The sequence below is a fragment of the Peromyscus eremicus genome, chromosome 20 (assembly GCF_949786415.1).
Source record: "Peromyscus eremicus chromosome 20, PerEre_H2_v1, whole genome shotgun sequence".
In the NCBI taxonomy this organism is placed as follows: Eukaryota; Metazoa; Chordata; class Mammalia; order Rodentia; family Cricetidae; genus Peromyscus; species Peromyscus eremicus.
Genome location: NC_081436.1, coordinates 13,774,413 through 13,903,271, shown reverse-complemented (window position 1 = coordinate 13,903,271; position 128,859 = coordinate 13,774,413). Strand labels below are relative to the sequence as shown.

Sequence of the window (128,859 nt, the reverse complement as noted above, 5' to 3'; positions counted from 1 at the left end):
CACAGCCACGTTTGGTGCATTTTGTGAAACACAAGCTATCACATTCTTTAAAAATCCTTTTTCTTCCTACATGTGTACCTGGTGTTTAAGGCTGAGTGTGTGTGTGTGTGTGTGTGTGTGTGTGTGTGTGTGTGTGTGTGTGTGTTGTGTGTTTCTGTCTAGTGTTTGAGGTGGGAGGGATTTTGGGTTCATGTGTGGTATGACTTGGAACATTAGTATTGAGGAACTCGTGTAGACAACATGACTTGTTTTCCAACTCTTTGTGCAGTCTTGAGCTTAACCATTTTTGGTTTCCAGTTTTAACTGTCAAGAGAGAAAAACAGATATGCCCCCCAGGGGGTGGAAGGGTGGGTACTTTGCTTAGTGTATCTTAACATCTAAAGGTCCGTGAACTGAACTTCCCAGATCACCCCACCCCCAAAAGTCCCTGACCTGAGTCACTTTTCCAGGGCAAGTTTCTTAGGGTATTTCCCCGCAGGTGGCTGTTCCTAGGGCAATAACTTGCCCAGATTCTTGGCCTTTGATCGCTCCATAAACTTAGAGTGCCCCTCTAAGACCTCTGTCATCAAGGTCATGACCAGAGGACCCAGGAAGGGAAGATTTTCCCTGGTTACTAACTCTGGAGCCAGGGGGAAGATAAACAGGGTTCTGGAAGGGCCTCCAGTAGGGACTACAGTAAGGATCAGGACTCAGATTCACGTGGGGAGATATGACCCTGTTCACCCAGAGGTCCAACACTGACTTGGGGTTGGGTCAGGAGCAGACATCATGTGATACAGGGTTGAGGGTGCCCTCTGGCAGGCAGAATGTGAGTGATTCAGAACTGGAGTACACTGGTCATGGACTTCCACTGAAGCCTGGCTGCCTGAGCATCTGGAATTTTTCTGATGAAATCTGCTAGATAATGGGCACCACAGGAACAAAGTTTGAATGGCAGAGACCCCAGAGACGGCACAGAAAAGGAACCTGGTCTGAGGCTACTGTAGACCTCATGTGAAGTGTGTGTGTGTGTGTGTGTGTGTGCGCGCGCGCGCGCGCGGGGGTGGGGTGGGGTGTAGGACAATCTTCAGTTCGTGATTCTCTCAGTGTCACATTCCAGCCCGGTTTCTGGGCCTGTGCATAGGGTGGGGGTTGCCCATAGTCCTTCTATTAGAGTCGGGACAGAAAGCTCTTCTGTGTCCCAGAAATCTTTGAAACTGTAAATTGGAGCTCTCACAGCTGGTGGGCACTGAGAATTGTAATTTGAAAGGAATCAACCAAAAGCACTTTTCACCTCTTTCCGTTGCAAGCTGGGAACTACCCCAGGCCTGCCCATTATTTTCTGGAGAGCCTGTGTAGGGTTGTGATGTTATGCAAATTGTGGTACTTTCCCTCTAGGTTCTTAAGGACCCTCAGGTGTGTATACACGTGAAGGCTGCTTGGGCTCAGCTCTGACCTGGAGCCTTGGGAAACTTGGAAAGAGGTGTATGTATGCTGCCAGCTCTGTTCAAAGCCAAGCTCTGAAGGCCAACCTGACTTTAGAGAGGTGAACTCTTTTTTCTTTTCTTTCTTTTTTTTTTTTCTCCAACAACAGAGCCCCAGTTGGAAGTAGCCTGCTAGGCTTCAGATGATGCCTGCCTGGGGCACTGCTAATTTTGGACAAACGCCCACAGTTGAGAAAGGAGCCTTGCAATGAGTGGCAGGTCTCTTAGTTCTGTACCTTGCAAAGGGATGGGAAAGGCTTCTGCATGGGGGTCAGTAAGATGGGGTAACTGGAGTGGCGACATTGGCCTGAGTAGAGTTCTGTAGCTGTTCTTGCACCAGCTGATGTGGGGACCCAGGACACATCAGGCCTACACCTTCCCTCCCCCCTTGCTGCTCCATAATGTCGTCGTCGTCGTTGTTATAGTGTGGGTGTTGGACTGCATGGTGCTGAGCAGGACCAGAAAGGGTAATTCTCCCAGAAGACAAAACATCTTAGCTGAGAACTTCGACCTGATGGAGACAGGCTGACAACAGGGCTTTTGGGATTGCTGAAGACAAGTTTTCAGCTGAGTTATGATCAGGGGCTACGTTTTGTTATAATCTCAAATGTGAGGGAAAACCCTGAGAGACCCTCTTCAAACATACTTAGGGGAGGAACAAGAATTACTGTCAGGTGACACAGAAATGACCTCTGGTAAGCACGTGACCCATGAATGAGCCTGCTGGGCAGGTAACTAGTTTCCAAAATAAGTCTTACATTATAGAAAAATGAAAAAAAAAAAGTAAGCATTTTATTAGGAATACTGGTTCTGCCACGGCAAAATTTATTGCCAGTGATTTCAAAGAACTAAACAAAGCTCACAGGAAGGATGTTCTCAAGCAAAACCAGGCACCAAAGTGACTGCAGACAATAGACGTTAGATGTGGTAGTGATGGCAGCCAGGAACCTCCATGTAGAGTCAGTGTAGCTGTGATGAGGCTGAGCTGAGATGCCGCTTCCATAGTCTACGGTACAAGTCCAAGGGCCTGAGAAATGCAAAGGCTGGAGACGAAACACGAGTGGATCGACAACCAGGTCTTTCTGAATAGGGCAGGAGCCATTTAAAGTGAGTCTGAACACCCAAACAATTGTACCATGTTACAAATCTTACTCAACAGAGTCTCGAAGAATGGATATTGGAAGAAGTTGGTTCCAAATCAGATGGACCAATTTGGTGATCATAGATTTTGGAATGCAAGGGTGGGTGGGATGGCTAGAAGGACTGTTTTCTACTTGAGCAATCAAGAGCAGGGCTTAAGAAGCTTATGAAAATGATAGTGAAATACTAGAACCTCCTTGGTTTAGTGGAGGAAAAGACACCCCACACTGAAGGAATGTGCATTGTACACCATCCGCTCAGCTGTCTCCTCGGGGGAAGGGGGCGGCTGGAGGATACCCTTCGAGACATTAAGAGGTATACTGTGGATGTGTGTTGAGGGGAAAATAACTCAGGGAGAAAATGTTTGCTGTGCAAACATAAGACCTGAGTCCAGATGCCCAGCACCCACATAAAATCTGGGAGGCCAGCTCCTATAGCCCCAGTGCTGGGGAGGGATGGAGACAGGTGGGCCCTGGGGGCTTGTTGCCAGCCAGTCTAGATAAAACAGTAAATTCCAGGTTCAGTGAAAGAATCTGTGTCGGAAAAATAAGGAGGAAAAGCCAGGCAATGATGGCTCACACCTTTAATCCCAGCTCTCAGGAGGCAGAGGCAGATGGATCTCTGAGTTTAAGGCCAGCCTGGTCTACGAGTCCCAGGACAGCCAGGACTACACAGAGAGACCCTGTCTCAAAACAAAACAAAACAAAACAAAACAAAACAAAACAAAACAAAAAACAAAAACAAAAAAAAACAAAACAAAACCCAAAACCAAACAAAATGAAAAAGGGAAGAAAGCAATAGAGAAAGACACCTGGTATTAACCTCTGTCCTCTAGATGTTTGTACACGCATCACGTACACACATATTATACACACACGCGCTCATGCACACACGCACACACTCACACATGAACATCCGTGCACAGCAACATCCTTGGAAAGCTCTGGAGAGTCTGATGGTCAGGCAGGAGTGAATGCAGAAATGCAGCCAGGAAGCAGAGTAAAGGAGTGAGGAGATGCTGGTGTGCCAGAGGCCACGTGATCAGCCAAGGCTGGTGAGGACCCCTTGATCGGCAAGCAACTCTATAACCCCAGACACCTTTGACTCACTGGTCATCAAGTCACCCCAGCCTGGGACAAAACAGAAAGCAACACTGGGGAAGGCGGGGAAAGACCCGGGTTTTAGGAATGTGTCCTGGACTTGGTCGTAACACAATGGAGCAATTCCTGGATATGAGTCATTCCTGGATCCGGAGCCCTACATTGAGTGCCAATCCTGATGGAGACATTCAAGGCCACCCCCTCCCCCAACCAAGGGAAGTACAAGCTTTAGGCATGTCTTAGGGGGAGAGATTCCATAGACTGAGGGACTGTTGGCTTTGGCTAGGCATTTGATGGCCCTTAACAAACCCCGATTCCCTGGAGTTCACTGTTTTCAGATGGGGATTTCGGAGGTCAGGTGATACATTGTATTTAGTCTCTTGAGACTCTGTCTTGCGATGTTGATACCCACGGTGGCTTTAGACTCATGGACTCAAGGGACCCTCCCACTTTAGCCTCCCTAGTATTATAGTTCAGGCTGTAGGCTTGTGTCCCTTTGCCAGGCTGGAACGTTTATTTTAAGAGATCATAGTCCATCTCACAATGACATAGTGCGTATGTAAACAGACCGTATTAATTTCCCGATTCTCGATCTTCTGACTCAGACAATGAGTGCTCAAGCTCTCTTTTTGTGTGTGTTATAATGCGGGAGATTAAACCCAGAACCTTACAAATGCTAAGTAAACATTACCTGAGAGCGATACTCAGCTTTCACACCAAGTTTTTACACCATTCATATCCCTCACATCCTCATAGCTTCTCAATGCCTTTGTCTTACTGGCTATAAAAGTTGTTTGTGTTTTCCTCCTATATCAAGTGAGCAAACACCGTCTCTGACAGACAAAAATCCCCAAACCTCAGTAACTTACAATTGGTATTTATTGATTGTGTACATTACGTCTATATCACAACATAGGTAAGAGCTGTGATACTTTTTGCACCTTGTAGTTATTTAGGAACCCAGCTAAAGGAACTGTATCATTAAAATGTTTTAAAATTATTATTTTACTTTTTTTGAACTCACTCTGTAGTCCAGGCTGGCTTCGAACTCACAGAGATCTGTCTACCTCTGCCTCCCAAAGTGCTGGTATTAAAGGCATGCGCTACCACCACCTGGCTTACTTTATTTTTTGTGTGTGGGTCTTTTGCCTGCATATGTCTGTGCACCATGTGTGTGCAATGGTGGAAAAGGCCAGAAAAGGGTGTCAGTTCCCCTGGGACTGGAGTTACAGACAGTTTTGAACAGCCATGTAGGTGCTGGGTATTGAACCCTGGTCTTCTGGAAGACTAACCAGTGCTCTTAACTGCTGAGCCATCTCTCCAGCCCTGGAACTATATACCATATATGTGGATTTAAAGGCACGTTGGAGTCCCATAACCAGCCAGCAGGAGGATAAAGAGAGAGTATTTGGCTGGGCAGTGGTGGCGCACACCTTTAATCTCAGCACTCAGGAGGCAGAGCTAGGCGGATCTCTGTGAGTTCAAGGACAGCCTGGGCTACAGAGGGAGTTCCAGGATAGGCTCCAAAGCTACAAAGAGAAAACCTATCTCGAACCCCGAGAGAGAGAGAAAGAGAGAGAGAGAGAGAGAGAGAGAGAGAGAGAGAGAGAGAGAGAGGATATTCAGGACTGAGCAGTGTGTGGCACTTGGAAGTCAGAGGCACTATGATTGCCTCAAGTTTGAGTCTAGCCAGGCCAGTCATATCTACAGGGCAAGAGTCTGTTACAAACAACAACAAAACTACACACACACATACACACAAATAAATAAAATTACAAAACATCTAAATATGTTTTTTAAAAAGTTCCACAAGATTTCACAAAAAAAAAAAAAAAAAATGCACTGTGCTATATAGTGCAGGATTTTGATCCCCGCACTCGGGAGGCAGAGGCAGACAAATCTCTGAGTTCGAGGCCAGCCTGGCTTACCAAGTGAGTTCCAGGCCAGCTGGGGCTACTTAGTGAGACCTTGCAAGCCCCCCACCCCTGATTTTTTTTGAGACAAGGTTTCTCTGTGTAACATCCCTAACCATCCTGGAACTCATTTTGTAGCCCAGGCTGGCCTTGAACTCACAGAGATCTGTCTGCCTCTCTGCCTCCCAAGTGCTGGGATTAAAGGCATGTGCCACCACTGCCTAGCCCCCACCCCCAATTTTTTTTTTTTTTTTTTGAGACAGGGTTTCTCTGTGTAGCTTTGGAGCCTGTCCTGGAAATCACTCTGAAGACCAGGCTGGCCTCGAACTCACAGAGATCCACCTGGCTCTGCCTCCCTAGTGCTGGGATTAAAGGCATGCGCCACCATCGCCCCCAATTATAAAAAAACACAGAACTGAGCATGCTGGTGCCAGTATTTCTTTCTTTATTGCGTGTATGTGTGCAAGCAGAGCTCAAAGGACAACTTATAAGAGACAGTTCTCAGGATCCTTCAGAATCTTAAGAAAATCCCCTAAGACTGAACGCAAGTCATTCAGGTTATCAGGCTTGGCACCTTGTGCCTTTACCCACTGAACTTTCTCACTGCCCCCACCCCTCTTTTGAGACAAGCTCTTGTACAGCCCAGGCTACCCTTGAACTTACTATGCAGTTGAGGAAGACCTTGCCCTCCTGCCCTCCTGCTCTTCCTGCCTGCCCCTCCCCAGTGCTAGGTTTAGTCTGCCTCCCGACCACATCTGGCTCCTGACCCTTGTCTTAACCGTCATTGTTGTCTCTGGGAATATTTTTCTTGAATGTTTCTAAAATTGACAAATGAAAATTTTATATTTGTTTTGTACAACACATTATTTAGAAATTCATGTAACACAACCAAGTCAAATCATTTTCTCTCTCTCTGTATGCTTATTGTTTACTTTTTTTTTTCTGGTGAGAAAATTGATCTCAGCTTTTGTTCCCCACCCATCCTGAGGATTGAACTTGAGGTCTCACAAATGCTGAGCCTTATAAATAATCTCAACAATGTTCTTTTCTTTTTTTAAAGAAATTAGGAAGACATTTTATTTCCAATCTCATCAAAGATTATCACAAACACAGAGGAAATATCATTCCAAAGTATCCCAGATTAAACCAAAGATACATCATCCAACTAAAAAACACTCATGAGGCCGGGCATGGTGGTGCACATCTTTAATCCCAGTACTAGGGAGGCACAGCCAGGTAGATTTTTTTTTTTTTTTTTTTTTTTTTTTTTTTTTGTGAGTTCGAGGTCAGCTTGGTCTACATAGTGAGTTCTAGGACAGCTAGGACTACAAAGAGAGACTCTGTCCCAAAACAAACCAAACAAAGAAAGACTGTAAGGTGAAGAGTTCTCTTACTTTGTAATATTCTCACTTTCTTTTTAACTACTTTTTTTTTTTTTTTTTTTTTTTTTTTTTTTTTTTTTCTGAGATAGGGTTTCTCTGTGTAGCTTTGTGCCTGTCCTGGAACTCACTCTGTAGACCAGGCTGGCCTCGAACTCACAGAGATCCGCCTGGCTCTGCCTCCCGAGTGCTGGGATTAAAGGCGTGCGCCACCGCCGCCCGGCCTTTTTAACCACTTTCAATGTTTGATGTGCAGGTCAGATTTTAGACTTAAAATTTTAGGTTTCTTGGGGGCTGGAGAGATGGCTCAGAGGTTAAGAGCACTGACTGCTCTTCCAGAGGTCCTGAGTTCAATTCCCAGCAACCACATGGTGGCTCACAACCATCTTTAATGAGATCTGGTGCCCTTTTCTGGCCTGCAGTCATACATGCTGTATACATAATAATAATAAATAAATCTTTAAAAAAAAAAAATTTTAGGTTTCTTTTTTAAATTTATTTTTAAAACTTAATTTTTTTTTCAGGCTGGAGAGATGGCTCAGCAGTTAAGAGCACTGGCTGCTTTTCTAGAAGACCTGGTTTCAATTCCCAGCACCCACATGGCAGCTCACAACTGTCTGTGACTGCAAGATCTGACACCATCACACATACATGCAGGCAACACATCAATGCAAATAAAATAAAAATAAAGAAATTATTTAAAAAATAAAATAAAGCCGGGCGGTGGTGGCGCATGCCTTTAATCCCAGCACTCGGGAGGCAGAGCCAGGCGGATCTCTGTGAGTTCGAGGCCAGCCTGGACTACCAAGTGAGTTCCAGGAAAGGCGCAAAAGCTACACAGAGAAACCCTGTCTCAAAAAACCGAAAAAAAAAACAAAAAAAAACAAAAAAAAGAAACCCTGTCTCAAAAAACCTAAATAAATAAATAAATAAATAAATAAATAAATAAATAAATAAATAAAATAAATTTCTTCTTCTCTCATACAGTACATCCTTACTGCAGCCTCCTCTCAGACCCTCTACTTCCCCTCTCCCCCAGATCCACTGCTCCTCTGTTTCCCTTCAGAAAAGAGCAGACCTCCCAGGTTATCAACTGAACACAGCATAACAAGATTCACTAAGACTAGGCACAACCCCCCATATCAAGGCTGGGTGAGGCAACCCAGTAGGAGGAAGAAGGTCCCATGAATAGGCAAAAGAGTCAGAGACACCCCCACTTCTATTGTCAGGAGTCCAACAAGAACCCCAAGCTAATGCCTTAAAAATAGTTACTATTTAGCAAAAACAACTAAACAAAAAATAACAAAGTGGTTGGATTGATACTATCTTGTTTCAAAAGTTACTATAAGATTTTAGAAATTGAACAGGGTGGTGTTGAAGAAAGTATGTAAATATAGATCAATGAAAGAAATAGAAGAGTCCGTAAATAGACCATACATATGTGGCCAGCTGATTTTCAACCAAAGTGCAAAGGCAATTCAAGGTAAAGGGACAGTCTTTCAAAAAACTGGTGCTGAGATGTGCCTAGAATAGGAAAAACCGAGTCAGAAAGTGGAACAGTAGTTAAAGGGCCTTCCGTGGAAAGGGAACGGGAGACGGCTGGTTAATGGCAGCATAAAAATTTCCATTTTAACCATGTATCAGTGTGCAGTTGTGTAGTATTAAGTATGTGCATATGTATGTAACTATCCCCACTATCCATTTCTATTAGTTTTTCATCATGCTGTATGAAATGCTATGCAGATTTTACTCTATTTTTTTGAGTCAAGGTCTTGTTATGTATCCCAGGGTGGTCTTAAACTAATCCTACCTCAGTCTCCCAAGTGCCAGAGTACATGTGTGCTACTACATTTGGTACATTGGAAATATTTTGTTGTTGTTTATTTGTTTGGGTGTTTTTGGTTTTTCGAGACAGGGTTTCTCTGTGTAATTTTGGTGCCTGTTCTGGATCTCACTGGTCCAGGCTGGCCTCGAACTCACAGAGATCGGCCTGGCTCTGCCTTCCTAGTGCTGGGATTAAAGGTGTGCGCCACCGCCGCCCGGCGTGTGGAACTATTTTTAAAGGGGCTGGTGAGATGGTTTGATGGGTGGCCTGGTTAGTTTTTATTGTAAACTAGACACAAGCCTGGAGTCACAGGGAGAGAGGAGAGAGAGAGAGAGAGAGAGAGAGAGAGAGAGAAAGAGAGAGAGAGAATCTCAAATGAAGAGTTGCCCAGTTCAGACTGGCCTGGGCCCATAGCTGGGAGAAATTGTGGTCAATGATGGTTGATGTGGGAGGGTGCAGTCCACCATGGGCAACACCATCCCTAGGCAGGTGATCCCGGGACTGGAGAAGAGAGCCAGAGGAGCCAGTGAGGAAGCAGGAAGCGGTACTCTTCCGGGGTTCCTGCTTCACTTCCTGTGCTCGCTTCCCGCAGAGACAGATTGAGTCCTGGAAGTGTCAGCTAAAGAGACCTTTCCCTTCTCCCAGTTGCCGTTGGTCCCGGTGTTTATCACACCAACAGAGAGAAAACTCCAACAGTGGGCGAAAGCGCTTGCTGCCAAGCGGGGAACCCTGGCATCTGGTGCTGGGATCCATGCATTGAAGGAGAATGGACTCCTCAACTTCTTTTCAGATCTCTGCACTCAGTCGCGGCACGTGCGTGTCTCCACCCCTTAAATAATAGTTTTTAAAGACTTTTACAATGAGGGCCGGGCCTGGGGTTCAGTGGTAGAGTTCTCACCTAACATGTATGAGGTCCTGGGATTGATTCCCAGTACACACACACACACACACACACACACACACACACACACACAAACAAATTTAACTCTGAGTGTGTGTGTGTGTTGCTAGGATTGAACCCAGGTCTCAGACATACTAGGCAAACATTCTACCAAACCCTAAAAAATGTTTCTGAGCAGCCTGACACCCCCAAGGTAAAACATAAGCATCTACTTTTTTTGACACCAAAACTAGAAACGAAATTATTCAGGGACCAAAAAAAAGTAAAACGTTGGGCTGGACATGGTATCACATGCCTTTGATCCCAGCACTTGGGAGGCAGAGGCAGGCAGATCTCTGTTCTCTGTGAGTTTGATGACAGCCTAGTCTACATAGTGAGTTCCAGGACAGCCAAGGTTATGTAGAGATCCTGTCTTAACACCACCCCACCTCCACCCCCTGCACCCCGCACCCTGGCCAAAGGAACTATTGGGAGTGTAACTGTGTGGTAGAGAACTTGTAAAGCACACTAAAGTTCCCGCACTGTGCAGGTAGATGATGTCTTCGGAAAGCAGGAGGAATAGGAGCCCAAACTACAAAACACAGGAGATTTTTTTTTTTTGAGACAGGGCCTCACTATGTATTCTTGGATGGCCTGTAGATCAGGTTGGCTTCGAACTCACAGAGATCTGCCTGTTTCTGCCTCTAGAGTGCTGGGATTAAAGTTGTGTGCCACCAAGCCTGTAAAAAAATTGTGATTATGAGGTAGGTAAAGATTTCTTAGGTAGAACTCAAAGAATATTAATGATATTGAAAAAGAGGGTGAGATTCTTTAATAATGAGAACTTAAGCCAAGTGGGGTAGCATAAACCAATAATACTTGATTAGGCTGAGGCAGGATTGCAAGTTCAAGAACAGTCTGAGACACATACTGTGTTGAAACACCAAAACAAAACAAAACAAAACAAAAAAACCAAAAACCAAAACAAAACAAAAGGAATATAAAACCAAAAGAATCCATTGTGGGAGGTTGTGGTGCACACTTTAATTCCACCATTCTAGAGGCTGAGGCAGGTGGATGTCTGTGGGTTCGAGGCTAGCCTGGTCTATCTGGTCCATATAGTAAGTTCCAAGCCAGTCAGGGATGTATAATGAGATGTCTCAAAAAAAAAAAATCCACAAGATTATTATGAAAAGGTGAGGCATGAAATTATAGTGTTTTTCTGGGCTTTAAATACTATCTAGAGGCCAGTTGTGGTGGCACATGCCTGCAGTCCCAGCATTTGGGAGGCAGAGGCAGGTGGATTTCTCTGAGTTTGAGGCTAGCTTGGTCTACATAGTGAGTTTTAGGATAGCCAGGGCTATGTAGAGAGACCCTGTTGTCTCAAAAACTAAAATAAATAAATGAACAAATAAAAATTATTTGGAGGGCTGTGAGATTGAGTTCAGGGAGTAAATGTGCTTGCCAACCAGCCTGATAACTTGGGCTTGATCTCTGGAACCCACAGGGTGGAAGGAGAGAACCAACTCCTGCAAGACTCCCCCCTCACCTCCACGTGCCACATGGCCTAGAACTCATTGAGAAACAAAGTTGTACGTATATGGCTGTTTGGCCTGCATGTATTTCTATGCCCCACCTGTGTTCTATGCCTGTGGAGGCCACAAGAGGGCGTTGGATCCCCTGGGACTAAAGTTACAAGTGGTTATCAGATAGGTACTAGGAATCGAACCAGGGTTCTCTGGAAGAGCAGTCGCTCAGTGCTCCTAACTGCTGAGCCAGGTCTCTAGCCCTGGCCTAGAACTCTTGATCCTCTTGCCTTAGCTTCTTGAGTGTTGAACTTCCTGAGATCAATGGACTAAAGCAGATATTTCACAAAAAAATACTTGAAGGCCAAGCAGCCCATAAGATACAGCTGAGTATCAGATAGTAATCTAGGAAACAGGGTTCAAACCTTCTATGGGACACAACATACAGTTATGGGAAGACTGAAGCCACAGTCTTGTGAAACCAAAGACTGATAATGACACAGAGGAAGTGGGAGAAGTTGGAATGTAAATATGCTGTCACTCCAGAAGACTGCGCAGGATTTAAAAAGTCAGCATGCATCTACCACAAAGGCATGGCCATTCTAAGTATTTATCCGAGAGAACAAGAAGTGTAAGTTTAGATTAAAACATATACAAATATTCAAAAGCAGTTTTATCCATAATTCTTCTAAGCTGGAAACAAGTCAATGTGGAGGTAGGAATGAGAACAGCTTCCATAGGCTAATGTATTTGCATGTTTGATTCCCAGGTGGTGGACTGTTTAGGAAGGATTAGGAGGTGTGGCCTTGTTTGAGGAGGCATGTCGCTGGGGGTGGGCTTTGAGGTTTCAAAAGGCCAAAGTCTCAAGCACTCTCTCTGTCTGCTGTCTGTGGATCAGGATGGAAGCTCTTAGCTACTGCCCCGGCACCATGCCTGCCTGCCTGCCTGCCTGCTGCCATGCTCCCCGCCATGACACTCAATAACTAACCTTCTGAAACCTGTATCAAGCCTCCAATTAAATGCTTTCTTTTATAAGTTGCCTTGGTCATGCTGTCCCTTAGCAGCAACAGAACTAAGACACTCAAATAGTCACAGCAATTTATCTACAGATAAACTGAAAAGCAAAATGTGCCTTTTCTCTCTCTTCTTCCTCCCTGCTTCTCTTCCTTTTTCCCTCCTCCTGTCTCTCCCAGTATGTGTTCTTCCCACCCCCAACTCCCTAGTCTCAGGTTTATGTAGTCCAGGTTGGCCTGGAATTGATATGTGTGATCTTTCTGCTTCATCTTCCAGAGTGCCGGCTTACAGGCTTGCACTGCCATGAATAAATAGCTCCCACTGGTTTCTCTCCTGTTCCTGTGACTGTGAGGAGACTTACTTAATCTTGTTTGTGAAATACAGACAATAACAGTGATTTGCTCAGTGATTTTGTAACCACTGAATGAGTTAATACATGTAATATACTTAGAATGGCATGTTAAGTGCCCAACATAATTACTATTACTCGTTTCTTTCTAACTTTAGCAGTTTTTCCTAAAGCTTTGTCAAGATCTGGTGAAAAAGTCTCTCTGTCTGTGAAACAGTAACCATTGCCTTTCCCTACTAGTTTCGGAGTGGGAACTATGTTATCCTTTGTGTTCCTCAAGCCACATAAAAGATGTCTTGGGACTGGGCGGTGGTGGCGCATGCCTTTAATCCCAGCACACGGGAGGCAGAGCCAGGCAGATCTCTGTGAGTTCGAGGCCAGCCTGGTCTACAAAGCGAGATCCAGGACAGGCACCAAAACACCACAGAGAAACCCTGTCTCCAAAAAACAAAAACCAAAAAACAAAAACCAAAACAAACAAACAAAAAAAATGTCTTGGGCTGGTGGTCCTCCTCTGAAGGGACACCTCTAGGTTCCTCAGGATTCTCAGATAAATCCAAGCTGAGTATGAACTTATAACCCTGAACCATCAAACCTTCCCTGAATCTATCTACCTGTCACAGTAAGATATTGTAGAAACCCCAAAGGCAGAGTAGAAGGACCTTTTACCAAAATGTCACACAATAAAACAAAAATTTAAGATAGATATATTTGAAAAGACTAAGAATGAAAGAAACTTCAAAACCTAATTAAGTGAAAATCAAAAAAGTAAAAAAAAAAGACACGAAGATTTAAGAATGTACCGCGTGGAGCTTCTAAAAATAAAGATTACAGTTACCAGAATGCAAACAGGGTTGATGGCAAATTAAACACAGTTAAAGAGAGAATTACTGTTATAGGAGTCAGAATTGCAAAAACTTTCCAGAATGTAACACACAGGAAAGAAAAAAATGCTTCAAAGTGAGCTGGGGATGTAGCTCAGTGGTAGAGTGCTCATTTAGCATGCATAAGGTCCTGGGTTCAAGCCGCAGTACCACAAGAAAAGAGGGGGAAAAAGACTTCAAAAAAGTTTGAGGAAAATAAACTATCAGTTTAGGATTGTATATTGGCTAAGTTGTCATTCAGAAAAACAAAAGTGTACTGGCTGGTTTTGTGTGTCAACTTGACACAAACTGGAGTCATGGGGAGGAAAGAGCCTCAGTTGAGGAAACACCTTCATGAGATCAAGCTGTAAGGCATTCCTCATTTAGTGATCAACGGGGGAGGGTCCAGCCTATGGTGGGTGGTACCATGCCTGGTCCTGAGTTCTATAAGAAGGTGGGCTGAGCAGGCCAGGGGAAGCAAGCCAACTCCCCTCCATGGTCTTTACATCAGCTCCTGTCTCCGGGATCCTGCCTTGTTTGACTTCCTGTCCTGACTTCCTCCAGTGATGAACAGCAATGCTGAAGTGTAAGCCAAATAAACCCTTTCCTCCTCAACTTGCTTTTTGGTCATAGTGTTTCGTCTCAGTAATAGAAACCCTAACTAAGACAAAAGGTGAAGGTAGCATACATCTGTAAGCATGATGGTATAGATCTGTAATCCTGTTGCGGAGGCAGGAGGATTGCAAGTTTGAGGCCAGCCTGGACTGTATGATAAGACTCTGTGCCAGTGTTCTGTTGATGTAAAGAGACAACATGACCATGGCAACTGTTATAAAATAAAGCATTTAATTGCTTACAGTTTCAGAGGTTTAGTCCATTGCTATGATGGCAGGAAGCATGGTGGGGCAGGCAGACATGGTGCTGAAGAAGTAGCTGAGAGTTCTACATCTGGATCCACAGGCAGTACCAAGTGAGAGACACTGGCCTTTTTAGAACCTCAAAGCCCACCCCCAGTGACACTCTTTCTTCCTCCAACAAGGCCACACCTCCTAATCCTTTCAAATAGTGCCACTCCCTGGTGACCAAGCATTAAAATCTATGACCCTGTGGGGACTATTCTCATTCAAATCACCATACCCTGTCTCAAAAAACTTAATAGGGCTGGAGAGATGACTCAGTGATTAACTGTGTGTTCTGTTCTTGCAGGGGACTTGAGTTCCGGGTGGCTCACAGCCCTCTTCTAGTCTCTGGGGCACCTAGGCTCACAGGCACAAACATACACACAGACACATATATACACAAAATTAATAAAATAAATCTTAAAATTTCAAACAAAATCGAAACAAAATAAGAGTAAGGGCAAAACGAGACTCTTAATGAGAGACAAAGCTTAGCCATTCATTACAAGACAGTCTCAGGAAATTTCTAAGGGATGTATTTTCAAGAAGATAATTTAAGCCCCAGAGAGTTTAAAGAGTGAGCAGCAAGAAAGAACAGCAAATAAAGAAACCTGTCAACATATGAGGAAGACTAAAGAAGTACTCACTCTTCGACCATGGGAATAATAACAAAAATGGCAAATTTTCAAGTTAAAGGAAATGGGCAAAAAAACTGTAGAATGAGAAGATCAGTTGGAATTCGCTATACATTCTTTTTATTATATGAAAAAAAGAGATACTAATTAGCTTTAATTTTTATTAGCGATGCAATTTAAGTGTACTTGTGAAAAATGATGAGATTGCACAACTTCCAAACCAATGAGAGAGGAAGGAAAGAGAAATGAAGAAAACTTGATCACTTAAATGGAAGGTGGAAATGCAGATGAAAGCCACACCGAGAAAGGACAGCACAAAATGGATGATAGAAATTAGTTAAGTTGATCATTAATCCCAATAAATATACAGATGCAAAGGGTTAGACTGGCTTTATTTTGCTTTTTAATGCTTAAAAAGGTATATTACATGTATTAAACATACATCACATGTATTAAACCTTAAAAAAAGATTTCAAACAATCTCACGTGTAGGAGTGTTTTGCTGGCACTTCAGGTATGTGCACTGAATACATGCAGTGCTTACGGAGGCCAGAAGAGGGCATCCGAACCACTGGAACTGGAGTTACAGATCACTGTGAGCCATCATACTGGTGTTGGGAACTGAATCGGGTCCTCTCCGAGGGCTGTAAGGGCTCTCCATTGCTCAGCCATCTCTCTAGCGTCCCTCCCCTCCACCCACTCCGAGACAGGGTTAGTCTGCATAGCCTTGGCTGTCCTGGCACTCGCTCAGTAGATCAGGCTGGTTTTGAACTCAGAGAACCACCTGTGCACCACCATGCCGGGCTTGCTTCAGTTTTTGAAATGTGATCTCATTCCGTGGTCCAATTTGGCCTAGAACTTGTCATTTTTTCCTCCTTCAGCTTTAGGAGCCAAGGAAAATCTTCACAAACTGCACAAACATCAGTATTGTCTGGACCATCTTGTCCGACCACAATGCAGGAAGAGATCATTAATAAAGAGTTAGTCCACAAACACATAGTCAACATTTGAAAATGTAAATAAGCACATTCCTGTAATACCTGAGCCAAAATATATGACATCAGAAAATCAGAACAAAAAGAAATAAAGTCATTAGATATCAACACTCTGACTCAAATGATAATTGGAGATTAACAGTGCTGAATGCTTGTGAAGGACTTAGAGAAAAGGAGAACACTGAAAATGAATCGGAAAAATATCCAGTTCAGTGAATTTAGCAAGAACGAAAAGAAATATAGCGAGAAATATGATAGTGTAAAATGAAGAAAAAGATGAACAAACCCAAAAAACTTGGAGGCTGATGCGCTGATGGAAGTTTGAGGCAGCCTGGGATACATCGCCAGACTCTATCCTAAACAACACAAAGCAAAAACCAAAGCTGAATCTAAAGAGATTCTTATTCCTGGAAAAAGAAAAATTAGACTCAAGATGAGATGGAATATGCATATACCTTTAGATATTATATAACCAGGAGCAATAAAAACTACACACACACACACACACACACACACACACACACACACACACACACACACACACTGGGTCCAGACAGCTTTGCGGTCAACCTAGCCCTCCCGGTTTCAGCTGCTCCACAGCAAGGAGGTCTGAGCTGAAGTTGGGTGTAATCTTGTAGATGACAGTTTAATCTCTGGCTTACTTACATAGTAAACAAACTGAGCTACACAGTGTATACCAGGGCTTGGTCACAGCAAAACCAGAGAGGCTAAGACCTCTCTCCACAGGGAGCCCACCTCCTGGCAGGGAAAGAGATGCTAAGCAACAAATAAAGGAATTACAGTGTGTTGAAATTTCGACAACGGCAGCTTTACAAAAGAGAAACCAGATTAGGGCAGAACAGAGTATTTAGTGAAGAAGCATGGGGTGAGATGCAGACTGGGAGAGGAAGGCATCTAGGAGACGCTTCTCTAGATGAGTACAGAACCTCCTGACAGGATGGAAATCAAAGGAAGAGCTTCAGGAGCAGACAAGTTAGACTGGACAGAAGAATGCCTGTCAGACTTTCAGCAAGAGGTCCCCCGTAATTGGTAACCTAGGGGACAGGCCAGGATGAGCTAAGTGACAAGATCGAGAAGTGTGCAGGAGTGATGGATGGAAGGGAGGGATACCTCCCGAGGTGGAAGTGAGGCAAGCCGTCTAGCATACAGAGGAGCCTACAGGCCAAGCGAGGACAACCAGAGGGCCAGAAGGTGGGCTAGGAGTACAAATCACAGGTCAGAGGACGCTTAGGATGTGGAAGGGTCAAGAGCATGGAGACCGTCACTGGAGGTTTGGATGTCTCCAGTGAATGCTTAAGCAATGGACACTTGGAGCTGCACAGCAGCGGGCTGAGGACTATAGTTACACATTTGCTGCCAATCCACGTGCCATACACTATTCTGGATGCACTAGTCACAAATCTTCCTCCACCCCCAAATCTCCTGGAGCTGTGTAGCTGAAAGTGCACTAGGAGGTGGGGAAGAAGTGTGCATGGTCAAAATAAGATCTTTCTAGAATTTTGGCCCTGGTAAAGGAAAAAAGTAAGCAAAAGGCACCCGACCGGTATTTGAAGGTAGGGCCAGGCCAAGTGTCACCTTGCCTGGGAGACGGGGTCTGGTGGACCTGAGGGAAGGTGGCCTGGGCTGCTCAAGAGACTGTCAGTCTGCAGGTAGCTGGTTAGCAAAATGTGAGACTCTCTCCCCAAAAGCTTGGCAACAAAGGTCATAGGCCTGTATGGAGAGTTAGATTCGCCCAGCAAGGGAGGTGACAGAGGAGGCTCAAAGGCTTCCTTCCATGAAGTCCAGTCGTGGACAGCAAGCCCCGAAGAGGCAACACCCAGGGATCTGGGCCCATCCAGGTCAAGACAGGTTTACTGAGTGTCCAAAGCTGGCCTGCTGCCTGATTGAGGGCATGGGATTTCTCCATTTCAGCCTCATCCCTGGTGGATGCTGGCCATCATTTCCCACCAGCAGCCAGCTAGTTTAGGGAAAAGGGAGGCTGGAAATAAAGGTGGGTGGAGGTTTTGATGGGAGGGATTGGGTTTAGCCGGAAAGGAGGCCTGGGTCAAGGCGAAAAGGAAAGAGGCAAGAGAGGAAGATGGCGGAGACTCCCGGGCCAGGAAGCAGCCTTTCCTCTCTGGGCTGGGACACAGGAAACCCAGCCCTGAGCTTCCCAAGGTGCTTCCTGAAGATAAGAGAGACTCTTTCCTGCTCCTGCCCCTCTGACATCCTGCCCTAGCCCCTAGGGTACTCTAAGTTGCCCCGCTCAGTCAGACCTTGGGAGGGGCTTGGAGGTCAGGGACTACTGGGGCTTCACTTCCTCCAGCACTCAGGGGTCCACCCAGGCTTGAGGGCAGCAGGGAACAGAGGCACAGGAGCGCTGGAGACTCAGCTCTGCCGGGTAAGTGGTTCTTGTGAAGGGAGAGATTGTTCCTCAAAGGTAGTGATGTAGGAGTCAGCCAGGTGGTCCCTGGGGGACAGTCCCATGGGGTTTGGATTGGTCAGAAGGCCCTATTATGGAGTCATGAGACACTTTTGGAAGGTGGTGGATCCGGGGAGTGCAGGCTGTTTTTTGGGGGGAAGTCTAATCAATCACTGTTCTGTGTGGGGTGAGGGCATGTCTCAGGTGAACCAAGATGGTCAGGGGGTGGGATATGGTGAGGTGTATGGTGTATAGGACCAGGGCAGTCCAAGGTTATTCCTGGGATGCTCAGGAATAACCAGTTTTGTGGGCGATCCAGGGCTGCTCATGGAGAGAGTTGGGGAGGCTGGGGCTGAGGGGATGCTTTCTGCCACTGGCAGAGTTCCCGGCCAGACTGCTCCGCAAAAGCTGTCCAGTGTGTGCCGCCAGGCATGAGTGGCTCTCTGGGGCCGTTAGGGGGTGGGGTATAAGTCAAGGTAGGTGGGAGAGTGCAGTGGAAGGCAGGACTAGACCCTACTGTTAGTAGGGCAATTCATCCACTCAGGGGCTGCACCTTTCTGGGCCTTAGGAGTGAGGCCCCCGCGCGTTGGGCACTTCCGAGGCAGCGCCGGGCTAAGGCTGGCACGCCACGCGGGCGGCGCCTGAGTTGGTTCACTCGCAGCGCTCCCCTCCCCGCCCACTCGTCACCCCCTCCCGCGTTGCCACGACAACGTGTGAAACTAAAATTCAGTTCCCCGTCGCAGGTGGAGACTAGTGGCGCCCCCTCCCCTAAGCCCTTCCTCGTAGGTCGCGCCCCCATCCTGCTGTCGCTAAGGTGACGGGGAGGGGGCGACCAGCTGCAGGGTTGGGCCAGCCAAGGTGGGGGAGACCGCAGAGTCCGGACAGACTCCCCAAACTCGGTTGCGGCGGGGGCCGAAAGGAACACCCTGGGTGCGGTTAGAAGGGCTGATTTGGGGGGCGCTTCCGTGGCACAGCAGCTCCACCCTGCTCGAGCCTGGGGTCTGCGGCCCTCCGACTCCCACCCAGCACGGTGCCCCGGCTGACCCCACCACCTCCTCGGGGTCCGGAGTGGGGTCGGCAGACTGGGGAGATTTCCACCCCGGGACACCGATTTTCCTGCTTGTCTCTCCCTCCCTGTCAGCCTGTGGTCCTCTTGCCCCGACGCGTGGAGGTCCCTCATCCAGCTCCAGAACCCTCCGTCACCCTAGTACGGTGGTCTGCGACGCTCGCCTGCAGCGGAAGCGCGGCGTGCCATCCCCCCGCTGTGTCAGCCACTCCCCCTCGACAGCCAACCCCCCCCCCCGCGCGCGGGCCCCCGGCCCCCGCCCTCTGCACCACACGCCCACGCCGCCCGACCCCGCGGGGGACCCCAGTTTCCCGGCTCTGGGCTTCCCGTCCCCGCCTCCGGCGCGGCCCCCTCCCCGCCTCCGCTCCGCTCCGGGCTCGGGCCCCCTCCCCCCGCCGCCCCCGCCCCCGGGGAAGGCAGGCGCCGCTCGAAGCCGGGGCCGATGCAGCTAAACCGTGCCGCCGTCGCCGCCGCCGCTGCGCCTGCGGAGCCCCCGGAGCCGCTGTCCCCCGCGCTGGCCCCGGCCCCGGCCCCCCCCGGCCCCCTCCCGCGAAGCGCGGTCGGCGGGGCTCCGGCGGGGGGTCAGGGGGGGCCAGGGCGCCGCGCGGAATCCCCGTGCGCTCCTCTCTCTGCCGGCAACAGTCCGGGCCCGGGCGCTAGCACCGGGATGGACGGCCCCGGGGCCAGCGCCGTGGTCGTGCGCGTCGGCATCCCGGACCTGCAACAAACGGTGAGCCCTCGCGATCTCGCCGTACCCCTGTGTAGCCCGCTGGCGGTGACCCCCGCCGGGCGCGCCCTGCGCCAGGACCCCCGGCCGCGGCCACTCGCCCCTCCCCCGCCGCCTCCGCGGGACCCTCCCCATCGCCGGGGCGGGGCCCTGGAAGGCCAGCCCCAGGGCGGGGCCTCGGCCTCTGCGCCGTGGCGCGGGGTCCCTGCTCTTGCTCCCCAACTAGCCCTCCATGCGGGGCCCGGGGCGCGGTGTCCTGCGCTCGCAGGTCCGGGCTCACGACTCGCTCCGCTGCAGAAGTGCCTGCGTCTGGACCCAACCGCGCCCGTGTGGGCCGCCAAGCAGCGTGTGCTCTGCGCCCTCAACCACAGCCTTCAGGACGCGCTCAACTACGGGCTATTCCAGCCGCCCTCCCGGGGTCGCGCCGGCAAGTTCCTGGATGAAGAGCGGCTCTTACAGGACTACCCGCCTAACCTGGACACGCCCCTGCCCTATCTGGAGGTGCTGGGCAGACCAGGGTGGGGGTGGCATGGAGCGCACTGGGTGTGATCTTTGAGCTCCGTGGCTGGAGCAGTGAAGGGCAAGGCCGGGAGGAGTTGGCTACAGGAGCGGTGGGGGGCTGTGTGCAGCCTGAGCAGTGTGCTGAGAGCCAGAGGTGGGTACATTTGAGTGCAGCGGGTAGGGCGTAGTGTGAGCTGCATGTGTGGTAAGTGCTGTGTTGCAGCTTAAGCGTGGAGAACAGTGTGAGCAGTGTGTAGAGTGCTTGCAGCAAGCGATGCGTACAAGCACACAATGAGCACCTGCAGCACATGCACTCAGCATGTGTGGTGTGAGCAGTTTGAACACTGGAGGGAGAAGTGTGAGAAGGAGTGAGTGCCCTGAGGGTCATGCAGTGTGAACAGTGTTATCTGTGTGCACGTTTGTCTCTTGCCCCTCACCCCCAAGTCTTCTGAGGTTGGCCCAAAATATTAGCACCATTTATGACATATAAGGGTGATTTGAGTGCCATTCCAGGTATAGGGGTGGAGACTGGGTCCTAATTGGAAGGTCTCGCGCGCGCGTGTGTGTGTGTGTGTGTGTGTGTGTGTGTGTGTGTGTGTACACACCAAGGTCAGAGTTGGTCTGATCCTCGTGGTAGCACCAGGAATTGGGTTATTTCTACTAGGAGAGGAAGTGTCTAGGAATAGAAGCTTAGTTTCAGATCTTGGGGGAGCCGTGGAGTTTTCCAAGTCCTGGTGGTGGGAATGAGACAGACAGGCTGTAGGCCTGCCGGGCCACGAATTGGCTGAGTACTGTCTTCTCTGGAACCACACATCATTTCTGTACATGTAGAGGGTAGTCAGTAGTTGTCAGTGTTTGTCCACTTTGTGTGTGTGTGTCTGGGACTTGTATGGCTGTGTCGCAGTGAAAGTGTGGGCAGGAGGGTGGTGAGCGGTGAGTGGCACGCGGTGGTGGCCACCGCCACTTGCTCACTGGACCTGTGTGGGTCCCTTCTCTCCACCTTTTCTTTATCTGAGCAGTTTCGATACAAGCGGAGAGTTTATGCCCAGAACCTCATCGATGACAAGCAGTTTGCAAAGCTGCACACAAAGGTAAGGAGGCCGTCTTCGGAGGGGACTCCCCATGACCACTGCTCCTGTTCTGGCTTGGCCCAGCCTGCCTTCCCGGAAGTGGCTTTCGGGATCTGGTCCGGGGCTGGGTACAGGCTCCATGCCCCTGGCTGGTTCAGTGATAGGTTCTAGCTAAATGAGATTTTTTTGCCTTGGTTGAAGCTGGGGGAGAAGGAAGCAAATGAGTGTCCAGTGTGTTTGTTGGCTGTGAGGGCAAGAGGTCCAGTGTTTAGTGTTCCCTAGTACAAGGAACACAGAATTAGATATCTCATTAATTCTCTCCCGGAGGAGATTTACTACCTCGTTTCACAGGTGAGGCAGAGGGGTTGAGTCACCTGCTGTGACTGGCTAGTGAAGCTGGCCAGATCTGCCTAGGTAGACCCTGTAGTCTGGTTACACCTGTACAGTGTCTATTCTTCTGGGACCTGCTCCCAAGTGGGCCTGACGCCATTTGCCTTTTTTGTTTTGAGGGGGCACTACACTCCTGTGGGTGTCCAATGGGCAAGGTGGGTGTCATAGCCCCTTTCCAAGTCCCCCAGCTCCATGGGCCAATGGGAATTTGTTTGTGGGATACTTCACTGATGGTCCCTGGAGCTTAGGAAAGGGTCTTCGTGACCCTACCTATTGTCCTAGATCTTTGGGTTTCTGTGGCAGACTTTTCTGCTGCTCCAGAGAAGGTAACAGTCAGTGGCCCTGGCTCTATGTTGGGCAGAGACCATGTCAGAGAGGTAACTGTCTCCCTCCACTGGCCCTTGTATGACCCTGGCACCCTGGGTTCTCTAGATCTTTTCTCAGGGGCCCACAAGACATGAGTGACTTGCTTTTCAGTGAGTCTTGTCTGTGTTTGGGATGAATTTGAACTCCTCACTACAGCCCTGTCCTCTTGCTTGCCTGGGGGCCAGCTGTCCCCACCCTCTCCCCCTGTCACCTCCAGGCTAAGGTTCTTCCTAGATGATTTGCATAGATTCTTCCTCTGGTTTCATCACCCTGACCCCATGATACTGGTTCATGAGACACCCTCTCTTGTCTATGATACATGCTGTTTCTAGATGCCTGGGCTGGGACACCTTGCCCTACGTGTGTGGTGGCATCTAGGCCACCTGACAAGGCTAGCAAGACTTTGTTGGGTGAAGGACTAAAAGGCAAAGTCATGTCATGGGTGCTCCAGGGGTATATCATGGAGGGTAGGAGGAGCTGGCCAGAGGAGTGAGTCTAGAGCTGTTAGTATTTGGAGCCTGTTAGAATGGACTCAGTGCTCTTTTAGGCTGAGGGAAGGGAGTCAGTTGGAGTCTGGGACTAAGGTGGCCTGGCTGTGATGGAAGTGGCCAGGCTCAGGCTGACAGGTTTGCTCAGGCTGCTGTGGGTTTGCAGAGAAGGGCTTTGAAAGCACATGGGTCTAGCCGAGATGGAACTAGAGTTGAGGTAAGAGTATTGGGGTTGAGGATGAGCAAGCCCGGATGACAGGTTAGACAGGTCGGGGTTAGGGACAGTGTCTGCCTTACAGGTGGTCGGGAGCTTGCTGGAGGAAGGGGGTGATGGTAAGATGACCATGGCTGTGGCACTCAGCTGACTGGGATGGCTGGTGTTCTAGGCCAACCTGAAGAAGTTCATGGACTATGTCCAGCTACACAGCACAGACAAGGTGGCCCGCCTGCTGGACAAGGGGCTGGACCCCAATTTCCATGACCCTGACTCAGGAGGTGAGAAGAGCAGAGAGGGGCTGTGTTTTCTTTTCTTTTCTTTCTTTCTTTCTTTCTTTCTTTCTTTCTTTCTTTCTTTCTTTCTTTCTTTCTTTCTTTCTTCCTTCCTTCCTCCCTCCCTCCCTCCCTCCCTCCCTCCCTCCCTCCCTCCCTTTCTTCCTTCCTTCCTCCCTCCCTCCCTCCCTTCCTTCCTCCCTCCCTTTCTTCCTTCCTTCCTTCCTTTCTTTTTTTTTTTGAGTAGCTGGGACCCTAACTTTCATTTATCTCCAAACCCAGAGTGCCCTCTGAGCCTTGCGGCACAGTTGGACAACGCCACTGACCTCCTGAAGGTTCTTCGCAATGGCGGTGCTCACCTGGACTTCCGAACCCGAGATGGGCTCACGGCCGTCCACTGTGCCACCCGCCAGCGGAATGCAGGGGCATTGACGGTTAGTAAGGGCAGGACCCTGGTCTGGAGGGACTCATGGGCTCATGCAGAAAGCTGGGCCTGGCATGGATCCTGAGGTGCCTTACCCTCAGACCCTGCTGGACCTGGGGGCTTCACCTGACTACAAGGACAGCCGCGGCCTGACGCCCCTGTACCATAGTGCCCTAGGGGGCGGGGATGCCCTCTGCTGCGAGCTGCTTCTTCATGATCATGCACAGCTGGGGACCACTGATGAGAATGGCTGGCAAGAAATCCATCAGGTGAGCAGGGGGCCTGGGCTGGGTGCAGGCTGTATGCCTCTGTACCTGGGATGCTTCAGTACCTCTCTTCTCCTCAGGCCTGCCGCTTTGGACACGTGCAGCACTTGGAGCACTTGCTATTTTATGGGGCCAACATGGGTGCCCAGAATGCCTCGGGAAACACAGCCTTGCACATCTGTGCCCTCTACAACCAGGTACCACCTTGCGTCTCACCCCTCTGTCGGTTCATCTACATTTTCTGCGTGTGGTAAAGTGGGACTGTGTGTGTGTCTGTGCCGGCACGCAGGTGGCCGCACACCCCAGCTTGTGCGACACTCCCGTGTGTATGTTCTGTGCCCGATCTGGTTACTGGGTGACCTACTTAAGCACATCTGTTCTCCGAACACACGTGTGTCAATGCGTCCATATGTGTGCTCTTAACAACTAGCTCTCAGATGAGAGCTACTTACGTAGTCCTACCTAGCCTAGGGATGCGCGCATGTGTGAGTGTGAGTGATTCCTGTGCCTTGCACTCCTGTGCACCTGCCACGGCCTGGCCCTGCCTCTCCTGCTGCCCGCTGTGATTGTTGCTGCCTCCCAACAGGAGAGCTGTGCTCGTGTCCTGCTTTTCCGTGGTGCCAACAAGGACGTCCGCAATTACAACAGCCAGACAGCCTTCCAGGTACAGGATGTGTAAGGCTGACCCAGGGGGGTTGCTTGTGTGTCCTATTGACTTTGAACCCGGATTCTTCTTCAGAGGGCAAGAAGGGAGCGCTCACTCTCAGGACTACCGCCGGAGGTGGAACTGTGAGTGGGCTAGTGTGGTGCCCAGAATTGGAGGGAGTGTTTGCTGTGCTGGTTGCCTCTACCCTCCACCTATGGGTAAATGTCACATGACTCCACGACTCTGGGGAAGGGCCACATGGAGAGGACAGAGAGACGGCTATGGTGGGCCTGATTCCCCAGAAGGAGGGGGGAGTGCAGAGGTCCAAGCTGAGAGGGGTGTGTGACTGCTACTTTACCTGACTTGACCCAGGTTATATTTCTGAGCCATTAGTCCGCCAGGCTGGTTGGCACTGGATAGGATAGCCAGGTAGTTATCATCTCTGTGGCCTGGAGTTTTTGAGGAGTTGAGGGTGTCACGGAAATTTATGGACCATGAAAGCAGCAGAGAAGGAGGTGTTTTTATTATTATTGTTATTATTGTTATTATTATTATTATTATTTTTGAGACAGGGTTTCTCTGTGTGTCCCTGGCTGTCCTGGAACTCACTCTGTAGACCAGGCTGGCCTCGAACTCACAGAGATCCGCCTGGCTCTGCCTCCCGAGTGCTGGGATTAAAGGCGTGTGCCACTACTGCCCGGCCTCTGTTTATTATTCTTAATGGGCGCACAGGGCCCTGAGAATGTCAGAAAGGCAAGCTGCTGTGGTCGTGTCTGGGAGTGTGAGGCAGAGGTTGAAAATGTGGGCACATCTGGAAGTAGATACATCAGGCCAGGTTTGGGGACATGGGTAGGAAGAACGAGGGCTGAAAAGCTGTGGGGCCAGGATTGATACAGGAGTCGTGGCTGCATGTAGGGGCAGAGTAGAAGTTCTGCTAGTGTGTGCAGCTCTGTTCATGTTTTAACTCTCAGCCTGGTGTCCCAGAAGCACCCTGGACTGAGGCTGATGAGAGCAGCGGGCCAACTCTGGTTACTGGTATCCTCTCTTGCCCGTTGGCAGTGCTGTGCCCGTAGACACTGACTGCTGGGACTCGAGAGAAGGGTGGCTTAGGATCCCAGCAGGACCACCTGGGGTGGGGCTCAAATCTGGGTTGCTGAGCCTCCCTCCTCGTCCTCCATGTGTTGACTTCTTTCTCCCAGGTGGCCATCATTGCAGGGAACTTTGAGCTCGCTGAGGTCATCAAGACCCACAAAGACTCGGATGTCGGTGAGTTCTGCCTACCCATAGGTCCTTTCTGAGTGGGCTGTGGTGCTCATAAGCAGTGGAGGTGTAACAGGGCCCCCATACTCCAAGACAACTGCTAGTGACCCTTGCAGACCTGGGGACCGTGATGAACAATGGCCTGTGTGGACTGAACAGAATTTTTGGTCAGGGCCTAGAGCAGGTCCGGGCTCTAGGCTATGATAGCCCTGGGCCCAGCAGTTGACATTTAGGTAAGGGTCTGTGCTTCCCATTAGGTGCTAGGGTTGTGTTTAGCCTCCGATGGCTTCCCGTGTGACATGATCCCATGAACATACCTGCAGAGAGAACAAAACACGATGGTGGGGATGAAGATGAAGTGGGGATAGGATTGTGGGTGTCTCCTTGGCCAGAGGATTTGAGCTCCCAGCAGGTAGTGCGTAAAAGAGACTTGGCATATGGATGAGCCCTAGGAGGAAGGACCAGACGCTGCATGTGTAGTTTTAGCGCCAAGACTGGCAGGCAGAAGGGTCCAGCCTATGCCTCTGTGGGTGCATGCGTGCGTGTGTGAGTGCCTGGAGAGAGAGAGAGACAGATAGACAGACAGAGACAGACAGACATAGACAGAGACAGACAGACAGAGACAGACATACATACAGACAGACGGGGGTGGTGGTGGTAGTGTGTGCGTGTGCATGCGTGTTTGTTTCTGGAGCCAGGCTGGCTCATCCTGGGTAGAGGAAAGTCTGCAGGGTACTGCAGGCCCCTCCTCCAGTAAAGGGTTGCTGTCCAGCTACAGCAAAGCCTTCTAGCCATACGGATCGCTTTATGTTCTGGGTAGGCTTTTCTGCCTGTGACGCTTTCTGGAACATGGAGCCCCAGGCTCCTCTTTCTTCTGTGAGTGTTACTTGAAGTGTCCCCATTTCTTGTTTCAGTTTGCAGTGACATGGGGCAGCAAAGGGCTGGAGCTGGCATTAAAGTTAGACTATGCCTCGGTTCTATGACGGTCTGGCCTGGGGCTTCATCTATGGACGGGCTTAAGACTAAGGTCCGTTTCATGTTTAGGGTTCTTCCTCCAGCTGCTCTCTGCTAGTGAGGTTTGGGTGTGCGCCCCTTGACCCGTGCAAGGTGGGGCCATCATGGTGGTTGAACTGAGGGTGGGTGGCTTCCCCAAGAGAGATACTGCAGCAGTGCTGAGTAACTTCATGATCCATGGTACAAAGCTGGGCCCAGGTTCAGGTAGAAAGAACAGGGTATAGTTTTGGGGTTGAGATTGGCACAAGCAATAGCTACAGTTTGATGGGGGCTGACAGAGATGGTATTTTCTGGGATCACCCCGCTTATGGATGTTGGGGGGGTGTCTTTGTTTTGCCTGATCGTCTAATCCAGAGAGAACTGCTGACATCTGTGGTACCTCCCTTTATCATACGTGAAAGATAGTGTCTTAGAGTTATCTCATCTTCTTTTCACCTTGGTCTCCTGTAGCCTTTGTTCCTGGAAGGGGCTGAATTCTAGGAAGTGGCCCAGTCACTGATTTGGCAAAAGATGAGGGACTTGTATAATATCTAGGATGAGAGGTAGGAGTATTCCTCTGCCCTCCATCCTAGGATTCTGGGGGTCACCAACTGAAGCGCGCTGTCCATTTCACCCAAGTGGGCTTGCTCAGTTGGGGTCAGGCTCATCATTGCCTAGTATAGTGGGCATCTGTGTCATCTGGTCCTGATGTAGACATCTACTCTATACACCAGCATGTGTTTCAAGGTTACAGTTGTTCTAGTTAGGTTTCTGTTGTTGTGATAAAACACCATGACCAAAAGTAACTTGGGGAGCAAAGGGTTTATTACAGTTTACGTGTCCCAATCTCACTCCATCCTGAAGGGAAGTCACGGTAGGAAATGAAGGCAGGAACTGAAGCGGAGCCCACGGAGGAATGCTGCTTTCTGGCTTGCTCCACATGGTTTGCTCAGCTTGCTTTCTTATAAATCCAGAACCACCTGCCCAGCGGTGGCACCACCCATAGTGGCTGGGCGTTTCCACATCAATTATTTAATAATAGTAAAAGAAGCTCCCCACAGGCTTACCTATATAGGCCAGTTTGATGGAAGCATTTTCTCAACTGAAATTTCTTCTTCCTAGATGACCTGGCTTGTGTAAAGTTGACAAAAAACTAACCATCACCCAGCCAGCCAACCCTGTGTAGGATGATGTAGTCATGAGATTTACTATGAACTCTCTTATCTCAGTTCACCTTTCCTAATAGTCTCTTGTGAAGTTGATTATTGGACCGTTTTTTACAGAGACTTTTGGAAACCAAATCTCAGAGGGTTAATGAGAAAACCTACCCTTAGACCTGGGGACTCAGGGTCTGGGTTACCCACTGCCCTCTGCACATAGTCACTCGAAGGACATTCCTTACGTGACAGTTGTAAGTTACTATGTCTCACTCTGGGTCTTTGGGCAGAGGCCTGCACATAGGAGTTGTATGTGCCTATCCATCCTCCACTTCCTTCCTCAGGGTAGTGTCTGGTAGGCACCTGTGTCGTGCTTCAAGAGACCCTTTCTATCTCTAGGCAGCCTCGCTTTTGTGAACCAACAGACCTTGGGTGGGACTCTGTTCTCTCACTGTCTTTCTCTATTTCCTGTTTCTGTTTGTGGACTATGCTCTTTCAGGCAACCGCCAATGTGAACAAAAACATTCTATGTATATATGTTCTCAGGGACGGTCTATCTAAGGTTTTTGGGAAGTGCCTCGGGAAATGCTTCTCACATGGTGATGTCACCTGGAGAGCTTGTTCAGTGTAGGTTCTGAGTCTGGGCCTGGGTGTGGCCTGAGCGTCTACACTGGTCATCAGCTCAAGGTGATGCTTGCCTGCTCTGCTGACCCTGGTTCTACTCTCTATAACAGGTGTAGACCAGCTTGGCAGGTAGTGCTGCAGGCCAAAGCCTTCCCACGGCATAGTTTTCGTTTTTAAATTAAGGCAAAAATGTTTCTTACTTAAAACTTACTACTTTTATTGACAATCCAGTGGCATTCCTTACATTTACAGTATTGTATGCCAGTTTTGTTGAATCCCAAAATGTTTTCATTGCTCCAAAGAATACCTCTGATAGAGTAAGCAATTTTTCTGTGTTACCCTCTTCTCCTAACTTGTCAGCTGAGAACATAACTCCTCTTTGCATTTACTTGTTATTGTTGTTTCATATCAATGGAATTATGATATGGCCCTTTCTTTGTGTGTGGCTTCTTTTACTTATTGTGGTTTGGAGCTTCATCTGCCTTGAAGATCACTTCATTCCTTCTTATGGCTAAAAAGTATTCTATTGTCTGTATGCATGGTACTGGGCTCATCCATTTGCCTGTTGGTGGATATATAAGTTGTTTCTACTTTAAAACACATACACATATATGTGTATATATGTTTTAACAAACAAACTACATATATGTGCGTGCGTGCGTGTGTGCGTGTGTGTGTGTGTGTGTGTGTGTGTGCCTTCCTGCTTGTCTGTATGTGTATCAGATGCATACAGGTGCCCTTGGGGGCCAGAAGAGGGTACCTGATTCCCTGAAACTGGAGATACAGATGGTTGTTAGCTGCTCAATGTGGGTACTGGGACTTAAACCCATGTCCGTCTACAAGTTATTATCCACTTTTTCTTTTTTGGTTTTTCGAGACGGGGTTTCTCCATGTAGTTTTGGTGTCTGTCCTGGCTCTTACTCTGTAGACCAGGCTGGCCTCGAACTCACAGATATCTGCCTGGCTCTGCCTCCCTAGTGCTGGGATTAAAGGCGTGCACCACCGCCGGGCCTAGTATCCACTCTTAACAGGTGAGCCATCTCTCCAGCTGGTTTCTACTTTTTGATTTATGAATATTGCTATCACAGTTTGAACATGTATTTATATGAATACTTGTTTACACTTTTGGGTTTATCCCGAGGAGTAGAATTACTAGGTGATATGACAGTCCTTATATTTTTGAGGAGTTTCTAAACTGTTTTCCTCTAAACTTCTATCAGCTGTGCCTGAGTTTCTAACTTCTTTACATTCTTCCCAGTGCTTGCCTGGTGTTTTTTTTTTTTTTTTTTAATTGTGGTTATCCTATTGGCTATGGTGTGGTATTTCATTGTGGTTTTGTGGTTTCCTAATGCCACCTCCTATTACGCATATTTTCTTGAGTTTGTTGTTCATTTGTGTGTCTTGGGAGGAGAGTGAAGGCCTCTGTTCACGTTAAGATTTTTTTTTTTATTGTTGAACCATAAGGATTCTTTTTTTTTTTTTTTTTTTTTTTTTTTTTTTTTTTTTTTTTTTGGTTTTTCGAGACAGGGTTTCTCTGTGTAGCTTTGCGCCTTTCCTGGAACTCACTTGGTAGCCCAGGCTGGCCTCGAACTCACAGAGATCCTCCTGGCTCTGCCTCCTGAGTGCCGGGATTAAAGGCGTGCGCCACCACCGCCCGGCAAGAATTCTTTATATGTTCTGAATATATAGAATATAGGGCCAGCAAGATGGCTTAGTGGGTAAAAGTGTTTGCTGCTAAGCCTGGGAAATCCACATGGTGGAAGGAGAGAGCTGACTTCTTCAGGGCTTTCACCTGCTTCATAGAGCCATGGCACATGCTTGTGTTCATATATGTACATACGCAAATAAGTAGATGTAACAAATTAAAAATACGTTGTATATGATTTTTTTTTGAGATAAGGTTTCGCTGTAGCCCAGGTTGGTGTTGACCTTGGTCTACAGCCCAGGCAGGCCTCAAACTCTTGACAGTTCTTCTGCCTTAGCATCTGAGATTACAGGAAAAAGCTACCATGTACCACTTTGTTTCTTGCCCAGATTGGTTTTGAATTCTGGGCTCAGGTGATCTTCCTGCCTCAGCCTCTCGAGTAGCAGGGACTATAGGCCCTTGTCATCCTCCTCCTCCCTCTTTTTTTAAATTAAAAATTAAAAAAAAAATTGTTTAAGCTTTTGATGTTGTAGCTAAGAATCCATTGCCAAATATAAGGTCACATCACTGATACGAGAAAAACTTAAGCATGCTTAAATTTTAAAGAGTTTTGAGTAGTCCGCAGCTCCTAAATGGAGGTTGTACTCTGCAGGACAGAGCAAGAGAGGTCAAGTCTTTGTAGAGACACCATGGACTCTGCTTTGTTTGGCAGTGAAGTACCAGAGCCACTCCCGTTATGGGCATCCCAGTGAGATGATTTTTTAAAAAAATTATTATTATTTTGAGACAGGGTCTCACTGTGTAGCCCTGGCTGGCCAGGAACTCACTATGTAGATGAGGCTGGCCTAAAACTCACAGAGAGTTTCCAAGTGCTGAGATTAAAGACTTGTACCACCGTGCCTGGCACTTTCAAAAACAACAAACAAAAACAGTTGTCCACTTTGACGAGAAGTTGGGCAGAAGTGCCACCATAATGTGTCATGGCTAGATGTCTTGGACTCCGATCATATTGTTAAGATGTGGAAGATTTTTGTTGTTGTTGATCTCATTTTTGTTCTTAGCATACTGTGGATGGCTGTGAAGACACATTTGGGACCCTAGAAAAAAATGTAGCACACTGGAGAATTAGGATGACTATCAGGCAGATGCGCAAGACTAGAGTAGGTCCTTAGCTGAGGATTCTACCAACCAATACACACACACACACACACACACACATACACATACATACATATATATCTCTATATCCTGGAATTCAGTATGGAGACTAGGCTGGCCTCCAACTCACAGAGATCTACTAGCCTCTGGGATTAAAGGTGTGTGCCACCATGCCTGGCTCAAAATAATATGTCTGCCTGGCTCAAAATAATATGTCTTTCTGCCTGCTCTCTCTCTCTCTCTCTTTCTCTCTCTCTCTCTCCTCTCTCCTCTCTCTCTCTGTCTCTCGTTCGAGACAGGGTTTCTCTGTGTATCCCCGGCTGTCCTGGAACTCACTTTGTAGACCAGGCTGTCCTGGAACTCACAGAGATCCACCTGCCTCTGCCTCCCGAGTGCTGGGATTCAAGGCGTGCACCACCACCACCCAGCTCAAAATAATATTTCTACTGAACAAAAGTATAGCAAAGGGCAATCACTAAAACAAACAAAATCAGAGTCCAGAAAGAAGTTAGCCAAGACTTCTAGAGTTGAGCTCGAAGCGTGTTTCCTGGCTTGCCTCTCACATGCCTGTATTTCTGGCCCTGGGGAGACAGCTGACCTCCCTTGGTGGCCAGCATTCCGGTACGGTTGTCCTCTGGAATTGCATCAAGGTGTCTCTCTCCAGCCGCAGAATTTCAGGAATGAGCAGTTCTTGTTCTTAGTGATTCTAAGTTGGAAAAGTGGGAAAAAAATTCAGATGGAGGAATATAGAAGATCACTATCCAGTTCAGTTTATAGCTAATAATAATAATAATAATAATAATAATAATAATAATAATAATAATAAAATTTTAAAACAGTGAGCAGGCCCACAGTTTCAGAACAGTGTCCTGCAGTTTTCTCTGAAGCATAATTTTCTTCTCTTTTGCCATGCCAGTCTTTGAACCTTAGCCTATTTCTACAAATTTAGTAGGAAAGGCTTGGCATGCAGCTTAAGTTGGTAGGGTGCCTACCCAGCTGTGCAGAGCTCTGGGCTATATCACTAGCACTGAGTAAGGCAGTCACATTTGTAATCCCAGCACAGTAGACCACATCTGTAATCTCAGCACTCTGGAAGTGGAGACAGGATCAGAGATTCAAAGTCATCCTCAGCGAAATTGAGTTTGAGGCCAGCCTGGGCTACACGAGACTGTCTCCCAGCAACAACAATAACGACACAAGAAGACATTTAGTAAAAAAAAAAAAAAAAAAAAAAAAGTAGTTAACCACATAGGCTGTTAAGTTTGTTTTGCTTAAAGTTTTGGTAAGGAGCCCCAGTTTGGACTTTTAGAAATCTTTCAAGGCTCAGAAATAAAATCAAGACAAACTTCAGACTTTCCCTGTAGTAATTGATTGTTTTTTTAGGTCTTTCAAATACCTTCAGGTTTCTGGAGGAAACCTGGCAGGAAATGACATTTTACTCACAATAAGGCTTGGAACAGCTTTTCCAGGTTGGCATCCGATGCAGATTCTCAAATCACATTCTAATGCCTTGGTAATAGAGTCAGTTTTTCCAATTGTACTCTATTAAAAACAGAACAGTTTCTTATTGAACTTGTGCAGATAATATATTACCATGTAATAAAAATATCCATGATTAGCTTTTCCAATGCCAAAAGATCAGGCGGGAAGAAGAAGTAAATATTTCAGTTTTTTGTTCTGTTTTATTATTATTATTTTTTGAGACAGGGTTTTTCAGTGTAGCCCAGGCTGTCCTGGAACTCACTTTGTAGACCAGGCTGTCCTTGAACTCACAGAGATCCACCTGCCTCTGCCTACTGAAGGCTAGGATTAAAGGTGTGTGCCACTGCCGCTCAGCAGACATTTCAGTTTTAATTTTCAAAAAGTAACCAGTAGGCCACAGATAGTGTAAAAGGAAAGCATGCTCCTTAAATTTAGAATATTAAAATGAAAAAAAATTCAACTAAACATAAAATTGTAGTCCAGGCTCGTCTTGCATTTACAGTGATCCTCTTGGCTCGGCTTCAGAGTGCCAGGATGACAGGTGTGAAGCAGCATGATCCCAGGCTCACGTCCATAATTCTTGTTTTGCTTGGGACTTACTTAGTAGTCACAACAAACCAACAGGTATTTTTCTCTTCCTCCCCTTCCTCTTTAGTCTCTCTTTCTCAGATCTCCTCTTTTCTTTCTCTTCTCCCTCTTCCCCCCTCCCTTCTCTCTCATTTGCTTTTCCTTTTCCTTTCCCTCTTCTTCCTGCCCCCGCCTCTTGTCAGCATTTACCATATTGCCTAGGTTGGCCCTGAACTCCTGGCTTCAAGCGCCTCTCTGGACTCAGCCTCTGAATTACTTGTGACTTCAGACACATGCCACCATTCCTGGCTTTCATCTCATTTCATTTCCTCATTACAGTTCTGAACATTCTTATCCAAGCTAATGGTATGATGTTAAAGTTACTGGAAACCTATATTCCATAGGACTTTTCTAAGCCCAACAGTGTCTTTGAAGGAGAAATGATTTTGGGTTGCAGCTAACTGCACGCACTTTTAGACAAGAATGGCAATCATAACTGAATACTTGGCAAAGCTCAAAATAGCTGTGGTTGAAATCTGATGATATGGCTTATAAGAGTTTGCCACAACCAGATTTACGACTGATTGGATTGTACCAAGACAGGCCCAATTTCCAGGAATTTTATACACTTTTAGAACATTTGTATCTTGAAATTATGTGAAAATATTGTTTAAAATTTGGTACCTGGGTGGTATATGCCAATGGTCTTAGTGCGCTGGAGGCTGAGGGGGGTAATGACAAGTTTGGGGCCAGCTTGGGCTGTATAGGGGTGTCCTGTGCTTATTCCCACCCCCTACCACAAAAGAGGTTTAGTGTTACTTATGTGACAATGCTTTCCATACAATTTAACACATCAAACAAATTTAATTAATTCAGTACCTCTTCAACATGACAGGAGCCTTCTGGATTGTCCCGAAGTTAGTTTAGGATTAAAAACAAATTGAGGAGCCAGGCATGGCCTTCAATCCCAGCATTTGAGAGGCAGAGGCAGGCAGATTGCAGTGACTTCCTGGCCATCCAGGGCTGCACAGTGAGACCTTGTCTCCACAACAAACAAACAAACAAACAAATCAACCAACCAACCAACCAACCCCCAAATTACCTCGTGCACTCTGAAATCAGTAAGATATTTTTCTTTTGTCCTTAGGACTGGTTGACTAGTAGCATGGGTAAGAAGCACACTAGGATGACTTTCAGTAGGTTCCTAGCTTTTTCTAATTCATATGTAGCTTGAATTTGGACTCCATGGGGGCATGTGGCCATGGGGATGATCCTCAAGGTGACACTTGGGTCCTATTAATGTGTTTAGATTACCTTGGAGCTCAGGTTGGAACCTATGAGAAAGGCAAAGTGTGTGTGCTTTGGTTTTTTTTCAAGACAGGATTTCTCTGTAACAGCTCTGGCTGTCCTGAAACTTGCTCTGAGATCCACCTGTCTCTGCCTCCTGAATGCTGGGATTAAAGGTGTATGCCACCATGCCTGGCAGCAAAAGGTTTTTAATTTAGACAGGAATACCTTTATTTATTTCTGAGCTCAAGATTTTGATCAAAGTCTAACAGTGGTTAAAAAGCAGACTAAAGAATTTGATTGTGATATATGCTGTAATTCTGGAGGTAGAGGTAGGGAGATAAGAGATTGAGGCCAACCTGGGCTATGAAGCAAGACAGACAGACAGACAGACAGATAGACAGACAAACACACACACACACACACACACAGTGGTTTCCAAGCTGAGAGATTGAGGTCAATCTGGGCAAGACAGACACACACACACACACACACACACACACACACACACACACTCACTCACACTGTGGTTTCCAAGCTGAGAGATTGAGGCCAACCTGGGCTATGAAGCAAGACACACACACACACACACACACACACACACACACACACACACACACACACACACACAGTGATTTTCCAAGCTGGTAATTTTTCTTGCTAAGATTTACCCTTTGTCTAGAAAAGAGCAAATTCTGAGATAGAGTCTCAGTTCCTGGATTTAAACAACCTATTATTTCCTGTCTTCCTGGGAATTTCCAACTGAGACCTTTTCATTAAATCCAGTTAAGACACTCGAAGACTCCCTACAGGACCCAGGACAGCTTTTATTTCAACTTCAGAAGTCAGTGTGACTTCAGGAGCCACTGTGAGTCAAAATACTCTCCAATAAACTCAGAGAATTTCCCACAAAATGTAGAGCACGAGAGGGTTAGAAGTGGTGGCCTCCAGGCTCAGTAGGTGACTGCTCCTGTGTGTGGCTCTAATAAGGTCTTTGTTTCTTCTTATATTAGATCTGATAAAAGAAAAACTTAAGCATGTTTACATTTTAGTCTGTAATTCATGAATATAAGGGCAAGTAACTCTGCCAGAAGGGAGACACTTTAAGGTATTTGTAGAAGCAAGACAAGAAATACAGTTTTGACTGGTTAAAAGTTAGTGTTTACTAACTGGTACAATTTCTAGTTTCAGTTTAGTTTACAGTAGATGTTGGTTTGCCCAGGTGGAATGTAAAGTGTGAGAATCACATTTAATGGCATCCAAATAACATTTTTCCCTCTACCAGCCACTGAGTTTTCTTCTAACTTTTTTGGGTTCAGCTTTTATATTGAGGTCACCGATCAGTTGTAGCTTAATTTTTGTATGAACGTGAGTTCAGAATCTGATTTCATGTGGATCTTTAGTTGTTTGGCAGTATTTGTTGAAGGATATTTTCTTCTCTCATTGGTTATTCATTGCTGGTGTATAGCAACAGTAACCTCTTGTACACTGGTCTTGTACAAGCTTTTCTGTATTTGCTTATTAGCTTTAGTGGCTTTCTTGGTGCATTATTGGGCTTTTCTATATATAGAGTCATTCTGTCTGCAAATGGATGTACTTCTTTCTTCTAACTTGGACACATTTCATTTATTTTTTCCTTTCTCCCTCTCATTCTTTCCTTGTTAAATTTATTTAACTTTATGTGCATTTATTTTTACTTATTGGTGTGAAGGTGTCTAATCCCCTGGAACTGGAGTTACAGACAGTTGTGAGCTGCCACGTGGGTGCTGGGAATTGAACCCGCGTTTCCTCTTGAAGATCAGCCAGTGCTCTTAACCACTGAGCCATCTCTCCAGCCCCTTATCTTTTCTTTTTGGAGGTAGTCTCACCATGTAGCCTTGGCTGGCCTCTAACTACTGAGGGCTGTGATTAGAGGCATGTGCCACCGTGCCCAGCCTCATCTGTTTTTCTTCCCTTAGTGCTCTGGCTTGAACTTCTCTACCATATTGGATAGCGGTCACGAAAGCAGGCGTCCTGCCTTACTCCTCATGTTTGAGGAGAGCTCTTTAGCCTTTCACCATTGAGTGCGATGTTAGCTGTGGGTTATAAAGACCCCGTAACACGTTGAGGAAGTTCCTTTCTGTTCCAGCTTTCTGATATTTTATCATTAAAGGATGTTGGATTTTTTTAGCGATGGTTTCTCAAATAGAGGTGTTGGTTTTTCTCTTTTGTTCTATTGAGGCATTACATTGGTCACTGAAGTCTTTATCCTTGGATTGCTTTGTCTAGCTTGGGTGTCTATAATACAGAATCAGTTAGGAATGCTTTTCTTTCCGGTTTTCTTGGAAGCGTTTGAGAAGGACTGATGTTGATTGATTGTTTCTGGTAATGCCGTCCGCTACCACTTTTCTGTTGTTGGTAGGAAGGTTGTGACTTCTCAGTCAGTTTCTTTGTTTGGAGTCTGTTGAGATTTTCTGTTTCTTCTTAAGTCAGTTTTTGTAACTTGTGGATTTAAAAAGAAAGCTGTCTGCCTATTTAGCTTATCTAATTTGGTGGCAAATGATTGTGCATAATATCATTTTGTATTTTATTTCTGAAAGATTGGCAACAATACCCTAAATCATTTCTGATTTTAGCTGTATGTGTGTGTGTGTGTGTGTGTGTGTGTGTGTGTGTGTGTGTATATATATATATATATATATATATATATATATATATGACTTTTTTTTGTTTTGTTTGTTTGTTTGTTTTTCGAGACAGGGTTTCTCTGTGTAGCTTTGCGCCTTTCCTGGAACTCGCTTTGTAGACCAGGCTGGCCTTGAACTCACAGAGATCCGCCTGCCTCTGCCTCCCAAGTGCTGAGATTAAAGGCGTGTGCCACCACCGCCCAGCGACTTTTTAAAAGTCTTTAAAATTTAAAAATTTTTTTTTCTTTATTGAACAATTCAGGGTTTAATCTTTGAAATTAGCAATAAGGTGCATATTTCTTCTTTGTATAGGAATTAGGAAAAGCAATTTTTTTTTATCAGTTCTCTCCTTTTAAAGTCTTTTGTAAAGTCAGTCTAGCTAAAAGTGTGCTGGCTTCTTGCATTACTTATGTGTATGAAGATTTTTGCCAGCATGTATGTCTGTGTACCATGTGAGTGCCTGGTGCCAGCACAGGTCAGAAGAGGGCTTTGTGGATCCCCTGGAACTGGAGTGATGGATGGTTGTAAGCTACCATGTCGGTGCTGAGAATTGAACCCAGGTCCCCTCTACAAGAGCAATAGCTGCTCCTCATGGCTGAGCTATCTCCCCACACCACACCTTTTCCTTTTTGAGACAGCGTCTCTCTGTGTAACTCTGACTCTCCCGGGGCTCACTATGTAGACCAGGCTGGCCTCGAACTCACAGAGATACAACAGCCTCTCCCCCCAGTGCTGGGATTAAAAGTGTGCGCCACCACGGCCAGTGTGCTGATGCTTTTCTTGTTGTTGAGACAAAGTCTTGTCATGAAGCCCCTGGCTGGTCTCGAACTTGCATGGATCTTCCTGCCTTTGCCTCTCCAGTGCTGGGAGTAAAGGTGTGTGTGCCGTGCACCACCACCCCCGTGCTATTTCTGTTTTTTAATTAGTGGTATTTGTTTCATATGTTTTGCTTTTATGTTCTTTGGTGTATATATGTTAATAATTGTTAATATTCTTGATGAACTGACCTTCTTACTGATGTATAATGTATCTTTCTGACCTTTGTTACATATATATATATTTGTATGTGCGTGTGTGTGTGTGTGTGTGTGTGTGTGCATGTCTGTGTGCAGGTGTGTTTGTATGACTGTATAGGCCTGAGGTCAACCTCCAGGGGTGTTCCTTGGCAGTCATCCTGAATCTTGCTTGTTGAGACATGGTTTCTCACTGGACTGGATTATTGATTTGATGATTAGGCTAGCTGGCCAATGAGCCCCGGGGGTCTCCTGTCTCTTCCTCCTCAGCTCTGGGATAATTGCATTCAACAACACTGACTTTATGTGGGTGCTGGGGATCGAACTCAGGTCCTCATGCTTGTATGTCAGGCATTCTACTATATGGGCTATCTTCTCAGGCTTGCCTTTTTTTTCATTTAAAGTTTATTTTGTCTGATATTAATATGGCTACTCAGCTCTTTTGGTTACTATTTACATGGGTTATTTAAAAAAAAAAATACATTTTAACTTCAGCCAGGCATAGTGTCACATACCTTTAATCCCAGCCCTTGGGAATCAAAGGCAGGCAGTTCTCTGTGGGTTGGAGGCCCAGCCTGGTCTACATAGTGAGTTCCAGGACAGCCAGAGTTAAATAGTAAGGCCCTGTCTCAAACCAACAAAATAAACAAAAATATTCTAGCTTTCCATATATTTATATCTTTGGATCTAAAGTGATTCTCTTCTACATAACATACAGTTCGGTATCTCATCTGTTTTTAAAGTAAAGTTTTATTGGAACATAGACAAGCCCATTTGTTTACATACTGTTTGTGGCAATTTTCATGCTACTGTGACGGAGTTTGAGACATGGCAGTGGAGACTCTGTGGTTTGCAGAGCCCGAAATAGTTACTGCCTGATTCCTTTTGGGGTGTTTACTGATTCTAGAATGTCTTTTTTAGTTTCCTTGGCTATAGTCAATAGTACAAAGTCTCACATAGCAGTAGCCTGATGAGATTTGTCACATGTTGCCTGCTTTATCCTTAGCCTTGTAAAGTGGGAAGTTCTGAGAACAGATCTGGGCATTCCCAGGCCTTAGCTGGCTGAAAAGAGGGGCAAGCTTCTAACCTTAAAGTTAGGGCTGGAGACAGCATGCTTGGGGTGGGTCACCCAGTGGTGACTGCATTAACGTGGCTCACTGTTCTGATTTCCTGGGATGGGGCCACTTCCTAGAACACATTTTAGATCTATTCATTTGTCTCTCTCTGTGTAGATTTATGTATATGCAGGTAGATGTGTGTATATGTGTGTGTTGAAGCCAGAAGCCAACATATAGAAAGAACTACAGGGCAACTGATCTTTTAAAACTAAAATACTTGGCTAGAAGATAGCTCAGTCATTCAAGTGTTTTCTGTGCAAAACTGAGGACCTGAGTTCAATCCTCAGCATCCACAGAAAAAGCCAGGTGGTATGTTGGCATGCTCTTGTAATGCCCGCACTGGGGACGTGAGGACAGGCAGATCCCTGAGGCTCACAGGCCAGCCTGCCTAGCATAATCAGTGAGCTCCGAGCCTTTGGACAGCCTCTCTCCAAAATCATGGTGGGTAGCTCCTGAGGAGCAATACCCAAGGCATGCTGGGAGTGGGAGAAACAGTCTTCCCCAGAGGAAGAGCACACTAATTGGTTATCTAATACCAAATGGCCAGCCCTGAAATCATCCATATAAGTAACATTATGTGTATTGAGCTGCTTATCTTTAGGAATATATATGTCTATATATATATGCATGTAATAACAATGAAAAGAGAGGCCATGAATTTGAAAGAGAGTAAGGAAGGGCATATGGGAGGGTTTGGAGGGAGGAAAAGGAGAAATGTTGTAATTATAAAATCTCTAAAAAAACAGTTAGTCTTCAGAGTCTAACTTGTGTCCCTCTACTCCAGTACCATTCAGGGAAACCCCCAGCTATGCAAAGCGGCGACGTCTGGCGGGCCCGAGTGGCTTGGCATCCCCTCGGCCCTTACAGCGCTCCGCCAGCGATATTAACCTGAAAGGTGAAGCACAGCCGGCAGCTTCTCCCGGGCCCACTCTCCGAAGCCTCCCTCACCAACTGCTGCTTCAGCGGCTTCAGGAGGAGAAAGATCGGGACAGGGATGGTGAGCAGGAAAACGACATCAGTGGCCCCGCGGCAGGCAGGGGTAGCCACAAGATCAGGTAGGAGGGGATGGGGAGGGTCCTGGAGGGGTCAGGGTGGGTCGAGAGCTATGACAAACCAGAGCTGTGAAAGGCAGGCCAAGGTAGTTCATGGTACCTTCGAGGTGATGGGCTGGGGCTTGCGGCCGAGCTCCTGGGTGGTTTTACTCATGCTGATCTCCAGAAGAAGCCGGGGCTTGCTGTGATGGTAGTGGGTCGGCTGAGGGGGTTGTGGGTGGAGAGGGTGTGGTCCAACTTGTGGTTAGAAAGCTCATTTGCAGCGTGGCAACTGGTCATAAGTTGGTTTGGAGATGCCTTTCTGTGTAGGCTTCAAGCCTACAGGTGAGCGTTAGCGCCCCGCCCCCCCAGCCCTGGCCCAGCCCTATATACATACCTCCAGTACTTTGAACCTCCCTCCTGAGTCCTGGGACCCTGAGAAACCAGGCTATTTGCAGTACCGACTTCCCCATAACTTGAGTAGGAAGTGTAGACTGGAGGCTTTGTAGCCTTAAGAGTGGCCGCCGTGCTGGCTCCTCACCAGTACAGTACAAGGTGTTTCCTTTGAGAAGCCCTCCGGGGTGCCCGTGAGGGTTCGTCTTCTTGGACCCTTGTGCGCTGTCTGTGTTAACCACCAGTGGTCGTCTTAAATTCGCCTTGCGGTCTGGAGCTTGTCTTTCTTGCCTCCTGCCGTTTCTCCGGAGCCAGGTATATAGAAGGTGTTTGGAAGCCTGTTGGATGGAAGTGTTACATAAGCATGTTGTTTTCACAGTGCCGGCCAGCTCTTAGAGCCCGACGGGTGGATGTACCACTGGGCCGAGCAGCAAAGATGCTTGCCACTCCGTTAACCTCTATCACTTAGGCTTGTGTCTGTCTGTTAGCGGCATGGTACAAGCTGGGGTCCTGATGCCCCAGCTGGGTTAGAGGCTTGTTTAAAGTCACCGAGAGTAGGGATCAGGCCGACCTGGGTACAGGTGTGTGGTAGAAGGTCCTGGATGCAGCTTACAGGAAGCATTGTTCTCCTGTGTGTGTATGCAGCCAGATTTCCATGTTGTAGACTTCTTGGACCTCCCCCTCCCCTCCCCTCCAGGGTTGTCTGTTTGATTCCAAATCGCGCTTCTCCCCTTGGAGCTTTCGCATGGCCCCTTGGGTTTTCTAAGAATTGGATGGGCTGGTGGCTGAAAGAGCGCATTCTAGGATGTCGCAGTTTGCCAGGAGGGCTGCTTTCGAGTGGAACTGTGTGGCTGCCACTGGTCCCTGTCATTGGTGCTTGTTTACGCTTGCAGCAGGCCCAGAATAAACGCCTCTGTGCTAGGGTCTCTAGCTCACCTGCTCTTCGGGAGGGCAGACTTCTTTCTTCTCCACGTTAATTAGGTGACTGGAGTGCCAGATATATATGCGTGCGTGTGTGTGCATGTGTGTGTATGTGTGTGTGTGTGTGTGTGAACACTTATGCATGGGCAGCTTGCCTCTGCTCCCTGCCCCCCCCCCCCAAATCTCACAGCAGTGGTCCTGACTGTTTTTGAGGAAGTAGACAGCTGAGCTTGGGGCTGAGAGGCACTTGGATAGGTTGATAGAGGTTAAGGGGGCTTACCTGGTGTGACAGTGGTCTGCCAGTTGGGAAGTGGCAGAGCAAGTTGGGTGCACTGAGAAGGAAGAGACCCTCAGGCACAGGTTGCCTATGGTTAAAACAAAACCGATGGTATTATGGACCCTGGTGGGGCTGCAGTGGCTCCTTGTTGCTCCCTGTGGGCTGAGTCTGGCATGGAGCCCAGAAATACGGTCTGCAGGTTCTGGCCCCGGCACCACAGTGGAGCCTACAAGGGCAAATTTGAAGTGGAGTCAGTAACTTAATCTCTGGCCGAAAGGGCAGGGTCACAGTTTGTTTAGGTGTGTTAAGAGTGTAGCATATTTCTAAGTCCCAGAGAGCTGGTCATTGGCAGAGCAGGTGAATTTGGCCTGTCTGGGTCCTAGGGAGCCCAAGCAGGCTTTTAGGCAGAAAGGAAGATCAAGACCTCGGACTCTATACCTAAGCCCAAGAAGTGGTATGGAGACCGGTGGTCAACGTAGAAGGAGCATGGGTCCAGGGACAGGTGCCTAAAACGAGAGGAGACGGGTCCAGAGGCAGGAGAATTGGGGCGCCCAGTGCATGCTGGTGGTCAGGGTGTGAGGAGGCCGGACCGCGGCGCCCCGCCTGCCCTTCCCTGCTGCCCGAAGCCTCGGTGCCAGCCCTGCTCCAGCTCCTACCTGGCAGCTCTGCCCGCCGTCCCCCGTGCGCCCACCTCCTGGCCCTCGCTGTTCCTTTGCAGCCGCCCGCGTGGGGTCGGTCTGCGGGGGGCACCGCGGCCCCAGGGCGCGCCGGCCGCCGCCGCCCGCAGAGGGAGGAGCTGGCGGAGGAGGCGGGGCGCGGAGCGGCCGTGGCATGGAGCGAGCCCGGCGCGCCCGGGAGCGCAGCCCCGCGGCCCCCGAGCCCTGAGCGGGCGCGGCTCGTACGCTGGCGGGAGCGGGCCGGGCGCGGCGGCGCGGCCCATGGAGCGGCCCCGGGCCGGGCCCCCGGCGGGCGGGCGGGCGGCGGGCGGGCGGTGGGCGCTGCGGCGGCGGCTGCGGTGAGGCCGGCGGCGGGGCCGGGCCGTGCGCCATGGAGGCCCCGGGCGCCGGCTTCGCGTGCCCGCTGCCCCCCGGCATCGCGTCCGTCACCTACGTGTTCGTCTACAGCCCCAGCGGGCCCGGCGGCTCCGGCCCCGCGCCCGGCCCCGGCCCGGCGTCTCCCGCGCCCCCCGCGCCGCCGCCCCGGGGCCCGAAGCGGAAACTTTACAGTGCCGTCCCCGGCCGCAAGTTCATCGCTGTGAAGGCGCACAGCCCGCAGGGCGAGGGCGAGATCCCGCTGCACCGCGGCGAGGCCGTGAAGGGTGAGGGGCGCGGGCGGGGTGAGGGGCGCGAGCGGGCTGGGGGGCGGGCCCCGGGGCAGGCGGCCTGTTTCATGCCGTTTGGGGGGAGTCTCTGTGGTTGGGGTGTCCCCGGGTCACGACAGCAAGCTGCTGTGCCGGGGTCTCTGTCTCTGGCCCTGGTTTTATGGGCTCCTGGCATGAAGCTCTAGCTCTGTCATGGTTAGAGGCTTGGCTCTCTTGGGGCGGTTCTTGTTATGATGGGGGCCAGCGACAACGGGGTCCTTGTGTCGGAAGGACCCTAACCCATTATGGAGCTCCCACGCCATGTGGGGTTCCTGTGTTCACTCTGGGGCTTCTTCATTGGAAATCCTTGGGATACAGGTGAGGGGGGCTTGCCCCCTTCTGGGGATCTGTAACAGTTGTGGTTGTCTGTGTACAGTGCACATTCCTTCCATGGATGCTGACTGTTTTGGGGAGACGAACCCCTCTTATCACGGGGCTCCCTGTCTTTATTGGGTTCCTACCTTGGGCACTCTGTCTCTGAGGTGGAAGTAGTTGTGAAGATCAGCCCTCCTGGTACGTCAATGTGGCTTATTCCACTGGCTGCCTCCAGATGACCCTGTGCTCTTGGCCGTGACTCCTGGGTGGATGTCAGTTACCCTGGTTGGGGGACGTGGTCACGGTGGGCAGGTGGGCAGGAGCAGGAGCGTGGCCCCTGCTTCTGCCTCTGTCCTCTTCAAGTGTGTCCATCTGTGTCTGTCTGTCTCCCACATGTCCATCCTTTACTGAGGCCATCTGTTCAATTCTCTCTTCTGTGTGGATCACAGAATCTTCCCAGGGGAAAAATGCTAGGAGGATGTGGGCTTGGGAAGAGAGCAAGGGTTGGGGTTGGGGTTGGGGGCCCCCCAGAGCCTCAGGTGGGCAGGGAAGTGGGTACCCCACAGCTCTGCTTTGCCCTGACAACCTGTCTGGCTTCTCTTCCTAGTGCTCAGCATTGGGGAGGGCGGTTTCTGGGAGGGAACCGTGAAGGGCCGCACTGGCTGGTTCCCAGCTGACTGTGTGGAGGAAGTGCAGATGCGACAGTATGATACACGGCATGGTAAGTGACCCCCCGTTTTGCCCAGGTGGCCCCCAAAGGGCATATGCCTCGAGTCTCCCTTTGGTCTTCTTGGTAACAAGTCTGGACGTTCACTAAGACTCAGTTACACTCGAGATATATATATATATATACACAGATCTGTACATACACACCATGGGTAAGCGTACATGTCCCTAGGAACATGAATGTGTGGCCCCGACATGTTCTAAACAGTGAAGAACCTTGGCTGTGCCGTCAGGAGGTGCACACTCATGGCCATCCTCTGTCTGCATGTGGGCACGTGAGTCTCCAGGGATGGCGACCACCCCCTCTGGCACAGTCTTCACGGAGATACCAGGTTCTTGGAGCTCCCAGTTCACGAGCGGCTGGTAGATAAGTAAGGAGGTCAATGTGAGAAAAGAGGCGTTTTTCCAAAGTGGACAGATTGTCCAAGTGGGCAGAGCAGGAGGCCTGGACCGGCTAAGAGGAAATGAGGCCAGCTGGGCTCCACGGAGTGGTTCGGGGTACCCTGGGGTTGATACATTCTAAGGGCAGCTAGCTGATGAAGAATGGCCCCTGATCTTACAGAAATGTGAAGGTGAGGGATACAGTTCCCGGGGCTGCTGAGCGTCTGTGGTCCAATCTTACTGGACGCTTGGACTTCTAGGAAGGATCCCTTCAGGTGCTGGTGAAGACAGTGGCTGGTCCTCTGGAGCCCCCGTGTGGGCTGATTACATATCTAGGGTATCCCCCTTCATTGAGCCCTCAGGTATCCTGGGAGGCCACAAGATCAATGATACTATTTCCAGTCCAGAGAGTGAATATGACAATTAACTCCTCCTAAGTGGTGGTCCGGGGTGATTATCAGGGGTATGTCTGGATCATCATACACGGGTCCCTTTCTCTGTACATAGAAGGTTTGGGCCCTGGGTTGTGGTGGCCTCTACCTTAAGTTGGCAGTTTTCTAGGGGAGCCCACAACCGTGTGGCCAGGAACCTTGGCTCTGTGTCAAACTTGATGGAGGCCTAGGTTAGACGGGAGCTCAGTTTCTGCCCTACTGCTGGCTCGGTGCCTTGCTTTCTTACGTGGCTTACCCTGCCCTGCCTTGATGGCTTTACTAGTGACTGGGAGTATGGAAGGGGATAGTCTCACTTATGGCCTGTGGAGAGTAGATGGAGTGAGATCCCGGTGAAAATGATTTCAGAGCTTTGGGTCCTAGTTCCCACAGGACAGAGCAGGGGACAGGGGATAGGGGCTGCACACCTGTTGAATAGGAGCTAGTCTTGTGCTTTGCCATGAGGGTGGGGATAAGGTTCTGAGAACTCTGGCTCCAGGGGCATTTGGTTGGAAGTTCAGGAGGGAGCGTTGGAGTCAGACTCGGGGAGGGGGGGCAGATGTTTGTCAGTTTGTGCTGGCCGTCAGTGGTGATGGCAAGTGTCCATCCGTGTCCCGTTACCCACCCCCCCCATCGGGTGTATAGACCATTGAGAGTGGGAGATCCAGTTAGCCTGAGGAAGCCAAAGAGGGCTTCAAAGCAGAGGTGTTGTTTAGGCTGAATTCTCTGAGTAGTTTGCAGATGGGCCCCCCAAGTTTATAGGAATCCAGCACAGCCTTTTAGAACTGTGCCGGTTCCAACTTCCGTATTTGAGCGGTGCCAGACATGATTTTAGCATTTTTATGTGAATGAAGTGGTGGACCTATCCTAGCAATCCTGGGAGGTGGGGCCTGTGGTTAGTATGTTTCTGGAGTGTGAATAACCGCAAGGGGCAGGGATGTTTAACTGTATGTATGTACATATGTATGCATGTATTTTATTTTGCTACACGAGCGGTTAGCTTTGTGAGGAATGGCACAGGTGGAGTGGGGAGCATGAGTCTAGTCACCTTGGGGTCAAGGTAAAGCATAATCTTGCAGTAGGAACTGACTGAGCAGATGGTTTAGGGTCAAGATCAAGATCTGGTCAAGGCAGAGCGGTGAGTAGGGTGTGTCAAGGTCACAGAGAAAGGAGGAGTTCACCAGGGGAGTGATAAATCTGGGGGCTTTCTAGAAGCATGGGACTCCTTAGCAGGGCCACAGCTATTGCAGATGACACGAGGGAGCGGGATTCAAAAGTACCTAGGTGGATGGGAGCTACATTTGTGGGCCTTGCTTTGGCTGTCTTTTGGGAGGGGGTAGGAGCAGTTGTGGCTTTTCTCTGACCTCAGTTACAATGCCCATCTTGCTGGCAGAACTTCTTGTCTGGGATTTAGGCTGAGTTGTGCCAGAGAGCAGAGGGCATCCTAGCAACAGGAACCTGTTTCCAACAGCCCCTCACCCCCTACCCCAAACTCGAATTCCAGAGTGGGAGTGAAGGAGGACTTTGAAAGACCAAGGTCAGAAGCTGTGCTGAGGTACATAGGTTAGGTCAGCATCTAGTAGGACACAGGTCCTGGCCATTAACTGAGCAGCGAAGATTAGTCTCCTGCAGCACTATAACAGGTTGAGGAAGTTCAGTTTCCTCAACCTTTGAGGAATGCTGAAGATAGGAAATGCTGAGGCCAGCGAGTGCAAGGATCTTCAGGCCTCACATACCTTTCCATGCTGTCTACCTTCTCCTTCCAGAATGTTCCACTTGGGAGCTGGTGCTGGGCATATTCCTTTCAGCTGGCTTTCCCGTGTGTGATTAATAAAACCAGAACATGAATTTGTGTTATATAATAAATTGTTTGTTTGGTTGATGAAAATGTACCAAACAGGAGGCTTTGTAATAGGAGCTGACCAGGATAGGGCTGCTTCACTGGTGCATGTCTTTTAGGGTCAGGGTTATGATCTGGGTGTAGGGTAGAGCAGAGAGGTGGGTAGGGTTCACCAAGGTCACAGAGGAGGGTGCAGGCCGCAGAGTAGCTGGTGTGAGAGTGATGGAACCAGAGGCTTCCTGTCAACCAGACACGGTTCAGCTAGCATAGCATGTATGTGACTGGATCAGCTTGAAGGAGGATGTGATGGAGGTGAGGAGGAATCTGAGGCCCTCCTTACTTGATGGTGAGGCTTCCCCTGCACTGGTCTTGGGAACAGGGGCGCTGAGTGTATGTTTGTCACTTAGAGTGGGACAGGTGGGAAGGAGTAAGTATGGGAGCTGATGTGGCTAGCGTCTAACAGGCCATTAGAACCCAGGATCTTCCAGCGTGGCTTGCCCTGCTGTGTAAAGAGAGGTTCAGATGTGACAGGTCACTTACTGAGAGTCTCACACATAGTGGCAGGGACCTGAAGTCCGGACTAGTACTTTTCTCGATAGCCATGTCATTTGATGTGACGATCATCCAGCCTTTGCTCCACTCCTGTCTGTGACCACCTGTCTTGTAGCTCAATTACTCATTCATCTCACCACCTACTTATCCAGCAACCTACCCAGCCCACCCAGCTCCCCCTTTCTCCACCCACGTATCCCACCCATCCATCCATCACCCATCCATCCACCCACCCACCTGTCCGTCCGTCCGTCCATCCATCCATCCATCCATCCATCCACGTATCTATCTACCCTTTGACCCATCCATTCACACTCACACTTTTTGCATTATCTTTATGTCTCATTCATCCGTTTGTCCATGCATCATACCCTCACCCACTCACCTAGCCAGTTGTGTTCAATCTATTATATATGCCAGGTGCTGTAATGAGCACTTGGGACCCCAGGGGTAATTACATCTCATCGTTTGCTTTAAAAGAGTTCATAGTTGCTGGGCGGTGGTGGCACACGCCTGTAATACCAGCACTGGGAGGCAGAACCAGGTGGATCTGAATTCGAGGCCAGCCTGGTCTACAGAGCGAGATCCAGGACAGGCACCAAAAGTACACAGAGAAACCCTGTCTTAAAAAAAACCAAACCCAAACAAACAAACAAACAAAAAGTTCAAAGTTACTGACAAGACAGGTCATAAAAAACTGTATATTTTTGCTGGGTATGGTGGTACATGCCTGTAATCCTAGCATGCAGAAAGCTAAGACAGATATTCCTGAGTTCAAGGCTCAGGCTATATGTAGTGAGATCTTGTCTCAAAAAAAAAAAAAAAAAAAAAAAAAAAAATCAAAACAGGACTCTGGAACCCAGCACCCATCCCACATGGTTATCTATAACCCCAGGGGATCCAGCTCCCTCTTCAGGCCTCTGAGTGCACCAGACGTACATGTGGTACACATATAGACATACAGGGAAACACATAAAGTCAAAACAAATAAAAATCTCTTAAAAACCCCAAACAATAGAGAACCTAACTCAAAAACTCATCGGTTCCCTCTGATCTTATTTTTTTTTCTTTTTTGTTTTTCAAGACAAGGTTTCTCTGTGTAGTTTTGGTGCCTGTCCTGGATCTCGCTCTGTAGACCACTCTGGCCTTGAACTCACAGAGATCCGCCTGGCTCTGCCTCCCGAGTGCTGGGATTAAAGGCGAGCGCCACCGCCACCCGGCTCTGATCTCATTTTCTATCAGTTATTCTCCCTCTGCTTCTGCTGCATCGACTCCACACTGCTCCTGCGTGCTCCACACTAAATGCTATTTGCATGATCTTTTCCCTGACTGCCTCACTCACAGAAGCCCTGCACCCTCCCATCTACAGGCTGCTCCCTCGTCTGTCTGGACCTTTGCTCAGCTCTTCTTTCTGCTGAGGCCTTTGCTATCTAGAGAACTGTACTTTTACATCCCTTTCCTGCTTGCTTTTCTCCTGTTAGCTAGCGTTAGGTATTTCTTGCTTGTTTATTCCAGCTCTTAGAGTAGCTTATTAACTCCTCAAAGGCAGAGACTTTGCTCTGTCCTAAAATCAACAGTGCTTGGTATGTAGTAGAAGCTTAGCGCATGGTTGTTGAAGTAAAAAAATTGAGTCTGGAGAAGTGCTATGGCCAGAGAATGAGGGAGGGAGGTGCTGCGGGAGGAAATTGAAAACAGTGGTGGTGCCACCTTGAGGCCTTGTGAGGCACTGCAAGGGGAGGTGGAGTTGCCGTTCTGAACCTTGAGGTCTGGCTGAAGATTGAAACCTTCAGGACATCTGCAAGGCTAAGTGAGGTTCAGCAGGAGGTATGTCCTGACCAGCTCCATAGTGGCCTCGAAGAACTTTGAGATCAAAGGACATATATTGATATAGTCTATGGAATTTATTAATATAGTTTTGTGGGATACAGTGATAGTAACATAGTTATTAGAGTTATTAATTATTAATGCCTTTCTGTGGAATACAGTGAAGTCAGGGGACAGAGCCTTCTGTAATCCCGTTCCTCATTCCTTGCGTTTGTGTATCTTGCTGTTGTGAGGAAGCTAGTGGACACACTGGGATGCCCTCCTCCACACTGGGGCACATAGGCCGACGGACACATGCATGTGCCTGAAGCCAACACTTGCATACACGGCGGGTTATACAGACACGTGTTTGTTACTAATGCCTGGAGTCACGTACAGATAACAGATGATATGACTCTCACTTTCACAGTGTGGATGGGTCACAGACACACGTAAGCGCCGACCCAGCATTTATACTTTACTGTGAGGTACACATACATGTCCTTTCAGCTCTAAGGCTTGCTAACTGGAACAGTCTGGCCTTGTATAGGGTTCTGTGTCTAGCTGCATGACAAGTAAGGGGTGGGGGCCTGCTTTCCCCTGGGGCCCTAACTCCTAGAGGCCAGAATTGCCTGTATGGTTATCTGAACCTTCCTACCTTAGGACTTTTGGCCCTGGAGCCCCAGGGTTTGCCCCCCACCCCCCTCGCCACTTACCTCTCTACTTCAGAGTGCATGGGGACACAGACTGATCAGCACAGTTTGGGGAAAGTCCGCTAGGTGGAGGCTGTGACCGTTTCTTGGTCCTTGATGCTCCCTCCAGAAACCCGAGAGGACCGGACGAAGCGTCTCTTCCGTCACTACACTGTGGGTTCCTATGACAGCCTCACTTCACACAGGTATTGGCAGGGTTTGGACACACAGGGACACTAGCTGGGCCTCGTGTATCCGATGAGAGGGCAAGTCAGGGTCTGGGGAGGTGGGAGGTGGGCAGGCAGTGGGTGGTCAGCTACCCAGGAGGGTCAGCCTGTCTGTCTGCTAGGCTCCCTGCAAGCCCCCCTCACTCAGCCTTGCTCTCCTCGCTCAGTGATTACGTCATTGATGACAAGGTGGCTATCCTGCAGAAACGGGACCATGAGGGCTTTGGCTTCGTTCTCCGGGGAGCCAAAGGTAATGGGTGTGGGTTTCATGAGGGGGATACTGCGTCGTTGGGGATGTCCTCTGTGCTCTGCCTCCGGCCCCTTTCCGCCCCCTTAAAAGCCTCCCCTCCCCCACTGTGGTTGTATGTCTTGGTGTGGAATGTCCCAGGACAAGGCAGCAGGTCCCTCTCTTTCTTGGCTCCTTGTGGGGAGTCTAACAGAATAGAGATCTTTTGGGTGAGGGTAAATGGGGGACTTCACAGAGGCATGTACACTGCTTGGGTATCCCCGTCGGCTGCCCACCCCAAAGCAGATTTCTATGCCTTAGGAGTCAGGTGCCTCGAGCGGGCTGAGGTTGCTTTGCCGAGCTTTCTGACAGGATCTAGGCTTGTGAGTGCCTGTTATCTCGCTCTCCTTGCAGCAGAGACCCCCATTGAGGAGTTTACACCCACACCTGCCTTCCCTGCACTCCAGTACCTTGAGTCTGTAGATGTGGAAGGTGTGGCCTGGAGGGCTGGGCTTCGAACTGGGGACTTCCTCATTGAGGTGAGGCCCATCCTGTCCCTGCTCAGCAGGAAGGGAGGGGGTTCCTAACTCCTGAGCTCCCTGACACTCGGGCAGGACGGGACGGACTACCTAGCTGCTTCTCTCTGTCCCAGGTGAACGGAGTGAACGTCGTGAAGGTCGGACACAAACAAGTAGTGGGTCTCATCCGTCAGGGTGGCAACCGCCTGGTCATGAAAGTGGTGTCCGTGACCAGGAAACCGGAAGAGGATGGTGCTCGGCGCAGAGGTGAGGGCTCAGATTGCTGCCTTCCAGGTTCTAACCCTTGGTACTTGGCCCTCGACCGTGGACTTCAGGCCCACCTCCCTCTCCCCATCTCTGACCCTGCTCTGCCGACAGCACGCTCCTGCCCTTATTTGCTGCACAGGTCCGTGGTGGTGTTAGGTGCCTGACCCCCTGACCAGGCCTCTGACCCCTGGTCCTAGATGCCCCCTTCCTCAGATCCCCGTCCCCTTCTTCTGTGAATCCCCCCCAGCCCTGGTGTGGCAGAACCCTCCTTCCCGACGCCAGCAGCTGCCTGGAGGCCGGGTTGTCATGGCAACTGTGAGGTTGACGCTGCTGCTGCTGCTGCTTATTGTGCAGGGAAAGGGGGAGGCGGCACCTGAGGGAAGAGGAAAAGCGTCTTCTCCCCGCGCCGACGCCAAAGACGCGGCACAGCCTGGGCCTAAGAGGCTCTGCCGCCGGCCCAGCCCAGGTGTGCCGCTCGCCAGGCCACGCTGTGGGTCTCGTAAATAGCAGTGGTCCCTGGGCCTTGGGTGCTTCAGGCAGCAGGAGATAGTCTGGCAGGAGATCCACCCAGCCCCCCATGGGTGGTGCCCACTCACTGGGGCCTTGGTGCCCGCAGGGTGGATGCTCAGATCAGTGCCAGCCAGCATCCTAACCTCTGCTGGTACTCTTACTACCATTTGAAGCCTTGGCCCCCGGGGAGTCTTAAGGGCCCTAGGGGCCCAACTGCCCTTGGCTCTACTGCTCCCTGAGCTCCTCACGCCATGAAGAAGTTTGCATCTAGCCGCAGCCTGAACAAGATCTTGGCACAGTGTGACTCGTCTTCAAGGGAGTACGAGGAAATCCAGGCAGTGGAGCGCAAGTGGCATTTGCACCTGGCCACGCCGCGCCGCCTGCTGCTAGACAGGAGGGCCAAGGCCTCCCTCTTCTTTGCAGCCCCACCACCCCCCAAGAGGGCCCCCAGCACCACGCTGACCCTGCGCTCCAAGTCCATGACGGCCGAGCTGGAGGAACTCGGTGAGCCTCGCGGGTGGACGGCGGGGGGGACGGACGGTCTACAGCGGGCTGGCCAAAGAGGGATGGGCACAGCCAGTTCGGGAGGGCAGTGGTGCCGAGCTGGGGCTAAGGCCAGGTAGAGACAGAAGGAGGAACAGATGGTTGAGGAGACAGGTCAGCAGTTCGGGGTAGGGACCGGAGTGATGGGGAGATTGCATACCTGTGTGGTGAGGAGTGAGATAGCCAGTGGGGGGAAGAGGGCTCGGGGCAGCCCGAGGAGCTGGAGTCCGGCAGGGACAAGCAGGATAGATGGCAGGGGAACAAGGTCTGGCCCTGGAGCATGCCCGCATGCATGTGTGTGAGTGCTTTCCCTGGTTCTGTGCTTTTCCACTAAGACTTTGCTCTTGCATTTCAACCTAGCTGGTAAAGAGCAGTGGTAGGGCTCCTGGATCTGACTGGCACGAGCTGGGTCATAGTTTGTGCTTATTTTGCTCGGTTGGTAACTGTTCACTTATCTGCCAAGTGAGTCTACTGACCTAACAGAGGCATTGTGAGCGCCTCTAACTCCATGAGGGATGGGGCCCGGTGAACGGCGGGAGGGAGGCGGACCAAAGTATGTTAGGCTCTGATGGATACAGGTTGATTTCAGACAGCCTCATTGTGGGCCTGTCCTGATATACACGACCCCGTCCTGACATACGACAGTTACCAGCTTTATCATGGCCATGTTCCATATGCATAGCACATCCTGTTTGCATGTGCACATGTATGGCAGTTACCAGCCTGGTTTTAGGCATGTCTCATGTACATGACTACAATGTTCTGACACGTGTAAAAGTTAACCAGACTTACCACGGACATGTCCCATGTACATGACCACCACATCTTGACAGGCGTAGCAGTTACCAGCCTTGTCATGGGCATGTCTCGTATGCGTGACCGTATCTTGACACATATGCCAGTTAACCTTGTCATGGACATGTCTCATATTCACAGCCATGTCCTGACATGTGACATTTACCAGCCTCGTCATAGGTATGTCCTATATGCATGATCACATCTTGACACATAGGACTGTTTCCAGTCTCATCCTAGGCATGTGCTGATGTATGTGATTCTATTGTCATTGTGGGCATGTGCTAATATATTTTGACTGTTAAGAGCCTTACTGTGGGTGGTTATGGGTTAACAGTTCCACGGTAGGTATATTCCAACACATGTGACTGATTGAAACACTCTTTGCTTCTGTGATTTGAGCCTAGTCTCAATCCCAGACTTTCCTCTGGCTTCAGTCATAAAAGGAAACCCTTATTCTGGCTCCCAGAACTATCCCTGTCTTTGTTTATAGACTGAGTGCTGGCCATGTCCCAGCCATAGGCGGAGCTGCCACATTCCAAGCAGGTGCCTTGACTGAAGTTTGGAAAATAGTTACTAAGATAGAAGGGGCTGACATGATCAAGATTTCCCATGGTCAAACTCTGAGTAAAATAAATAAAAGCTACAGACAGTGTGAAGAAGGAGGAGGACTCTTGTTTCAGAAATAAAGCAGGAAATCAAAGCCAGAGGAATTAGAAACTGGAGCTTCCAACTCCTGATGGAAGTTCTCAACAAGGCTAGAAGATGTGCTGTGGACTTGTGATAGCCAGAGACAACCACAGGCACTGGGATTAGCATAAAATGAACTGGAGGGGCTGGAGTGATGGCTTAGTACTTAAGAGCGCTTGTTGCTCTTGCAGAGGACCCAGGTTTGGTTCTCAGCACCCACATAGTGGCTCATCACTGTCTGTAGCTCCAGTTCTAGTGGATCCAACCCATTTGACCTCGGGGGTGGGGAGAGGGCACCAGGCATGAATGTGGTGTGTGCATGCACACACACACACACACACATACACACATACAGCATACACTCAAAATAGATAAATCTAAAAAAAAATTTAAAAAGAACTGGAGATGAGAGTATGAGAGTAAAGTAAAAAGTTTACGTTACTATACAGGCAAGAAAACTAACAGAATTAATGAAATTAACAGGATAAGAGGAATAACAGTAATAAGCACGCTTGGGACTCTCTAACTTATTGATACAAACAAACAAACAAAAAGCTACAAATGAGAAGAGTCTGTGGCTTGGATACACAGTATCCAGGACTCACTAAAAAACATAGCAGTGAGTAAGAAGTTCAGTCTGAGCCTACCCAGAATCAGTAGATGAGGAGACATCAAGGACCAGTTAGGGGATATGAGGACAAGCGAGGAGACCTCAAACATCTACTTGACAGGGAAATAATAGAAAGGCTAAGGATTTCTCCAAAGTCGACAGAAGTGTAAGACTTCATTCTGAGGAAGTATGTCACAAATAAATATGATTTGTCAGAGTGAAACTTTAGAATACCATAGAAAAGCAGAAAGATCTTCCCAGAGCCAGTAGAGGGAGCCAGTTGGCTTAGAAATGAATGATGGTTTGCTTTTAGACTTTCCTCAGTTATGATAGAAGGGATGGTGAAAAGTGGGGTGCAGATACTTTCCCAACTAGTTACACTAGCCAAACTTGTTGACTAGACTGAGCAGAGGCACCAGCAGACCGCTGGCCTTAGGGTTTAACCTCATCTATTAGTCTCAGAGAGCAGACCCGGGACATGGATCAGTACACCAATATGAGTAGACAGCTGGGGCTGATTGGACATTAATGCATGACCCTGGAGTGCATTAATGCATGGCCATGGCTTCTTACTAGAAGCAGTCCCATAACCAGGTCAGAAAGGCCCTTCGGACTTTGCACAAAGAGGTGTTCATCATCCTGAGCTCTGCACTCCAGGAACCGAGGGGCATCCCTGTGAGAGTGAAGAGTTGCGTCTGGCTCCGGCTTTTGCCTGTAGAAATGGGAGCCGGAGAGTTGAGTCTTCCCCTCTGCTCCAGAAGCTTTAGGAGAGGGTCACTCCTGTTACATTATAGACCTTGATGGGCCAGAGGAGTAGGGTATCATATTTCTGAGTAGAGTCTGAAAGGGCTGTGAGGGTAGTTCAGCAGGAGCCTCTGCCTACCCTTCTGGGCCCAGGATCATAGTTATTGAAACTGGAACCGGGTTCAAAATGGGGCTGTGTTTAGAGAAAGACCCAGCAGTTGGGGGCCCAGTGAGCTGCCCTGACTAAAGGACACCCTGTCTTAGGAGGTGACCTGGTCCTTCTGGGAGTGCCTGGTTTGAAGAAGCCAGGCCAACATAGAGTTCTCCAAGTACCCAAGAGAACATCCCACAATCCAGTGTTTGTTCTTTTTGTTTGTTTGAGACAGGGTCATTCTATAACCGAGGCTGCTGTTGAGTTAATTGCCCATGCCTCCTGAGTTCTGGGATTACATGCCTGGATGGTTTGCTTGTGTGTGTTTTTTTAAGACAGGGTTTCTCTGTTGTTTTGGTGCCTGTCCTGGATCTTGCTGTGTAGACCAGGCTGGCCTCGAACTCGCAGAGATCCACCTGGCTCTGCCTCCCGAGTGCTGGGATTAAAGGCGTGCGCCACCACCGCCTGGCCGCTTGTGTTTTCAAAAGGCAGAAATAAGACATGTTGAGTCACCACTGTTAGAAACATGTCTATCCTGCCACTCACTTGATGGAACCCTTTAGGGAGCCATGTTTATCAAAAAGATGACCTGAACACCTGGAAAGGGAAAAACTGTGAGGTAAGGGGGATGTGGGCGCAGAGGTGGAGGCTCGTGCCGTGTAGAGGGTGAGGCAAGGCGATGCAGGAGGAAGAAGAGGAATGAGTTCCTGGGAACTGATGGAGTGAGCAGAGGCTGATCCAAAATTAAACAAATGAATTAAATAAAACGAAAGTGGTGGTGGTGGCTGGCAGAAATCAGTGGGAGAACTCTACCTGTCAATCAGGAGGTTGAGGCAGGAGGATTGCTGTGAGTTCCAGGCCTGTGTGGGCTACAGAGTGAGTTCAAGGTCAGCCTGGCCTATGTAGCAGGATCCTGTCTCAAAAAGAGAAGGGTTGTTTGTAAGAGTCGGGGGCGGGGGGAAGGGAAGAAGCTTAGATAATCCCCTTTCTACTCTCATTCTAGTCTGGGGTTCCTTTACCATGTATGTATATACTCAGCGTGAATCAGGGACGTGGGTTAATGGGGACCCACGTCAGGACCCTAATGTGGTCAGACTGTTCCTGTTCATTTATTTAGGCAGACTTAAGATGTCCTTTAATTTCTGGGTCTTTCTTTTGTGATGAGGTCAGGGTAGGTCTCTGCTACTGCCTTAGTCCAGAAAAGATTCCTTTACCAAATATGTACTGCTTGCTTTGCTGTTTACATCTGCCTGCCGCTAGAAATCTGCGTTGGAACATGAAGGTGTGTATCAGTAGTGGAGTGCTTACCTGGCATGTTCAAGGCCCTGCGTTCCATCTACAGGACTGCAAAAAAACAAAACCCAACCGAAATGTCAGTACAGAACGTACTCATAGGTGACCACTTTGGTGAAGAGCAGACTCTGAACTTCGTTTTCGTAGTTCTGTGTCTTCGTTCTGAACAAACATTTGGCTGCTCCAAGTGCAGTTTAATTGTGCACCTCTTCATGTGTGCATGTGTGCACCTGTGTGTGTATGTGTGTGCATGTGTGTGAGTGTGCATGTCCACGCAGCGTGTATTCCTGCTTTGGCTTGTTCTCTTCTAGAGTTTTAGAGCATCGGTAGGCTTGTGCTCCTGGTTTAAGAAGGAGGAGGTATAGATGGGGACAGACCTATGAAGGCCTGGTTGTTGGGAGGTGCGGGTGGGGAAACCATTGTGCAAATGGCCCAGGTGCCATGGAATAAAGCCTTCTTCTTACCCGCTCTGCTCTGTTTCTCAATTCCAAGCTTCCATTCGGAGAAGGAAAGGGGGTAAGTCCTTCTGCTGTGTTTTTAGGCCTGGCTTGCCTGTCCCTACCAAGGGGACTGGTACTGGTGTATGATGAAGCTCCAGTCCAAGTCAGAGTGGTTTGGAATCTGGCACACTCTCTGGTCGCTGCCTGGGGATTTGGTAGGGACGTGGTGAAGGAAGGATGGATGGGGCATTCCCTGGGGTCTCACTGGGATTAATAGGGAGTACAACCGTAGTCCTAGTGGGTTCAGGTGCGCTTGGGGATGTGACCTATGGAGATAGTCTGGTGGGGAGAAGGTGGGAGAATTCCTGGTGGGGCCCCTGCAAATGTCATGGCCCGGGGGAGGGGAGAGGAGGGGAGGGGAGGGTCAGGGTCAGGCCGAGGAGCTTAGGGCAGCCGGGTGCCTAGGCTGTGTTGGGATGGTGGTGTTAGGGTTTTAGGCTCTGCCTTGTGCTGTATCTTTTGTCCTTTTCTTTGCCTAAGCCAACTTCATACTGATGAGTTGGAGGATTGAGCATAGAGCAGAGCTGCTTCAGAATAGGGATTTATTTAATCTGTTGGCATTGGGAAGGGAGCTGGACTTTCCTGCTCTGAAACACTCCTGCCCCCAGGCTATTGACTTCACTGTCCCTTCTTCTGGTTCCACCCCGGTGTCCTTGGAGGCTCTTTCTCATGTGACTTTCGTGTCCAGCATGCCATCAGGGACACAGGGTCCATGTGGGGCTAGAGACATCAGGGCCTAGACTGGGTACTGAGGTCTAGCATCTGGGGGAGTTTTCCCCGGCCTCTACTGCTCCCTCTGCCTCTTGAGTGGATGGGAGTCAGGCTTGGATATGCTCACAGCCCAGGGTGTGTGGATTTGTGCATCCCGCATCCCTTCCCCCTCTCACTTCTGATGCACTGGGCCTTGCCTGGGCAGGGGGACTCTCTAGTTTTCAGCTGTGGGGGAAATGGCTAGTTTGTCACTTCCCCAGACCCTTCTTTTCATCCCTGCTTGGATCCCCAACATACTTTGCCCTGAACCCAGATGGCTAGCCCCTTGGAAGGCTGGTGGAAATGACAACACTTGGTTCCTAAGGGATTTTATTTCATTTTTTAAATATCTAGAGTAAATATGTTTTCTCATTTTGTTGTGGATTTATGTTGGGAAGAAGTGTTCAACTTTTCATATGTAGAATTCTTGACCTCCTCCTCTTGGAAACAATTCTCGCTTGGCCTCAGTACTGTTGCAACGTAACTCTAAACAGCTGCTTTGGTAAACTGTGTGCACACTGCTTGGATCTCTTGGAGCAGGTTCTGTTGACACCTTCTCTAATCCATGGCTCAGGTGACAGTGTGCCTTGGTAGGAAACATGTCACCACGGTGTCATGAACTTCTCTTTCTCCTTATGTCTTTACTCCTGCAGTTTCTGAATGGTGTCGCAACAAGGATCTGCGATCTGGGATAGAGCTCTTTGTGCATCATTTTGCTCCTGGGAAACAGGAGGATGATGATAGGATCTTGAGGTCGTTACTGTGGTAGTCATGTAAAACTTGGCACGTACTGTATGTCACCAAGGATTTGGCCAGGGTAGGGATCCCACCTTTCAAAAGGAAAGCTGTTCATCTGTAGTCTCTGTACTGTTACCTGGTGGTACTGGAAGCCATGCTTGGGCCCTACAAATTTCTCTACAGTGGGAGCATGTTTTGCTGGCAAAGTACTGTGTTGTTCAGGGCTCCAAAGGGGCAGAGTGTGAGGAACCCACAAATTGTTGGTGAAGATAAGGTAAATGTCCTGGCTGGTGCCTTCAGCATCTGCGTTGGCCAGTGTGGTCTGCATTGGCTAGAGTGGTTGTGGGCTCCTTTGTGCTCATTTCTCCTAGAGCTACGCCATATAGATGTTGTTTATGACTGTTTCGTTGGGTGAAGGACCTGGGTCTCAGAGGGTGTATACCTGAACAGAATCAGTGTGCAAGGAAGGGGTCTCAGTATGCTACTTGGTGAGTTAATTTACTCAGGAGTTAATTTACTTCTACACGGCAATTGAGAAATGAGGTAGAAACAGTAGGTGCTGGTGAGCAGCTGGGTTTGGAAGGAGTGGATGTTTAGACTTGACCATGGGAGTTCTCCAGCAATGGTACTTTGAGAGTAGAAGGGTTTCTAAGACAAGTGTCTCCTGAAGGTGGGCACAAACTTCAAGAGTTAAATATGGTCTGGGGGACAGGTGGAGCCTGGGGCTGCTGAGTGAGGATGTGCACATAAAAGCACGGGCCCTAACCTCCCGCGGATGCTTGAACACTGCCCCAGAGTGGACTCTGGGTAGGAGTTAGGTGACCGCATCTCAGACAGCCTTTGGGTACTTTTAAGGTTTGCAGAAGCCCTTTCCCTCACTGAAATGGTTTTCCCTTGTAGTTCAGTCTGATCTCAGACTTGTAATCTTGCTTCAGCCTCCCGAAGAATGGGATTACAGGGATTTGTTAGCTACTTTTCCTGCTGCTAGGATAAAGCACAGTGAAATAAAATGCTTGAGGAAGGAAGGATTTATTTGGCTCCTACTTTGAGGATTTTTTCCATCCCCAGTCGGGAAGGAGACAATGATGAATGTTCTTGTGAGGCTGTTTCTCCCCCCGCCCCTTAAGCAGTTTGGGACCCAAGCTCAGGAAATGGTTCTCCCCACTTTTAGGGTGGACCTTCCCACATCAATTATCATAGTCAAGGTAATCCCTCACAGGTGTGTCTGGGGGCTTGTCTCCTAGGTGATTCTGAATTCTGTGTCAGGTTGACAACAGTAACCGTCATTCACAATGTGCCATCACACTGGATTCTCGGCGTCTCTTCTCCCCCCACCCCCATAAGCGAAAGTACCACTTTTCTTTCTTTGGAGGGGAGTGTGTGGTGTATGTAAGTATGTGCGCGTGTGTGTGCGCACCTGTCCATGCGCGTGTGTGTGTGTGTGTGTGTGTGTGTGTGTGTGTGTGTAGTGTAGTGTAGGTCAGAGGTCTGTCTGCTGAGTATCTTCCTCAGTCATTCTCCGTCTTATTTTGGGGGACAGGTTCTCTCACTGAACCCAGAGCTTACATTTGGACTAGAGTGGGGGGCAGTGAGTCCCCTAGGACCTGTGTGTCGCTGTTCCCGAGTGCTGAGGTGATGGGCATGGACTCCCAGGCTCAGCTTTTGATGTAGGTGCTGGGGATCCGAACTCAGGCCTTCGTGCCTGGGCAGCAAACACTTGACTCACCAGGCCATCTCTACAGCCCCCCAAAGCCCCATTTTTCAAAAACAGTCACTTTAATAAAAAGTGACTGCACAAAGCTTTTCATCTGATAACGGCTGTGACAGGAATATGCCTGAGGCCGCCTGGTGTCTCCCCACCAAGCTCTTTTTAGGTGTCAGCCTTAAATGGAGCTGAAGTCTGAGGAATTTGGGTGGGTAGGCTCTCGGTGAGGAGAGTCCTTTCCGTACCACACCTGTTTCTCCTCTTTCCTTACCTTCCATCCCACTGGAACTGCCTTTCTCTATGGGCGGGAGGAAGGAGCTGTGGCGTCCTGTTTCGTATTGAACCACTCTGAGATCCCCAGCCTGAGTTTTGTTCTTAGGAGGTATTTCCCATCTGCCTGTTCATTCCTTGGTTATCAGCTTATTCACCCATTCAGCCAGCGTCTTTTGCTTGAGCGTTCGTGTCTGTCCCTGGAGCAGTGGTCCCACTAGAGACCGTGGGGAGTGGTGGAGGATAGGCCATGTGCTGAGAAAAGGCGCTGGAGGTGAGGGAGTGAGGGAAATGGATCTGAGTGGTCTGTCTCCAAGTCTGGTCTCCCTATGGTCAGTCATTGTGGTCACTCCCAGTGGCCACAGATACCCAGGGTCTCCTTAAGGACAGACTTCGGCTGGTTCAAGAACTGGGTCCTGAGGTCTGAGGGGCACTGATGGGACACAAGATCTAGGGCCTCAGGCAGTGAGAGACCTAGGGGTGGGTAGGGTTGGTTGGCTCATGGGTGCCAATGGGCTGGCATCGGTGGGTGTGGCAGGGAGGCCCAGGCAGCTCTGGGGCTGAGATTGCATCTCTTTGGTTGTGCAGAAAAGCTGGATGAGATCCTGGCAGTTGCCGCGGAGCCGACCCTGAGGCCAGACATTGCAGATGCTGACTCCAGGGCAGCCACGGTCAAGCAGCGGCCCACCAGCCGGAGGATTACCCCTGCCGAGATCAGCGTAAGCCAGCCTTGGGCCAGGGCTCTGGGATGGTCAGGTCCAGGGCCTGGGGATCAGAGGGTCATGTGCCTCTCTTTTGAGGTAAGAGTTCTTTATTTGGATCCCTTCTCCAGAGGAGGTGGAGCTCTCCACAGCCTCTCTGGGGAGATGTCTGGGACCGTCTTAGTCTGTAGAGTGGTTGTAGTTCAGCTCACTTCTGTGGGTACAGCGTTTAGTGCCTCTGACGTCAGTCAGATTCTGTGTCACCCTGGGACTACTGGGGTCGGCAACTTTGCTGAGTCTATGGCACAGCACATTCCTGTGTGTGGATTCATACGCCTGGCGCTGTGGATTCTTCCTCTGCTGTCTCTATGGACTATGCCCAGGGCCTGTACTTCTATGTTCATTTTACCACCCATATAATGAAGGCCCCAACCGAGCATGGGCCCCAGTGCCTTTAGGGTGTCTGGTGAGTGGGTGTCTGGTCTAGCGTAGGATGGGTGGGGCTGGATGGAGAACTGGGTGCTCCGGTGCCCCGGAACTTCCATGTTCCTCCCTGACCCCACAGTCATTGTTTGAGCGCCAGGGCCTCCCAGGCCCAGAGAAGCTGCCGGGCTCTCTGCGGAAGGGGATTCCACGGACCAAATCTGTAGGTATGGCTGGGCTGAGGGACTGCTTGGGGTTGGGATGGCTGGGCTAGGGTCGGGTGGCTTCAGGGTTGGAGGACCCCATCTCTCTCTGCGAAGTTCAAGGGTGCCCTTTTGTTTGTGGACCTGAGTTTGTTCTTCCACTCCGAGATGTGCCGTGGGAAGACACCTTTGAGATTCTTTTCCCGGTCTGCTTCTCTCCATCCATGGGCACCCCTTAGTCCTTCTCTTCCTGTCCGTCGCTTCTGCCTTACACAGATAACGGTTACTGCCAAGACAGCTATTTCCTGTCCTCTCAGCCAGAGTGCAGGTCCAGCTTTTCATCCTAAAATTACTCTCCCCTTGAACCTACTCCATCTCTCCAGGTGGCATCCTCTCCCTGTCCCTTCAGGGTCAGACCCAAAAGGTCACCTGTAATTGCTCTCTTGTCCCCATATGCTCATAAATCTGAAGCAGCTGGGTCTCTCCACAGATAGATTGAGGCTGCTCCCGCCAGGGTCGTCAGGAGCCTCGGGGCATTCCCCGTGGCAGACACTATTAGCCTTCCTTTTACTGATCTCAGTTGACATTTGTTTTTCTCCTTCTTCTGTGAAACTCCTTGTATTGTGGGAATGAGTTTCTTGCTCTCTCCTCCTTCCTTGGCTGCGTTTGCTCAGCATAGCCCAACAGTAGGCCAACTCAAGCCTGTGTGTGCCCTTGGCCTCCCTTTCTTCTGTCCACCGTACTGTGGAGCTTCCTCAGTCCCTCGCCGCCATCACGCCCCATACTTGGCTGCCTCTCCTAATCAATCCCAGGCCAGGATCTCTAACAAGCCCTGCTTACTGCGTGTTTCTTAGGCATCTAGTCTCCTTGACATGTTGACGCATCCATCCATTTGTCCATATATACCCTACCACACCCACCGTCTGTTCCAAAGCAGAGTAAGCTCCTGCTCGGCCCAAGGACAGGCCAGGCATGAGATGCTTATATGCACACTGGTTCATTTAATACCTACCTACAGTAACCACATTGCAGGGGGAGGGGGCCTGAATTATTCATTTTGCTTAAAGAGCGTTAAAATGGCTTGCTCAGAGTCACATAGCTGCTCTGCCTATACCTCCTATCCATTCGTAAGCCAAATAGCTATCCAAACTCCGATTGTGCCCGTTACCCATCCTGGGATTCCAGCTTACTGTAAGCTGGCCCTAGGCTAGATCTGGGTCTCAGCTGGAAGGTGATGTGTCTACAGTTAGGTCAGTTGAGCAGTTATGATACGGTGTCAAAGTACACTTATAAATGGAGACTGACTGGGGAGGTCCAGACAGACATCAGCATTAGCATTTATACTTAGAGTAACAAGGCATGCAGAAATTTCCTGGGGCTGGTGGGGTAAATGTCTGACGGAGGTCAGGGTGTATGTGTGGGAGAGTCCTTCATGGGCTGATAGTGAGGAAGGTGGGGAAGGGCGGCTGGTCAGAGACTGCAGTTACTTTGGAACCAAGAGATACTACTTTCTGTGTTAGACCAAGTGTCTGGGCATCCTCTGTGGTTTATTTCCTGCCTCACCTGTCTTATAACTGTTCAGGGCAGGCTTGTCTTGTCCCGGGTCCACAGACTTGTCTTCCCCATGTCCCCTTGCAGTGGATCTGTTCTCCAGCCCATCTCTCTGGCAAAGGAGGCTTTCTGCAGCCTATTTATCACCTGATATTCCTCCAGCTGGTCCTGTGTGGGCTCCTGTGGTCTCAGGGTCCCCAGAGCAACAGCCCTGTCCTGCTTCACCTGGGGTGTCTGTTGCTGACTTTCTGTGACACGAGTCTTCCTATACTCACTGCTGCCTATCTGTCCTCACTCTTCCTGAATGGTCTTTCCCAGAGCTGACTACTGTAGACCCAGACCTATGTACTTGTCATGGAGGCCTCAAGCTCTCTGGCAAGCCTCCCAGCTCCTCCCATCTGGATACAGCTGACCAGTGGGGTAGCAGGTGCTCAACTTTGGTTCTCCGTGGCTAGCACACTGCCAGTTGCCAGCATGACCGTTGGCTGAGTTCTCACGCTCCTGGGACTCCCGCTTCAGATCTGGCTGCTTGTCCCTGGGCATATAATACAACTCTTGGAACCCCAGGAGTCTAGTCTGCAGACGTGGATCCTGCCAGTAAGGACGGTTCAGGCTCTTCCTTGAACATTGCCATCGTAGTTGCAGCAGCCCTTTGATCCAGGCTCTGTGTCTTGAGCACACAGCCAGTCCCCAGGAAGCAGTCCTGCTGCAGACCGGCAGACGGAGAAGGTTTTTCTTTATTCTTGGGGTCTCGAACAGACCCCTCTTCTGCTTGAGGCAGGTGATTTTTTTTTCTTTACCCTCAGGCACAGCCTACCATGCCATTAGTATTAAATTCCACCCCCTCTCTCATTGTCCCACATCATTCCTGCCTTCTGTAACCTTAAGGTCTATGGGAGTTCTTCCTACATAGCTCCACCTAGCACACAGGCTTGTGAATGTTCTGTACATGTTCCTGTGCTGTGTAGGAACGGTGTCAGGAGGAGGCCCGAGGCCAGCTGGGCAGACCTTGAGATAACCAGGGATGACTTCAGTCGTCTTTCTTGGTGTTGCTACCTTGTGATAGGGGCCTGGAACTGTAAACTGTAAATAGCCTTGTGATAGGGGCAAGAAAGGTCCTGTGGTGAAACAGAGTCCTAAAAGTGACTTGTGTGAAGCTGGAACTCAAGCCTTAAGTGTGTAATAGACCTACTCTTTATATTCTTTCTGAGTGGGCTCCTGGCAGAGCCAGGGACGTAGTGTGTCATTACCAAGCCTGTCTGCTCCTTCTTGGGTCGGGCCACTCAGTGTTTGCAAGTCTCATGGTATGGAACTCTGCACAGGTGTCTACGTTATGTCTGAAATGACACAGGAGGTTCTGTAAGGGTCTTACCTAATGACATCTCTCGACGAGAGGGTGTCTTTAGGTTTTTAGTCAAGTGTAGCCTATGAGAGGGCAGGCCCAAGTGGGACTTACACCCTGGCTTGGGGGTAACACAAGACCGTAGGGATAAAACTGAAACATGCCTTCAATTCCAATTTAGTTTACTCATCCATTCTTCCTTGCATTTACCTAGCCAGCCTCTCTAAAGTTTAGATACTTCCTAGTATCCTGCAGGCCAGTCCTAGAGAGTCTCTCCAAGGATCCAGTGGGGCCTATTTCCCAGCCTCCTACCCTGGGTGTCAGAGGCACTTCTTCCAGATGCATGGATCCCTTACCACTGTTGGGATCCCCTCATTGATGGCTTATTTCGGGGGTCCTGGTGTATGTGTGTGTGTGTGTGTGTGTGTGTGTGTGTGTGTGTGTGTCCTTTCTGACCATCTTTCTTCCCATCTCTGCTTGCCATCAGGGTCTCCGTTGACTCCTGCTTGTTCAACACTGTGAATGTTTCTGGGTTGCTTTGCTCATCCTTGCGTGGGAAGCCCCTAACCAACCTTCCTCCTCTCAACAGTTTTTTGGGGGCGGGCTGCCTATACCCTCCTGGTGTCTTCTCATGGCCTGCTCCATCCATGCCCACAGGGGTTGGGGAGATCTTGGCCTCCGTCCAGGCAGTCAGAGTTTGGGTCCTGTCCCAGTTCCTCCGCAGGAACAGCCCTCCACATTGTGGGTGGGGTCCCTCCTGGACGCTTCAACAGAGCTCTCCCTACCTGTACAGGATTGGCACAGAGCCTGGGTGTCCTGCTCAGAGCTTTTGCTCTTTTCCTTGGCCTTCCATGGGCCCTGACCCCATCTTCCTTGGTGGGGCTGTGGCCACTCAGGGGTGCAGGCAGGATAGGTAGCCCGTGGCATTGGGTCCAGAGAGGCCTTTCAGTGGCCAGCATCCTTGCCAGACTTACCTGGCCCCTCCGTCCCCAGGGGAGGACGAGAAGCTGGCATCCCTACTGGAAGGGCGCTTCCCACGCAGCACATCAATGCAGGACACAGTGCGTGAAGGTCGTGGCATTCCGCCCCCGCCGCAGACCGCCCCACCACCCCCACCCGCGCCCTACTACTTCGACTCCGGGCCACCTCCCACATTCTCACCGCCGCCGCCGCCGGGCCGGGCCTACGACACTGTGCGCTCCAGCTTCAAGCCAGGCCTGGAGGCTCGCCTGGGTGCGGGGGCCGCCGGTCTGTATGATTCTGGAGCGCCTCTGGGCCCGCTGCCCTACCCTGAGCGTCAGAAGCGCGCACGCTCCATGATCATCTTGCAGGACTCTGCGCCAGAAGTGGGCGACGTCCCCCGGCCCGTGCCTGCAGCTACACCGCCTGAGCGCCCCAAGCGCCGGCCTCGGCCGTCTGGCCCTGATAGCCCCTATGCCAACCTGGGCGCCTTTAGTGCCAGCCTCTTTGCTCCATCGAAACCCCAGCGCCGCAAGAGCCCGCTGGTGAAGCAGCTTCAGGTGGAGGATGCTCAGGAGCGCGCGGCCCTGGCCGTGGGTAGCCCGGGCCCAGTGGGTGGAAGCTTTGCACGAGAACCCTCCCCAACGCACCGCGGGCCCCGGCCGGGTGGCCTTGATTACGGCTCCGGAGAAGGCCTGGGGCTCACGTTTGGCGGCCCTGGCCCCGGCCCCGGCAAGGAGCGGCGCCTGGAGGAGCGACGCCGGTCCACTGTGTTCCTGTCTGTGGGTGCCATCGAGGGCAGCCCTCCCAGCGCAGATCTGCCATCCCTGCAGCCCTCCCGCTCCATTGATGAGCGCCTCCTGGGGACAGGCGCCACCACTGGCCGCGATTTGCTGCTCCCCTCCCCTGTCTCTGCTCTGAAGCCATTGGTCAGTGGCCCCAGCCTTGGGCCCTCAGGCTCCACCTTCATCCACCCTCTCACTGGCAAACCCTTGGATCCTAGCTCACCCCTAGCCCTTGCTCTGGCTGCCCGAGAGCGGGCTCTGGCCTCGCAAACACCTTCCCGGTCCCCCACACCTGTGCACAGCCCTGATGCTGACCGCCCTGGACCCCTCTTTGTGGATGTGCAGACCCGAGACTCCGAGCGAGGGCCGATGGCTTCACCAGCCTTCTCTCCTCGGAGCCCAGCCTGGATTCCAGTGCCTGCTCGAAGAGAGGCCGAGAAGCCACCTCGGGAAGAGCGGAAGTCACCAGAGGACAAGAAATCCATGATCCTCAGCGTCTTGGACACGTCCTTGCAGCGGCCAGCTGGCCTCATTGTTGTGCATGCCACCAGCAATGGACAGGAGCCCAGCAGGCTGGGGGCTGAAGAGGAGCGCCCGGGTACTCCGGAGCTGGCCCCAGCCCCCATGCAAGCGACGGCTGTGGCAGAGCCTATGCCAAGCCCCCGGGCCCAGCCCCAGCCCCAGCCCCCTGGCAGCATCCCCGCCGATCCCGGGCCAGGCCAAGGTAGCTCAGAGGAGGAGCCAGAGCTGGTATTTGCTGTGAACCTGCCACCTGCTCAGCTGTCCTCCAGCGATGAAGAAACTAGGGAGGAGCTGGCCCGCATTGGGCTCGTGCCACCCCCTGAAGAGTTTGCCAATGGGATCCTGCTGGCCACCCCACCCCCTGGACCGGGCCCCTTGCCCACCACGGTACCCAGCCCGGCCTCAGGGAAGCCCAGCAGCGAGCTGCCCCCTGCCCCGGAGTCTGCAGCGGACTCTGGAGTAGAGGAGGCGGACACTCGAAGCTCCAGTGACCCCCACCTGGAGACCACAAGCACCATTTCCACAGTGTCCAGCATGTCCACCCTGAGCTCGGAGAGTGGGGAGCTCACCGACACCCACACCTCCTTTGCCGACGGGCACACTTTTGTACTCGAGAAGCCTCCAGTGCCTCCCAAGCCCAAGCTCAAGTCCCCGCTGGGGAAGGGGCCGGTGACCTTCCGGGACCCGCTGCTGAAGCAATCCTCGGACAGTGAGCTCATGGCCCAGCAGCACCACGCTGCCTCTACCGGGCTGGCTTCTGCGGCTGGGCCCGCCCGCCCTCGCTACCTCTTCCAGAGAAGGTCCAAGCTGTGGGGGGACCCCGTGGAGAGTCGGGGGCTCCCGGGGCCTGAAGATGACAAACCAACTGTGATCAGTGAGCTCAGCTCCCGCCTGCAGCAGCTGAACAAAGACACACGCTCCTTGGGGGAGGAACCAGTTGGTGGCCTGGGCAGCCTGCTGGACCCTGCTAAGAAGTCGCCCATTGCAGCAGCTCGGTGAGCAGGGGGATGTGGGGAGGGGCCCGTCCCCCCTGTCTTTGTTCCTTTTGTCCATCTGCAGGCTTCCTTCTGTTCTTTCTCATTCTGTCCTATCTCTCATCTGTCCCTGGCACGGGTTTCCCCTACCCACCTACCCACCTCTTTATCTTCGTCTGGTCCTGCTTTGCTGTCTGAGGTAGAAGGTTCTTTAGGACAGCTTTGGGTGCAGGCAGTGGGACTGGGTACCTCCGAGACTTAAGTATGTCGTGAGACCTCCCAGGACCCGCTGGGGGCTCTGCTACATGTTTGCAACTTTGTACTCCAGCTTCTGACTCAAGAGGCCTCTGCCATGCAGGATCTTTTCAGGTTGTACTCTGGAGCCGGGCTTCTTCCTTCTTAGCAGCTCTTTGGCCCCGAGTTTACTGCCTCATGGCTCCATTTTGTTTCTCTTCCGGATAGTAGGGCTGCCCATATGGCTGGTGTCACCTCTTCCGGAGCAGCCTCCTGCCTTGCTTCCTTTTCAGGCCAAAGTGCATTGGTTCCTTTTCTTTAGGCACTTGATACAGATGCCGTGCGTTCTGCCCTAGAAACGTGTTTTGGGGCACCTCCTCGTAGGACCCTTACACAGAATCCTGGATGTGATTTAGAACGCTCCATCAAGAAGAGTTGGAAATCACACCATCTCCTCGCCGGGCTTTTCTCCTTTCTTGTCCCGTCTGTCCCCTCCCCGAAGTGGTGCTGGGTGCTGGGTGCTGGGGGAGGTGCTGATCTGGGGTCTGAGTGCTGCTAAGGTTGTTCCTCACATTTTGTAGGTCGAGGCTGCTAGAGCCCTGTGTTGGTCCTCCAGGTCCTTTCTCGGGATCCTTCCCTGGGGGTCCCATGTGGACTGCATGGGTTCTGGTGCCAGCTGCCAACCTCTTGTCTGGGTTTCTCCAGCGGCTTCTGCCTCTTCCCTAAGGTTCCCCAGTGCTGGGTTCGGGTGGGAGGCCACCTCCTGATTGCCCGCTCTTTGCTTCTTAGGTGCGCCTCGCTGTCAGTTGTGGAAGACAGGGTTCACAAAGCAGCGAGCAGGGCACAGCTTAAGAACGGCAGGTCTTATGCAAAGGGCCTGCTCATTTTACATTCTTTCAGTTTGGGGTCCCAAAGATGAATGGGAGCTTCAGAAGTTCCCATTGCCTCTCTAAAGAGGTTCGGGATGTTCCTGGCACTCTGGGGGCTTGTTCTCAGGCTCTCTCCTCTTCTGGCCTCTTCTCTCAGCCAAATTTAAAAGCCCTTGTCAGTGGTTCAGTGATGCAGGCACCCTTAGAGAGGGCAGCAGTGGAGATGGACCAGTCAGGATGAGTGGCTGAGGTCCCAGGTTTGGCTACAGAGCTGGATCCTCCAAGATAGAGGTATCCTGATACAGCCTCAGCTGGACCTTCTTCTCTTCCTTCTTTGTCTTTCTGCCCATCATCAGCCCTTCTGTTTCTTTCTGCCTCTTTTTGTTTGTTTGTTTGTTTTCGAGACAGTGTTTCTCTGTGTAACAGTCCTGTCTATCCTGGAACTCGCTCTGTAGACCAGGCTGGCCTCGAACTCACAGAGATCTGCTTGCCTTGCCTCCCAAGTGCTGGGATTAAAGGCGTGTGCACCACCACTGCCCAGCTCTGCCTCTTTTCTTGATGAAAGTTGTACAGAGCCTACTGCTTAGCCCATTTTAGGGCCTCAATAAACATGTATTAAGCCAGTAAAAGAAGGAAGCTTAATGCAAGTGTTACATTGTTACTGGAAATCCAAAAGGGTGACCTAAGGCAAATTTCATGGAAGGACCGATGGACAAAGATTTCTTAGGTTTCTAGTAGCACCTTCTCTCACACATTGAGTTTGTACTCAGTAATTTCACACTGCAGAGGTAGACTTTTGCTGTGTAGCTGTTACGGCATCTCTTAGATGTATAAGTAATAAATTAGACTGAGTGTTCAGTCAGCTTAGCGTTGCTAAACTACCTTGTACCCTGTGTTCCTCCATTTGCCTCTGTATTCCAGTCTGTTCCCACTCACTTTTCTCCTCCCTTTGGGGCTCTTTATTTTTGGTTTTGGTTTTGGAGACAGGGTCTTGCTATGCACTGTGAGCTGGCTTTGATCCTCCTACCTCTCTGTCTCCTCAGTGGGAGCGATCACATCATCATCCCTGGGTGTAACAACGGTCATCTGGGGTGTGTCCTGCTGCCTGCCTACCATAGAGCTTTCTTTTCTGGCCCCAGGCGTGGGGCACTTGGGACTTTGTGTACATCTAGCTTATTTCAGACCTGGTCTTTTGTCTGGTCTCTGTGGACACTCTGGCTTTGATGTCTGTTGGGGCTATACCTCAGCACTGGCCTTGTAGCCATTGGGGGCTGGAATCTAGTATTCATGTCTGACTTTGGGATAAAATCCCTAATGAACCTTTCTCTTAGAGGAGTGTCTAAAGTGTGTGATGTTCTGATGTCTGGGTGTGACTGTGTCCTTCTCAGGATCTGTCCTGGCAGAGGTCACACCCTTGAGCCATATCTTTGGTCTGTGCATGGTTCCCAAGTTTTACCTACCAGGCTCATCTGTCTCTTGATGGGTTCCACCAAAAGGGAAATGACGCTTTTTTTTTTGGTCAACCTTCTCTGCAGATGGCTCAGTCCAGGTAGTGACACAGTCTAGCCACAGGTACTCAACAACCTGAGCTTGTTGAAAACAAGTTAAACGTTCCTGTGTGTCACAGTAACTTGTAGATCAGCCCATTTACACTCGGCCCATGGTTAGGGTGAGGGTTGAAGCTAGAAGGTACGTTGTTCTTGGTCCCACAGCTGAGGTCTGTGTTCCCACCGGTCCTTCGCCTCAGGTGGCAGGTCTGGCCTCCACTGGACAGGTCCTTATGTCTGAGAGGGCCTGACTTAGGCTGCATGCTGTTTGTTCATTGTTTAAAACCCAACTTTGGGCTCCACAACTGGGTGTAGAGCCCCACCTACCTATCTTGAGACCTACACCCGTCTCCAAGTTCCACTTGTCTTCTGGGTCTCATGTTTGGACTTTAATCTTACGTGTGGTTTGAGACCTACAGCAAGGCTGTTTTGCCTTGGCTTTCTAGGGAGGAGTTGATGCTGGTTGATGCCGAAGGCAGGGTCTTGTGCATACTAGGCAGATGGTGAACCATCTAGCTACTCCCCTGCTTTGTTTTATTGAGATATGGGACCCTTTTTCTTTGTACATTTATTTATTGTGTGTGTGCATGTGTACACATTTTGTGGTATACATGTGGAAGTCAGAGGACAGCTTGTGGGAGTCAGTACTGTCTTTGCACTTTGTGGGTGCCGGAGATGGAACTCAGGTCATCAGGCTTGGCTGCAGGTTACCTACGGAGCTGTCTCACCAACCTGAGATAGAGTCTTTCTATACAGCTTAGGCGGGTATTGAGCTCACTGTGTAGCCAAAGTTGGCCTTAAGCCAGAGATGCCCCCCACCCTTTTGCCTCCCAAGTACTGGAATCACAGGTGTGTGCTGACTCAATTTTATACCTGGCTGATCTTCACATCTGTTCAAAAAAAAAAAAAAAACAAAAAAAACAAAGCACGGTGGTGAATAGCTTTGAAAGTATTTGCTACAGTACTTTTCAGTGCCTCCCCCCACCCAGTGCTTGTGTGTGGGTGGTTAAAGTGTGCCTTGTTCTTGAGACCTGTTGAGGTCATTCATGAGATCTCCCAGGAGACCCATTTTCCAATCAGATTGCTCTACAAAGCCCTGTCTCTTTGATATAGGCCCTTGCCTGCATGTTAAGGGTATGGACAAAATCTGTGTGCTGGGGCAATCATACGTGAAGGTTCTTGAGACCAGTTGGATACTGGGGGGGGGGGGGGGGACGACGACAGGATGCATTGTGTCCCTGCGGATCAAATGCATGAGGTCACATGCAGATGCATTCTCAAAAGTCCCAAACTCTGCTAGGGAACAGAAAGAGAAGACCTAGGGACACTGGGCATGGCAGTGTTGGCCAGGCAGGCCAGGCAGTGAGGTGTGAGGCCAAGGCAGCAGAGAGGACTCCTGGAGAATCTTCAGAGCCCCGCTTGTTCTGTGTTCCTACTGGGAATCGTCCTGTCATGAGGCCTCCAAATGGCCAAAGGCCACAGGCCTAGACCTGACCCACAGGAGTGCAAAGGCGGCAGGCCTGAGGATGAACCTATTCTTGCCGGTTGGTACCAGTGGGATGACAGAGTTAGTAAGGCAGTCTCAGGAGGAAGATGCTGTGGTGTTTCTGTAGGATGACGTCTTTTTGTCAATGTGTGTTAATAGTCCCGAGTTTGTGCCAGGTTCCGGGTTCAAGGAAAGCTGCTTAGGAGCTGGGATGTAGCTCAGTGGCAGAGGGCTTGCCTGTTATTCATAAGGTCTGTCTTTTATCCCTAGCAGAGAGAAAGGGGGAGGGGGAGGGGAAGAGAAGGGGAGGAAGAGGTAGGTGAAAGGAAAGGAGGGTGGATGGTGAAAGAACCTGCAACTGTGAGTGGCCTGGACTCCACTGATGAGGAAGACCTGGGTTAGTGTGAGGAATTGGTGACATTCGCCAAAGGTTAAAAAGGTAGAGGAGCTCCCAGGCCTCTCTCATATGGGTGCTGTTCACTGAGGCAGGGTTGGGCAGCCTGTATGTTAAGAGGTGTTAGGAGATCCCAGTAGAAACCTTGAGCTCAGAAGAAACTGATGGGTTCTCACATATGGCATTCCTGGGCTTATTAGTCATAGCAAAGAATGGGGGTAGATGATATGGCCTCAGAAAGTACAGATTATGACAGAGTGTGGGCTAGAAAATCCATCCAGGAAGGAAGGTGCAGAGGAAAGGGTTCCTCCAAGGAAACCGATGAACAGATCAGCTGGGGGCCCTGCCTACAGCCTTGGTGATGATGGCCAGGAGCAAATGCCAGATTTCACTGCCTAGGAGTTCCTGGGGCCAAGATCTTGGAGGCTGTGCCAGCCAGGAGCACTTGGGAAGGTAGCGGATGCTGTGAGGTGACCTTGTAGTGGACCAAGTCTGATGATTAGGTGGTCAGTCAGCCAGCTATTAATGGCAATAGCCAGAGATAGGTATGCAGAGATGTGTGTAAACATCTTAAAATCAGATTTGCACACTGCTAGGGTTTCTGGGGGGACAAGGTGGGTAGTACTCTTCCCCAAGAGGTAGACAGGGAACAGACACTAATCCTTTGGCTACACTTTCCTGTACATACCCCTCCTTGGGCTTTTCTTCTAGGCCTCCCAACATCTCCAACACGGGTGGAGGTTGTTGAGGTATATGACTGGCCTTCTCTCTCTACTCCCAGTCCACTGGCTACAGACTCTTGTTTCCGGACCCTGGGCACCTCTGAAGCCAGTTTGCCCTCAGCCCAGGCCTCCAGGTCACCCCCGCCAGGAAGGCATGATGCTATCCAGACAGGTATAGCTACTTGACCCAGCTTAGACCTTTGGGACCCAGACTGTCTCTGAGCTCTGCTTGAAGCTCCCACTGCACTGCCTCCCAGCTGTTCTGTAACCCTCCAGTGCAGCAGTGTGCTGCTGAATGAAGCCTAACCCTTGGGGGAGGTCTTGCGGAGATGTCTGCTCTGACACAGATTCCCCGGGCTAGGGTCAGCATGAATTCGGGGGAAGAAACAGACAAGGTGACATTCCTAGCTTTGTTGTACTCTGTGTGTGACCACAGTCTGACCTCATAGCTATGCCTCTGGCACCACCTCCCAGGGGACCCCACCACCTCACCTCTGTTGCCTCCCCACTTTGCCCCCCGAAGCCAAGGATGTCTCAATGAGGCCAGGTTCCATAGGAGTGAAGGTTTCCTTCTGGGGGCTCTGCCTGTCCCCTTGTATATCCCTCCGATGTTCTTGGAATCTCTGTGTTGGGGGCACTGTCTGGCTTTTTCAAGAAGCTCTGCCCTGGCTGGGTCTGAGCAGTTGGGAGGAAGCCACGGGGCCAGGGGCCAGGCTGAGGAGAAAGCCGTTGAAAGGGATGCAGATGAGGTCTCCAGGGAAGGAGCAATCCGTGCGAGGTAGACATTGAAAGTTGCTTCAAGGGAACATGTTAGTTAGCGTTCTCTTCTCTGTGAGAAAATTTTTACCTCACAGGAACAACTTGAGGAGGAAAGATGTATTTTGGTGTATAGTACCCAGTGATTTCAGCTCATGGTTTCTTGGCCCCATTGCTGTGGAGAGCGTCATAATGGGGAGCGTGGATATAGTGAATCATTTCATGGCAGCCAGGAAGAATGAAGGGAAAGGAAGGGGAAGGAATAAGACCATCAAATTATTAATTCATCAGTGTGTTTTGTGATCATTATTGTTTTTTGTTTGTTTGTCTGTTTCTCTTTTTTGGAGGGGGGCAAAGTCTCAACATGTAGCCTCCTTGGCTGGTCTGGAGTTTGCTATGTAGATCAGGCTGGCCTCAAACTCACAGAGATCTTCCCGCCTCTGCCTCCTGAGTGCTGGGATTAAAGGTGTGTGCGACCACCATACCCGGCCCCCATCAGTGTCTAAATTTATTGATTAGGACAGAGCCCTCATGATCCAGTCAATGATTGGACCCACCACTCTACCTTCAAAACGCAAGCCCTGTTTAGGGGGATATTGCATAGTTGAACTAGAAGTGTTGAGGGGACTCCGGCTGGTGTGGAATAGGCAGGAACTTGGGCCAGCTTGAGAGAGAAGGCATTGTGGGGGTGGGGGGATGAGATGGCAGCTGGAGAGAGGTTGGTCAGACAGCAGAAAGACTGCCAGGCACTGCTAAGCGACACTAACGGTCTGTACGGTATGGTGGAGAGAGCCGGAGAGCTGCTACCCCAGGGGCAGGCAAATGAGATGTCTTCTAGCCTAGCTCTCCTGGGTGCTTTCTCTTTCCCAGTAGCTCTAAAGTAGATGGGCCTTACCTTCTGAGTTCCAACCTCCATAGAGCGTCCCACAGGGGTCCCATTGTGTGATTGTGACCGAAGGCGTTGTGGGCCTGGCTTGCTAACACTCTCTCTCTCACTGCTCTTTCCCGCCCATCTGCATGTGGCTGCTCTGTCTAGCTGCGCGGTGGTCCCGAGTGCCGGCTGTGTAAGTGAGCATGCCCATCCCATGCCTCTCGCAGTCCACATGCTGTGTGCCTGGCTGCTCTGCATGGCTGTGTGGGGCTTGGGTGCTACCGACGGCGGCGACTGAGACTATCCTTGGCCATAGTAAGGGGTAGAGACAGGAGCGAGGGGCCATGGGAGTAGGCTTCCTTTAGAGCGGCCACCTCAAGGCTGGCCTCCTCCCTCCAGCCAGGCAAGCCCCTGGGGCAGGGCTGGAAGTCCAGGAGCCTGCCAGGCAAAGCTGGGACTTGAGGACGTACCATTTGCCTTGTGTGTCTGTCTCTTTGCTAGTGCATCTCTGTCATTCTTGCTGCATGTCTGCAGCAACACGTGGTCACCATTGCTGCTGTGGTGTTGCTCTTCTGTGCGGGGAGACTGCCTTCCCGTTATGGTGTGCTGTCGCCTCAGCCTCTTGTGGGTGTGAGCCCTACCTGATGTTCGTTTCCAGTGTTCATCATGGACCTGTTTGGCCTTGCGCCACTGCCAGCCTTTAACCATGACTCGGCTGTCCCTGAAACTGGCTTAGGTTTTCTGGGTCTGTTCGAGCTTGAGAACAGGGTTGGATGTGGGGAGTAGTGGTCAAGGTACTGTTCCAACCTTACAGTCCAGAGCATCTGTGGATGGAACCCATACCCAGAGACTGTGTTAGAGGCTGGCAGTGAGGGGCAAGCAGCAGCTCTTGTCCATGAGAAACTCTTTCCTTCGGTGGTGAACTGCCCGTGGGGCCTCCGTGGAGAGCTGTGTGGGGGGACTAGTTTACCTCTTAGAGTCCAGTCAGTCAAAGAATCCCCCCAGAGCAAGGCACAGGCCAGGATGTTTTTGTGTTTTGTTTTTGATTTTTTTTTAAAAAAAAAAAAGTGACCACAGGATATTCCCGCAGTCCTAGGCCTCCTGGCTCTGCTCCCCTCTGTCCACCCCGACTTGACTTTCCACCCCTCACCTGGCCCTCACCCACTCTCCCTCCGCAGGCTCTTCAGCAGCCTCGGTGAGCTGAGCACCATCTCAGCGCAGCGCAGCCCCGGGGGCCCGGGCGGAGGGGCCTCCTACTCGGTGCGGCCCAGCGGCCGGTACCCCGTGGCGAGACGAGCCCCGAGCCCAGTGAAGCCCGCATCGCTGGAGCGGGTGGAGGGGCTGGGGGCGGGCGTGGGAGGCGTGGGGCGGCCCTTCGGCCTCACGCCTCCCACCATCCTCAAGTCGTCCAGCCTCTCCATCCCGCACGAACCCAAGGAAGTGCGCTTCGTGGTGCGAAGTGTGAGTGCGCGCAGCCGCTCCCCCTCGCCATCTCCGCTGCCCTCGCCTTCTCCCGGCTCTGGCCCCAGTGCCGGCCCGCGTAGGCCATTCCAGCAGAAGCCCCTGCAGCTCTGGAGCAAGTTCGATGTGGGCGACTGGTTGGAGAGCATCCACTTAGGCGAGCACCGAGACCGCTTCGAGGACCATGAGATCGAAGGCGCACACCTGCCTGCGCTCACCAAGGACGACTTCGTGGAGCTGGGCGTCACACGCGTTGGCCACCGCATGAACATCGAGCGTGCGCTCAGGCAGCTGGATGGCAGCTGACGTCCCACTCCCTCTCCCGTTCCTGCTGCGCCCTGCCGGCAGGGCCCCCACCCCTACTCCAGGCCGCAGGCTCGGCTCGCCCCCTACCACGGCGCCCGGGCCAGGAATGTTGCATGAATCGTCCTGTTTGCTGTTGCTTGGAGACTTGCCCTGTACATTGCTTAGTGCCCTCCCCTGCCGCTGAACCCCACCCAGCACACAGTAAGGGCGCGGACCAGGGGGGCTGGGTGGAAGGGGGTTAGGGCAGGGTGCTCTGGCCTGACCACCTCCTTCACAGCTCCTGGTGGCCATTCTCCCAGAGGGGGAACCTAGTCCAGCATGCGAGGTCAGGACACGCCTTGGTGACTGGGGGGAGGGGGGAGACATTGGGGTTCTCGATGGGGGCCAAGGAGCCCCCTGTTTTACATATTTTAATCCACTCTATATTTGGAACGAGAAAAGGAACAAATATCTCTGTCCGTAACAGTTCTCACCCTCTTCCCCTCTAGTCCTCTCGCTGGTCCCGCCACAGCTGCCCAGTCTTCCATCTCCGGCCCCTCACTGCCACCCCATACAGGGCAGGGGACACTCCAGCTGGCCTGGGGTTAGCCAGGGTCCTGGCAGCCCACCCTGGGGACCCCGGCTCAGCCCCCTTCCCTCGCTGAGCTATAGTATGCCCCACCCACCCTTTAGGTGCTGCTCGGGGGGAGGGTGGCAGGCATTGCCTGCTGGGCACTAGCAGGGCCAGGTGGCCTGGGAGATTATTGCCCTGGGGCTGGGCCCCCGGTAACCCAACCCCAGCCATCATCTTCACAGGGTCTCTCCCAAAGGAGGGGTCTAACCTTCCCACTTCTTGGGCAACTACAGCAGAGAAGCCTCCCTGCCTCGCACCCCAAAGACTCCCCGTTCCTGCCCTGTGTGTGTGCCACATTATGTGTGTGCACGCCTGTGTGCTTGTGAAAACTGGGTGTGGCTGAGCGCATGGGTGCCCTGTATGTGCCTGATTGTGGAGTGGTCCCCGGGGGGGCTGTTCTGGATGGGTGGGAGGTTGTGGAAGCTTGCACAGGGTGCATGCTTGGGTGTGTACCTGTGAAAGTGCCCTGTCTTCTCCAAAGAAAGGCTGCTCTTGGGTCGTGCTGTCTTCTCAGCCTGTTCTCCCTGAGCCTCTCCCAGCTTAAGCAGGGTTTCTTGGTGAATCCTTTCAGCTTCAGGAGGCCTCGAGGGCCCCCTGTAGACAGTACCCCCTTTGGGCTTCTAAAGGGATTGTGGGGACCACTAAAAAAATCAGGCCACAACAGCCCTTGGAGAGAGGCAAAGACTCCTGAGGGTACCCTGGCCCCCTTACTGTGACTCCTCACACTCAGCAATGACCTGTGGGGTGGGGGGCCCTGGGGCATTTTTAAACATAGGGTTTGGAGTCTGGACTAAGCTCCATCCACGTCACTCACAAGTTTCTGTTTCTATTTCTAGCTTTTTTTAATAAAAAAAAAATAAAAAAGACAGAAAACAGATGTTTTCATGGCCCAGGGGCTCGGCACGCCGGTCTGTGCAGGCCCACCTGCCCCATTCCCTAGACAGAGTCACACCCACTAACCCTCTCACCAACAGACCAGGTCACACACACACACAGCAGCAGTCACTGTAACAGACTGCCACATACAACACAGTCTCACATTTACCTGTGGGTTTTTGGTTCTGTTCAATTTGGGTTTTTAACTTTACAGGGTCAGTTCTGCTTCATCCTTCCTTTTGTATGGAGTTCCATCTGGGGGCTTTCACCCCCTGCTCCAGTCCTGAGGCCTCCTGACCCTGACGTTGTGATACACCCCACAGAGATCTATGTTTCTTATATTATTATTATTAATAATAATTATTATAATATTATGTAATAAATTTATAAGAAATGAAACCATGTCTCAGTTGCTTGCTTAGGGTTAGGGAGTAGATCCTGTTCCTCAGACAGGTCACACAAGCCCCCTAGCCTTGACCCAGGGTGCTGCTGACTCAGCAATGTCTTTGGAGCGATCCTACTTGTAGACCTTCCTGTTAAGACCGACCTAGACTGCTAGACCCTGGCTGAGGCTTTCTGCAGACTGTTTAACACCTCACTGGGTAGCATTTAAAAAAAAAAAAACTTCATTTTTATGTCTGTCTGTGTCTGTGTAAGTGCATGCCACCTGTGTGAGGGTGCCCTTGGAAGCCAGCTGGCATTTAGGCCATCGTGAGCTCTCTGATGTGGGTGCCAAGGACCAAACTCCGATCCTCTGCAAGAGCGGCAAGTGCTCTTAATGGCAGAGCCATCTCTGCAGCCCTGGGTGACCACCTCTAGACCCATGGTCCGCCGAGATCACCGTCACTTTTTTTTTTTTTTTCTTCCTCTGGTGCTGGGAATGGAACCCAGGCCGGCACTTTACCACTGGACAGTGCAGCCACCCCACTTTTAAACCTAAGATTTGAAACTTTCCAGTGTCTAGTCGTTTTATAAAATCTACTTTGAATTTTAAACTCCACGTCCCTCTCCGCCGTGCTGATCCTTGGCTGCTGACTGTGTTCGGCCTCACTTCCCTCAGGGTTGATGCAGTGGTTTCTATCTTCATTCTTACCTTCTGTCCCCAGCACCCCCAGATGGCAAACGAAGCTAGTGAAGGCCCCCTTATGCCCTGCTCACCTTTCCTATACTTTCTCTTGCCTGGCGCAGGCCTACCTGGTGATGCTTCCAGCATCAGGACCTGTAGTCCTAGACTACTGTGGTGGCACTTCAAGGCTCGTTGTCTGCTCACTTCCGCTTCCTGCCTAGATTGCCCACCCTTTACCACCCTCCGTGGCTGTGGTCCACATCCCTTCTTCCTGGGGACTCCCCGTGTTCTGCTTTTTCCAGAGTTCGGGTTGGATCCTCGCAGCCCCTGGTGCTGTCTCAAATGAGAGGAAATTGGTGCTTCTCGCCTTGGGTTGTCCCCCGTCAAAAGCCAGAGCTAGCTGCTCAAGGCTGTGATGTGTACCTTTTCCTGGGACCCTGAGCCGTGCCCTAAACACAGACTTGACCTTCAAGAGCACGTTTACAGGCACATTACAGGCCAGCTGTCATCACTGGCCAATCACATAGCAGGGAACCCACACTTTGTGGCATTGAGACAGGTGTCTAGCCAGGAGCACAGTCAGGTGAACAGGCAGACAGATTCCTACTCAGCAAGAAGTTGGAGCAATCTTGGAGGGATCAAGAGATGGAACATGCCTGAAGGGAGACGCTCCAGAGAGGCAAGTAGGTTAGAGGCTCAGGCATTATGAATACAGATGACAGACTCTGAAGTTATCTCGGAGTCAAGGATGGGGCTAGGGAGGAGCTGGTTAGGAAATTGGGGGTGTGTGGGGGGGTAGGCCCCAGGCCTCTTTACCCAGGGCAAGAAGGTGGCCCAGTGGCTTCAAGGAGCAGATGAAGGTCTGGTGGCCTAAAGTCATACTCGAAATGCCTGGAGCTAGATAATATAAAACTGACAGTAAGAGGCTGGGAAGATGAATCCGTGGGTAAAGTTTATGCCATGCAAGCAGGGAGATCTGAATTCCAACCTCCAGAACCCATGCAGAGCTGGTGTGGTAGCATGTGCTTGTAATCTCAATGCTTCTAGAATGAGAAATGGGAGGCAAGGGCAGGTTCCCAGAAGCTTGTTGGCTGGCCGGTTCCCCAGCATACACAGTGGCAAACAACAAAAAGACTCTTCGACAAGGTAAGGCAAGGATTGGTGCCCAAGATTGTCCTCTGACATTCACACATGTACTGGGGCATTCGAGTTCTCATACACGTAGGAATATAGCGCGCGCGCGCGCGCGCGCACACACACACACACACACACACACACACACACACACACGATAAAGGCTCAGTGACTATTTGTGCCTTCAGCCTTGGAGGCTGAGATGAGATGGGTAGATACCACTCGTTTTTAGACACCCATTGGTATCACTCTCTGCTCTCTGGGCAGAGTCAGGCAGGTATCTGACCCAAAGTAAACACTCGTGGGCCCAAAGCAAAAACAGTTTCTAAGTGTTTGTTATATTTGCAACTTTATACTCATTAAAATACTTTTTAAATGCCTGAGTTTAATAATTATTAATTATTAATAAATTAATAATAATTATTATTGTACTGATTTGTTATCTGCTATACTAATGAGTTCATTCTTTTGCTTGTTTTGTTTTTTGGCTTTCTCTCTGTAGTCCTGGCTGTCCTGGAACTCATTCTGTAGACCAGGCTGGCCTCGATCTCAGAGATCCGCCTGCCTCTGCCTCCTGAGTGCTGGGATCAAAGGCATGTGCCAGCACTGCCTGGTGTCATTTCTTTTTTGCAAAACATATTATTTCACTTTTGTTATTTTGTGTGTATGCGTGTGAGCTTGTGTGCATGTTGTACGTGTGAAGGTCAGAAGACAACTTGGGGTGGGGAGGCTGTTGGTTCTCTCCTACCACCATGTGGATCCTGGGATTGAACTAGGACCATCAGGCTTGGTGGTAGGTACCTTTCTCTGCTGATCCATCTGGCTGCTCCCCACTTCTTGGCCATTTCCCAAGCCTTTGGGGATGCTTCTCAGGTAAAACCTGGCACCCGTTTACAGTACGGGAGGCCTTCTAATACTCAGTGGTTAAGCTGAAACCTATTAACCTATTAACTCTCATGTTGGTGAGGAAAGGACTATCTAACCTTCCTATGGGGAAGGCGAGACTTACTGACGTAAAGGTTGAGAAAGAGGGACCATGATGCAGAGAAGAAACATACTTTTGTGATTCAGATGAGAGCTCCCAGATTGCCGAGAACCCTGAAGTTGACTTAAGTACTCCTTTTCCGTCCAGGTAGAGGAGGGGCTGATTTATGCCATACAGAGATAAAAATCTCATGGTCCTCCAGGAGTTGTAATCTCCCTCCCCCTTTCTGGCCTTGAACTCATTCTGTAGCCCAGGGCAGGATTTGAACCTGTGATCCTCCCCTTGCTGCAGCTTCCTGAATAGCTGGGCCTGTAAGCCTTCATCATGAGGTTCTGCTAGCATACGGATATTTAAGTCACAACTTCTTGGTAGTTCTTAACAGGTAGAAGGCATGTAAAAAGAATTTGAGAGTCATGTAAATGACATGAGAATTACAAAAGAGTTACAGTCATGTAAAAGAATTTGAGGTATTTACTCTTTGAAGGCTGAGCACTGGTTTAAAATTTTCACTGAAGATGTAAATTTGGAAATTAAGTATTCTTACAGATTAATGAGGAATCTTGGAATGTTAATCATGGCCAGAGATTATAGCTATCTTGTATATTCGGTTATGTATTTCTTATGCCTTCCCTGTTCTATTGGCTGTTGTATGGGATCAGGTGCATATTACTGAGAAACTCCTTCCTGTGGTTAAAGAGTAGATGTTAGAACTCAGGTCCTTTCTCATAGGCCACATTGTTCTCACTCCAGTTTAGAGGCTACGACACAGGGCAGAGCCTCCAGGTGAGAGCTGTTTGCATTAGGGAGGAGGTTCTCAGGCCCCTGAGCCATGTCCTACTGACTGACTTTGGAAGCTGAGATCTCACTTTTATTTAGGAGAAATAGGATGACCTCTCGTTAGACTGTAAGGAGAGAAGCAGATGATTTAACTCTTATCTCATTACTGAGATAAGAATTAAATTATCAGCCACTCAGACAGTGGAAATGAGGTCTCCTCAATTCCTGGTAAAGAAAGGTGAGATGTCCTGACCTGGGACATCTGACCTGGAGGGAGAGTAGGCACTCATGGCTTCTTAAACATCAGAGCTGGGATGGAGAGATGGCTCAGTGATTAAGTGTGCTTGTTGCTCTTCCAAAGGACCTGAGTTGGAGTCCCAGTTCCCATGTTGGGCAGTTCATAACTGCCTGTAACTCCAGTTCTGGTGGATCCAGTGCCCTCTTCTGGCCTCACAGTACCTGTACACACAGCATATAGTCATATAGACAGATAAGCCCTCTTCTGGCCTCATGGTGCCCATACACACACAGCATATAGTCACATAGACAGATAAGCCCTCTTCTGGCTTCAGGGTGCCCATACATACACAGCATATAGTCACATAGACAGATACACATAAGTAAAAATAAAAAATTTTAAACAAAAATAATTTTTTAAAAAGCACCAAGGCTAATAAGTTGAGACTTCAGAACACAGCCCTAAAGGAGGGGTGGGAGTGGGGATACTCTGATTATTTAGCAAAGGAGATGAGAATACTTGGTGCTGAGGTAGGAAAGATAATACTTTGTTGCATTCCAGTAGAGGAGATGTGTTTCTAGCTCAAGAGGGTGGATGAGACCTTCTGGTCACTCACAGAGAAAAGATGAACCTCCAGATCAGTGGTTCTCAACCTTCTTAATGCTGTGTGTGACCCTTTAATATAGTTCCTCACGTTGTGGTGACCCCTGATCACAAAATTACTTTGTTGCTACTTCATAACTATTATTTTGCTACTGTTAGGAATCGTAATGTAAATATCTGATATACAGGATATCTGATATGCGATCCTAAAGGGGTTGCGACTCACAGGTTGAGAACCACTGCTCCGGATGCATGCCCAAAGAGATGAGTCCTGATTGTCAGATAAAGACTGGATGCCCTGATACCCTGTGATCTGATACTCTGGTAGGGTACGTAAGACCTTCTTGCACTCAAATAGAAGATATGGAATTTTGTGACTCATAGGCAGTTGGGATAGGATCTTGAGATAGGCAGACATGAAGTTGAGATGAGAACTTTGGACAGAGTAGAGAGGACTTTGAGATATTCTTGGAGAGGAGGGGAAAGCATATGACATTTAGGTAGGAGATGAGACTGGACTCGGGGAGAGGAGACTTCTTGGTAGGGGAAATGAATACTTCTGAAACTTCATTTTGGAGTTGAGAACAGTTAAGGTACACTCTTCCAATATTCAGCTAGAGGATATAAGATCTCTTGATTTTGGTAGAGAACATGTGACAAGGTGCCACTCATGGAAGAAATAAGACCCTGGGCCCTGATGTGGAAGAGTTGTTTTTACATTGGGGAGAGGAAGTCATAGCTTTCTGATGCTCGGGTGAGATATTCAAGACCTTATGGCTAGCTTAGGGAGATGTGACCTCCTAAAAGTTATATAAGAAAGTGTGACATTTAGTTAGAGAAGAGACCTGGAGAAATCAACATCATCCCATAGTCTAAGAACCGAACATACAGGAGGAGATAAAAATGTCTTGGTGAGCTGGGCGGTGGTGGCACACGCCTTTAGTCCCAGCACTTGGGAGGCAGAGGCAGGTGGATATTTGTGAGTTCGAGGCCAGCCTGGGCTACAGAGTGAGTTCCAGGAAAGGCGCAAAGCTACACAGAGAAACCCTGTCTCAACCAAAAAAAAAAAAAAAAAAAAAGTCTTGGTGGGTAGGAGAGGTGGCATCTTGTGACACCCCTTAGAGGAGATGTAACCTTTCTATCCTATGGCAGGCTGGTGGGGACTTACACTCAGAGGAGACAAGGCCTTGTGACATCGTTGCAGGAACGGTGGAACATCATAGTATGTGTTGCTCATGTCGTACTATCTTCTGACAATTAAAAAGAACACTCAATGATAGGCAGATAGCTGTGATGAAAATTCCTGCAGTGCAGGTATAGGCAATGGCCACATGTGGCTGCACTTAGCCTCAAAAGGGGAGAGCTGGAGACCTCCGGGAAACGTTGTGATGCTCAGCAATGGGCAGGAAGGTGGGCTTTGAAGTCACAAGTCAAGAAAATTCAAAATGGCTATTTGAAAGTGTTCTGATGACATATACTTCTCCCATCCCCACCACGTACCAAGGATCTCTCAGTCAGTGGAACCTGACTTCTTTTTAGCTGTGAACACACTGTACTACCTCATTACAGGAGGGCCAAGCTGCTCTTCAGTCCATGATTCTGTAGGGTAGTGGTTTCAGCCCCCAAAGAGCACATCCTGAACATTCATAAAGTGAGACTTCAGGAGACGTGGGATGAATGAAGGTCTTGGGACAGAGCAAGTGGGTTGTACAAGAGTCCCTCACCACCCCAAGGTCAGGAGAGTTTACGCAGGAAGTTGGGATGTCACCTCAGCACGAATCAGTTAATCAAGGAGGCCTGCCTGGTCTAACTGCTGAGGTGGGGGTGGGAGATCATCTTGCTGATTGGCCAGAAGGCTGTGGAGCTTTGTGAGGTCACAGCTTGCAGGCCAGGTTAGGGCAGGAGTATGGTAGAGATGCTGCCAACTGTCGTTGTGCTGGTCTTGGCAATGTCCGCGTTTGCCAGAAATAACTACACGTGTGAGTAAGTGTTGGGGGAATCTTGGTGGGGGTTAGGGCATCTTAGGAATAATAGGTCCCACCTAGACTCCCTTTGTCCAGTGCTGGGATCAGTAGTAAACTGAGCCGTAGCAGGCTCTGGATAGTCTCAGTTCCTGTGACCCACACCCCCAATTCAGACCCTTCCCGCTTCCAGAACCACGGTCCCAGAATCATTAGGTTTCCAGCTGCCCATGGTTTCCCAGAGAAAGAGATCCCTCTTCCCTCTCTCTCTCTTCCCACTGCTTCTCCAGTAACTGGCTTCATTGCCTCTCAAGCAGTGGGTCCTAAACTTTAGGAGCTGCTGTTCTATGGACAACCGAGGTAAATCACCTGTGCATGACTCCAAAGGCATTGTATGCCGTTGCACCGCAGTCTACCTGAGGACTCTCACTCCTACGGGACCACAATGCAAATAGCTCAAAAACTATCGGTAGCCTGTCCCCAGTGATGCAGTTCCCAGAGCTTCCCACTCAGGAGTCCCACTGTGTCTAGAGTGACCCCAATGCTTGTGAGCCACTGTGTCGGCTTGCAGCTACTTTCTCCAGCCCTGGTGCTGTAGCCCTAAGACCTCCTTAATCACGTGATACTTGCTTGAGTCTCCCATCCAAGATTGGTCCTGGAAAACAATTACACCCCTCTGCCTCCATAGCACTTTGAACTACCATTGTGTCCTGGGATCCCTCAATACCTTTAGGGCCTGTATAGATATTTCCTGGAGACTGTGGCCTCCTGCATACCCTCCCTTGATTGCCCTCTTTCTCAGAAGTCCCTCGCCATCTTTCCCAACCCTATGTCCCTGCCTCCCCCCAGGTGAGGTACAAAGACTGGATGCCTCTTCTTGGTTTGAGCAGTGTCCTGGTCTCTCCTCAGTGGCCCCTGTGGGTTACGATTCAGGCAGAATCCACAAGCAGGTATCCGGATTGTTGGCGGGCAGAATGCGCAGCGTGGGGCCTGGCCCTGGATGGTCAGCCTACAGATCTTCATGCCCCATAACAGCCGCAGGTACCACGCCTGTGGAGGCAGCCTACTGAACTCCCACTGGGTGCTTACAGCTGCTCACTGCTTCGATAACAAAAAGTACGTGTGGGACACAAAAGAGGGAGGTCTGCAGAGTACTCTTAATGGAAAGGGACATTCCCCAGGGGCTATGCCCAGGATCTCTGTGGAGCTCTGGGGCCACATGGTCACCAGATTCTGACAGGGCTCTGAGGGGCATTCTCACCACAGGCTTTTGTCTAGCCAGCCTATAAATGAGAACGACTGGCTTACCTTTGTGCCCACAGAAAAGTCTATGACTGGAGACTGGTTTTTGGAGCACAGGAAATTGAATATGGAAGAAACAAGCCAGTGAAAGAGCCTCTGCAGGAGAGATACGTGCAGAAAATTGTCATCCATGAAAAATACAACATTGTGACAGAGGGGAACGACATTGCTCTCTTGAAGATCACTCCTCCAGTTTCCTGTGGGGGCTACATCGGGCCTGGCTGCCTACCTCATTTTAAGGCTGGTCCTCCCAAAATTCCCCAGACCTGCTACGTGACTGGGTGGGGATACATAAAAGACAAGGGTGAGTATAGGTGGGAGCCCCTTGGTGGGCACTAGTGCACATTCTCCTTGCAGTCTTTTCATGGCAGGGGTCATGTATTGATGCGTGGCTGAGCTGTTTCAGTTCTCATGGAATCATGAATAGAGCCTACCATAGGCCCTTTCCTAACCAGAGAATTCAGTGTGAGAGAAGCTGAGTCCGGATGGTCTGAGGGCATGACTGGCAATAGCCTACCTATGGAAAGGCTGAATGGCAGGTACAAGTAGAACCTTGACATACTTTAGAATGTAACAAAGCTGTGTGAGTCTATCAACTGGAGGCCCAGCTGCTAGACTTTGGGCATTGGAAACTTAAATTGAAGCAGTGTTTGCAAAAGACCTCTGGATATGGCTTTGTTGCCATGGTGTTTTCCTCACTATTGCATGGAAGGACTGGCCTCTGGGGTTGAGCATCTCTAACTTCTATGGTCTCAGGGATGTCTTAATTCACCAGCAGCAGCAGGTACCTGGGCATTTTTTCTTCCCTGGATAGTCATAGCACCAAGACTCACCATATCCTTCCAAGTTACTTGCTGTTCGCTATGTAGACTGGGAAGGATGTAGGTGGTGGGTATAATTTTCTTTGGGTCGTTAGTTCAAGGCCCTTAGGATTGTCTAGCAGATTTTTTTTTGCCATTCAAGATGAATATAAGTGCCTTTCTAGCCCTCTGTCCTTATTCAAAGTGTCTGTGTTTTCCCTGGCTCAGACATTTTCATGCACCAATGTTACCTGGCCCACATGGCACAGAGTGAGTAGAGAGATGTCTTCTGTAGTAGACAAGCTGACAGGGGTACAGGAAATGTTCTAGAGTCATTAATGACTCCAGAGTCATAGCCTGACTCCCAGACAACCTCCCCATACCCTTAAAGTCAAGGGCCACTGTTGGTACAGAAGTAACATGTCATATCCTTAAGTCACATCAAGAGGCAGCAGGGTATTGTCAGTGGGACGAGACTAAATGAACTTGTTCCCTGCTCATGGACAGTCCTTTCATCTTCTCATAAGTGGTTGTACAGCTTTTTATTGGCACATTAGGGATGTGGAAATGTGCCTGAAATTAGCTGAGTCATCAGTTTCTTCTTTGATGTTGGAAAGGCTAGGCTGTCTAATTCGAGGCAATTTAGTCATTTGGGGTGTACAACTCAGCCTTTTTTTTTTTTTCCAAATTTGGAATTCCTGCTCCCCTCACTTTACTCTTTTCCTAGAGGTGATCTAATTCTTTAAAGCAGCAATTCTCAACCCATGGATCGTGACCCCACCAATAAACCTCTATCTCTGAAAATATTACATTCTGAAAATATTTACATTACTGTTACATTTATAACAGTAGCAAAATTACAGTTATGACGTAGCAATGAAATAATTGTATGGTTGAGGTCACCACAACACAAGGAACTGTATTAAAGGGTCGCAGCATTAGGAAGGGTGAGAACCACTGCTTTAGAGGTTTACTACCTGTCCTGTTCTTCAGGGAAGGGGGTCTCACCCTAGCTACTTTAGTTTTTACTGGCCTTTGCTGGCATGTGACTGTAGCTATTTGAGCTGGGGATGGGTACCTCATCCCATCTGCTGGTGCCTGTGGTGTCCTAAGCATGAGGACACACATTTCAGCTCTGTCTTGCCTTCCCTCTGATTGTATACACAGTTTGTGTTCTTGTGGTCCTTGAGTAGCTGGTCTCTGGTTCTTAGAATCTTCTTAAATTAGTGAGGGTATCTCTCATTTTTGTCTTGCTAACACATACCTCCTACAAAGGCCTCAGTCTTTAAAAGTCCCCAGGCCCCAAACTCCCATAGCTTGTTTATGTATGCTTGGTTCTGCCTCTGATTTGGGGCTGGGAGAGGTACCTAGATATGGTTCCTTTCCCTGGGTTTCTGAGTTCTGATAGCTCTCATATTTAAATTGTCTGGTATTGAGAACATTCTGTTTCAGAACACCTGGCTTTTCACAGTGAGGTCCATGACTTTTAAGACTATGACCTCAGCTATAGACCTAAAAAGTTATCTTAATGACTAGCGAGTTAGTGTCAATTCCCACCTCAGGAAACAATGCTTGTACAAACCTCTCACTGATGCTTGGATATGAGGAAAAGTGGAAGTTCTATTGAAAACAGAAAATAAAATAAAACATCCCCGACTCCCCACCAAAAAAATCCTTTAAATATCCAAAGCTCAGGAAACATGTATTAATCAGATCCCTACAGCCTGCCTGCCGAATGTTTAGCCCTTCTTGTACGAACTCCATGCATGTACAGACTGCATGCATTTCCTGTCTTACCACTGGCACTTGCATGGTTGTGTTTTGTGTGTGCCTTGCGTCAGGGTGTACCACATCTGTGCTGCACATAACATCCAAACCCACACTGCCATGGGAGGGGGCTATCAGAGGTGCTGCTGGCTGCATGTGATGACGGGGCACAGCTGTGCTGGTTCTGAGGATGTGTCTAAGTCAGTTGCGTGTTGGTTGCATGAGCTGAAGTGTGACTGTGTCTTTCCTAAACCCCATGATAGAGTCTGTGGTAGTGAATGAGGCCCTGACTCAGCTCTCCTCTTCTAAAAATCTCCTCAAGGCAGATCTGAGACACATGGGAGGATCCCGTCTGAAGCTGGGTGGAGGAGTCCTAATGGAGGATTAAAAACAGGGAGGGGTGACTTCTAGACACACAGTGGAGAAAGAAAGGTGTGTCTCAGTCATGGCGTGGAGAGGGGCAATCCTGGCCAAACTCTTGATGTAGGTGGGTGGTGCTCCAGTCCCTCATCCACAGTGGGAACAGTAAGACTTAGTGCTTGGCATATACTAGGTGTGCTTGTTAGAGCTACAACTAACCTCCACAGCCCCTCATCTCTCATTAATATAGACATCATCTATCCTTCCTTTCTTCCTCCAGGCAAAATCCTTTTACTTCTGCCCCCATTTGCCCTTTCACTGTGCATTTCCTCCCCTGAGTGTGAGGTGAGCCTGAGGGATCTTTGTTTAACCACAGCATTCCGTAGGATGGATGGAAGTTCAGGGCGGGAGGAGGCGGGGCTTCCTTCCTATCCTCGGTGAGCACTGACCACTGTGTGGCCTGGCTGCAGCCCCCAGGCCATCACCTATCCTGATGGAGGCACGTGTGGATCTCATTGACCTCGACCTGTGTAACTCAACCCAGTGGTACAATGGGCGTGTCACAACAACTAATGTGTGTGCAGGGTATCCTGAAGGCAAGATTGACACCTGTCAGGTAACTTTCTTCTGGTGCCCAGACCCCTGGGTTCCTCTAGGGATCCTAGCCCCCCGGCCCCCGAGAAAACCTCATTTTAGGTCCCTGATCTCCATCCTCTCCTCCCCTTACCCAAGGGCCCACTTGAGTGACTCCTCCCCTGATACCTTCTTCTTAACATTGACCATCACAACTAAGATGGGGATGATATCTACCATCTGTCCCTACTGAGAACCAGTGATCACACTTTAGCATCTGATCCCAGCTTTAGCACTCAGAATGCATTGCCCAAACCCAGTCCTGGAAGATAATGTTTTCCTCTTCCCCAGAACACAAAGTACCCAAGGCCACAGTGTTCATGAATGCAGAAAGCCACATGCATGTACATGTGAGCTCATCTTATCGAAAGGCATCTCAGGCCTTGCCCTTCACATTCCAATGGATATTGGTAGTTCTAACTTTACCAGTTGCATCTAAGGCAGCAGGAAATTATGTGGCTACAGACATTGTTCTCCCACAGCCCCATGACCCTTCTGGGAAGGGAGAGTGGCTCAGGCTGAAAGTGACCCCTCTGTCCTTCTGGACAGGGGGACAGTGGTGGGCCTCTCATGTGCAGAGACAACGTCAACAGCCCCTTTGTGGTCGTGGGGATCACGAGCTGGGGGGTAGGCTGTGCCCGTGCTAAGCGTCCTGGAGTCTACACAGCCACCTGGGACTACCTGGATTGGATTGCTTCCAAGATCGGCCCTACCGCCCTGCACTTGATTCAACCAGCCACCCCTCACCAGCCTACTACTACTCACCCACCGGTCACTTTCCACTCTTCTTCTTTTCGCCCTCCTTGGTATTACGAGCATATGCCACCTCGGCCACGACCACCTCGGCCTCTGCTACATCGACCATCTTTAGGCCAAGGCCACTCATCACTCAAACCCCTACCTCCACCCCCAACCCCAGCCCATCCTGTATCCTATACTTACGGTACACATGACACGAAATACTACACGACACTTTCTTTTGCCCAGCGTGTACAGCAACTCATAGATATCCTGAAGTTTAGGACTTACCCTATGCATGACTCCTCACGTTACAGTGGATCAATGAACTACCACCGATACACCACTTTTGATCCTTTTTCCAACAAACCCCATGGGCGCCTCCATTCCTGAGAAAAGAGAAATGAAATAAATCATATATTTGTATATAAATATATAAGCCTTCTGGACTTCTTGCCTTCCCCAACTCAACCCAAATCCCCCTCCATCAAATTTATCCCCTCCCTCCTTCACCCTCCAATAAAATGGAATTGATTATACATTCATATTGGTTTTTTTTAACGTTGAATTTGAACACTTGAATAAGGCAAACTAGGGCCATAGGCCAAAGCATGGTCCTTATTCCATACTTATTGATGCTGGCAGGCATTGTATGCCTCTGTTTATGGAATGGGAGGGTGGGATGAAAAACCTCTACCAGCTGAACTGACCAGAAAAGAAGGGACAGGCTCCCACTAGGAGGCCATGTTCTCTTAATGCTACCATGAGACTGGCCCACAGAGATGCTTCTGTGGATGACCAGGCTGCCCAAACAAGTGTCTGCCACCAAATAGTCTTACTTGTGACTGTTCGAATGTCACCTGTTCAGGGTTATTACTGGCCTATAGCTAAATCTATTAGTTCCTGGATTCAAGCACATAAAAACTTATTTGCTAAAGCTTTCCAGGAACAACAGTGGGGGAAGGGGTATCTTATGGATGCACCTGAGTTTGGAATGACTTTCTTACCATCATTAGATATTTAAGAATATCCATGGTAAGGAACAGAAACCAGTTTGAACCTTTTTAATGATACAAAGATATTCAGAACCAACAGGAAAGAGCCAGAAGCATTCTTGAGGATGAGAGAGCCCAGTAAGGCACGGACAAGGTCTGAAGTTTCCTCAGAGCGGCTGCTGGATGCTCAGTCCAGGTGTCAGACTTGCCCCATACTGCCTGAGGCTGGGGCCGGTCTTCAGCCAGATCGCATTTGTTTCCAAAGTCCTGGGAAGGACGTCCTGATGGGCTCTGTTCTGCGGTTTACTCTGGTCAAGAATCAAATCTGGTGTTTGGATGAACTTCTTGGGTTATTAAAGATGGCCGGGCAGAGAGAGGCAACACCCCTTGAAATCAGCATGTGCTCAAGGCTGTACTTTGCTTTTCAGCTGTGTTGTTTGGAATTAGTAGGAGTGTGAGGCCATGCTTTGACCCCTTTGTGTTAGGAATGAGAGTCCAGCTGGACCTCTGCTGGGTGTGCTTGCCTGCTTGATCTGGCACACTGTGTACCCATATGCAGAAGTGAAACTTTTTGCCCCACTGACACACTTTGGATTGTATGATCACCTTCTTGGGACCCCCAGACCTATTTCTAAAAGCCTGGCACCCAATGTGAGAGGCTCTTTCTCTGTGACCAAAGGTCCTGGTAACTGATTGCCATCCTGGGAGGTGCATCCTGCTGCCTTGTTGCAGTGGCTCTGGATATGGATACACTCCCAAGCTCCTGAACTAATGGAAACCCAAATTGGAAAACAAATCAGCATTGTCGAGATAAGGGCCTCAAATGAGCATAGCGTCAACCCGGTAACTTCCGTGCCCAAACCAAGGTAAGAAAATTGGACTATAGAGTACTGTCATGTGGTTGGGGCATTTTTTTTCTTTTTTAGAGAGTGATAATGTGGCTGACATGTCAGTCACAGGCTCTTTAAAGTGGAAAACCAAAGGTCCAGGGGGAGCACAGGAAACCTCCAGTGTGCGCGCGGTTGTTTGTTTGTGTGTGTGTGTGTGTGTGTGTGTGTGTGTGTGTGTGTGTGTGTTTGAGTAACTCCAGGGAGGACTTGGGAAAGGGAGAAATGGTTGTCTGGTGTTCCCCGTTTAGTCCATTAGGGTGAATTTTGAGGTTCTGAGAAGACAGCTTCTGAACCAAGAGACGTAGAACAACAAAATTTGGATGTGTTAATCCTGCTTTGGTGACTGGGACACCCTGGAGGTTGTGTGAGTGTGACTGAAATGTTAAACCCAGTGGGATGCAAGTGTGGACTCCCGATCTGCAGCTCCAGTTTCCTGTGAGGAAAAAAGTGGTTTGCATAGAGTTCAGGTGAGATGAGGGTGTCTACAAAAACTCCAGAAGTTAAACATGACCTCTGATGTTTTTCAAGGTCTTCACTATGGGAAAAGAGAGGCAGTTGAGTCTCTGATCAAGGCATCCCAGTACAAGGTAAGGATGGGAAACCAGGCTCCCTTTCTGGGTAAGCAGAAGGATAAACGATCTGAGACCAATAAGAATAAAATGTCAGGGCTGGAGAGATGGCTTAGCGATTAAGAGCACTGGCTGCTCTTTCAGAGGTCCTGAGTTCAATTCCCAGCAACCACATGGTGGCTCACAACCGTCTGTAATGAAATCTGGTGCCCTCTTCTGGCCTGCAGGTGTATATGCAGACAGAACACTATACATAATAAATAAATCTTAAAAAAAAAAAAAAGAATAAAATGTCGTCTAAAGCACGTCCTCCAGGATTAGAACAAAAGGGGAAAAGAGATAACAGGTTAAGACTGGGTGTCTTAGGGTTTCGACGGCTGTGATAAAACACCATGACCAAAAGCAACTTGGGGAGGAAAGGGTTTATTTCAGCTTACAGCTCTCAGGTTTATACTTCATCATGAGGGAGGGCAGAGCAGGAACTCAAGCAGGGCAGGACTCTGGAAGTGGGAACTGAAGCAGAGTCCCGGAAGGAGTGTTGCTTCTCATGGCTTACTTGGCCTGCTTTCTTACACTACCCAGGACCACCAGTCCAGGGATGGCATCACTCACAGAGATCATAGGTCCTTCCACATCAGTCATTAAGACAATACCATATAGGCTTGCCTAGAGAGCAATCTTATGCAGGCATTTTCTTAAGATTGCCTCTTCTCAGGTATAGGTAGGTTTGTGTCAAGTTGAGAAAAATTACCTAGCACACTAGGTAGGTGAACTTACAGAATATGTTAATGATAAAAGACCAAGAGTGTGGAGGAGATGCTTATGATCTTTGCTGGAGAAAGGAACCTGGGGCCCTTTTTTCTCTGAAACAACAGCAATAAAGTAAACAGAATAGAAAGCACTCCTTGTAAGTGGGGTCCTCTTGATCACCTCTCTTTTCATCTGTGCTGGGAGCTCCAGTTCTGAATGGCCAGCTCCGGTACCAGGTGCTCTTTATCCCTCCATCTCTAAATTAAGAATGAACCTCAAACAGTGACAGGGTACCCAAGTCTTTCCTTCTCAACAAAGGAATCTCTTCAACTGATGTTCTCATTCAGCAATATTCTCCTGGGTGGGAAAAGAAAAGTATTGTCAACATCCCCCTTCCCAGTTCAGAGGTCTTAAATTCATAAAGGGAACTAAGGCTTTTGATAGAACATCCATATGCGATGTCTGGTCAATTGGATCAATACCTTAGGCCCCAACTTTGTACCTGACCTGAGTTAATGTCAGTATTTTTAAAAAAAAATTTATTTATTATATTTCATGTGCATTGGTGTTTTGCTTGCACTGGAGTTACGGACAATTGTAAGCTGCCATGTGGGTGCTGGGAATTGAACCCTGGTCCATCTGGAAGAACAATCAGTGCTCTTAACCCTCTCTCCAGCCCCTAATGTCAGCATTGAGTATTGCCTTCTCTGGTCAACAGAGGGGATGGTAAGAAGGGCTGTCTGCACATACTTACCTGTAGGCAAAACACAAAGACAAGATTCCTGTTCAAGTGGAGGTCACAATCTTTTGGGGGCTGGAGAAATGGCTCAGCAGGTAAAAGCACTTTTGGTCTTGCAGATGACCTGGATTTGGTCCTCAGCACCCACATGGTGTCTCAATACCACCCGTGAATTTCAGTTCCAGGGGCTCTGACATCCTTTTCTGAATCTGAAGGTACCAAGCCCACATGGTACACAGACATACACGCTGGCAAAATACTCATACACATAAATCTAACATCCCCCCTAAAAAAAAAAAACACCACAAAAATTAACATTAAAAAAGGAGTGCTGTGGCTGGGTAGGGTGTGATGAAAAGAGATTAAAAAAAAAAAATCAACAACACACCTGGAATAGTAACAATGAGGTTCATTGAGGCCACATGAGGGATCTTTGAAACTTGGCCATAAGAGGGATTGGACTCCTAGACTACAGATAAATTAATATACAGTAAGGAAAAGAAGGGCCTACAGTGTTTCTAGAAAGGCTAAAAGATCAGATGAAGGAGTATTTGGAGTGACTGGGACATGGGATGGTAAAGCTACACTTAGTAACGAACAGCTGGCCAAACACAGTAAAAAGTTACACAAGATTGAGGTTTGAAAGGACAGAAGATTCTAGAGGCAGATCAATGCTACACATGCAGGGAAATGTAGGGGACAGAAAAGAAAACATGAAGTAATATCGTGCATGACTTTTGCAGAGGATTAAAAGACTCTGCTAAATATCTTTTGTCATCTCAAACTGCAGTTCCAGGGCTAACGTGGAGAGTTTGGGCTCTGAGGGTGCTTTCTTTTCTGCCTTGTTTTCAAGGAGTATGCCCTCACATCCAGATCATTTTGATAATGTGCCCAAGGCTCTTGTTAAAATGTGTGTGTTTTTTTTTTCTTTTTCTAACCACAGGGAGAAAAAAAAAAGACAGAAAAGTCCAAGGGGAGAAAAAGTTTGCTTGAGACTTGCAACAGGAAAAAAGCTTGGTGATTAAAAGTATGTGTATAGGTAATCTTAATTTGCTATAATGTGCCATGTATGTTATTTGGATTTGATTCTTTTTTTTTTAAAGATTTATTTTATTTATTATGTATACAGTATTCTGCCTGCATGTGTCCCTGCAGGCCAGACCTCATTACAGATGATTATGAGCCACCATGTAGTTGCCTGCATGTGTCCCTGCAGGCCAGACCTCATTACAGATGATTATGAGCCACCATGTAGTTGCTGGGAATTGAACTCAGGACCTCAGGAAGAACAGTAGGTGCTCTTAACCACTGAGCCATCTCTCCAGCCTGGATTTGATTCTTATTTAGGGAAAGAAATAGTAAATGTGTACGAGGGAATTATTGAGAAGGATGTAAGTATGAGTTCATATTTTTTTGTAAAAAGTGTTTTAAAAAAAGAGGTACTTTAGATAAGAATCGATTTTATGTAATAAAACAAGATTTTTGTCCTTGGAATAAAAAATAAAAGATGAAGGCTTAGTTACTGTTTTATTGCTATGAAGAGACACCATGACCAAGTCAATCTATAGAAGAAAGACTTTATTGGAGGTTTACAGTTTCAGAGAGTGAGTGTACTGGCTAGTCTTATGTCAACTTGACCCAAGCTAGAGCTATCTGAAAGGAGGGAAACCTCAATTGAGAAAATGCCTCCATAAGATCCAGCAGGTGGGCATTTTCTTAAATAGTTATTGATGGGGGAGAGCCTCGCCCATTGTGGGTGGGGCCATCCCTAGGCTGGTGGCCCTGGGTTCTATAAGAAAGCAGGCTGAGCAAGTCATAAGGAGCAAGCCAGTAAGCAGCACCCTTCTACGGTTTCCACATCAGCTCCTGCCTCCAGGTTCCTGCCCTTCTTGACTTCCTTTCCTTCACTGATGAACAGTGATGTAGAAGCATAAGCCAAATAAACCCTTTCCTCTCCAAGTTCCTTTGGTCATGGTTTCATCATAGCCACTGTGACTAAGACAGTGAGTTCAGGACCGTCATAGTAAGGAGCATGGCAATAGGCAGGCAGGCATGGCGGGCCCGTAACTGAGAGCTTATATCCCTTTTTGTCAAGAGGGAGGCAGACAGAGAGAGGGGTAACTGGGCTTTTGAAATATCAAAACCCGCTTCTGGTGACCCATCTCCTCTAATGAGGCCACACCTAACCCTTTCCAAATAGTTCTGCCAACTACCAAGCTTTCAAATACATGAGCCTGTGGAGGCCATTCTCATTCAAAGCACAGAGAGTACAAAACCATTGAAGTTTAAAGCCAAGTCATGGAAGGTCTGAATAAATTATATAAGGTCTGTGGAGAATGGGACTTCAGGGTGATATATATTTGATGATAATAGTTGTGGTAAAATTTGCAATTTTTTTTTGTTTAAGTTTTGAGACAAGGGCTCACTGTATAGCCATGGCTATTCTGGAACTCACTATATGAACCAGCCTGGCCTTGATCATTCACAGTGATCTGCTTGTGTCTGACTCTTGAGTACTAGGATTAAAGGTGTGTGCCTCCACACCTGGCTCCATGGTATTCTCAATAGATAAAAACTGAAAATATTTATCAGTGAATGAACAATTAAATTGTCGAATATATACATTTTGGAACATGATTCAGCCATAAAAGAAACAAAGTACATGATGCATAGATGAATCTCTCTCTCTCTCTCTCTCTCTCTCTCTCTCTCTCTCTCTCTCTCTCTCTCTCTCTCTCTCTCTCTCTCTCTGTATCTGAGACATGGTCTCTCTCTATAGTCCTGGGACTCACTATGTAGTGAGTCCTCTGCCTCCCAAGTGCTGGGATTAAAGGCATAAAGGCATACCACTACACTCTGCTCTGGATGAATCCTGAAAGTGGAAGAAGTTAGATACAAAATGTCACATAGTGTATGTTTTTACTTATATGAAATATTCAGAATTAACAAATCCACAGAGACAGAACACAGGTTTGTCATTGGTAAGGATTTCACTTTGGAGTGATGGAACCACACAGAATTGGGAGGTATACCACATTGTGATTATGAAATGCACTGAATGGTTAGTCATGTGAATTTCATCTCAGACATTATGTCCCTATTTAGTCTTTTTAATTTGGTCCCTTAAAAACCAGCTAAATCATAAAGCATGACAATGGACTCCCTAAAACTTACCAAGATGTAGTCTAATGACAGCTGGGGTGCAGTAGTTGGTACCTTATGAGCCTCCTGACCCCAACTCCAGTGCTACTGGATAAAGGCACTTTCCCCTTTCCCAGAGAAGTGTCTGAGCTAAAGCAGGAGCCACTTTGCCCTGGAGGATACAAGCTGTCTCCTGGGCCTCATGCATTTGCTGACAGTCCTCTGGTCTTCAGGCAGGACCAAATCTGGGACAGTTTGTCCTTCAGAGTTGGGATTGGGGATGGTAGTAAAGTTGGCCTCCAGCCAAGATCAAACCCTCAGTCCTCCCCTCCCTCGTCGGAGAAAACAGCTCCAATAGGCCATCTAAAAACTGCCTCTCAGGCTCTGCTTCCAGGAAACCTGATACAAAACAGCTATGTGAAATCAATACTGGTACATTTTTTTAGTACGTGAAGTCTATCTCAACAAAGCTATTTACATAAAAAGAAATAGTTACTGGATTAGAATGGAGTTCAGTGGTAGAGCACTTAGCTAGCTCATGAGGTCCTGCGTTCAATGCCCAAAATAGCAACACACACATGTGCAACACACACATACACACCTACCCACCCACCCAGCTTATTAATCATTTACAGTAATTATTTTTTTTTCTTTTTAGGAAGAGTTTTACTCTATAGCTCTGGATAGCCTGGAATTCATTATGTAGACCAAGCTGGACTTGAACTCAGAGATCCACCTGCTTCTGCCTCCTGAATGCTGGGATTAAAGGCATGTTCCACCATGCTCAGCAACAAATTTTTATTTTTGTTCTAGAAATCTTAGCTCACCTGAGTAATACATTCCTGAAAATCTCTGATCAGAAGTCGAAGTTGAACACGTATCATTTTACTTAAAGGGGAAACACACTTGTGGCTGAGATCTCAAATCAATATTTACTTAACACACAAACAATAAATTCCACTGAAATGTCTCCTGTAGTCAATCAAGACTTGGGCTACAGCATGGCAGCAGATCAAGGCAGTCTTCCTTTACCAGTATGGTTGATGTTTTTCTTTGTATATTTCAGACCACAAAGTACACAAAGATACTTAGTGTGGTGGTTTGAATGAGAATGACTCCCATTAGTTCATGTGTGAATGCTTGGTCCCCAGTTGGTGGAACTGTTAGGAAGGATTAGCAGGTGTGGCCTTGGAGGAGGTGTGGCCTTGGAGGAGGTGTGTCACTAGGGATGGGCCTCTGAGGCTTCAAAAGACCACTCACCATTTCCATTGGTTCTTTCAGCCTTGTGCTTGTGGGTCAAATGTAAACTCTCTGCTACTGCCCCAGCTCCATGCCTTCCGCCTGCTGCCGTGCTCCCCAGCATGATGGCCCTGGACTCACCCTCATTAAACGCTTTCTTCTCTTAAGTTGCCTTGATCATGGTGTTTTGTCACAGCAACAGAAAAGTAACTAAGACACTTAATGTTTATGAAATTTAATCTTTATTGTACAAAAGGAAACAATACAAACAAAATAATAAAGACAATGGAAATGATGCTGAAGACAATCATAAGTGCAGGCTAGCAAGCTGCAGGACGCAGGGCAGCTCTTCCCATGCCATTTCCTGCCACCCACAGAAGATGCTAGACAGGTGGAGGAACACTTTCTACCCTGAGATGGAGGCTTCAAAAGAAGCTGTTGTTCACGTGGTGGGCAACAGTAATGTGCGGATATGACCAGATATGGCTAGACTTGGTGTGTTTTCACGTGACTGCAACAGAGTCCTGTTCCTGTGCTCTCAACCCGACCTAGAACAGCTCCTGAAACAGCACTAAAAAAATCTGGAATCAACAGTCGTCTGTCCAAAATATTGTTGAAAAAGTTGGTTGGGAGACTCAGAGGGCAAAGGGACAGAGGTCACAGATTCTGCAGGACACAGCGTAGTTAGGGGTCAGCAGTCCTGTCAGCAGCAAGGAGAATCCCTGAGGTCAGTTTGGGATGAAAGACAACAAACATTACATGTCTAGTAAGAAAACATGAGCATGTTCACTGATTCTACACTGCCAGGCTGCTGGTGCGGTGAGGAGATTCGAAAGACATGGATCCCTCATCCTGCTGTAGGAAGTTGGTGGGATATTATGCCTGTCTAGTGTGTTTGTGTTGACCTCATCATGGACCACAGAACAGTGGGTTTGCAGGAAGTTGAGCAGGGGTAGCCTGGAGAGGTTCTCCAGAGATGTTGGGCATTCCAAATGGCTCCCTGATACCCCTACTCAGCCACGTGTGGGTGTCCTCTTGATTAAGGAGGAGACGGGCTCTTGACCATGCCACTGTGCTCTTGGTCTGGTGTATCCTCCTCTTTCTGCTCCAACTTGAAGTTCTGTGAACAAGGTCATAGGTGAGAGCTGATCCCGCATTTGTCCAATTACAGTTCTAAGGCATTGATTGAGTGGTGGCAAAGGCAGGCAAGACTCGTCTGCTGGATTATGCGTTTACATCTCTGAAGAAATCATCTACTTTTTCTATCGTACCTGAAACCGGGCCTGACTTACCTCAAGCTCCTGTAAAACCTCATCCATGAAGTCCTGGGAACTTTCCTTGTAAGCCACAGCTAATCGAATCGCATCATTGAAGAGCTGAAGGTGAGGCAGAAATGACAGAAGTAGAGCAGTGGGCAGGGTCTTGGACCACCTTATAATCTTCACTGTGCTTCCTCCTCACCCTGATCCCACAGTCAGTGGACTCTGGCTCACCAAATGTGGTCCTCTCTGCTGCATCCAGCCACCCACTGTCCTTGTTTTCCTCCTTTCCCTTCCCTCCTCCCTGGAACTCCAGGACCCATAAGCCACTTCGGCAGACCGCCTCTCGTTTGCCATTACCTTCACAACATTGGTACCATCGGCAGCTGAGACGAAGTACAGGGGCAGGGAAAACTTCTTAGCGAAACTGAAGTTCTTTTGAGTCATCTGTATGTCTGCTGCAGAAAGAAGCAGGGCATTGGCCCGTCCACCCAGGGAAAGGGGAGAGTTTGGAAGGAGGGTCAGTGGAGGCTCTGTGCTAGGAAGTAGGGAAGGGGCAGTCAGTTGACAGAGATCTGTGTCTTGGGAGGGCAGGTTTTGCTGCTGGCATCCCCACTGGGAAGGGAGTATCTTGGGAATGAAAAATGACTGAAGGCTACCCATCCTTGGAAAGAAGGAAATGTGTGAGGTTGGGTCCCCAGGAATTACTGTCACCCAGGTGCAGGGGTGGCCCCACCATCAATTTTATTGGCCACCAGGATGCATGGGATCTCCGGCCTGAACTCCCGAAGTTCTGCATACCAGGTACCCAGGTTCTTATAGGTGATTTTCCTCTGGACATCAAATACCTACAGAGGGTAGAAGACAGTTTAGATGTGTCAAAGTACTTTATCAGTTCCAGACAACATGCACCCAAATAGGTGTATGTAAACTCAGACCGGCACCAGAAGAGGGCCATAGAGAAACCAATGGGCACACACCACAGGTGAAGTCAGTCCCAGACAGAAAAGAGGTAAGCTCAAATACCAAATGCCAGAGCAGGACTGAAACTAAAATGGCTGATGCCCACCCCCCCCAACTCGGTGTGTGTGTGTGTGTGTGTGTGTGTGTGTGTGTGTGTGTGTGTGTGCGTGTGATTTCTGGGGTTACATTGCTCCATTTGCCTTATTTCACCATCTTTTATATTTAGTACCCTTGGTTATTAGAATTAAGAATTTTTAGGTTCTCAAGGGCTTTTGTGCTTAAGGGACTGTGGAAGAACAGGTGATGAGTCCCTTCTGTGACCCCCTCACTGTCCTCATCCACTAGCTGACAAGCTCCTCCAGGTGGCCTTTATGTGCATACCACTATCAGTCTGTGTACCACAGGTAGTCAAGAGTCCTGTGCATGCAGACAGGAAAGAACAACTCTAAACCATCAGAGGAGGCTGATGGAGACACTGGCATCTAAGAAGAGACTGATCACAAGCAACATTTTCATTGAATGGGTATAAACTACAGAAGGAGGAACAGTTGGGGGATGGTGAGAAGAATGGACCAGCCTCTCTGTATCCCCCTGTGCTACTCCTTATGGATGAGATGGTACCCATTCACAATGAGAGCAGTGGTATGTGTATTGTAGGAGGTAGGGCTAGACGGGTTAGGTGGTGTCAAATGCTATAAAATGCCAGGGCAAACTTAATGTTTTGTAGGCAGACTTACAGCAGTGGTGTCAACTTATCCGGCCCGTGTGTTCTTATCAGAGATGCAGCACCTGCTTCCTTCCTTTGTGATTAGAGCCAGAGTGACTTATAGAGCTGTCACCAACCCATACTGCTCCTACCTGGTTCTCTTTTGGTACCCAACCTTGACTTCTAGCTGCCATTCCACACCAGCTCTTACTGACAAAGTGTTCTCACTTGGTGACAATCCCTAGGGTTCATAATTCAGACAACTAGACTATGGGACTGGGGTTCAGCTCCTTAGAACACACATTAAGTATGCACAAAGTCCGGGTTTATTCCCTAGTACCAAACCCAATCCAAGCCAAACTGAATCAAACCTTAAATAGTCTATTGACTCATGCCACAGATGCTTAGCATGGTATTCATGAGAATGTTTTCTCTGTGGATTAAAAGAAAAACACATTTCTTCAAAGCACATAAGAGCGGTGGCCTAGAAAATGAGCTCGGGAGCTGGGAAGCAGGAACTCCCAGGAAACAGAGTTTCCATCTCACTTGAGCTCTGTGCATACCGACTTTTGGGGACTTTTGTGCCGTCTATTACCTGAAGCCATCCATTATTGGGGAACCCATGGTAACTATCCTAGATAGTACAGTGAGAGCCTGGGCTGGTCTGAGAGGGAAAGGTCTTTCGGAAGCAGTGGGTAATGGCTGAAGGTAGTCTTGAAGTTTCACTGTGGGTGTGCTCCATCAGTAACCAGCTACGCCTTTGTCTCAGCCGTGTTTTCCTTGGACACTACAATGGCTACAGGAGCCCAGCTTCTTTGCCTTTCTTTTATCTGCCCCCATCTGAGGACAGTTCCTCTGGCATATTCTTTTTTAGAAGCGCCTGGGTGGCTTTGAACCCTCTCCTATATATCTATATTTGGTAGTGGGGCTCAGGACTGATGAGCCCCTTGTCTCCTTACCCCTTGGGCCCAAACTGTCTAGCACTATTTTTTTTTAACCACCCCGCTGGTTTCATACCATGATGCAGGCGTGAGCCTTGTGGTAGTAGGAGGCATGCATACTCTGGAACCGCTCCTGGCCTGCCGTATCCCAGAAGTCTGCAACATGAACACAGTTCTGTCTGTCCAATGGGGTTGGGGAGTTGGAGGGCAGAGAGACCCCCACGTGCCCCAAGCATTTCCATGCGGGTCTCTATGCAGAAACATGCATGTATTGTGAGGTGTGTATGCAGTGTTACGTGTAGGAAGACCCAGACCCAGAAGGAAGGAAGGACAGAGCAGACGAGAGTCCCAGAAGGGAGAACGTAGGTGCCCTTTGTCCCCCCACTGAAGATATGGGGCCCCAAGACGGAAATTTCCACAGATGGTGGACAGTCGGGATATGTGGCCTAGTGACCCCATGGGAAGGTCATGTCCTACATTTGAGAAGTGGTCAGGCCACAGATATATTTCTTGATACTGGCTGAATGATAATCCCGGCAATGGGGAAGTCTACTCCCTGTCAAAGGCATCTGTGCTCCTTTTCCCTCTGGCAGAACAGTCTTCCAGTGTCTGCTTTTCTACATCCTGGCCTGCACACTAGTCCTGGCCTGGGTGTTAGGAGACTGTACGTCCTGTGTGCCTCCATAAATGCTCTGACTTCCCATTTTTCTTCTTCACTCTCCCATGAGCCTCCTTTCCTACCACCCTCACCCCCCACTCAGCGTGGCCTGGGGGCCCATGCTGCTCACCCACAAGGATGGTCTTGCCGTCTACTGTGGCCGTGTGTTTATACAGAGTCAGAGCATATGTGGACAGTTGCTGTGGCTGACTGGATGCAGGTTAAGGAGCAAAGGTGAATAAAAAGAGGTAAGGGAATGGGGAAGGGGGCGTTTGTGTGAGAGAATGGGCCCCCTCCTTACTTAGCTTTTCTTAATCTTTTGAGACAGGTCTCACTCTGTAGTCCTGGCTAGCCTGGAACTCACTATGTAGACCAGGCTGGCCTCAAACTCACAGAGATCCACCTGCCTCTGCCTCTTGAATGCTGGGATTAAAGGCGTGTGCCACCATGCCTGGTGCTCTTTTTGTTGAGACAATTTTTCCAATATAGCTCAGGGTGGCCTCAAATTTGTGGCTATCCCCCTGACTCTCTCCTCCCTATAAAGAAGTTAGATTTCAAGTTGAATGAATCCTACGACAGACAGATCCAGCTTCAGTGGCACAAGGTCTAAGACAGGGCCTGGAGAATGTCCTGGATACCTAAGTGTGAGGTAACATGGAGCAGGATTTTACAGAAAAGTTGTCTTAAGTGGTGTCATGATGCTAGAAGATGTAACTGTGGATACTTTGAGTCTTTCATGGACAGAGTTCCGATAGGCTAGAGCATCATGGTTGTCCCACAGTAAAAACCACCCACAGGCCAGGCAGCTGACAAAGTATTTACAAACTGAAGTTACTTGTGTGTGGAAACACTGACAGAATACCTAGGGAACAGCATCTCCCGAAGCTGAAATATGTTAGACAGTTTAATGAGCAAAGCTGAAGCAAGACAAGTGGTCCTTGGTATAGACTGAGTGACTGAGGTCTGAGTCTGCGGGGGGCTCTGGGGACTAAGGTCAGTTCTTGCACGCAGCCCTCAGGGGTCCACTTAGGGAACTTTAAGAAGTCTCAGTTACAGCTCCTTACTCCAAATCTGTACAACGGGACAGTGCACAGGATGAGGGAAAAGCTGACACCCCACATTTTTAAAGATTATTCCTACCAAAGACTTGTTAGGCTCTCATTAAAGAGGTGAAATGATTTTCCCACAGCCAGAACTACTAAGAAGGAGGTAAGATTTGCATCCAGGCTTTTGATACAGACTAAGTACTGTCTGCTATTCTTCCTGCCTCCCTGGTAGAAACCCCAATATAAGTAAGCTCTGGACGCAACAGCCTGGATTATATGATGCAGTTTGGGTCAGCAGTGAGGAACTGGTGTGAAGCAAGCCCACGGGTCTCTCCTGGGCTGCTGCTCTAAAGGGGTGGACTGGAGGTTATGATGCACGAGAGTGGGAAAAGCCACAGGAACGAAGGACATTTCAAGTCTTTAAGGATACAATCCATCCATGAGAAACCTCTCCATGAGTCTGTAAGGGAAATGTGCGAGGTCACAGGTCACGTAGCATCTCTATCTTCTTGTCCCTACTTTATCACCCTTGGGCTGACAACTTCGAAGCTACCTGAGACTTTCTAGGTCTTGTGAACTTTCAGCCACAGTTTCTAGTCAAGCCTGCACCATGGGAATCACCATTACCAAGCCCACACAACCAAATGCTGGTGTCACTCTAGGGGTCAATTTGCATGAGGCTCTCTGATCTATTATTTCCATCTCATATACTGTTATACATAGAATTATCCCTGTCTATGCAGGGGAAACTGAGGCCAAGAAGACTATTCTTCAATCAATAGTTATTTTCAAGACTCTGTCATTCCTTAAGGCTTTGCTCAGATGTCACCTGAGCAGGAAGGCGACTGTAATAGATAACAAATTCCACCCAGCTTGTACTCTTCCATCCCTCTCTGTCCTGCACAGAACCCCAACAGAAACACTAGTGGATGTCCTTCAATGCCTCTATCAACCAGAACAGAGTATGCAGCACAGCAGTGTGTGAATATTTAGTCTACTGCTAGCTTCCAATGTCCCGGCAGGGCGCTGGTGCCCAGCCTGTATCTGAACACTTGACGGTGAGCACAGCTAACATGCTTCACACTTCACTTAGTATACAATTTGGAGCCACAGGATAGCCTTGAAACCTTTTCTTGCTCTCACAGCCACTGACTCCCAGTCAGACCATACAGTAAATCTAAACAAAGAACAAAACAACAAACCTCCCACCTCCTGGAAAGATATTAAAATCATACACATATATGATTTACATAACAGTGTATATACATTTTAAATAAAAACAAACAGACAGATTTTAACACTCTTATGATTGTTAATTTCAAAGGTCAACATGATGTAGTCTAGAAACACCTGGGAGAAGGGCCTTGGGGCCTAGAAATACTGAAAACTGGCAGAGAATTCTTGAGTCCCATTGAAACGGAAATGAGGTTTTCTCCCCTACCAGCTTCCTCTAGACAGATTCTACCATGGTCTCTCTAACATTCTGCTTGAGGTCTGAAAGGGGCTGGGAACTACTTGTCTTCAAAATGTCCTAAGAGTTGGGGATTTAGCTCAGTGGTAGAGCACTTGCCTAGCAAGCACAAGGCCCTGGGTTCGATCCTCAGCTCAAAAAAAAAAAAAAAAAAAAAAAAAAAAGTCCTAGAGGCCAGAACTGTGTTAGCCTTCTGATGGTCTGTTAACAACTTAGTTTGTTTTTAAACTGCATTAAGTTAGGCTAAAGCTGACCGAGGAGGTGCTCCTTGGGCTTCTCTCCAGTTCACATTTCTCCAAAGGTCTATCAGTTATTAAGTCAACAATCTGGTCTCCCCTTGCCTGCCACGTTGGTTTCCTGTGGCAGTTCTTTTTTTTTTTTTTTTTTGGGGAGGGGGGTTGAGACAGGGTTTCTCTGTGTAGCTTTGCACCTTTCCTTGAACTCACTTTGTAGCCCAGGCTGGCCTTGAACTCACAGAGATCCGCTTGTCTCTGCCTTCCAAGTGCTGGGATTAAAAGTGTGCGCCACCACCGCCCAGCCCCTGTAGCAGTTCTAAATTCAAGTGTGGACAAAGGGCTGATATTTACTGAGTAATCTTCCATATCTTTACCTTAATTGTATGGGATGTTGTTGAGGTTAAAGCAATTGTAAAATATGACAGAAGAGCTTTAATGTAAGGTGGAGAAATGAATATGGATCCATGAAGCTGGCCTAAAACTAGCAAGGCCTCTAGGAACTCCTCACAGCTGAGTCTGAAGTACAATGTGAGGTGATCTGGGAACTGGTAGGGTGGAAGACTAAATCAGACATTTATGGAGAAACAATTCTATCCTCATTCCTTGAAGGCAGAAATGGGCATGCACCCTCACCTACTCACCCCAAATGGGTGAGAGGTAGGATGCCTGATGGAGATAAGCCAAAAGGACTGTAGAACCTCTCTTCAGCTCTCCAGGCGGAGAGTTTTACACCTGCACAGGCAGGCACTGAAGGAAGAATAATCCAGTCTTCAATATCATCACAGCCAACCATCGTTGCTATCTGTGTTTTCAACTCAGGGAGTCCCTCCAAGAAAGCATCTTTACCACCTTTATTCTACTGGTCACGTTCCTCTCTCCATTCCCACTGTCCCACTCCAGCCATCCCTCAACCCTCACACATGTAGTAACATTCCCACCTCCGCACTCTGTACTGTTCCAGCCATTCCCAGGGTGACCCACTCTACCACTTCCATCAGGACTCAGAAAACTCCCTGATTTCTGTCCCTTCCACTCTCTCCCATTTCCTCATAAATACGGTTAAAGACATAAGGCTGTTCTTCGGCCACACACACTTGGGCTCCAGTCGAGGCTCCCCCTCACCAGCTCATAGAAACCACACTCTTCATCTCTGGAGGACTTTTCTAATCAATCCACTCTGGGATTGTTTTCTCTTCCCTAATCTCCCAACATACTTGGACTTGCCCACTGCGCTGTCTCCCAGACAGATGATCTTCACGTTGTCATGAGCATCATATTTTTCTTGGTCCAGCTCACAATGCTTGCTTCTGTCCCCTGCCATTAGCTCCTGGCCGTAAACAAGAGCCAGCCTTGGAGTCTTGTCACTGTCTGGAAAAGTCAACAAGAGGCCACCATTAGAGATGAGATCTCCCTTCAACTAAATCTATTCCCTTCAACTAAATCTACTTTCTTTTTTTTCCTGAACAGCCGATGGCGCACGCCCATGGACACCCACCCTGACAACCTGGCCACCATCTGCTGAGTCTTAGGGCTGGAGCTTTGCCTCTAGATTCTCCCGTCATTTCCCGTTGCAGGTGTGCTCGGGCCACACCTCCCCTCCTACCTTCCATATTAGATATACCAGTTCCACATACAAGTTTTCTTACTTGTAAAATGCAAAGCAACAAACAACAGCAAACAGTGCCTAAGTCACATGGTAAGGCTGATATCCGGTAAAATTGAGGTGACACTAACCACACAATCTATGGTGCCTGGCCCACACTCTCGAACCACCTTCCCTTCCCACCTTGCTGACATCAGTAGCTGCCTCACACTCCCGTCACCTTGGTATTCCTCAAAACTTTTTTTGCAGGTGTTATTTTTAACCTCCAGGACGGTGGTTCTCAACCTTCCTAAGGCTGTGACCCTTTAATACAGTTCCTCATGATGTGGTGACCCCCAACTGTAACATTATTTTCATGGCTACTTCATAACTATAATTATTGCGACTGTTATGAATTGTAATGCAAATACCTCTGTTTTCCGATGTTCTGAGGAGACCCCTATGAACAAGTCGTTTGACCTCCGCAGGGGTCATGACCCCCAGGTTGAGAAATGCTGCTCTAGTAGTTTCAACCGTTTCTTAAATGTAGATGATACAAACCACACCTACACCAAGATTTTGTCCTTCACTGCCTGAACTCTGATCTTTAACTGCTCATGAGGTTTGTAAATAGGAGACTAGGGCATATAGGAATGTTACATGTTAAACATAAACAGTACTTTAGTTCTGTGCAAACTCACACTCCTCATATTTCCATAAGTACAAGACAGCACTACCACTCAACGTCAACACTGGTGTGCGACATCATCTCTAGCCTGGTCCACTCGCCTCACACCCAAATAAGACTCGGCAAACAAAACTGCTAGGAATGCACAACAATCCAGATTCTTCGCTAACTGGGCGCACAGCAATTACACCAAGGCACAGCGGCAGGAATTCGCGCTCACTGATCATTAACTCGAGCAGACACCGAAGCGGGCTCAACTGGCTGCAGTGAGGGCTAGGACACAGGCGTGGGCACTAGCCTGGCATAAAAAACAACAACAACAGGGTCCCGCGTTGGCACGACTGATTGTATTTCCTTCCACACAGCCACGGCCTCAGCTCACGCAGGAGCATCGCGAGGACTCTGCCCCCTTCTACCTCCATCCTGCAAAGGGAGTGGTCCGTTCGAAACCAAACCTCATCTATCGATTCGCGAAGGAACCCCTCAGTGACTGTCACTGTCCTCACGGTCTAGGGGGGAAAACTCTCTTTCGTGTGACAAACGTTTTTAGGCGCCCGCCAGGCCTAACCACCATCTCCCCTAAGGGACTCGAGAACTGCGGTCGGGCCTCGGCCCGGTCCCCGCCTTCCCTCCGCCCCACCTCTCAGGCGGGTTCTCCAGGCCCTCTGTCCTCGCTTCGGCTTCGGGGGACCCGGGACACCGCCGATGCGCTCGCCCACCACAGCCCCTGGACCACAAAGGCAGCTGGCTTACCCGCTAACAGGCGACCGCACTCCGGTAGCGGCTTGGCCGCGTCTCTGCCGCTGCTATGCGACCGCACCAGGACCCCGAGCTGGGCTGTCCGGCAATGGCCCGAAGGACCCCATTGGGGCGCGGGCTGGCTAGCGCAGTGCCTGGCTGCCTGGCGCCTTCCAAGGATGCACATCTGGTCCACGGGCCTGGAGCACCACAGAGTGGGTGCACTGGACGACTGGCCAGGGTTGGGAGTGGGAACCGCAGGTTAGAGAGGCATCTGACCAGCAACAGGTTGCTGCAGGTTGTGATACCCTTGATAGCAAGTTTCTCAACTTTCGTCATCTGTGGTCTGTCACTGTATTCTATTTATGCGGTCATATGAATGTGTGGGTTGTGGGGAAAAATTTGGTAACTGTATAAAGTCTCTGAACGTGCAGTTGAATGAAAAAAAGAAATAAAAAGGAAGGAGATGACTGCTCCTAAGTATGGTGGGGAAAGTTTATTGTTGATAAAAGGGAGAGCATAGCCAGAGGTAGGAGTGGACATGATCCTGGGTTGGTGCATGTGGTGAGGGGAGGGAGGTTTTGGGTTGACTTGAGTTTCATTTAAAAAAAAAAAAAAAAAAAAAAGACTAAATTTTGGCTTGGGATTAGGACAAACATACTTCTGCCATTTTGTGCTATAGCAACATTCTCAGCATTGATCATGATATCTAAACTGTGAAATCAACTATGAAAAATGGAATATCCAAAGTTCAGCCAAGACTTAATATCTTATTAAATAAAACTAAAATTAAACAAGCACATCCAGATTTTGTTTTAATGTTAATAAATTTTAATGTTAAAATTTATGTGTGTATCAGAGAATTGTTGTAAAATAAAGTTAAAACACAATTCTATATAATTTATCATCAGTAAATGTTTGAGTCGTGTAGCTATTTTATATACCTGTATACCTGAGTATACCTAAAAATTTCTGGGGTGAAAGAGGCCATGAGAAGAAACCATGTAAGAAGCTTTGGCCTAGACAGCCTTACGTGAACAGAAGTTAGGAGAGGAGCCCCACCCTGTTCTAGCAGTTCTGGGTTTATCTGGCAGGTATTTGGGAAAGCAGACCTTAATGCTGTGGACTCCTCGAATCTGCTGCTACTGGGCCCTCCTAGGGCAGTGATAGGGTTGTGTGATCTCAGTTTCTGAGAAGGTTGGAGGATTGGATGAGATACAACAGAGCATGACACATAGCATACATGGACAGTTTGGCTAAAAAGCCTTTGTAACCAAAGGCTCTCAGGGGATGGGGAGAATTGTTCCAAGTGGGCGGGAAGAAACACTTGGACACCATAGCATCTCCATTTTAATCCTGAGATCAGGGTGCTCCTTGAAGATGAAGGGAAAGAGCCTATGACCAGATCTGAATTTTTGGGTCCTGGGAGACAGACATGTTCTACTTCCCGAGGCTGGGGCATTGAAAGATATTAAAGGTAAATTAAAGGTAAAATTCCAGGGAGGTGTCATGTCAAGGAAGACTCTAGATGTCTGGTAAATATCATACTTGTTGTTTGGCTACTTGCCTCCTGTAATATTAGAGGGAGGGCACTAGGCAGGACTTGCGGGTTGTGGTCCTTCAAGTGGATGGATTGATACCCTCATTCGGCTGGGGCTGTGTGACTTCTATGACCTCCAGGCCACTTTAAGTTACTTGGTTGGTGTCCTGCATTCTGTCTTTTGTTAGAGACTGCTTTTTCAACTGTGAATTTAAAACAATTTTTTTTTTTGGAGACTGTCTCAGTCTATGGTCCAGGATGGCCTCAAATTTATGACAGTCTTCTACCTCAGCTAAGATTACAGGTGTGTATCACTCCTCCTGGCCCAACTCTGACCTTTCGATGGCTGTTAAGGAATTATATTTCCTTTGGGCTAGAGAGATGGTTAAATTGTTGAGAGCACTGACTGCTGTTCTGGAGAACCTGAGCTCCATTTCCAGCACCCACATGGTGGCTCACAACCATCTGTAACTACAGTTCCAGGGGACCCGACACCTTTTTACTGTCTGTTGTGGGTACCAGGCATGCAGACAAAAACTGTCTACACAAAGGAATAAATAAATAAATAAACAAATAAAAGAAATTATATTTTCTTCTTGGCAAGGTCCACTTTTGCTATGGGAAGCCCACCAGCTTAAGCAGCCTTGCCCTAAGAGACAATTTCATACGTATGATGGTAGATTACGCTGTTCTTAATGACTGAATGAGGTGCACTGTTGTGTGTTTGAGGTAGTAAGACTTCTGCTTCCTGCTGGGACAGAAATGCCTCCTACACAGTGCTGCTGGACCACCTTTGTGCTCCGTGCCAAAGCTTTGACACTCTTTCTCTATGGAAGCTCTCTTGTTTGTTTGTGCCAGGGGGAATATGTTGCTCAGAATCTGCTGATGAAGATCAGGCTACATTAATCTGGCAACTACTTCCCCCTTAGCCACTCCCATTTTCTCAGGTTAGGGTTGCACAGGTGCTGAGCTGGTGGTCTTTTACGATCAGGCTAGCAGCTAGTTGTGTTCATTGTTAGTGCCAGTTTTATTAAATAAATGGAACCACAACCCATGTTCACATTAAGAATTCTGACAGAGCCGGGTGGTGGTGGCACACGCCTTTAATTCCAGCACTTGGGAGGCAGAGCCAGGCAGATCTCTGTGAGTTCGAGGCCAGCCTGGTCTACAGAGCGAGATCCAGGACAGACACCAAAACTACATAGAGAAACCCTGTCTCGAAAAATAAAAAATAAAAATAAAAATAAAATAAATAAAATAAAAAAAGAATTCTGACAGAAGGCAGTAGCAGCATTAGTTCTTGATTCCTACTCATGTTGAGTGTTAGCATGCTTGTGAAATACACGAGCTCATTCTTAAGGCTTTTAATGTCCCATTTTAGAAAACCCAGATTCAGTTGCTCATTCCATTTCTTCAGTAGGCTGTCACACAAAAAAACAATGTATGTGGTAGAATATTATTTTAAAGTGTGTTACATTTGTTTATGTTGTGGGCCATTTATTTAATGATGCAAAGACGTGTTGCATTCTTTTATGTAGCATTTGTTTAACTCTGTGAAGCTGTGGTGCTGTGCCTGTCCAAAATACCTGCTTGGTCTAATGAAGAGCTGAGTGGCCAATAGCAAGGCAGGAGAAAGGATAGGCGGGGATGGCAGGCAGAGAGAATAAATAGAAAGAGAAACCTGGGAGGAAAAGAAGAAAGAGAAGAGAACAACAAGAGGAGGATGTTAGAGGCCAGCCACCCAGCCACCCAGCCACCCAGCCAGCCACAGAGTAAGAATGAAAGTAAGATATACAGAAGTAAGAAAAGGAAAAAACACCCAGAGGCAAAAGGTAGATGGGATAATTTAAAGCTAACAAAAGCTGGCAAGAAACAAGCCAAGCTAATGCCTGGCATTTATAATTAAGAATAAGCCTCCATGTGTGATTTATTTAGGAGCTGGGTGGTACCCCCCTCCCCCAAAGAGCAAAAACAGCCAACAACATTTTGGTGCTCAACATGGGGCTAGAGTAAAAGAAAAACAACAGCATCCTTATGAGCTTTATTGGTCATTCTGGGCCACACAATGTGTCCATAGTCTGAAGAAATAATGGGTTTTTACCCAAATCTGTAAAGTTGCCCTATTTCTGTTTTTTAATTCATTCTCATATATTTTTGTGTGTATATGTATGTTTGTGTATGAATGCATGTGTGTGGAGACCAGAGGTCAACACTGAGTATCTTTCCATTCACTCTCCAGCTTATTTTTTGACACAAGGTCTCTTTTATCTGAAGCTTACCCATCAGTTAGATTGGCAAGAAGTGAACCACAGGGATCCTCCTGTCTCCACAGTCCCAGTACCTCCTGTCTCCACAGTCCCAGTACCTCCTGTCTCCACAGTCCCAGTACTTCCTGTCTCTGTCTTTCCTTCTGCTTGGTTGAGGAATGAGGCTGCTTCATCTTCTCTGAGAGCAACCCTGCCTTTCTGACTTATTTAATTGGGCCCCGGGTCTATGCTCTTACTGTAATGTATAAAATGGTGAACGTGTCTCTTGCCACCTTGCTCTCTCCTATGTCTCCCCTCTCCCTCCTGTCTCTACCCCCTCCTCCTTTCTGCCCTCACTATATTCTCTTTTCACCTCCATTCTACCTCTCTCCTCTCCCGTTCTCCCTCCTCTCCCGCTCTCCTATCCCCCCTCTCTCTCCCCTCTCTCCCCTCTCCCGCTCTCTCCCTCCTCTCCCCCTCTCTCTCTCTCCTCTCCCCTCTCACTTTCCTCTCTGCCTCGCTCTCTTCTCTCTCCTCACTCTCATTGCGCTCTCTGATCTCTCTCTTCTTTGTTCTCTCTTCCTTTTTTCATCACTTTCTGCATTCTCTCTGCTCTCTCTTCTCTCGTTTGATTTCACCTCTCTTCTCTGTCTCTCTCTCCTCACGTTCTTTCTCCTCTCTTGTCATTCTCACTCCTCTTTCTCTGATCTCATCTCTCTTCTCTCTCTGTTTGCTCTCATCCTTTCCGTTTTCTATCTACCCTCCCTGTTTCCTCTTCTTTTTCTCCACACATTCACTTCCTCCTGTCTCCCCTCTCTGGTCTCTTTCCTCTCCCTCTTCTGACTCATTGTTCATTCTCTCCTCTCCCCTGACCTCACTTATCCCTCCTCTCATTCTTTTGCTCTTCTCTCTCTTCTCCATTCTCTTTCTCTTGTCACTCTCTTCTCTTTCCTTTTAGTCTCTCTCTCTCTCTCTCTCTCTCTCTCTCTCTCTCTCTCTCTCTCTCACCTCTCTCTCCCCCAGTCTTTCTCTCCTTTCTCTCTCCTCTCTGCCATCTGTCTCTTTTCCCTCCAACCTCTCTGTTTCCTTCTGTCAAGTTGGAGGCTGAGAATTCACCTCACCAGAGAACTGTCCTGCCTTTCCTTTCCTACTCCACTATTTGGAAGTCTGTGCTCTTACAGTAGTGAATAAAGTGGTCTGTGTCCCTCCTCCTACCTCTCTTTTCTCCCTCATTTCTCTCTCTCTATGTCTCTCTCCTCTCTGCAACTCCTGTATCTCTGATTTCCGTCCTTCTTCTTATATATACTCTTGCTGTTCTCTCTCTCTCTCTCTCTCTCTCTCTCTCTCTCTCTCTCTCTCTCTCTCATTTCTCTCCTCTTGTGCTCTCTCCTGATGCTAGTCAAGCAGCACACATGAAAATACATGTAAAGGACTGTGCATGGATTCAATATTACTTGAGTGATCACGTATGTTCTCATAAAGGTAAAGGACTGTGCATGGATTCAATATTACAGGAGTGATCACGTGTGTTCTCATAAAGGTAAAGGACTGTGCATGGATTCAATATTACAGGAGTGATCACGTGTGTTCTCATAAAGCAGTGCACCTGTGCCCCAGGTCACACCTAGTCAGGAGAAGTGCAGACAGCTGTGCTCTTGAATGCTGCTAATCTGGAACAGCAAAAGCACGTGAGTTCAGGAGTGTGGCTAATCAGGGAAACTGCAGACACCTGCGCTCAGGGCTGTAAGTAATCAGAAAATTGCAAACACCTGTGCCAGGGCTTCAACTAATCCGGAAAAACAAGGACACCTGTATTCAGGCTGGCAGATAATCAGGAAATCATAAACACCAGGGGGAGCACAGCCAGTCAGGAAGAGGGCAGACAGCTGTGCCTAGGGTCACATCTAACTAGTAAGAGTGCAGACACGGTATCCAGGTGAATATCTAATTGGGAAAGGAGAAAAAAAATCCCTTTTGCCCCTGCCAGTATTGTTTGACTGTCTGTGTGGTGATTGGTGCACATAGAACCCAAAAGAGTCTGTCAGGCTTCAAAGTCAGGCAGCTGAAACTGGAGGTCAAATACCGAGTGTGGACACAGATTTATACACACATTCAAGTGCTGGTGTGGAGTCCAAAATGACTTGTTTTCGCCCATCACTGGGTAATCTGTGGTGGGCTAGTGTAGGCTGGACGAGTCAGTATCAGCGGTATTGAATTGCGTTCAGGAGTCAAACGCCGACCAACAGACCTTTCTACAATTTATTTGCACGAAAGGAGAACCTAGGAACTTTGGAGGAAACAAACATCAAGGACTATACCTAGCAATCACCATTAAGCATCCTTTTCATCCAGTTGTGGGGTGTGAGTGTATATGCTTGTGTGTGAACATACAGAAGGCAGAGGCAGAGGGAGAGATCAGGGGCTCAAGTGTCCTCTACCACTCAGTACCTCGCTCATTGGAGACGAGGTTCTTGATGAACCTGATTTCAGAGCAGCTCGATGACCTGGCAGTGAGTTCAGGACCAAGGTGAACAGGTTCTGAATGTGAGGAGCTGTTCCCAGTCACCAAGAAACACTAGACACTTGAGGGCTTAGGTTTGGCTACAGACTTGATTCTTAATGCTTGTTTAAGCTAGTGAAGACAATTTGGAATTAAGTTATAATGTCCTAGCTTAAATGCCCATGAAGTCTGGTGTGTGTGGTGTGTGTGGTGTGTGGTGTGTGGTGTGTGTGTGTGTGTGTGTGTGTGTGTGTGTAAACCAGACTGTTTCTTCTTCCATTGCTTCACCTTATGTGTGTATGTATGTGATGTTGGGGGAGGAGAGGCATACACAGGCCATGGACAGAACAGACTTTTGGAGACAGATTCTCATGGAGCTGGCCAACAAGACCCTGGGACCCACTTTCTTCATGGAGGGGTGCGGGTACTACCAAGTCTGTCTTTTTTACATGAGTTCTGAGGATCAAGCTTAGGTCCTCAAGTTGTGTGACAATTCTATAAAGCTGTACTTTATAGAATCATTTTCCTAGCCCCATTATTTAATTTATTGAGACAGTCCCATGTAGCCCAGGCTCACTATGTAATTGAGGATGACCTTGCGCTCCTCACCCTCCTCCTGCATCTGCTTCCAGCTAGGTACCACCTCCCCCACCCCCACCCCATACTGGGGTTTGAACCTAGGCCCTGTGCACTCTACTACCAAGCTATATTCTCAACTCTATAATGTGGTTTTTGATATCTAACAGATGACTCACAAAGTAACCTCAATACACTTTATGTACTTCTGATGTCCTCCTCTGTCCACAGCACATGGAAATCTGTGCACACACACCATGCTATTAAGTCTTCTGAGTGAGACATACACTCATTGAGGTCATGTTCAGGGATCGACACCTGTACTTAACTGTGATGAGAAACAACATCTTACAGATGGACATTGTTTAAGTTAGTGTTCTATGGCTGTGAAGAGACAAAATGATGACAGCAAGTCTTGCAAAGGAAAGCATTTAATTGGGGCTTGCTTATAGTTTTAGAGGTTTAGTCCATTATCAGTATGTTAGGTAGCATGGCAGTGTGCAGGCAGACATGGTGCTGGAAAAGGAGCTGAGAGTTCTACACCCGATCCAAAGGCAGCAGGAAGAGAGAGACTCTGGGACTGGCTTGGGCTTTTGAAACCCCAAAGCCCACCTCTAGTGATACGCTTCCTCCAATAAGGCCACACCTCCCCCAACAAAGCCACACCTCCTAATCCCTAACAAGTAGTGCCATTCCCTAATGATCAAACTTTTAAATATATGAGCCTATGGGGGCCATTCCTATTCTAACCACCACAGACATCAACAGGTCAATGCCTACTGGTGATTTGGATATCAAGAAACACCCTCACATCTCCAAAAACTAAAATGTGGGCATTTATACTTATCTGACGTAAAACAAAACAAGGTAGAGTGATGGCTCAGACGTTAAGAGCTCTTGCTTTTCCAGAGGACCTGGGTTCTAGCCTATCACCCGCATGATAGCTTACAGTGGTCCGTAACTCCAGTTCCAGGGGATCCAGCACCCTCTTCTGGCCTCTGAGTACACCCGGCACTCATACATGTAAAATTAAACAGGTATACCACAGTATGAATTGTGGAATCATATTACCCATTTGCCATCACAGAATTGCATTAGGCGATTGCATTGTACCATTGTGTTAAAACAACACTCGAATGTGACATCACATGACTCATTGTTATGTCACAAAGGTAAAGTGAGATAATCCAAGGCTCCGTTGTACCATCATGTGATATTATGATACCACAGGGCTCTTGTGAGGTGATCTCACAGTGCCCCAATGGACACTAGAATGTCCACTGTGACAGTACAGTGCTCCACAATGTGCCACTAGGCATCACCATATATGTATTGTACCGTCAAAATACCCTATTGTTCCACTGAGTCAATACAATGCCCCATCATGTCATCACCATGTGATGATGGCACAACAATGTTGAACTATGCCATCACAACATTAAAATATGACATCACAGTGTACCATTATACTACCAAGCTGACCTTGGATATCATAAATCATTATTCTGACACAAGCAAAATCCCATTGTAGCACTTGATGTTTCCTTATGACGTCACAATCTTCAAATACTATATCACAATGCTTCACTGTGACACCATAAAGCGAATTTTGGTTATTTAGTGCTGGGCATGGTGCTGCTCATCTGTAATCCTCAGGAAGCTGTGGTAGGAGGACAGAGAGTTTTGGAGCCAGCCTGGGTTATATAGAAGAATCCTTTCAAAACAAAAAGAGAAAATGGACTGGAGACTGTCTTGGAAGTGTGCTTGTCTGGCATGCTTGAATCCTTGGGGTTCATCCCCAGCACTGCAAAGACTGGTCACGGTGGTGCACAATGGAGGCAGGAGGACTTGAAGTTCAAGGTCATCTGTTGTGGAATACTAATTTAAGATGTGTTACATTCGATTATGCTGTGGAATATTTGCTTAGTGATGCAAAGATGTGTTACATTTGTTTGATTAAATAAAATTAATCTGGGGTCAGGAGGCTGAGTCAGCAACTAGCTGACAGGAAATGGTAGGGAGAACTGTGTGCAGCTAGGGTTCTTAAGTGGGGACTGAACAGAAGGACACCCTGTTTTTGGGGAGATGCGAGCTAGGAGAGAAAGTTAGCTACTTTCTATTCATCTTCTCTGAGCGAGCAGAATTTCACTTCAACCTTTGAGTCCTGAGTTTTATAGAGGGATAGAGATCTAGATAAAGTTCCTGTTAGCACTGTGATAGAGCCAGTGCCTGAGGGAACAGAATTCCCGCCTGGCTAAGGCCAGTGTGGCCAAACCGCAACTGGTACCTTTAGAGTTGCAATTGCCAATTAGGACAGCTGTTGCTTAAGAGGCAACTACTGAATTTAATGAAAAACAACAGCCATCCTTAGCAATATAGTTAGTTGCTGCTGACATGGTATACATGAGACCTTACTAAAAAAAAAAAAGAAAAGAAAATAGTATGAAGTACTTGAACCCCTGGGTTTCCACTTAAGCACTAATGCTCTTGCTATCATGATAGGAAGTATGTGATAGCAATTTATAGTGTTTTATACAATTTAATGTTTGTGTTGGATACTATTGTGAGCTTAAGTTTATTAACTGCTTATTTTCTCTCTGCCTTTCTGTCTCCCTCTCTCCCTTTCTTTCCATCCCTTGCCTTGCATATGTGTATGTGTGTATGTGTGTGAGACAGAGAGAGACAGAGACAGAGAGACAGAGACAGAGAGAGAGACAGAGAGAGACAGAGAGACAGAGAGAGAGAGAGAGAGAAAGAGAGAGAGGGAGAGAGAGAGAGAGAGAGAGAGAGAGAGAGAGAGAGAGATTGAAATAAAATGGCCCCAAAGGGAGTGGCACTATTGGGAGGTGTGGCCTTGTTGGAGGAAGCATGTGACTGTGGAGTAGGCTTTGAGGTCTCATATATGCTCAAGCCACGCCCAGTGTCGGAGACCATTTCCTGTTGCCTGCACAAGATGTAGAACTCTCAGCTACCTCTCCAGCACCACATCTGCTTGTACGCCACCATGTCGTACCATGATGACAATGGACTGAACTAATGAACTGTAAGTGAGCTCAATTAAATGTTTCCCTTTCTAAGAGTTGCTGTGGTCATGGTGTCTCTTCACAGCAATAGACACCCTAACTAAGACAGAGAGAGAACAACTTCTTTCAGGAACTAGATCTCTCTTTCCACCTTCTCTGCCATGTTTCCCTTGTTTCTGTCGTGCTGTGTACTCCAGGCTAGCGGGCTCAGAGGCTTCTGCCTGATCCTCCTGTGTCTGCCTCCCATTTCTCTGTGTGAGTGCTGGCATTACAGATGCACGCCACTGCACATGGCTTTCTCTGTGGGTTCCGGGGGGTTGAACTCAGCTCACAAGACTTGTAAGATAAGCACTTCTCTCTGATGAGCCATTTCTCCAGTGCGCAATATTGTTCTTTGAGACAGGCTTTCTTGCTGACCCTGAAGCTCAGCGTTTTATGTGGGTGCTGCCAATCTCTGTTCACGCTTTCGAGGCAAGCACTTTACCCAATGAACCATCTCCCCAGGTCTTATATTAACTGATTTAATAGTAACAATTCTATGAGGCAGACGTTACTATTCTCATCCAAAATAGGAGGTAACTGAGGCCGGAGAGTGTGGATAACTTGTCTACAACATAGTGAATGGTTCCCCAGCGAAACTGACTCGAATCCCATTTTCCTTTCAACAGGACAAGCATGGCTGCTGTAATATTCTGAGCAACAGAAAGGAAGGACACAAAACCATTGTGTGGACAAGATCTTCGACTCTCTGAAGAAGCAGGGACTGAAATGGGGGCACCATGGCAGTTACCACAAAAGAGGACAAGATTACCCATTTAGGTTCTGTGGTGACTAGTTTCATGTCAACTTGACATAAAGCTAAGTCATCTGAGAGGAGGGAACAAATGCCTTCATTAGAATGGGCTGTGGCCAAGGCTGTAGGGCATTTTCTTAATTGGTGATTGATGTGTATGGAAATGTAAGCAAAATTTACCCTTTCTTCCCCAAATTTCCTTTGGCATGGTGTTTCTTTACAGCAATAGCTACCTTGAGGATGACAGGGTCTCAAGATAACAGCAGTGTACCACTAGGTGGCAATAGAGCCTAAGAGCTGTAGTTCACAGTCACCTGCCTTTACAGATTGACGCAAGTACAAAATAAATCAGGGGTTTATACTCGATGTCACCTTCCCTCTCCTGGGTCTCCTGTATTCCAGCCTCAGACTTGCTGTGCAGCTGAGGATGACCTTGACCTTCTGGTCTTCCTGCTTCAATCTCCCCAGCGGGATTGCAGATGTGTGCCACTATTTTGGTTTTGCTGTGCTGACAGAAGAATGGGAAATCTGTGCCATCAGGGATGTTACGACTCTGGCCAGATGGCACCAATTTTATAGTCTCCATGGTCATAAATAAAGCTGTCAACTCTGGTGCCCAGAAAAAGAAACTCAAGACATTTGATACTTGCCAAACACGGTTTCTGTCCAAATGTGCTGCATTAACCCTACCTACTCCTCTCCAGCCGTTTCATCCACAGTTTCTTTTGAGGTCTGGGAATCTAAATGGGTATGCATGCGGGGCAGAGTCAAGGTTGATGTGGGAAAGCAGAACCCAAGAGAAATTCTTATTCATCAGCCGGCAAGAGAGTATGGTAATGGGGCAGTGTTACAAGGCGATCATGGGCATTTTCTCTTTCCTTTTGAAAGAACATGATGTTTTCCTTCTGTTTCTGTTTTAATACTTCAGTAAATGGTAAATACTGTGGATGGGTTTCTCCTTATTTTTGAGAGAACATCTCTTGTAGCGTAGGCGAGCTTGAACTCCAGATCTTCCCACCTTCACCTCTTCAGTGCTGGGAATACAGGTGTGCACCACTATGCCTGTGATTGCTGAATTTTTGTTTTGAGAAAGTGTCTCTCTGTGTAACCCTGGATGGCTTAAAACATGCTACTGCAAGAAGTAAAAAATGGTGAGTGAGATGGTTCATCCAGCAAAATAAGCTTTATGAGCTTGTATCAAAAGCCGATGACCAGAATTTGGTACCCAGAACCCACAATGGAAGGAGAGAAGTGATACTCAAAAGTAGTCCTCTAACTCTTCATGTATACAGACACACAGACAGACACACACACACAGACACACACACATACTTTAATAAAATAAAATTAGGTGTGTGAATGGAATTTTAAGGTATTTAAATTTTTGTATGTATAATATGTATATACATAATTTATTTTTATGCATGCATTCATGAATATTTGGCCTTCATGTATGTAAGTGTACTATGTGTGTGCTGTGCCTGAGGAAGCCTCAGATCCCTTGGAACTGGAGTTACAGTCAATTGTAAGCTGCCATGTGAGTTCTGGGAATTGAACCCAGGTCATTTCTAAGAGCAGCAAGTGTTCCTAACCACCTAGCCAACTTTCTAGTCTTTAAATTGAATTTTTTTTAAGAAGTAAAAGAAATGTAAACATATTTTATAGCACAAAGTGGTGGGTGCTGTGATGAAAAACAAAACAAGAATTAGTCATGAGGATTAGAGATTTCACTTTAATCCAGTACACATGAGGGAGACCTAGGACTGATTCCCAACACTGTATGAAACAGATGTTTTGGCAACATTAAGTAACATAACAAGAGTCAAGTGACCTGAGCATGGTCCCCTGGCCAAATGTAACTCTTACTGTAGGAGCAAGAAGCCACCCTCCTCTTCCCCATTTCCTTCTCCTGCTGTTTTGTTTCTGAGACAGGTCTCACTTGTGTAGCCCTGGCTGGCTGGGAAACTCATTATGTAGACCAGATCATCCCGGAACAGCAAGGTCTACCTATCTCTTGCTCTCAAGTGCTGAGAACAAGGGCATTTGGTACCACTCTGCGTTTTGTTTGTTGTCTTTAGTTATGATTTGAGACAGGCTCTCGTGTAGCCCAGGCTGGCCTCCAACTTACAATGTAGACAAGGATACCCTTGAACTTCTTCTGATCCTCTTGCCTCAGCCTCCTGATATTACAGGTATGCAGTACCACCACTGGCCTAGCATGTCGAAAGCAAATGACCCCCACTGTCCCCAGAACCACCAAATTCTTACTAGTACACTGAATAGGATCACTTTCACAGCTTCTCTGAACCATTGGCATGCCATCCAGAGCTGCTGGGCTCTTTTTCATCACCTCAGGGAGCTGTAACCACAGAATAAAATCAACTCCAAAGAAATCTGAGTCATGAGTTGGAAAAAGCTGGCTTCCGGATGCTCTCAAGTCTCTTGATCCCGCCATACCTGATACCTTGTTGACTCTTTGATTATGTCAATAATTTTCTTTCATCCCCTTGAAACTAGCTTAATTTCTGCCATAGACAACCAAAAACGTTCTATTAAAAGTTGCAGATTATTTTAGGGACTACGTGCTTGTGAATATGCATGAATGTAGAGGCTAGAGGTCTGTGTCAGGGGTCTTCAACCCCTCTCTACCTTAATAAGCACGTATGTGGTGATATTTTGTTTGTGCTCTGACAAATAAAGCTTGCCTTGAGATTAGAGGGTGGAGCTAGTCACTAGTTAATGACAGAGGCCAGGCATTGGCAGCACACACCTTTAATCCCAGCACTTGGGAGGAGGAAGCAGGAAGATCAGGAGTTCAGGGTTGTCCTGGGCTATAGATTGATCCAGTCTAAAAGAGAAGCAGAGCCTGTTGGTGGAGGCTCATGCCTTTAATCCCAGCACTAGGGAGGTGGAGATAGGAAGTGATATGACTAGGTGGAGAGAGGAATATAAGGCAGGAGACAGGAGCTCACCCCCTTTTTTGGTCTGAGTTGTCATGGAGGTAAGAGGTGATTTTGGCTAGCTCCTCTGATCTTTAGCATTTACCCCTATATCTGACTCCAGGTTTTTATTATTAAGACCAATTAGAATTTGCACTACACACATGCATGTGTTCGTGTGCGTGTGTGTATGCACGTGCACGCGTGCCTGGGAATATGTAAGTATGAGCACACGGTGTGTGCACCTGGGAGAAGATTTCTTTGTTACTCTCCAAATTATTCCTGTAAGATATTTGTCTCTTTCTGAACCTGGAGTTCATGTTTATCCAGCTGGGCCGGGAGCCAGCAAGCTCCATGGATCTTCCTGTCTAGCCCCCATCCCACACAACACTGGAGTTATTTGCAGTTATAGGTTATAGGCATGTCCAGCTTTTTCACATGGTGCTGAGGGTCCTCACGCTTGCATGGCAAGCGCTTTACCCACTGAGCCGTCTTCCCAGCCTCACAGGCGGATCTGCAGCAATTGGAGGCTTAAGAAAGCAAAGTCAGATCATAACACACAGCAGTGGAAACTGTACGGTCGTAGATGAGGTCAAGAGCAGCGGGCCACAGCACAGAGGGTGCAGGGGACCCCAGAACATTCTGAAAGTCATCCCAACCAACTCAGGAAGTGAAATCTCACTCTGAGTCTTCCAGTTAACAGCTGTTTCAGCCTATAAACAGAGCTTCTGAACGAGAGCAAGCACTTTCTGAAGTCTATAGAGGGCTGTTTGTTGCCAGTTTTGTTAGTAAAATGCAAGGAAGTCCTGCATACCTTTGCCACCCAAGTGCAGCCATGGGGATGGGGGGGGGGCTGATTTCCTCCCCCCAGGTTGTAAACTTGTCTTGTACAATTCAGCCTCTCTTGTTTTGGTAAAACATCCCCTGTTGCTGATTGGTCAATAAATAAAACACTGATTGGCCATTGGCTAGGCAGGAAGTATAGGCGGGACAAGAAGGAGAATAAAGCTGGGAAGTGGAAGGCTGAGTCAGAGACACTGCCAGCCGCCACGATGACAAACAGCATGTGAAGATGCCGGTAAGCCACAAACCACGTGGCAGGGTATAGATTTATAGAAATGGATTAATTTAAGCTGTAAGAACAGTTAGCAAGAAGCCTGCCACGGTCATACAGTTTGTAAGCAATATAAGTCTCTGTGTTTACTTGGTTGGGTCTGAGTGGCTGTGGGACTGGCAGGTGACAGAGATTTGTCCTGACTGTGGGCCAGGCAGGAAAACTCTAGCTACAATTCCCCACAGCTGCCTGGTAGTGTGTGTGTGTGTGTGTGTGTGTGTGTGTGTGTGTGTGTGTGTGTGGCTTGTGTCGATGAGGAATTCCCACTGAGCAGCAGGACACCAGCCCTTTGGAACGCCTGGGTGTAGTGGGTGTAGGATAGCAACTAATTGCTCCACTCAGGAGAAGCGGGCTTTCTTTGATGGTAAAACAAGCAGATATTTATTTTCACCAGACATCTTTTAAACAGACACCATGACCCCAGTGGCAAAGCTCTTCTTTATTTTCTCTTCAAAAAGTCATATTTTCAGATAGCCACGGTGGTGCAAGCCTGTAATACCAGCCATTGGGAGGCTGAAGCAGGAGGATTGCTAAAAGTCAGAAACTAGCTTGGGCTACCCCCCTCCCACCCAAAAAAAACCCCAAACCAAAACAAAACCCGAAACCAGATCTGGGAGCCAGCTCAGCTGATGTGACGGCTGTTCTCGGTTGTCAAACTTAGCTACATCTGTAATTAATTAAAACCCAGGCTGGGCACACCTGTGAGGAAGTTTTTCTTAATTAAATCATTTGAAGCGGGAAGATCCACTTCTAATCTGGGCCTTTGAAGTAGGAAGATCTACCTTTAATCTAGGCCACATTTTCTACAGGCAGCTTATGTAAAGGACATGGAAGAAGGAAGCTTGCTCTCTCTTTGACTGTTTGCTCTCACTCTTGCAAGTCCATTCCTTCACTGGCATCAGAGCTAACATCTAGTCTTGTGGACTGAACAACTAATGGAATCTCGGACCTTCCGTTGGTAGATAGCCATTGTTTGACTAGCAGGAACAGAGCTGGTAAGCCATTGTAATACCGCCCCCCACCCCCATATAGGTTCATTCTATAAATTCCGTTCATCTAGATAACCCTGATTAGTACAGCGGATACAAAACTCAGAGTTCAGATCTCTAGAGCCCACATAAATGATGGACATGTGTGGTGGTTCACCTCACCTGTAATCCCAGAAGCTGAAGACAGAGACAGGTGATCCATGGGAGCAAAATGGCTAGCTAGCCTAGCCAGATAGGTGTGCTCCGAGTTCAAGTGAGAGACCCTGCCTCAGTATATAAAGTAGAGAGTGATTGAAGAAGATACCTGTGTTACAGGGTGCCCACTGGAGAAGAACACTCAGACATAGTCTATAGCCAATTGAAAAACTTTATTCCAGCCACTGGGACTACATGTAGGTATTTTGGGACCCAAAGTGTAATGTTGAACGTTTAGATTAAGGGGTTTTTAAATGTAAAACCCATATTTGGTATCTTGCTTGGCAGCTGCAGGCAGAGGTTTTGCAAGTAGTTTAACAGAAGCTAAGCTAGCTGAAGCATCTTGACCTCAAGTTCCTAGAATAGAGTTGGGCAACTTTCCATGGGGCATCCCTGATCAAATTCTAGTCAAACCTAAAATGGCCTCAGCAGGAATACAAGATGGAGGAAACTCTGCACTGTCTCACCCTGTCACACCTGCTGCCAGTCTGTGGCCTCCAAATGTACGCACGCGGACACGTGTGCATACCTGCCCACATACATACACACTTCATACACATACAAAGATAAACAGGGCTGGAGGCGTAGCTCAGTTGGGAGAGTGCTTGCGCACCTTGTATGAAGAACTGGGTTCAAGCCTCAGCACTGCATGAAGTGAATGTGATGGTGCACACCTGCAAGTCTGCCTAGTACTTAGAATATAGAGAAGGTGGATCAAGAGTTCAAGGTCGTGATTGGCTACTCAGTTAATCAGGATTTTCCTAGAGAACAGAAGCAATGGAATGAATATATATTGTCAGGTCCAAACCCCTCCCCTCAAATGGCAATGCAGGTGACATCATCCTAAACAGAAGGATTCTGGGTAGTTAAACAGAAGGATTGCTACTGGGTAAACAGAAGGATTCTGGGTGGGTAAACAGAAGGATTGCTACTGGGTAAAGGAGCCTAAAGGTTTCTGTTTGCTAGAAAAGCAGATCTCTTTTTTAAAAATTATTCTTTTTTTTTCATTTTTCTTAAGAAATTTTCTACTCACTCCACATACCATCCACAAATCCCCCCTCCTCCCTCCTCCCACCTCTTTCCCAAACCACCCCGCATCCCCCAAATCGAGGTCTCCCATGGGGACTCAGCAGAGCCCAGCACACTAAGCCTAGGGAGATCCAAGCCCCTTCCCACTGCACCAAGGCTGTGCAAAACATCACACCACAGGCACTGGATTCCCAGAAGCCTGCCCATAGATCAGGGACAGATTCCGATCTCCCTGCCTGGGTTTCCCCCCAAAACAGTTCGAGCCAAACACCCGTCTTCTGTATCCAGAGGGCCTAGTCCAGTCCCATGGGGGCTCCACAGCCACCAGTCCACAGTTCATGGGCTTCTGCTAGTGTGGCCCATCATCTCTGCACATCCTTCCATCATGATCTCGACGTCCCTTGCCTGCAGAATCTCTCCTCTCTCTCAACAATTGGATTCCCGGAGCTCAGCCTGGTGCCTGGCCGTGGATCTCTGCATCTGCTTCAATCAGTCACTGGACAAAGGCTCTATGATGACAGCTAGGTTATTTGCTAGGCCGGTCACCAGAATAGACCAGTCCAGGCACCCTCTGGACCACTGCCAGTAGACCAAGGTGGGATCATCCTTGTGGATTCCTGAGAGCCTCCCCATCACCCTGCCTCTTCCTATCCCCATGATGTCCTCATCTATCATGGTATCTTCCTCCCTGCCCTCCCACTCTGTCCCTGTTCCAGCTTGACCCTCCCATTTCCCTATGTTCTCATTCCCCACTCCTTGCCCTCTGCCACCCCCCGACACCCAGTCCACTCCTGTAGATCTCATCCACTTCTCCTTTGCAGGGTCATCCATGTGTCCCTCCTAGGGTCTTTCCCTGTTAGCTAGCCTCTCTGGAGTTGTGGGTTGCAGTCTGGCCATCCTTTCCCTCACATCTAGTATCCACTTATGAGTGAGTACATACTATGTTTGTTCTTCTGAGTCTGGGTTACCTCACTCGAGATATTTTCTAGTTCCATTCATTTGCCTGCAAATTTCATGATATCATTGTTTTTTTACTGCTGAGTAGTACTCCATTGTGTATATGTGCCACATTTTCTTTATCCATTCTTCAGTTGAGGGGCATCTAGGTTGTTTCCAGGTTCTGGCTATTATGAGTAATGCTGATATGAACATAGTTGAGCATGTATCCTTGTGGTAAGATTGAGCATTCCTTGGGTATATGCCCAAGAGTGGTATAACTGGGTCTTGAGGAAGACTTATTCCCAATTTTCTGAAAAGCAGATCTCTTAAAGTAGTTCCTGTTCACCAAGAACTAATCCTCCAGGAGTCCCCCTTAACCTTCCCCTCGGAGGCCAGCTACCTCTGGTAAGGTTATCTCACTCCTGGATTCCTACATCAGCTCAGGTTCCTGCCCTGTGGACTGTCATGTAAAAATCTGTTTGCTTTTCCAAAGTTTTGCTTTCTCTCTGCAAACCCCACCCCGCTCCCCGCCTTGACAGATGATCCCCCCAATAAATCTTTCTCTCTGTCCATGGAGTGGTCTAGTTCAGTAGTCTCTCTGTGCCATTGTTTATATATATATATATATAATCAGAAAGAGAGGTTGACTGGCTTACACAATATGGCTGGGTCATCCAACAATGGCCTTCTTCACATTGAAAAAGCCAAGAATCCAGTGGCAGGTCAGTTAACGAAGCTGGGTGCCTTGGCAGCTGTCACCATTTGGCACCGAAGGCTTGGAGGATTCAGTACACACTGGAACGTTTGAAGGAGCGGGGTTCTGATGCCGGCAAAAGGAAGAAGCAGCAGTAGTAGCCACTGTAGCAGCAACACAGTAGAAGAACGCGCCAGCGGGTTGTGAAAGCAAGCAGGCAAACAGCAAGAGACTGTTCTTTTGAGCTTTCTTTAATCTGGGCTGCCGACAGGTGGTGCCACCTGTGTTTTAGGGGAGATCTTCCGACTTCAGTTTTAGCAGATCAAGAACATCCCTCACAGACATGCTGTCTTTTAGTTAACCCAAGACCTAACCAAAACCAAGATTAGCTATCATGGTTATGTAAGGTCCAGAAACGCTGAAGAAGACCCCAGACTCAAATAGTATGGAAAAGCAAAGAGCATTTATTCTGCAGAAACAGCCAGCATATGGAGGAGGGGGCGTCAGCCACTTGTACAAAATGGTGACCCCAAACAAAGGCACACAGGTTCTTTTAAGCATAGTTTAGGGGAGTTTCAGGAGCAGTTGGGTCATCTCAAACATAATTGGTTAAGCAAGCAGCAGTTACACTAGTATACTTTTAATGGGC

General features: G+C 48.6%; 3 protein-coding genes across 11 annotated transcripts; 2 read left to right on the top strand and 1 right to left on the bottom strand.

Annotated features, from left to right (window-relative positions):
- The first annotated feature begins 18,617 nt into the window (after window positions 1-18,617).
- On the top strand, window positions 18,618-79,072 carry Shank3 (SH3 and multiple ankyrin repeat domains 3). The gene is made up of 21 exons (XM_059247995.1): window positions 18,618-18,638; window positions 19,612-20,697; window positions 21,717-21,788; window positions 23,398-23,506; window positions 23,783-23,934; window positions 24,026-24,193; window positions 24,271-24,387; window positions 24,777-24,854; window positions 26,036-26,102; window positions 40,591-40,861; window positions 43,553-43,746; window positions 44,711-44,824; window positions 50,656-50,731; window positions 50,920-51,002; window positions 51,393-51,517; window positions 51,631-51,763; window positions 52,697-52,777; window positions 61,651-61,781; window positions 62,329-62,413; window positions 66,276-68,544; window positions 76,581-79,072. Exons 1-21 carry the CDS (start codon window positions 18,618-18,620, stop codon window positions 77,167-77,169), a joined length of 6,021 nt encoding a protein of 2,006 aa, XP_059103978.1. The 3' UTR covers window positions 77,170-79,072.
- A 6,242-nt stretch (window positions 79,073-85,314) lies between these two features.
- On the top strand, window positions 85,315-91,454 carry Acr (acrosin). Of its 5 annotated transcripts, none has more exons than XM_059247519.1 (5): window positions 85,315-85,444; window positions 86,332-86,538; window positions 86,745-87,028; window positions 90,122-90,267; window positions 90,834-91,454. In XM_059247519.1, the coding sequence occupies exons 1-5, from the start codon at window positions 85,368-85,370 to the stop codon at window positions 91,413-91,415; spliced, it is 1,296 nt and encodes a 431-aa protein (XP_059103502.1). In that variant the 5' UTR covers window positions 85,315-85,367; the 3' UTR covers window positions 91,416-91,454. The 5 variants fall into 5 exon arrangements, with proteins under 5 accessions (XP_059103502.1, XP_059103506.1, XP_059103505.1 ...); XM_059247523.1 differs by having other exon boundaries at window positions 90,842-91,042; XM_059247520.1 differs by having other exon boundaries at window positions 85,339-85,444; window positions 86,272-86,538.
- Window positions 91,455-99,568: 8,114 nt separating this feature from the next.
- On the bottom strand, window positions 99,569-109,763 carry Rabl2b (RAB, member of RAS oncogene family like 2B). Of its 5 annotated transcripts, none has more exons than XM_059247502.1 (9): window positions 109,649-109,763; window positions 107,840-107,993; window positions 105,349-105,378; window positions 104,003-104,082; window positions 103,291-103,370; window positions 101,341-101,452; window positions 100,965-101,062; window positions 100,638-100,721; window positions 99,569-100,465 (listed from the first exon to the last, which is right to left on the bottom strand). In XM_059247502.1, exons 2-9 carry the CDS (start codon window positions 107,944-107,946, stop codon window positions 100,385-100,387), a joined length of 672 nt encoding a protein of 223 aa, XP_059103485.1. In that variant the 5' UTR covers window positions 107,947-107,993; window positions 109,649-109,763; the 3' UTR covers window positions 99,569-100,384. The 5 variants fall into 5 exon arrangements, with proteins under 5 accessions (XP_059103485.1, XP_059103487.1, XP_059103484.1 ...); XM_059247504.1 differs by lacking the exon at window positions 109,649-109,763 and adding an exon at window positions 109,536-109,636; XM_059247501.1 differs by lacking the exon at window positions 109,649-109,763 and adding an exon at window positions 109,116-109,181 and having other exon boundaries at window positions 100,965-101,059.
- Between the last annotated feature and the right edge of the window lie 19,096 nt (window positions 109,764-128,859).

What these genes read in the sequence shown, in the direction of transcription:
- Acr (XM_059247519.1), top strand. Translation starts at nt 85,368, where the DNA reads ATGGTAGAGATGCTGCCAACTGTCGTTGTGCTGGTCTTGGCAATGTCC. An exon ending in AGAAATAACTACACGTGTGA is followed by an intron (nt 85,445 to 86,331) that starts GTAAGTGTTGGG and finishes GTCTCTCCTCAG; the next exon opens with TGGCCCCTGTGGGTTACGAT. An exon ending in GGGATACATAAAAGACAAGG is followed by an intron (nt 87,029 to 90,121) that starts GTGAGTATAGGT and finishes GCCTGGCTGCAG; the next exon opens with CCCCCAGGCCATCACCTATC.
- Shank3 (XM_059247995.1), top strand. Translation starts at nt 18,618, where the DNA reads ATGGTCAGGGGGTGGGATATG. An exon ending in CCATGACCCTGACTCAGGAG is followed by an intron (nt 23,507 to 23,782) that starts GTGAGAAGAGCA and finishes CTCCAAACCCAG; the next exon opens with AGTGCCCTCTGAGCCTTGCG. An exon ending in ACAGCCAGACAGCCTTCCAG is followed by an intron (nt 24,855 to 26,035) that starts GTACAGGATGTG and finishes TCTTTCTCCCAG; the next exon opens with GTGGCCATCATTGCAGGGAA.
- Rabl2b (XM_059247500.1), bottom strand. An exon ending in AGCGCAGTGGGCAAGTCCAA is followed by an intron (nt 105,379 to 107,839) that starts GTATGTTGGGAG and finishes TTTCCCTTACAG; the next exon opens with ACTCATGGAGAGGTTTCTCA. An exon ending in GGTGGCCAATAAAATTGATG is followed by an intron (nt 101,063 to 101,340) that starts GTGGGGCCACCC and finishes TTCTTTCTGCAG; the next exon opens with CAGACATACAGATGACTCAA.